Genomic DNA, 121,896 nt, shown 5'->3' with positions numbered 1-121,896 from the left:
AGTTCAAATGTCATGGATTTTGGCCCTTGCAATACTTGCTCAGACCATGTGTATTTATTACAGATGCATTTAGAGCACCTGCAAAATGTTAGCAGTTGCCTTCATGCCTGCACTCAGGCGTTTGGTGTATGCCAGCTGCATGAAATTAGCTCCTCTCTAGATTATTTGCAAATAGCATTTGATGGTAGAGTGTCATAAATGTCAGGTCTAAAAAACCGCACAGCACAACTACTTCTTCAGTGGGCCTGACTGCCAGTAAAAGAGTAGATGCTTCCTTGTTAAACAACTTGTTGCCAGAACATGTTCAGACGACACAAAATTCTCCAGCTGGTCTAACCAGTCTTGCTCTCCACCATGCAATGACACTGCAGGTCTCCGAATTCGCTCCGCTCCCCGAGACTAGAGCAGCAGCAGGGAGAGGGGAGTGTTCAGCGAAGCAGGACAGGCTTGTACTTCTGGGATGGGGATGAGGTTGCGCCGCAAGCTGCTGGGCTCTTCCCCGCTCCAGCCTTTGGCCGCCTTCCTCAGCGGACGCCACGAAGGCGCTGGGCAGCCCGCGCTTGGCGGGGACCGGGGAGGCTCAGGGCCGGGGCGCAGGTCCCGCCGGGCGGAGGGAGCGCGGCCGCCGCTCTCGCGGAGCAGAACTGCATTTCCCAGCTCCCTTCACGGCAGGCGCCGCCCCTTTCCCGCCGGGCTGGGCGCACGCCCGGAGCCGCGCGGCGGCGGCACTACAGCCCCAGGGCCCCTGCGCGCCCTCGGGCACGACCGCCTGGGCAGTCCCGGCCCCGCTCCGCGCCCGCCAGCGGCGGCCGTGCCCGCGCCCGCCATGGCTGACAGCGTAGAGCCCGCGGCTCCCGACGCCGGTCCCGCCGCGGCTCCGGACGCGGGTCCTGCCGCGGCCCCTCCGGGCTCGCCGGTGCGGGAGCGGAGGGCGGGCGGCTCCCCCGGCGCGGGCGCGGCCATGCCGCGGCTGCCGCTCAGCGGCCAGGGCGGGGCGGCGGGAATGTCGCTTCCGCGGCTGGAGAAGCCGATCAAGCAGGCCTTCTACAACACCGGGGCGCTGCTGTTTGCGGGGCTGTGTTGCGGCGCCGCCGTCCTCGTGTACTTCATCCTGGAGGCGTTCCTGCGGCCGCTGCTCTGGGCCGTGCTCTGCGGAACCTTCCTGCACCCCTTCAAGACCTCGCTGACGGCGCTGGGGCGGCGCTGGCTGGGCCGCCTGCACCGCTCCCGCACCCCGGTGCTGCTGGCCGCCCTCCTCCTGCCCATCTGCTTCGCCAACTACGGCGTGGAGGCGCTGGGCGAGCAGGTGCTGCGGCGGCGGCGGCTCCTGCTGCTGCTGGGCGCCGGGGGGCCGCTGCTCTACGGGCTCTACTGCCTGGGCAGCTCCCTGGGCGTGCAGGTGCTGCTGGCGCAGGCCGCCCGCATCATCTGCCAGGGGCTCGACTACTTCAGCAGCCAGTGGGTGAGTGTGTGAGTGTCGGCGTTCCTCGGCCGTGCTTTAGGCATGCCCCCCTTCTGGAGATGCTGTTAAGTCAGAGGTGATTCAGGCGAGTTCTTGGGTAAACATCGAGGCTTATTGAAGTCCAAGGTGTGTGTTAAAGTGTTGCGAAATAGCAGCGCAGCTCCACAAGTGACCCGGGATGGGGGAAGGCATCTTAAGGTTTATTTCTCAGTGTACGGTGTAGGATTTTCTTTTTCTTCTTAGCCTATCAAACAGTGCAAACGCAATTTGAACGTTAGAAAGTAAAGCTGTTTAACTTACAAATGTTACTGATGGTAACAAATCCTGGGAGACTACTTTTCCCTGTGTTCTGTTGAGTGCATAGGATAGGTAGAACTTCAGGCAGAACTCTTTTAGACTTCGTTAGTTATAACTGAAAATACAAAAAGTGCTACGTATCAGAAGCAAATGGATATGTGAAAGATCAGATCAGTAAGTTCTACTTCTGTTAAATACTGGTGTACAACTGGCATGCTCAGATTTCTTAAGTGTCAAAGACTTTTTTCAAAAGCGGCTCTTTTTTAAACAAACAAAGTATGCCCTTTCCCTAGGTAACAGTGCTCCTGAATGGACTGACAGAGGATATTTGGACAGACTACCTCTAGTGTGAATAGAATGGACAGGAGAATGTGTTTAGCCTCTTGAAAGTAAGCACTGGAGGAAAATATTTTCTTGACTTTATTTGGTCCTGGAAGATGTCAGAGGACATGTGTTTCTAGTCTGTTTTGTCCTCAGAAGTATAATTAGGACTGAGTAGACAGAGATACATTCCCTCTTTATAAAGAGGCAAGATATTACCATGTTTACTTTCAGCTGTGTGGTAACAGAACTAAAGCATGGCCTGGTACTAGTGGGAAGCTTTGACTTGTTGCCTCATAATTTGCTTGGTAAGCTTAAGATTTTTTAAAGAACTTTGCACTGACCTCTTTGTTTTATTTTTAACAAATCTATATTGCTGCACTAACTGATTTGGCTAAGTCCAGGCTTTTATTAAAGGTTTCTTAATTAAGCCATACTTAATGCTGTGTAAATATAAGGGTACTGAAGGGAGCTGCACTTACTGAAGCTTATAGCTATGGCTGTAATGCACTGCTGGATGTCTGTCCCTCCTGAGTGCAACCTTGTTTAGCAGTCTCTGACCCTTCTGGTTGGCGCTGGTGTTTCTGATTTAACACTTGTGTTCATTGAACTGTGGTAGGATATTAACTGCACAAAGCATAGTAAGCTCCCAGAACTCTTCAGACCTGAGTTTCTTGGGAAAATTTTGGGTTTGTGTCAAGGTAACTGATCACAGAGTTCCTTAAGCAAATCAGTTGCTTTCTAAGCAAGCTGTCTGTGTATCTTTCCGGGGCCTTAGGAAAAAAAAAAAATGTGGACTTTCCTTTGTAAATAACTGCAACTCGGTCTGGCATCATCTGTACACTTTGCAGTGTTTTCTTAGTCCATATTTTTTATTTTTTTTTTAATTTTGCAGTGCTTGATGTGTATTATCTCAGAGCTGTAGCAGGATAATTTAATTTTATCTGTGCTGCTGAGGAGCCCTGAGCTGCATCAGTTAATAGTGTCAGTTTTAACTTCAGTGAAGCACTTTAAAAGCCTTTTAATTGCCGTGTTATATTGCAGGACTCTGTTTTCATGCATATGTTCTGCTTGTTAGCTGCACAGGAATTTGGGATATTTTGAGTGTTCTTCTCTGGGCTCATGGTTCCTTCTGTATGCAGGATTGCCTTCTCCCTTTCTGAGTCCCTCTCCTGGACTAGAGAAGTGAGTGGATGCCTATCGTTAGAATTATGGGGATTTGGAATACTGATTTGTTATTCTCTAACTAAAGGTATTTTTATGGTATCTACTAGGCCATGATACTGAGACAGAAATTCTCCTCTTAAGTTCTAGAAAGAAAGAAGGTTCTTCAAATGCAGTAATTGCACGTGACAATGACATGGTAAGGTGTATCTTGGCACCAGTATGTTAAAGAGCTTTCCTGTCCTGCTGCCCTCAGATCTGGCAAAGCCGTTCATGGCTTTGGTGAGTCAAGATTCAGAAGTGCCTGTGTTCCCGTCTGTGGTTCTTAAGTCACACCTGCAGTTCAGGAATTGGGTACCTATATGACTGGATTGTTTGATAGCTGATTGCAAAACACTGCATTTGGAGAACAAGTTCAAGATCTTAGGCTAGTCTACAAGCATTGTGCTCCTACGATCTCCTTTTCTTTCCCTGCAGGCTTTATAATCTTCAAAGAAGCTTGCTCAAAAAATGTAGCTGGCTGCTAGGCCTTAAATTAGAGGCTGGTTAAAAATTCCAGATGAGTTCATTGTTCTGACTCCAGCCTTCTCTTGGTTATTTGCAGAATTCTTATGCAGAGGGCCCTGCACAAGCAGCAGTTTCATATAATAGGAAAGAGGAATGTTTTTCTGTGTATTTTATTTCTTGGAAAGGGTGGGATTTTGTCCCATAGAGGACTGAATATAGTCCTACACACTTCTGGGCTGCAGCAATTTCACTAATTTTGCAGAAGCTATGCCTATGTCCAGTACTGTATCTAAAAACCAAATTCTTTTGCTTTGTGGCAGGAATTCAAACTACTTTAGGCTGATGTTTTACACTTAATATATATCCAATTCCAACTATTCATTATATTTTCTTCTTTTTTTTTAGAAGAAGAATTTGCATGCTCGTATTTATTTGGGAAACAGTTTTGTAGATCCCAGCAGATGTAAAGAATTATACAGCTGCTCTATGTTGGCTCTGAGGTTCATCTTTGTAAATTAAATTTGATGCAATCATAATGAGCAGAATTCTCTGTAGTGAACTTGATTACAGGCCTGTCAAAATCTTTCTCTCTGGCCAGTCTTTCTTCCTTGCTTTGTCACAGGTAGTTGCAGGCTCACAACAGAGTAGTCACATGTGTGTCAGTGTATTTTTATATCTGACTGTATGAGGTACAACTTGTGTTGTTCTGGGGGTTTCCATGCCATTAGAGCACTTAATCAGTCTTATCCTCACCAAAGTGCTGGGTGGATCTGGAAACGCCATTGCCCACCATTGCTGTGACTGCTGTATTGGAATATTGTCAGAGTACCTGCTACCTGTTTTGGCTGGTACTGTCTGCTCCCCATCAGGGATTCTGTGAAAGACATCCACCAGGGAAACCTCTGTTTGTGTTGCACTAAATGTCACTCCCCCAGCAGCCTTTGCAGACTGAAATTCTCCAAGCATTCTTCCATGCTCTGAGGTGTTTGGCTTCCACAGTCCTATTGAATATCACCTGTAGGGGCAAAAAAACATCTGTGTTTTGTTGAATTCACCTGATGGGGCAATTTCTCTTCTAATAAAGGAAAAGGCACACTTCTGATTTTTAGTGTGCGTACAATTTCTATTTCTTTGAGGATTTAGCATAGGTGGACTTTTTTTCCCTTCCCTTTCTTAGAGCAGGCTTGCAGGTTTCTAAAACTTGCCCACCATAAAAAAGAAAAAAAAAACCAAACCAAAACAAACACCTGAACAAGCTATTAAGTATTCTTTCTGCTGTTTATTATGGTATCCTGGCTTATAAATGATACAGCCAAATATTGCCTGTAAACACATCTTACCAAAACCACAGATTTTGGTATGTTTTCACAACTTTTCTTGGTAGAGCTAAACTGTGTAGAGACCACATGTGGCCTGTTTAAAAACAAGATGGGTAGAGGCAGGGAAAGTCTGGGATGTTGATAGTGTTTTCTATAGCTGTTTTTCCCTTCCACACCCATCCTCAGTTTTGGAAGAGCCTGCAGTGAGGTACCTTTCTTGGAGAAGCTGAGGAGCTTGTTCTGATTTATATGCAGGAAGTACAGCCTCAAAGCTGGCAGTAGCCTAAAGCCTAATGATATATGCTACATAATATTAGCTGTTTACTGGTATTTATATATATTGGTTGAACAAATGATGTTTCTTTTTCCAGCACCTCTGAAAGGAATTATCATTATGGAACTGTCCAGCAAAATTTTAACTGTGCTCTATATAATAAAAGAAGAAGGAATTGTGTATGTTGAGGAGCCATCTCTTGCAAAAGTGTTATCATGAAGTATGTCAGAGGACTGGTGCTCTGTTTGCAGGGAAAGAATTTGATATGCTCTGGGAAACCTCTTTTTGCAAGAGAATCTTAATGCATTTGATTTCTGAATAGCATTTTTATTACTAGTTTCTCATAAGTAGCTTTTATATTAGGACAGAAAAAGTGAACTAAAGGAGAAGTATTCTCAACATCCATTGCTTCAGTCTTCTGGATATCTTAGATGTTATGATTTTTTTCTTACAGTGTAGAAAATGTTGCAGGAAACATAGAAAATAATTTTCAGCCTATGTGTGGCAGTGTTGATTTTGATAGTCAGTGTCCCCCTGCCCCAGGGTTCTAGTTATAAGTTCATACCTTCATTCCTTCAAAAAGGGGTGATCTCACTAAACGCCATATTTCTGTTTTGGATGGTTTAGTAGTCTGTGTTTTTTAATGCCAGAAATACCAGCATGGATATATGCCATGTTTGGGGGTTCTAGAAGAAACAGAGTGGGCACACAGTTCTCTAGTCCTTTGGACTTGGGACAAGGAATAACTTACTTGTGTCCACTTAGAACCTGCTTTAGGTAAATGAAGGCTTCCTAAGTGAAGGGAGGAGGTGCTTGTCTTTGCTCTGAGGTGAAAAATAGTCTTACAGGTGTGCTTAGTTGGAGTTTGGGTATTTTCTTATATGTTTCATAAGGGCTGTCTCTGTGCTAAAGGACAGGCACACTTACTCTGCACGTTATGGGATGTTTTGTGTACTAGTGAAAATGCACTAAAGCTACCATAAATTAATTTTTGTTCTGGAAACTGGAGTCAAAATGACATCTTTATAATTTGTCATCTGCCTCCTTAATATCTTTTATGCAGTTTAGAAAACCGTTTTCAAATGAACAGGCAGATAAAGAAAACACTGATTATTTTTTTTGAAGGCAAACACAGTTTGGCTTTTAGCAGTGCATTTAATGCATTGTGTTGCTTCATTTTTCAAGTCCAACACTCTTCTGCTCAGCTTTTTTGGTAGGTTCATTTTCCTTTGTCAGCCTGCATCATCACTGAGGAGGGAGATTTAGAAATAGTCAACTGGTGTCATAAGATCACCTCTTTAAACAATCTTCACTCTGCAGCACTGTTTTAAAAGTTTGCAAAAGTGCTGTGTTAATGCTTGGTCAATGTTTTTAATGATTTTTTTATTTTAAGAAAAACTAATTAAAATCTCTATTTCCAAATGAAAGTTTGGTTTTAAAATACTAAAGGGAACTGATGAGGTAGTTTGCCCCCCTTTTTTTTTTTTTTTTTCCCAAAATACAGAGACTGGAAAATAGAAAGCAATTTAAATTAGATCTGTAGATCCATCAAACAATTTTAAATTTAAAGCTCAGTTAAAATCCCCTAGACAAACCAAAACATAAACCAAACTCTGAAAAACCTTGCTCTACGATTTCCAAGTTGAAAGAGCAGCCAGGGGAAAGCATAATTTCAAAATGGCCAGGGGAGAGGGCAGAGCTACCATTAGAAAAGGAAGGAGTTCAGACTCAGTTTTGTAGGTGCTGACTTGTTAAAAACTGAAAAATTTTGGCAGGTTGGCAGGGCATATATCAAAAGAAGTAACTGTTGGTTCATCTTCTCAGTCTTCACTGTTGGGTTTACTTGTGGGGTGGTTCATAGAATCATGGAATATCTTGAGTTGGAAGGGACCCAGAAGGATCACTGAAGTCTCACTCCTGGCCCTGCACAGGACCACCCCAGGAATCATTGCATGTGCCTGTCATTGAGTCAGGGATGGATGAATGAGTGATACATAGACTCTAGGTCTCCAGAAGGCTAATAATAATTTTGTTAGGAAACCCATTATTTTTATACAAGGTTCTGATACAGGTGGACCTGATTGGTCATGTAATTAAAGCACTGTCACCATTGGCTAATTAAGAAACCACCCTTTGGTAAACATCTAATGAGAAGCAACTGTTCAAAACACCAGCTGCAGAGTCTTAAGATAAGAATTGTTTTAATTCTTTTCTCTGAGCTTCTCACAGCTTTTCCCAGAACAATTCCTGGGAAAGTTTATCTGGCTGTCCATCTCTGACAAGGCTGTCACAACCATGTGTGCCTGGGAAGGCACATGAAGCAGGTGGGAAATGTGTTTGCTGCTGGATGTTGAGATGTTGGGGCAACATTCCAAGGAAGACTAAATCATTCCAACAGCTTTGCAGTGGGAAGCTCTTCTTGCTTATTGCACTTCTGAGATATGCTTCTGTTGCCCTGTTGTTGGTGCCTGCCATGCTTCTGTGAGCTTATTTTGCTATAACTGAATTACAGGTAGTTTTTTATGAGCTTAGGGATCTTGAGCTGGCTGGATGAATGTTGAAGCTGCTGTGTAGAAGAGGTGGGACTCTCTAGCTGGTAGTAGGAGATAATGAATTGCCACTTTCAGTAACAGTTACTGAATGCACTCATCTGCAAAACCTTCCCCATAGCCTTTAACTTGTTGATAGGAAAAACGGGAGGGAACCGTGTAAATAAAGAGTTTTACTCTCCAACATAAATCAATATAAACATTGTCAAAAGTTGAGTAGTAGGAGTTTGTTCATGAAAAATGAGGTCAAAGCCAAAAGAGTGGCTCTGATTTTCAAATCCTTCAACTTCAATTTCTTCACCAGGAAGGAGAAACAAACTTTCAGTAATGTTGGTGATGGTTCATGCTGATTAATCCCCGACTTCCCAGCACAGAAATTTCAAAGAAAAATTACTGAAGCAGATGCTTGAGTTTAATGCAAAAGCTGCATCTTTCTATAGTGTAATTTTATTTCTAGTTGGCAATTTAAAGAGAACTAAAGCCTTTCATAGTTGCCTTAGACATCTCTAAATCTGCCTCTTAAATTTACCACTTTAACACAGAAGTGGATGCTAAAATCCAAGAAGTTTCCCTGCAGTCTTAGCACTATTTATTCAGAAAAGTTGACAGTTTTACATGTCTAAAGGCAAAGCAACACTTAGTTCAGTTTGTGAGAGATGCTACAAAATGCAGAGGAGATATGAAAAATGAGGTCTTGGCTGTCTATTAAGATAGGCCAGAGAATGAAGAAGGGCAGCTTGCAGGATTAAACTATCCCGAAGTTGCAATGTATGGAAGTTGTGCATGTCTGTAAATAATAATTGTGATTGAGGAGTGATTTAAAATTGCAGAGTACGTGGTGAAAGTTAGGCATCTGTAACTGATTTCAGCTTGCTAAATAGTTGATGAGAGTTAACGCATTCTGCAAAATCTGAAGTGTATGTATTAGTTACCTGGTTAGCTTATAAATTAAATACTCTTATAAATTAAATTTATAGACATTTTGTCTTAGCATGGAATCTTATAAATTACAGTTTCAGTGCAATAATTGAAGTAGCTTAATTTTAGTGAAAGTAGGCAGTCTTTCATTCTTTGTTTCAATTATGTCAGTTTTTGAGAATGACATAAAATAGCAAAGAGGCTATTAATATTCTCTATGCTTTTCAAGCCAAAACCTTTGGAGACCATCCAGAAAAACAATGGGAAGGATTATGTAATGTGCTTTTAAAGGGTTAAGGAAAAAAAAAAAAGTATGCTGTTGCCAAATCAGTATGGTATGAAATCCTAATCCATGTCAAATTAAGTTAATTTGCCTTGTCAGTTGCTTTCAGCTATGTGCTGTTGGAAGTAGGCTACCCTAGTTCCTGTGCACTGGTTCTTGCAGTGTAGGGATGTGCTTGGCCTTAAGATTAACCAATAAAGAGCTGATTATTCCATGGTGTCACTGAAATTAAACTTCTTGCCCCAGTCAGTTGACTACACAGTTCTTTTTACAGAGCTTCGGGAAGGTTATTGTTTGATCTCTGAAACAGGGTGACTGCTTAATTTAAAAGTAAATGATTTCTATCTATTCAGTAGAAGTGAAGACTTCTACTTGGATAATTTACTAAGCTTTTAGGAATGATAACTGATTAATTATTTTTACTTCAAACACAAAAAAACCTTATTAAATACCTAAACCCTATAATGTTCAGCTACATGCATGGATAAAAGCAGTGCAGTGTGTTTTGCTTTGTTGGCTGTTAAACATAGGCTTTTACCCTGTTAGCCTTCTACTTCTTTTTTAAACAGAAAATTTAAATTACTGAACGTATTGAGTCTCCTGTTTGTAATTTATCATTAAATTTAAAAGCTAAAGAGAAAATCAGCTTGGAATTGGAACATTTATCATACAAAGATGCTGTACAGCTGATGTTGGGGAGTAGGATAGTATTTTTGTGATGAATTATCTATTGGAATTAGAGCTGTGCTGTGAAGTGCCTTATGAGTGAATTTATGTTTAAACCTATTGAAAGAGTGCTACTGTGCATTTCTGGTAAGAATTTTTGTTTGTTTTTGACTTTAGTCTTTATGTCTATGGGTTGTGTTAGTTTTAGACATTTATTTTGAGTCTGCACTTGGCCATAAGTATTATGGAACTCTGTTGATGCAAAACTAGAAATAAGTGAAAAGTTGGAGTGATCTGCTTAGATGAGAAGCATTAGTGTGCAAAGGGCAGGTATACCTTTGTTCAAATATCTTAAGTGATTTTAAATTACCTTGCATATGCAATCGTTCCCTCTGAAGTTATCAGGGACATCACTCACTGCTTGTCTGCTCAATTCAGTACAGCTAAGATTTCCTCTCCACCAATTAGATATGTGGCAGTAGTCACACAAACCTGCTTTTCATAAGGACTCTTGTGTTTTCAGCATGAGTTGTACAGTGCAGAGTAGAGGTGAAAACTCCTCTGGTGTGTTCTTCCTAATTACTTGTTCTGTGTCACTGCCTGTGCATTCTTCCTTCTTGTAGTGATGTCTGATTCAGCAAATGCTCTTAATAGCAATTCTGTTCGAACTTCTTTGGAATGTATGGATTTATAAGTGTAAATTTGAAGGGGTACTTAACTGGTAATGGATAGGGAATGTTCATTGAATTTGAGCCAGAAATATCTTTAGTTATTTATTTTAAGAATGAAACACTGGGTTTTAATTTTGATTGGTTTTTGTACTTCTTTTATTTCACATCCTCTCCTGAGTAGCAGCTTTTCACCTCCTGTTACCTCTTCCTGCTTCCTTCTTTCTTTTCAGCTCAAATTCATCATCTCAAGATTCTTAACTCCAAATCTATATTGCTGTTTATCTGATTAGTAGAGTAGTAGAAGGCAGTTAGAAACAGCAAACCCAAGTTGTCACTGATGTCTTCCTGTTCTTGTTTTTCTAAGTTAAAAAATGAAAAAATTACATATTCTATAAAGACGTCTGTTTTGTGAACCAGCACCACTGAGGAACAGCAGTTTTTGTTGTGCTTCCTAATGGCTTCTTTGGCTTAAGCTCCCTTTTGTCTCTTTGGACTGAAACACAGGAGCTGGCAAATTGCTCCATGCTGGAATATGTGCAGCATGCTGTGCTGGCCAGCTCTGTCTCCCTGTGGCCACATAGGTGCTGCTGATGAACTCATATAATTAATTGAAATGTGGGCTTCTTAAAGACTTACAAGCTGACTTCAGTTCTCTGTCTCTTACAGTTATGGGTGTGTGCATGAGTGTACACACATACATGAGTACAGTAAAGCTCTCTTTTGATGTATGTATACATACCTATATGTATCTTTTTCTTAAAGATATGGACATTGGTAGTTGGTTACCTGCTGATGGTTTCATTCAAGTGGAATATAAGCACTGAACGTTACTTAAAAGCAGTCTCTGTTCCTGTCTGGATTATGCTGCTCTTTCACTTAGGTGAGTAACTTATTAATAATAAGTTATTATTCTGATAACTGAGAGTTCTGTAAACAAAGCTCCTCACTTGCTCTTCTACTAAATTCATGAAATAGAGTCTTAGCTGAAATGCAAACTGTTTTGTCTGCATGTGTCCAGAAGGGAGCATTAGAGTAGGGAATGGGAAGGCATCATCTGCTGAGCAACGTCTTCCACTCCTCATGCCTTTGTATGTCCCATGGTTTCCCCTTATTTGGTTCACAGACAATGTGAACTTCTTGACAATGAGGAAAGGCTGGGGTCATGTGAGGCTGGCTTTAGGCATTCATTTGTGATATTTTATTGAAAGCCTGCCAGTAACCAAGGCTGAAGCTGCAGAATGCATTTAATAGTAGTAACAGAAGCAAAAAAAAAAAAAAAAAAAAAAAAAAAAAAATTCTATCGGTAGTCAACAAGCATATCAGAATGGTATCAGCAGTATAAAATACACTTGCAAGGAATCTATATAATCTGTTTATACAAATATAAGATTATAGTAATCTTTTAGACTTATGTTACACTTAAGTCTAAAATATAATAGATGATCATCTTATGTTCTCATATCAGAGTTTATGGTGGAAGAATTGTGCAGTTAATAGAAGACTACCGTGACAGAAGGTTTCACAGTGTACCTCATTATTTACTTTACTTTAGCAGCAGGTTTCAAGGGTTGTTCTGACCATGTGAGGATTCTCCCCTGAGGTTTAAGCTATATGTACTGACTTTGCATTTGCTTAGATTTTGACAGTCTTGTATTTACTGGAAGTACAGGCTGAACAGGCAGAAATCCCATTCTGTGGAGATCTGGCCTAAATACACATTTTTGGGGGGAACATGACTTTTCTCTGATATTGAAAATGTTTTGATTTTGTGTGTATTTTCATGTGATTTTGAATGTTGTTTTCAAAATTGTTCTCTATGTCAACACAATGTAACTGAAGTTAGGAACTGTAACAACTTGGTTTGTTCATTGAGAAACTTGTTCATGTTTGTTTTCTGTTCTTCCTTTTCTTTAATGCAGAAAGCCTGTTTGTTTTACAACTTCTTTGTTTTTTGGTTGATGTGCTGCCTTTCTTGATTTTGCTCAATGTAGGGTTTATTAATGATGTAATTTTTCTTGTAAAAAAAATCCCAACACTGTATCTTTCAGCTTCTGTGGCAGGTTCCTGGAGAATTCCTGTATTTCTGGTTATAGTTGTTCTGATGACAGTAGGCATGTTGCATGAACAGCAGAATGGGAAGGAGTCTTCTGGTAAGGAAAAGTCACTGTTTCTTTTACTGTTGGAGGCAAAAATTCACTTAAGTCAAATGAAATAATATGGACTGTATCCCCATAAATTCAATACCATATGGATTGCAAGAATTTACTATAGGATGTGTAGTGTGTTTTAAAGAGGTTTACTCATGCTGAAGTGAATCTTGGATTCTTTACAGAAAATGATTGCCGTGGACTGATGTTTCTTTTTCATGGTAAAGTAGCAACTCATTACTAAGCCAAATTCCTTGAGTTTAAGGATTTCAATATGCAATTTCAGGCATGAAGGTAGACCAGGATGTTTGAAATCAGAGGCTAATTTTGAAAGAAATTAGCAATATGGGTTTAGTAGCTCCTAAAATACTGAGTATGAGAGAAACCAAGACAACTCCATCCAGCAAGTTTCCAGTATCCAGTCGTTTGTTTTTAAAATAGTTTCTTACAAATATGTTTTGTGTTTAGATTTTGAGAAGAATAGGTTTTTTTCCTGTTACAAGTCAATTTAGAAAAACGTAAAGGCATCATAAATTCCTGATGAAGGAAAACTTTTTCCTGTCTGGCTGTTTTAGTTGGTTAGTAAAATTGATTAACTGGTATACACATTTTTTTAATAATCATACTGTCAGCAGCTGTGAATGTCTTGGTTGGTAGCAGTTCATTATCAAGAAAAGCACTAAGCAAATAACTGTTTGTGAGTTTTGGCTGCAGATGTGTTGTAATACTAAAATTAATAGCACTCATTCCTGTTTGATCATATTGACTACATATAATACGTACTAAACACTAACAGCATCTATCCATATAATTGCTGCTACCTGACAGCTCCAGTGGATATCTAACACAAAATAAAACATTTTAAGGCTTAAGCTTTTTGTTACTTACATGCATGTATATATTTTACAGGGGCGGAGCTTCCTGGTCAGATGATTTCCATTGCTGCTTCAACAATTGCCATGGCAATTTCAATGACAGAAGATGAGTCCAATAATGAACATTCCTCCCAACCCTCAGGTGACTGAATACTCTGTAAGAAACATTTGAATTTGCTCTAAAGGCATGAATATGGATGGAATTCAGACAAAATTTCAAAATAGTTCATAACCTCTTCATTTTGTCCAAATAGTGTCCAAATCGTGAATCAGACTTAATCTGTTTTTAAAAAATGTCAAGAAGATGCTAGTATAAAAGCTGTCTAGCAGAGGATATTTTATGTGGTGTTGAAGACCTGACTAGAAGGATTTATTACTGTTTTGTGGTTTTTTTGGAATGAAGGTGTGATTTTTTTTTTCCTGTTCGTCATTGTTAATTATCTTAATTTTTCTAGCCTTTTGATTTGTTGGCAGTTACATGTTATATAGCTGGATTTCTGGACCAGGTACAGATGGACTGGAGGAATTTTTGTGTACATTACAGTGAGAAAAAACCTCACCACTTAAAATATGGCATGCTCCAAGTCCTTCGTATATGAGTTTACTTGACTTTGTGGCTTGAGTCACATGATACTTTCACTTATTATAAGACAATCAGCTTAAAAGAGTTCAGACAAAGTATTTAGATATCCAGTGCTGATTTTGAACTTTACCATCTTTTCTTTTGGGTAGGTCTTTGATGAAATGTGATACTAGAAAATTAAGCTATTACTGAGATCTCTGGAAATTGAAAAGTTTCATCCATTTCCTGCAAACCAATGAAACACATCATTCAACTTGACAGAATGTGAACTTGCAAAACTTAATTTTTAAATCTAAAAACAGCAGCTTTAGACAACTTACTCTTAGCTTTTTTTTTACATTTTATATGACTATCATCAATATAAACATAGAAACCTATGGAATTATATCCTGAAATTTGAAATCAGAGCATTATGGTGACAGTTCTCCTGTATTTCTGTATTCAATCTTTAATTTTGGAATTTAGAAAAATTTTTTTAGCTGAATTTTGAAATCTAGAAAAGTAACAGACGCCCACAAATGGGCTATGTAAGTGGTTGTGTTCTTTCATTGCTATTTTTTTTAATTTACCAGTTCTTATTTTTTCACTTCTTTAAGACAGTTGTCTTTCTGTTTTCAAGAAGAGATAACTACAGCAGTTTTTCAAAGGTGTCTTTTATATTTTTTGACTTCCCTTGAAACAGCTAACCAGATGAGGGTTTTTTTTTTTCTTATGAATTATGTTGTTTTCCTTCACAGGGAAAAAAAAACTCCAGGGAGTTTTCTTTTAACTCCTAACAACAGTTAAAATAATATTCCCAGCAATCTGGTAAAAATTAGTATTCTGTTCTGTGATATATTAATCACAATTTTGCCCATCTTTGGTTTGGATCTTTTGTGAATGATGATGAAACATTATTCTTATACAGCAAAAAGTTCTACCTATAGGCTTAAGAACTCACAGCTTTTTTGTTTTTCCTGACACTATTAAATCCATTACAGAACAACTAAGCTTAAAATTGTTTATTAAAAGACCATGAGGGAGTATAAGCTTTGCTGATTTTATATTTTTTTCTGAACACTCAAGGTTTTCCATATTTTATTGTTGCATACTGGTATTTAGTGCTGGGGGCGAGGAGTTAAATGGTACCAGTTTGTGTGATCTAAGTGGTCCCTCCTGGTCTTCCAAGAGTTTCTGGTGTATACAGCAAAGAAGTAGTCTGCAATTTCTGAAGCAGATACTACTGCAGTATCTGCAGACAAGATTCTATTGTCTTGTTGGCTTCAAATATGATAGATACTAAAATCCTTAAATGAAGTCATGACTCCCAGGTTCCCTTTTGCCCTCACTTCTTTTATTTTTCCTTTGAAAAAAAGCATAAGAAATATTTTTCATGTGAAATTACAAAAAGATGTGGTCCTTCTTGAAGGAGTACCTTCATTCTGATGTTCTGATGTGGACTTCTTCATTAATAGTAATAAAATTACTGTTTTCCTATCTTATGCCCTGCATAGAAATACAGACACCTGTCTTTATGTTACTGTTTGTCTTCTTCCTGGGGAGGAGAATAATTCAAAATTCTGTGACAGCAAGAAATTGATGTGACAGAGAACATACCATGTAATGAAAAGAACAGGTCTTAATAAGACAGCCTGTGAAATTTGCTCTTTTTTTTTGTTTGTTTTTCAAAGAAGTACCATTCATTCTGATTTAGCTAGAATTTTTTCCTAAGTATTGTGCTAGCTGTTTAGACTGTCATACTTCCATTAGTTGGAAGATAGAAAGGTGCTTTTCAGGTTTCATTTCTCAAAATATCATGAAGCACACTAAATGGGATTTTACAAAAACAGAAGTTACTCAAAATCACTGTACTGACAGGTTTTTTTTTTTTCTGTCTGTATTGACAAGGCACTCACACCTTGGTTTGCAGAGCATATCTTGCCAGCAGAAGGTGACTTTTTTCATTTGCAATTTTGGTTCTTTTCTGGGTGGATCAGCTTTGTGAACTGGTTTATGAGAGTCATCCAAATGGCAGTTCTGATGCAGGCCTGTGTTTGTCATGAGGAGAATACTGGGTCATTGGGAGTGACAGTTTAATTTTGCTAAAAGTGCTGGAGAACTGCATTCTGAAAAAGCTTTCTTGCCTTGGGATCCCCTAGAACTTTTTCTTTTCCTCTTTCTTTCTTTTCCTTTTACTCCCTCAACTTGCCCCTCTGTTTTGTATGCTGTGTACAGTCTTTTTTTCTTTTTCCTAAAGGTGACTCTACTCAGGAGTTTTTGGGCAAAAAATATTGTATAACTTCAATTTTAGGCATAGACTTCAGCTAATTATTCTGTTTTTGCTTTTAGTGCTTCCTTTTGTTTGATAAATATTTGAGTTTCTGCTTGTTGTATTATTACTTATGTTGATTATATTAATTTTGGAGCAGAACAGTAAGAAGTGTTGAATAAATTGAAGGGGAAAATTCTTTATGATGGGTATACTGCTTTCAAATTTGTGTTCCTTTAGTGTATCCATTTGTTTCTTTTGGTACTCTTCTGCTTTATTACATATAGGCTGAGAAGTACAGGGGAATCATAGACCTTCTTCTATATGGCAAAAATACTTTGTCTTTTTATGAAAATTTCTGTTTACAGGCGAATTTTTCTCCACCCTTACGAAAAGTTGTTTGTAGTTTCTATAGTAGGGCTGGCCATCATGCCATGGAGATATGCACTGATTTGCCAAGAACCTTCCCACCTGAAGCTTGTGCTGTGATTAGCTGCTTGCAGAATTCCTTCTTTCAGGTTGCATGCCGTAGTTCCTTCATGAATATTTTGAAGTTCCACCAAATACATAACCAGTAACCATTTGATGTTTCTGTCATCATCTCAGTGTCAGTCCCAGCTGGCTGAATCAGTCGATTTGCATTGTTGTCTTGGTGTGGTGGGGATGTCTTCATAAGCTGTAAAAGTAGTTCCACTTACCTAGAATACCAGGGCAGATTTCTGCAAGAAAAGAGAAGTGTTCATCTGCTCTGTGAGGATATAGTTTGTTACTTACTCTTACTGTGTGACAAATGAATCTTGCCTTTTGGAACATTTTTAGCTGTCGTGCTTTGGGCTAGAAATGGCTTTAGTGACACACTGCAGCTAAAAATGTGTGTGTGGAACACGAGTAGCTTGACTGCTGAACATGTAGTATGTTGTAGTACAGTTTTTATGCAGTTTTTCTTCATGGGAGAAGAAGTGTCTGTGACTCAAGTCCAGTGAAAGAGTTGTGTTCATCGTTTACCAGCTGTGTGGTATGTATCAGCATATTAAATAGCGTTTTATGCTTCAGCATGGTGTAACTTTTCAGGTTTTTCTGTGTGTGCATTCCTGCACTATGGCTGCAGACTTCCCTCAGGTAGTGATGTGTGGGAAATGCATGCATTTGGACAACAGCACAGAGCCTCAGTAAAAGTTAATACTTCTGTGTTCTCAGGGAGAGATTTCATGTAGAGTGGCTGAAGATGGATTTGGTGTCATCCAGCAACTGAAAGATTAAATAAATAAATAGCCATGTTCTGCATCCAAGAATTTTAATTTTAACATAGTATTTTTGCATGAAAAGACTATTGTTTATATATAGGGTCTTTAACGCATCAGTTTTCATTTTTGAATTTAATTTTTTGTTTGCTAACTTATTAGTGAGAGACTGACAAAATTTGTTATCCGCTAACTTGTGCTTGATATTACTAATATTTGTTACGCAGAGCAAGGAATTTAGGATGATAGTGTGAGTGCTGCTATGTTTGTGTTGTGAGTGATCTGGAAAAGTAGTAGTGAGACAGTTGTAAGATACAGGTTTTCAATGTATACTCTGTATTATTTGTTCTGTTTAAATGTATTTTGAGCAAATCTAAGATTGCTTTTTTTGAGTACTTGAAGTAAAGGGAAGTGAAAGATTTATTTTAAGATTCCAGATTTCTTCTAGAAGTTAATTATATTTTGTCGTTTTCATGGTTTTATGGTTCTTTGATAAAACATAATTGGCTTGTAATTTACCTGCAGTGACAGGAGCCCTCTTAGAGGCTGTAACAACTTTTCATCTCTCCTCCTCTGAGCACTGTTTGGCATGGTGATGTAGGATGTAAGAGAGTTTACACAGCCTAAAGAGTTCTAGCTCTTCAGAATGCAGATCAGTGCCAAGACTGTCTCAGTCTTTCAGAGAAATTAAAAGAAAAAGCCAACCCCAAAACAAACAACAAAAACACAGCCTTCTCTTGCTGTCCCTTCCTTCACCCCCACCTTCCAAAAAAAGAGAAGAAGCAATTTGGGAATAGGGAGCATATTCTGTTTTATGGTGAATATCAATGTGATAATTTCCACTTCTTTGTTTGCATGTGTTTCTTTTAGGATCAACAGCAGAAGATGATCAGCCTCCACCTCCACGAGCTTCATCATCTTTCAGCACCTCCTCTTCATCATCTTCTGGGAACAGACAAAGAACTGAGATTGGATCTTTTCTTAGAAAAAAGAAAACTAGTGATATTTACTTTGTTACTCTTGTGTGGGCCATTGTCATTGTTCAGATCTGGCTAAATTTCTGGATTGTGCAGCTATTGCCAGTGCCATTTGCAGGTAATAATCCAATTACTAGAAATGTTTGGCATCATGTTAAATTAAACAGGAGGAAAGGCTTGTAGGCTTTTAGGAGTTTTAAATTAAAACTCTTTCAGGATTTGTTATGACAAGATGAACTGTAGCTTCAAAAAGGAGGATTGATGTGCCCTGTCTATTACCATGTAGTGGACAACTCTGTTAAATTGCTTTGTCCATTGACTATTGTAGTTACCTGAAGTAATGTAATGCCATAGCTTACATAGTAAGAATACTTCTGGTTTAGACCAACTAATTTTTCTTCCTCCTGATGTCAATTCTTTAATATTTTTGCATCTATAAATGAAGAATATTTTAGCTGTTATTCAATAGTGAAGGAGAGCTCATGTTAACTTTTGATTTCTGTAAAAAATGGGTTGCTAGGCACTGTGGACGAGTCACAAGATAAATTTAGTTCTAATTTTAGGTCTGAGGTTAATTAGATTTGTTGCTTCACATCTATATGCATCTGTTCTCCTATATATCAGGCAGGAATTGGAGTAGTTACCATAGCTATCAAAAGATACTATTTTAAAACTGGATTCCACTTTTTCCTCTACTCTTTGGGGGAATGCAAAGGGAAAATGGGAATTCTAGGAGTATGTGTGAGTTACTATGAATTGGAAGGCATTTCTTCCCATTCCCCTACTGTAAACATTGTTTCCTAGTTTGCTTGGATTTTCTCTAAACTCCAGTTAAAATGCTAGGTTTTAGCATTTTAAAATGCATTTAACACTTGAATGTATCTATTTTTCTTTTTTACTAAGCGTTGTGGGTTGGCCCCAGCTAGTGGTCAAATAACCTCAAAACCAATCATTCTTCCAGTGTTTTAACGTGGGCTTGTCTGAGAGCTGCATTCCCTGTAGGGAGATACGGGCTCGGCATTTCCCTTATCCCTGGGCCACAGTCCCTTCAAGAGGTGTACCTGCTCCAGCATGCTTCCTCTGTAGGCCATGGTCCCTCTGAGTGGTGTGTCTGCTCCACTGAAGAGCACTTCTGCTTCCCTGGCCTTTTCATTACCTCTCTTCATCCCTCTGATCCTTTTTCCTCTCTAGTCACTTTTTCTGTGTTCCTTCTTCTCCCTGCCCAGGGATTTCTGCCTTTCCTTAGATACATTTCCAGTGAAGCAGCACACCCAGGCCTGATGGGCTCAGCTTTGCCCAGTGATGGATCTGTTGTGAAGCCACCCGGAGCTGTGTCTGGGACAAGGCACCCCCTGGTCTCTTCCCATGGTGGCCACCTCAGAGGCCACCCTGCTACCAAAGTCTTGAGGTCTGTGCATAGTACACAAAGCTACTGTAAACCATCTGGAAATTGTGACTTGGGGTCACACTTAGCTATTTGAAGGGCTGTGAACTCTGAGGCATGGAGAAAGGAACAGCTGCACCTTTGGCTGTGGCACTCTAGCAGCAGCAAAGGGTAATGTGATGGCAAGACATATAAATAGCTGAATGAAGGGTAAGAGCAGAGAGGGGTTTGACCTTTGTTTCATTCCAGTGTAGTTACTACAGAAGGAACTTCCCAGTTTTAGTGTCTGGGTGTCATGGGAGATGGCAATCACGAGTGAAAAAGGAATTAGAAAATACATTTTAGACTTATTAGAAGGAGAGCTTACATGACTAGTTTACTGAAAAGTCAAGGAGTAACTTAACCACTGTTCAGAAACATTTACATGTGAGGAAGAAGGGAAGCAGCAGTTCTGCAGTTAGACATAAGTTAGTGATTTAAGCTTGAGCCACACAGTCTAGATTAAACTGCACGTCTAAATGAGACAGAATACTGCTCCTGACAGACATTAGGTCTAAAATAACTACCCAAGCAATAAACTCAAGCCAAAAGAGAAATTACTTTTGGGAATATTTGTGACTTGTTGCCTTAGCAGTGACACTGGGCATGATGTGCTTTTTCGTGGCATAGAACTGAATCATCAGAAAAATATTACACATAGGCAGTATAATGATGAACGGAGCTAAACTTAGAACAGTGGATTATTTTAAGTGTCAGAAGGTGAGTGATGATAATCTGCATGGCTAAGAGGGAGGTAATAGTAAAAATACTAGGAAAATAGGAAGGCTAATAAAGCAAGTTTCCTTGTAATGGTTCAAGTTTAGAGACTAATAATAAATTGAGATACTTCTGAGACATTAAAGAGGATGCTTCTAGTATGTAAAAAACCCCCCAAACCCTCCACAAAACCTTAAACAAGAAAGGTGTTAATTTTATGAGAGTTCCTTATATTAGTAAAGTGGACTCATACAATGTAGCATTTAGATTATTAGAAACATCTTGATTCCGTTTACATTTTTCCTTGCATGTATTTATATTTCAGTTGGAATGAAATGGTCTTTTAAAACTGCTTAGTGTAGAGGGTGGGAAAATGATACCATAATTATACCATAAAATGAAAAGGTGAAAGAACTGCTATGAATTGAAAAGCTAAGCAATGAATCACATTGTGGAATACTTGCAGCATTTTACTGAGTGATGTGAGCCTGGAAATCCTGGTATTGTCTCTTTAAGATCTTTCGTTTGCTTCCTTGCTTGTTCTGTTGTATCCTTTTTCTTAAATAGTTTTCAGGTAATTTTCTGATTCCTGCAGATGTTTGGAACTTGTTATTATGCAGACTTTTTCTTGTTTTGCTCACTGCTTTCTAATAACAGTTGTTTAGATTTTCCTCTCTTGTCTCTTTTTAACTTAATATGATTACAGCTGTTGATTGACTGTAGCACCTCCTTTGCAATGAGTGAACAGTCATTTATTTTAGAATATACTGTGTAAACACTTGTTCTTAAATAACAGTGGAAGATTAGAATGCCATTTCAGGATTTTTTTCACCTTGTAAAATGCAAGCCTGCCTGGCTTTGCTGAGCAGCAGTTTGTGTTGTGACCATGAGCTGCATTTCATCATACAGAAACTTCAGCCTTTAAGTTCAGTGCTGGCACTTGCACTGTATTTTCTCTTTTTTTGTATGTTTGCCACTCATTTTATTGGAGAAATTATTGGATTATTCTGTTTCTTCAAGAGAATAAATCCCATATTTGCCACGTGGTGGTGCCAAAGGGTAAGTAAACTAAACCTCAGCACATTTTTGCGCTGGCTCTCCAAAACAAGAGCAAGAACATAAACTATTACACGTGTGGCTTGCAGAGAATAAGCTCTTGTGGCTCTTGGATAAATGCCCTGTAGGCAGTAAAAGTTAACCTTTTTGGCTGTGTATGCCATTTTACACGTCTCCAAGTAGAAACATGATGTGAATTTTTGATGATGAAGTGATGTACTGCCAACTGGTGTGGAGCTCATGTATGGCAGTAAGTAATGAACCAGGTTTGGAGAATAGTCACAGTAAAAAAAAAAAAAAAAGATTTATTAAAATTTAAGTTACATGTGATAGAAAGTTCAATGTCCTGTGTTACCAAGATAAAATGCTAATCACAAATAGCTTTTTTTTAAGGTTTAAAAGAAAAAATCTTATCAGTAATATTTCAAAAGAAGATTTAAATGGATGCTTCTTTACTGTGAAATTTGGCATGATGTGGTGTCAGTTATTGAAGGAAAGATGCATTTTAACAACTTAGAAGGCCTAAAGCTTAAGAATTTTGGCTGAAAATTTTCTTTTATGTGTAAAGTGCTCTTAAGTTCTGATTGTGGTACTTTATGTGGAGCCATTTGGCATGGTGTGTGTGTGTGGATATGGAAGAAATCCACTGTAATGGAATCATGGAGTGGCACCTTCTTATCCCAGGCCTTGATCAAGTCTAAGCTGCATTATTGGGTAGTGTGCAGTCACTTTTCTTGTGCTGTCATCTAAGTTCCATGTGGATAAGCACAGCTGCAAAGCCAGTGAGGAGATTAGTACTAAAAACACTGGCAAATTCCAGAAGTTTTTAATGGGAAATAAAACTCAAGAGTCTTTTCCTTTCTTTTTCATCAGTCTTCCAGAATAGAATAGATACGTAGTCTTTTGGTGTTCCTCTGAAATCTCTGATACTAAATTTCCTTGTTGTGGTTACAGTTTGGGCACTTAAAAAATCCGTGGTTCATTTTGGAGTTTTGAACTTCATGGCAAACCACTGCAAAAGTTGGTGGCAACTGGTTGAAAATTTTGTGAAGGAACGTCAGGAAGCTCTTGCTCCACGGCCCATCAGAGGACTTGGAAGTGTTATGCTAAAGCTTGACAGTAAGGTATTTCTACTTACTTCCTTAAGCAACTTGAAAGTTTGTTTTATTCTCTGTTCACCATATTCTGAGGTGCTTTAATTCTAAAATAAATGTCTGTCACTAATGGATATGTCTTTCATGTAAAACTGTATCTGTTTTATGGTGTATTTTAAATTATGTCTCTTCTATCACTATTCACACTTAAGTGCACATTTAAATTTGTTAAATGGTTGCATGCAGACCTTTACAGAAGTCACTTTTAAAATGTTGAATCACCTTCATAAGATTCCTTATCTGAGTAAGGCAAAGTTCTCTTAATCCTACCTGCTTACAAAGATTTTGAATTTAAACCTAATGAGCTTTAGTCTGAGGGATAAGATGTTGCTACTTCTTATGTGAAAATTTAATTAAAAAGCAGACCATTGTGTTTGGTAAGTAGGGCCCAAGTCAGTTCAGATGTATTTGTCTGTACAGTGTGGAAGCAAAGTTGTTGCACTCAGTAGTATGGTGGTACAGAAATGAGTCTTCCCTCTGTAAGTGAAGAAATATGTGGGATTTATAAAGTATTTGGGAAATGCCATAGAATAAGGCTTCTGTGTACCCCTTCCTTCTTCCCCATGCAAAATATGCCTACATTTGCATTGCAAATTGCATAGTTGGAAAGCTCCAGAAAATTTATAGTTTCTTTCATTAAGAATTTTAAGTTTTCACGTAAACAGATAGATGGATTCTTTTGTTTGTATAGCTATGGCACTGTGTAAGAATGTGCTTTCCGTAACTGTGTTGTTGAAGTATTCTCTACTCTGGAAATAGCCTTTATCTTAGGACTTCTATAACTGAAGAGCTGAGCCCTGTAAGTACATTTGTCAGAGCATCTGTACCTTGGCAGATTGGTCTCACAGTTTATAGCTCTGAATTCCTACAGGAGAGGGAGGAACTTAAGCCTGGATCTAATGGGTGAGTGGATGACAAAAGGTCAACAAAAGTATTAAAACAGCTGTAGGAAAAAAGTGATGATTTCACAGGGTTCATTGAGGAAGAATTTGAAAAAAGAAAAGCCTTTCAAAATACAGCTATAAACACAATAAAGTGGTTTTCCAAAGGCAGTGAAAATTTCTAACATGGGGATAAAAGCTAACATTATACAAAGCTTTTCATAAAAAGATTTTGTTCTGTAAGTAAGAAGCCACTCTAGACACAATGTTTAATGTATTGTTGTTTTATGAGTTGTCAAGTTTGGTATCCTTGTATTGTATAACTGTATGATACAGTATCCTTCATAATTCCAGCAAGTCTTTTCTCCTTAAAGAAGGTAGGGCTTTAATATGCAGCAGAACCTCTCGCTCTTCAGCTTAAATGTACTTAAGGTCAGTTTATTTACATGTTGTTTTTGTCTAAGCAGGAGAACAGTGTTGACCAACTCATTTCCCCATCTCCCTTCACACCTCCATTTTTTAGATGACAGCTGTATTCCTCCTGAGTGTGTGCTCTGTGTATTAAAGCAGTTTAGCTTTCCCAGACATTACAAGAAAGGCACTTGATAATCTGCATGATTCTGTTGTCCTCATTTGTGCCTATTCTAATTCTGTTTCAGCCAGCATTTATCATGGGTGGCTGGGATTATGTGTAGTCTTCCAGTGCTTATCACACTAATACTTCCCCATATCTTTTAAGTTCTACTGGCTGTGCTTATTCTGTATATTGTAGGATGATGGATGCACGATATCTCAGAATTTGGGAAGCAATGCCACAGGCTATTGGCAGTTACATTTTTTGTAGGGACAGGGAAACAAGAGGAACGAAAATTACATCATTGCAAGATTTTTTAAGTTAGATTACCAAATGTTTTGGCTTCAGTAGGCACTGTTGAAGAGGAAGTAAAAAATAAGCAGACACAAAATAGAAATTTGAGGAGTAAATTGTTACAGCTTAACTTTTATTGGGTGTGTGTGAGAAACCAAGACTGAGGGATCATTTCCTTTGCAATTAGAAGTTTAATTTTTAGTATTTTGTTTTTAGCTTATTTTCATGGGAGCTGGATCTGCTTAGGGTTTTTGTTTGGTTTGGTGTTTTGTTGGTATGCTAAGTTAGTTGGAAACTGAATCTTAGCATCAGGATGTATTGAGACTCTTAGCTAAGTACAGCCAGCTATTGACAAGGTCTTTTTCACACAAATACTTAGTGGTAGTACTTGGGCTGGCAAACATGGTATGCCCAGTTAGGATATAGTTCCAGATTTGAGTGAAATGTAGTGAGAATGAGGAACATATCTTGAAGTGGGATGTCTTTTTCCCAAACATATTTTAGGAGGCTAGTGTAGGTAGTCTGGAAAATAACCCATTGTGAGAAATGGGTGAGTACTGCTCATGCATGCAAATCGGACCCTTACTGATTACATCTGTTTTTTAAACAAAGCCATCAAGAAAAGAACTGCTTCTCTTCTGTCACAATTCTCATTTACCCCTGGTTCTCCTTGAAGTGCAGAGAAATTTGAAATGAAGAGAAACTCTGGTCATGAGAAGGGAAAGGGCATTGCATTTTATTATTTTTATAAGCACTAGATCAGTCTGTGTATGAATGTGTCTCCTTTAAATATGGACTATGAAAATAGGATGTTGTTACTGTGTTCTTTAGTACATGGCTGTGCATTTGCCTCATGGAGAGTCAGCAGACAGCAGTTCAGATGTGAGAGACTTCCTGGAAGAGAGAGTAGGGAGGCTTCTCTTGTCAGACACTGAACCATCCTAAACTTAATAGATGGGGTATCATGTGTGTTCTTACCAACAGTAGAGAATTAATAATTTTCTTTACTGATTTTTGTGGTGGTTTTTTTTTTGGTTTTTTTTTTGGTTTTTTTTGTTTTTTTTTTAAATTTTTTTTTATTTTAAAGAACACTGTTGTCTTACAATATGATGACTGCAGTTTGATTATAGAATTTGTGAGGGAGTTTTGGCAGTGGCTCAGCTGCATGCACTGGACTTGTTAGAATGTACTAATATTTTACATGCATGCTTTCTGATGTACTTGAGTGAATCATGTAGTTGTTACATGCTTTTTTTTAGGTAGAGTGCGCTAGAATTTTATATGTGGATTATTTAGATTGTTTGGATTTTGGATAAAGTCAACTTCTATTTCTTCTGGTACCAATTTCAGCACATAGTTTAACAAAGCACAGAAAACAAGCAGAATCTCTGCCAGTATATTTATTATAGAAAATACTTTCATAGACATATAAGAACTTAGATGAATAGTTTTCCAATAAAATACTGGAAAAGTTGCTATATCCTTATTAATTTTGGATGACTTGAAGATTAGAGTTAAGCTGTAGCCTATTTTCAAATATAGGTTGATTACATTTGTAGAACGACTTAAATATCAGTATTGGTAAACTAATAGGCAGGGAGAGCCTCCCAGGTATTGTCTTAAATTTTGATTAAAAATATTGTTATTTTGGACATAAAAATGTTGTTTCCTAGTTACTGTATTTATCATCCAGTTCCTGGAGGCTGAAATTATAGAAAAATACCAAAGACTTCCTTTCACATTCTGCTAAAATCTTAGGGCTCTTTTGTTGTATTTTGTATGGAATTGCAAAGTGGAGCAATACAGCCATGAGATCTATGTTTTTTCCAAAACGAACCTCAGGTACAGATAGTAGGTTTTAAAGTACAGAAGTAAAGTTAAAAGTATGTAATTTAATCAGAAAACAGCTTCCCCTTTTTTCACAGATAAATTATTCCATATGTGAAGAGGTAAAGTAGAAACAAATTCTACAGTGTCAGTTTGAGGCTTTTGAAGCCTTGTAATTAATTTCTCTGACTGTGACTCTTTCCCTAAGTAGCAAATGCTAGTAAACGTGGGTGCTTTGTGACATATTATATTTTCATATTTCCTAATGTTCATGTTTCTTTGTAAATCTGGTTCTAACTTAATCAACATTATGAGGTTTTTATAAGTTTGAAATATTCATACCTTTTGTTTCCATTGGGAGCTAATGTAATTTCTGGCAACTGGCAAACATGTTAGATTTAATGAGAATTCAATCGTCTTGTTTCCAGGGAGAAACAAACTTCACTTACATGATCTTAATCTCTAACAGAGATGAATAACAACATTAAAGCTCTTCTCTGTTTTGATTAGGCTACTTATGATTAGCAATGGTTAGAATTAGGAGTATAGTCCTACATAAACAAGGTCCTGAAATGGATATGCTTGAGCATGTGGATGAGCATCAGTAAAGAAAAATAACTTTAGAGCAAAAGGAGAAATTGACTTTCACGAAGTGCAAGGCGAATTACATGAAATCTGTACATTTGTGTGATCTACATTTTACTGCTTTATGTATATCAGACTTAATTATGTATTTGATGTTGAGTCATTGAATATGAATGCTTTAATATGAATGTTGTACCAAAAAACCATATGGAATCTGTCCAAGAGTAATTGACATAGTAGGAGTATTTTGAAATGCATAGAATGGGAATATATGAATGCCTGAATGATAGTATTAATGCCATAAACTAGTACCTCATGTTAAGATTTGGTGTTTTGCTGAAATGTCCTTCTTAGAGTACAAGTCCTCCTCTGAAATGTGACGGTAGCTCTCAGTATAATTAAACTGGAATTGTTCAGATTGTGCTGATAGCTCTGTTGGTACCATTAAAGCTGTTCATATTTTTTATATCCCTCTTTGTTTCAAAAGTGCATGTTAGTAGTAAAACCCAGGTTCTTGCATTAGAATTTGTTATGATCTTTTCTTCCTATTGCAATTTACCTTTGTGTCTAGAACAATTTCATTTTCATTCTGTGGATGACTTTGCCTGCTTCTCATTGCTTTTTTCCCTATTACTGCATTTTTCAATAATTTTCCACTGTGTTGTGTTTTTTTCCCTTTTCTTCCATCTCCGCCTGCCACTGACAAGCTGTGGCACTGGCTTAATAAGAAGGTAAATAAACAGAAAAATTATGATTCCAGCTAATGGATTCTGTGGTTTTGGGGAGTTTGATTTTTTTTTTTTTTATATATTTTGCAGCATGAACACTTCTTAACATGCCTTGCTTCATATAGATTTCTCTCTCAAATGCCTATTTTCCAGCTCTCAGTATAAGCTACTGAAGGTCATATAATTCTATCTGATCTCTTCTACTCCAGTGAATGCACATAGTTAAATGTTTAGCACAGCAGAGGATTGCATTAGCCTTTCAAGGGCTAGAGTGATTTAGGGGCACTTCTATTTAAGAATAGTTGATCTCCACCTGGTCCCCACTTGTACACCTAACAAATCCAGTTCTCTCCCAGTCTGGAGAGCTGTTCTCTGCTCAGGGAAAGCATCAGTTAACCGAATTACCACGGGAGTGGTGAGGGTGTGAAGCACAGTTGTAAAGCTGTAAGTGCTTGCAAATAGTTTAGGGACTGGTTTCACTGAGTGCTGTCAGTCTTTTACTTTTGAAGTGCCAAACTTGCCTGTGTACACAGGCAGAGTATGTAGTGTACCAGGACTGAATGCATACAAAATGAGACTTTGCATGGCCTCAGAACTGCTGAACCTTAACAAGTCTGAAGGGAAGAAAAAGGCGAGTTAAAAAAAAATATTGGTAGTTGGTGTAGCTAAAATATTTTTTCCTATTGTGTGGCTTTTAAAACTGTGTGATAGGTTTTCATTATTGAGTTATAATTGTCCACGAAGAGGGGCATTTTAAATGTTCTTTTGCCCTTGACTGTATTTCTCCTGTTTTAAAATTACATTTTTATTTCCCATCTATGAAATGTTTATCTTATGTGAGTAATTTCTGGTTAGTAAATATGTGCAACCATAACCTGTCATAATTTTTTTTTTTTTAATTAGATACTGGTTTGTTACAAGAGTTCAGGTAAAGAGCTGAGTTTGGTGACCCACAAGAGAAAGTGTAGTCTTAACTGCTTTTTTCCTGTCTTTTGTCATTTTTGTTGAAAATTCATATAAGTAGATATGGGCTTTTTTCCTTAATACTGGTAGGTTGCAAAACCAATTTAACTGTAATAGCTTTAAATGCTAAAATGTCTGGATTTTATTTTTAGTTTAGAAATTTGCATTATTTGGCAAAACCCTGTGGATATAATTTCTTAACAGAGTATGGTTTTTTAGTTCCTTGGAGTTATCTTTGAAAACTGTTGGTTTACTTTACAGTTTCATAAGTAGAAATCCTGAAAGCCCTATGTATTACATACAGTGTTGACTTCTGTGCATGAACATACAGTAATAATATTATAAGCAAGATTTTAAAAAAGTGAAAAAATGTGCAACCAGTGGATTCATTTTGTTGTCTGTAGTGTCTTGGTGATTTTTTTAAAAATAAAAAAAAAGTCACACTCTACCAGAGGCAGAAAAAGGAGGGGATTTGTACTACAGAACACTGGCTGCAGTTAAAAGGTGATTCCTTTGGTGCCTTTCTCCTTTTTTCCTGTCTTTGAAGGGACGTACTTCAGAGACCACAGACATAAATTTCTGGTAATCCAGCAGGAAATTTTAAATCATATGGATATGACAGAGTTTGAAATGATGGTTAATTATGACTGCTAGTGATAAACCTTGGCTTTTTGATTCCTGTTCATGGTATATAGAGCCCAAAATGTAGAATAGATTCAGTCAGTCTGGCATAATTTGTTCTTAATAACATTGTCTGTGTCAGGAGTCTTTAGAAGGAATTGCTAAATTCTTCTGCTGCTTTTGGAGGGATACTGGGGTAGGTAGACTTGAGACCTCACAAAGACTGTTCTCTACATTTTCTAGCTTAACTACTCAGCTGACTCATTTCACCATAACCTTGAGATGTGTTCTGGTTACAGACTTCCCCTTATTCTCTGCAGATGATATTAATGAGATGCTATCTTCAAATATTAACTAAGTAAAGGGAAATGAGACGTCTAAGGAACGTCTTGGGAAAAAATACTCATAAATAGCGGAGCTGTTTACAGAAAAAAGCTAAAAGTCCATATTGGTAATTTTATGTAGTTTTAATCAAAAATGAAGTAAATGCCTAGGTGTGCTTCACTGTTTGGGTAATGTAGTAAATTAAACATGCTAGAAAAACTACTGCTCTGAAGGCTATGCGGTATGAAACCTGCAAATATTAATTCATAATTGATGTATCGTACTGCATAACAGGGAGAACCTGTCTAGATAGTAGGATTTCTGATTTTTAAGTATGGATTTTTAAGTTCTGTTACAGCTTAGTATAATATGGTTTGTGTCATCATCCAAAAGTTGAAAGAGGGAGTACTTGCAAATTATTGAGGAGCTTTCTAATAGAATGTAACTCAATGATAAAAAACGTTTTTACAGTGAGCTAGATTAAAATAAAAACCTTCATAACTTTTCCTTTCAAAACTGTGACAATTAAAGATAGTTTTTTGTGGACAGTCTATCACAAACCAGTAATATTTCAGTTTGTTTTCACAAGTTGACCTTCTGTAGCTTAGGAGCCTGGCTTTCCTTTACCTTTGCATAATCTCAGATGCTGTGGCAGCCTCAGCTTTCCACTGGTGACTAACTTCTGGATTAGAAGCTTGGAACCAAATATAAAACTTCATGACCTCTGGCTAATGAGTGTGTTTAGTCAGTACGTGTTTGTCTCTGTGTGCATGCCCATGGTTTACAGGAAGGGTGTAAAGGGAGGTCTCGCATGATTGGGGTAAGAGTGAAGTCTGGACCTGATTTGGTGATAAGTACAACCACACAGACATTTAACAGTGCAGCTTCCCTGCAGTGAGTAGCTTACCTGTACCTATGCATTATTTAACATGAGTGTGAAAAGGTAAGGGATTCCTAAGGAAGTGTTGTGGGTTAATGTAGGGGAAAAAGTGTGTTGTAATAGAAGGAAAAAAAGAGTAAATATAGCCTTAAGTGAATGTTGTCCATCTGCTTTTATTTGTACAATACTCAGTCCAAGTCAATCTTCTGCTGTGATGTATCTGTACCACTTACATAACTCGGATCCCCTTAGGTCTGTGTTGAGAGATGTAATTGCAGTACCTGTAGGCTTGCCAAAGCCATTCTCATCAGGCTTCCTTGGCCTACCTGCCCGAGTAAATAGAGACAAAGTGGGCTTGCATGGCTGAGGCTGGTGCTCGTAGCAGTACATCATCAGTGCTGCCATGACTTTACTAACTAGATTAAAGGTAATCCAGGGTTTACATGTGCTGCAACTGCACCTTAATAGCAGTCCAGGCGTATTTGAGCCATGACTATGAGTGTCCAGGAAAGATACCTTGTGCCATCTCAGAGAGAGTCCTCATCCTGGTCTTTTGGAGCTTGAGTGGTTGCTCCATGGCAAAACATCTAAAGCATTCAGCCTCATCTACACTGAGATTTCACCTATTGAATACCCCTTACACAATCATTGAGCCTAGCATTTTTTGAAATTTCTAACAGTACTTCCAATTACATGGATTCAGGGAATCTGATTAAGGTGCTATATGTAAGACTACTGGATTTCTTTAAACTCTTACTTAGAAAGTAAATAGCAGTTTGAACTTTGTCTGAAATGACGAGGGCAGCTTTAATTTTTAATAGCTTCATTTCAAAGTCCATGCTATAAAATTTCTTCCCCTGCCTATTCAGTGGTGTTTTCTTGGAGATACTTGTTATTTCTGACCTTTGAAACAAGGACTCTCATTTCTTGCTTCTCTTGCATAATCACTAGGTGTACATGAGGCTTGGAAGGACACAACAAATCTCATTTAAGTCTTATTTCCAAAGAGGTAACCCCTATATATGTGCCCTATGTAGGGGCTGCTCTAAGTTTTTCAGAGAGCTGCAGTACTGCTGCAAGCAGGTCACTTCCCTCCAGCACTGGCAATGCATTTCTGATGGCTGATATATGTTAGCAATGTTGAAAACCAAACTTAGCTTAAAAATACCTAAGACAAAAGATTTTTCACACTCACCCATGTTTTCTGAGTTCCTTTCTGCAGTTCTTAATGTAATACAGTCTTTGTTACAAGAACTTGTGTTAATTTAGATCAAACAAGGAGCTGGGTGTAAAAACTTGAAGTTTAAAAATAGTTATGTGATGTACATAAACTGCTCAGTTACAGTTTGTACATTTAAAACAACAAACACACACACACAAAATCCTTACTTTTGTCAAATAGGAGATCTGACCTCAGTGTTGACCAATTCAATCATCACACAGCAGTCTGAGAAGTTTGTTGTTCCAGGATCAATTTCATGTGTAGGGATAGGGTAAATAATGAAGAAAAAACTAATGTAAACCATTAGCATGCATATTAGTAGTTTTATAAGATCTCTAACTAAAAAGTTACCAGCTTAATCATTGAAAATATAACTTTCACTTACTACACATTGGCTTTGACCTCAGTTCTCATGAATCACAAATTTTACAATTGTGCTGTTGCTTTTTCCTGTAGTAATGCTAAATGGAATAGAAATAGACCTGGTATTTGAACCATAGGAGCTAGAAAAATGTATTTGGTCATGCTTGCATGTGCTTTCACAGCTTTTTATGTAAATAGTCAATTTGTGTATGAGATGAAGCTCAGCTTGCTGTGTTCCAGAGCGCTCTGCAAAGTCGTGTGACTGAGCAGTTTCATTGTTTTGAATGACATTATCAGAATTTCTCTACTGAAATGTGGCATCAACATTTGCTTACGGACATGTATGGAATGGGCCTTTTTGTAAACTGACAGAACAACAAATGTGCCTGTTTCCTGTATCAGTCAGTTTAGCTGATGCTGAGCATCCTCCTGAGACTGGAAGTGGATAGAAATAGTGCTGAATAATTGGCCTGATATTCAATAATGTAGAACCCCACCTGTCCCATTTCAGTTCAGAAGGTGATGAGGCAGCTTTAAAAATTTTATTACTTGCAAAAATACCTCATTTGTCATTTAGATGGCTCTTAGCTATTCAAATCTGAAAGTTATGGTTGTGCTTTGAAATCCTGTGCAGACAGTATCTGTAAGTTTCCAGGTTGCTGAAGGACAAGAAACAAAGACAAATTTCTGGGTTTAGTTGACATGAATGTCTTCTTTAGGTACTTCTCTAGGTCTAGTAAGTAATTATTGAATTATTGCTTGCTTTGCAGAGAGCTTGCTGTGTTGTGTGATTATGTGTACATGTTTTGCAAAATCACGTCATACCATGACTTTAATCATGCTAACATTGCTTGTTAATTGTTCATTTCCAAGCTTGGGCATAAATGCTGTTCAGTTAGAGCCTGATTTTGTACTGTGATTGTAAATAAAAATAACAATACTGTTGCATAACATATAGCATTGCTTTCATTAAAGATTGATTTATGTGCTACAATTTGTTCTTTTATTTTTTTTCTGCACAGATTATCGTGTGGTTGGAGAAAATGCTAGATAAAATAATCAGCATTTTCATAATATTTTTGCTGGTGATAGGAACCCTTCTGCTAGCTCTTCTCCTTACTGCAAAGGTACAGTGTGCTAATGAATATACTCATAAAGCTCATTTTTGTTGCTGATGAAGGTTACTGATATTTTATGAGATTGTATCGCTTAAAGAATTTTTCTAAATGTTTAGGAACTAATTGCTCTGTGACAAGTTGAACTTGTCACCATTCCAAGACTAAAATATACAAAAATATATCAAAATCTCAATGTTTCTATTTCTTTGTATTTCTGTGATTTTTACCTATGACAAGGCTAATATATAGACATTTGTAAATACAGAATTCATTCTAATAAAAGAATTACTAGCTTATGTATTACAGGAACAGATTTGTTTTGCATCCTGTTGACACTTTCCTTGTCAACGGAAGAACCACTTAGATTTTTTTCTCTTTAATTTACCTCACATCAGAAACATTTGCAAAATAATTAAGATGTATTTGTCAATTTGTTTGTGTAATCGCCTGTAACAACCTCATGGTATCCTTTTCTCAGTTAAATGTACTGAGATTCATAATCAGGTATTCTCTGAAATTGATGTTTGGTTTATGGTTGAGTTTGGGTGGGTTTTTTTTTTTTTTTGCTCACCAGAAGAGGTCACTCATGTACTTTTTTTCCCTTTTTCCTTAATGGAGCTGTTTTCATACTTGAAATGGTTAATGGAGATTGAATGTTTGACTTGAAAACAGTTACGGAACAAAGATCAATGTGTTCTGATATCAATCTCCTTTATCCAAAATGTAGGCATATGTAATGTTGAGTACTTAAAATTGAAGACTTTTGAAGCTGTGCAAACATTCCTGCCTAAAGCTCCCTTACATTCATAGAAGGAGTATTAAGATATTTTTAAAAGGTGTATTTTATCTTGCTGGAGAATTTATTTGGTTAGGCACTTCATAGCAGGGTTCGTCATGTTAGAGCTAAGTATTCATTAATTTTTACACTTCTTTGATCCATGGCTTAAAAAGTTGTATCTGAAACTTTACTTTGTATTTTAGTGCTTCTCTTGACAGCACTGCTGTTATTGTTCAATTTTTTTCCACTGATGGGATAAGGTTTAAATTTCCATTTGCTATTACTAGTGACCAGAATTTATTATTGTATTGACTAGGTGTTTCTTGGGTTAATGGAAGTTCTTTCTTCATAGTGGGTTGTTTGCACTTGAAGAATTATTTTTTAAATGTACAAACTGGTCACTGCATCCCTTCCTACCTTCCCCCTGCCTCCCCACCCTCTTCCTTCCAATACCACTCCTACTCGCCCCAGAAAATAATTCTTTCTGAGTGTAGGAAGAGTTGTAGTTTGCGCTGCATAACATTTCTCCTCTCTCTCTTTAATTTAGGTACATCAAGAGAGTGTTCACATGATTCAAGTCACAAGCAGCTTGATCAATGAGACAGTAGCCAGTCACCCAGAATGGGCAAAGTAAGAATGCTGAAGTTAAGCGAATAGTATAGGGTGGATGAACAAGCTTCCAGGTGCTCTTATGCATAGTTTTTAATTTAAAAAATCCCCTAGGTGAGCAGAAATGTGGGTATCTCTCACAGGCAGATGTAAAAGCTAAACTATCAGACAGCAGAGATGTGTATGCATCACTCTGGAGGACTGTCAGTGTGGTATCTCATTTGAGGACTGGTTGGGTTTTGGTGGTGAAGGACAACTCTATGAACTTTTCTAGTTACAGTTGTGGAGAAGAAACTTGTCTAGTGCAGAGAATGAGATCTGTATTTTGTCCCTTTTTCGTATGAAAGAGAAGTGCTGGCAAAGAATGCTCTAGAAAGTTTCAAGATAGAGCTGAATTATTTTTTAAATATAGAGAGATGGATCTGGAGTGCATTTGAAGGAATAGGAGTTGAAGGCGTTGTTCCTGGAGTGAACTGAAGAAGAATTCAAGGATGGGTGGGGCGAGTTTGGTGTGAGTCAGTTGGGCAGGGCCATCCCTGTTAAGAGTAGATGTGTGTAGTGTGCACAGTGGGGAGTTTGTAAGGTTTGGTCTGTATAATGACTAAAGTAAGCACCAAGACAAGTAGTAAGGGAGAGAGGCAATGTTGAGAGAAGTGCATCTAGAGGAAAACATGGGCACACTGGTGAGCAAAGGAGTCATTGCATGAACATCAGAGGGGGAATAGGTAAGACTGAAAAGTGTGATTTTAAGGGGAGCATGTTCCAGGTGGATTTCATTCTGATTCAGCTAAACGGACATTGGGAAAACGTGAGACACCAGACTGACAGCAAAAAAAAGATCTCTGCAGAATAAGAATGGTTGACTCCTTCAAGGGCACATTCTAAATAAAAGTGATGGTGGTTTAAGAAGATTGAAAGAAAGCAGATGCTGTATTATAAGAGCAAAGCAATTTTTCAAAAAGAGAACGAAAAGGATATAATTAATAACCACTGTAGTAATACATGCTTTAGCACTACTAAAACAATCACAATCATGAGAACAGAAAGCACGTAAAGCACTTGGTTTTATTCCTTCATGGCATCTCTTATGTTGTTTGGCCTTTCTGTTTTGCTGTAAGATGGAAATAAGTGGGACTAATGGAGGTGGAAATTTGACAGTAAGCTTATTTACATAATGAAACTACTGGAGTACCAGTTAAATAATTTGCAGAATTCTAGTATAACTTTTTACTTCCAGTGTTTGCATTCAAATTTGAAGTACCCATAACACTGTATTTTAGTTCATTAAGAGTAAGAATACCTCTTGCCAAATCCATGAAGCTTTACCAGCTTTCAGAGCTTGATGCTTGTATTATGTTTAGAGGTAAGTGATTGAAATATCTTGGAACATTTCTGAAGCATTATACAGACAGAGGAGCTTCCATGTTGATCTTCAGTCAGGTGAACAAATACAGCAGTTCTGTTTCCTGAATGCTTTCATTTTGTTTTGGAAGGGTTCCAACAAGTGCCATTGAATCAAGATGTAAAAAGAAAGTTAAAGCAGAGATTGTGTGCCCTCTATTCACGAGTGGTAAAATGCTGACGATTCAGTAGGGTACACTGCTTGAAAGTGATGTGCGTCCCTGAAGAAATTCACGAGCAGGTGGTTTGATGAGGACTTAGAAATAACTGATGTCCAAACCTTTTGTCAGCAGGTTGCTTTTTTATGGCAACTATGTTAACAATTTACATTCAGCTTGTAATTTCAAAAGGTTGTGTTTGCAGCTAGATGAGACTGCTTCATATGATATTTTCAGGAAACCCTGGGAAAAAAAATAATATTGTAGGAACAGCGCACATAGAGATTGAAGAGCAGATCTCTTCTGAAAAAGCTGAGATATCAAATTAATTAAGGTTTCAGGAACCTTGGAGGATTTTAAATGCAATGACGTGCTTATGGGAAAATCTATTCCTTGATATGTAGAAGGAAACGTTTGAGTTGTAGTAAGCTTATATGTATTTAACCATAATGATTTGTTGTTTCAGAATGTTAATTTGTAATGTGTTTTGGGTGTAATGCAGTGAGTATAATATATAACAGTTAACTTTGTTTTCCCTCTTTAAAATCCACCCCCACCAGCTGGCTCCCAGAAGCCCAGGTCATTCAGAAGGCGCTCAATTCTGCAGCTAACAACGTATACCAGTATGGCCGAGAATGGATCACACACAAGGTAAGAGTGAGCTGTGAAAAAGCTCAAATTCTTTGGTTTTTGTTTTCATTTCTTGTATTTCATAAAAGAAATAAAAATACATTTGTCAGGAGTTCTTTTCCATGTGTTTAACCATTTTGTTGACAAATCTATTCTTTCTGGTTTGGGACATTTGAAGGAAGAGTGAGAGTGATTTCAGTAGTCTTTTCTGTTCTGGTGATAGTTTCTTTTTAAGAACTGAAGAATGTGTCATCATTCCAATGATTCCCAGTGAAAATGCATCAAATAAAATTGAGTAATTTTTTTTTAACTGACTTTGGCTGTCGTAGTATAAACAATGTAAACTTCTATTGCAACCACCGCCCCTTCCTCTCCCTAATTTCTGTGTGGGCTGGGTGTGATACACTGGACATTTTTTAAATCGTAATTTGTATTGTTAAGCTATATTCTTCTTCAGAAGAATTTGCCAAGATTCTTACTTATATATTTTATACATAGCACACATCTTAAATTATTTGAAGTATTTACTCTAAAGATATGATCAAGGATTTTGGATTAAGAATTTTAGAGACAGCATTTTTTTTCAGTGCAGAAAGAAGTCCTTAGTGCAGCAGAATGTTTTTTAACAAAGTCTTTGAATTGTGAACCATTTTGTCTGAAGTGTGTATTTCATACTGATACTAATTTTTCTAATAACTTGGGTTTAAAATGTGCCTTTACAGACAGCTGTACATTATTCATCAAGCGTGAAGTTCATCAGTGGATGCCTGCTTTGTTCTGTCCTGTATAATAAAAGATTTTTATGTGTTTTAGCTCCATAAGATTTTAGGAGAAAAAGTAAATAACACTGCTGTGATTGAAAAACAAGTGCTGGAGCTCTGGGACAGGCTTTATCACTCTTGGTTTGTGAAGGTGGGTAACTTATTTAAATGGTATTCATGCTCTGACATAATTATACTAAATCTGTATTTCTGAGGGAGAGATTAACAGACAGTTAAAAGGTTGAGTAAAGCTAGGTAAAATTTTTAAGTGTGTAAGACACATCATTCTAGAGTCACAGTTTTAGTATAGCCAGAGCTGTGTCCTACACTTACGTAGTTGTGTGTTTTTGTGTGTGCCATTTTAGAGTTTTCTCACTTTTTATAATTAGTATTTCATAGTTTAGCACTTTCTGCTGATTATTTGGGTTGTTGAGGTCTTGGGAAAAGGCATCTGGTCTTCTGCATGATTTATGTAATTTTTACTAATTTGAAAATGTGAGAAAGTAATTGTCCTCTCATTAAGTTTCTTACAATGCATTTTTACAGCCATATTATAATGGGTTCTGTACACTGAATCCTGAAAAGTTCCTAAGTGTTAAATTGTTGTTATGCTGCCAATGCTGTTTGCAGTTTAAAGGAAAGAGCAATTCATTAGCCATTGTGCAATGGAAATATCAAATCCAGAAGTCATATTCCAGGAATACTGCTGTATATTTAAATGATTTCAATTATATTAACACTTTTCTTTATGTAGTTATTCTTCAAGTACCTCTAAAGTTCAAAGAAGATCTCTGCATTAAAGAAATAACAGTTTTGGTGTAGAACTAGATGAACAGGTGATAGGTCTCCATACAGTTTACAAATACAGGAGGCCTATTTGAGGGAGATTTTTGACTACTCATATGTTTCTACTCTAAATAAATTGCTAGCTCAGAAGAAAGATCTCTTTGTTGGCAGTGGATTGTTATAGAAGGTTGCTAATAGTACATCACAAAGTGTAACAGTGCATCTAGAGAGAATTGGTAATGAGCAGAAAATGTAATGCTCTTAGATAAATCAGTGCAGGGACAGCGCTTGGAATGTTATTTGCCATGTGTGGCAAAAAAAAAGATACTGCCATTTTGAATGCAGGCTGCTAAGGCTAAAAGTGTGCAGAAAATTTTAGCAAGTAGTGGAATGCTTATTGTAAAAATCAGAGTTAAGAACTTGAGAAGTCTCCTTCTATTAAAGACTACGATGTTTTAGTCAGCGGGTTTGCTTAAGCTTGCTTACAGAGAATTTTGACATGCTTCTCTGAAACATTTGTCACAGTCCCAGCCTGTGGCATTCAAGATGGTAATCAGGTATTATTCACTGGGCAATAGGCAAAATCATAATTAGGGAGGATCCACTTAAGGAATTAGCTGTTGTTTTTATGGCCATGTCCTGTTGTCTTGTTGTGTTGCAAGTTACAAAGGTGTGTAGTCAGAATCCAGGTCCTGCATCCAGTTTAGCTTTTAGGTTTTGTGTGATTGAACATGTCCTGTGGAGAGGTAGAAACTGATAGTGAGAAAACTAGTTGCTTGGACTTCTGCTTGCATTTTTCTTTATGGGCTGTGCAGAGAAAACTTGTATGTTGCAAACAGTAAATTATGTAGGCAATAATTGAAATCGTTACCTCTTTTGTGTTCTTTCTTTTCAGGCAAAATAGATACCATTGTATCAGTCAAGCAGTAAAGTTAACTTTTAACTGAGGTGAATCAATACAACATACACATGTGTAATTAAATGGGATAATTAACTACAGTTTTCTGTCAGATTTTAATTTTTCCAGTGTACAGAGTACTTCCAGGTATTTTTTGGGATGCCAGTTAAAGCAGCTCTAAGTATTTAGATGCATGTTGGATCTATTCTTCATTAAGAAAACACCGGTCTAAAACATTAGCTCTTGCCTTTCTCATTTCTCTGAATTTTATTAGAATGTCCATTTTCTTTGTTTTTAAGAATGTAACACATTCTGGAAGACACAAAGGACACAAGTGGCACATAAACCGTCAAAACAGCTGGCTTGGAGATATTCTGGACTGGCAAGATGTTGCATCGTTTGTTCACGATAACATCGAAACATTTCTCTCGGTACGTATTCTTTGCACTTATTATGAAGTTGGTCTAATTTTCAACTGATAGCAGTTTCTCCTTGGAGTACTACTAAGGTTATGGATTCAAGTAAATGGAAAATTATGGAAACACTGTTGGTGTTATTTACAATTACCGAAGCAATTGTTGCAAGCCTATTTAAGAGATAACTGTAAAACAAACAGAAATGTTTACAATAAAGCTCTTGTGCTTTCAGCATCTTCATGGATCTCAGCTTCCCAGATGTCTTCCAGAGACATATTGTTACCTGTGCCACCTGCAAGCTGATTTTCAGTGCATTATTTTATGTAGTCTTTTCTCTTTAAAGAAGAAAACAATTGGTTTAGGTTATAACTGAAGAAGCTGTTGACTAAGAGGTTGTGAAAACAAAACTAAACAATTAAAGTGGGGGGGCTGATTTTTTTTTTTTTTGCCTCAAATTACTATTATTTGTTGGGTTGAAAGCAGCTTATTTTTCTCTTCTTTTATGAAAGTTCTGTGGAGAATGAAATTAGTATTTTACACAGTGTGAATTCCTGAATAAAAACATTTCACCTTATGCGGAGAAAAAGAGGAAGCATTGAAAGCAATCCAAATTGAAGTGTTTCACTAAAAAAATCATGTTAAATCCTAAATGCTTAACACATAGAGTCAATCCCCAATATAGTTCATCTTTGACTTGATCTGTTGTCATTACATTATCTTCAATTTTGGAAGATTATTATTTATACCTGACTGGCACTATAGCACATCTGTGGATGAAGTTTAAGCTAATATTTTCCAAGCAGTTCTTGGCTTCGACTGGTAGGCATTTGTGCTTTTTCTGTCCTCTCCCAACTGCTGCTTAAATTGTTACAGCTTCTACCATAGAAAAAGATGTGAGACAAGAAAGAGTTGCAAGAAACTTTATTGCAGTAAACCTTTTTTCAGTTAATTATGAAATTTGCATGATACTTTCTCAAAGTTAGCCATGCATGCTTGAGGCAAAGGGTTTAAAAATGCACAGCACATCGTGATTTAAAATCAGTGTGGAGTTTCCTTGTAGGCAAGAGGCACAGAAGGAGGAGAAACTACTTGATAAGAGTTTGTCATTTGCAGCATTGCTGCACAGTGCTCAGAAACCATGATGTAAAGTGTGCTTCAGTAATCTAAGCAGGCTAGAGAGAGGAGGCGAAGAAAACTGTAAAGAGAATAAATATTTAAGAATGAAAAATATTAATATTAACATTTTCTTCTAGCTAACATGCTTGCTTTACTTCTAAAAACTGGTTTAAAAGTTCAAGAAAAACATGTCAGCAATTGCCTTGCTTTCCTGTTTATTTCCAGGAACTCATTACTCATCAGCTGTGGGGAAACACCTGTCTTTTTTCTCCATATACTCATGTCCTTAATAGCAGACTGTAAACCAGTCAGCTTAGTATAAAGCTCTAAATCCTGATTTCACATTCTTACTGGGCAGCATTTTCTTTCCTGGCTTGCTTATCTACATTGCATTGCATAAATATTACTCATGCTAATGTTTTTAATTAAAATTGATGAAAATACAGTCTCTGTTCTTGTTTAGGTCATTAAAACTTGGAGATTATTAAAATAAGAGTAGCTTTTGCTTAAGTCTGGTATGTTTAATCAAGTTTCCTACCTAGCCTAAGATACAAAGCAGACTTACTGTATTCAGGATTTGTGTTATTACTAGAGCATGAAAACTTTTCTCCTGGTATTTTGAAGTGGAACAATGTGTTATTAGAATGGCATACTGAATTGGGAAGGGCTAATATTTGAAATTTTGTGAGTGTTTTTGGGAGTGTATGTTCTGGGGATTTAATTTTTCTGTTGCTTAGGTTCTTTAGTTTGGGCTTTTTGTTTGTTTGATTTTTTCATATTTTATGGAACTTTGAGTGGGATTTAGGTGAGATTATATGGGGCTTTGAGCAACCTGATCTAAGCAAAGGTGACCCTGCCCCTGGCAGGGGGATTGGGACCAGATGATCTTTAAGGTCTCTCCCAACTCAAACTGTTCTTTTTATTTTTTTGGTTGAGTGTGTTGTTTGTGGGGAGAGTGAAGTTGAACACTTGAAATCAATGCTGGCTTGTATTTCTTAAGAATATAGCAAGACACAGTACAGTCCCAAAGCTGTGTTGACAGTTTCTTTTAACATACAGATAATTTAAAGAAAACGAGATAGCTGTAAAGAACTGTGTAAAGAAGTGGATACACAGCTCTAATGAGATTTCCTCCACTTTTGGAAAAGCATAAATGTGTATGGTTACACTACTTGCATGTAACAAATTTTATGCATAGATTGAGTTTACCAAAAAATAACTGTCTTGCTAGCCCCTTAGCTTTCTGAATAGAATAGAATAGAATATTCTATTTTAGAATAGAACAGATGACAGTTTTCTTTGAAAATACAGCTATTTGACAATGTCATATTACAGCCACAAGCAGATAAGCTCTTCTCCATTGATGGAAGTCAAAGGAAGTGTTCTTCCTCCTTAATAGAAGGAGTGTTTACTGTAAGAAAAATGTTAAGAGAAGGCAGATGCTAGTGTTTCACTTCAGGCTTTTCCCGTGATAGAAGAAAGTCTCATTTTAGAGTTGAAAGCATGTAATTAAATTACTGATGTAGGTGTGCTGGGGAATTGCGCGTGTTCATTTAATTTGTAACAACAGGCATCTATTCAACTTTGCAACTTTGAGTATCAGGTAAAGCTTGGAAGACTTCTGTGCCCCCCTCAAAATGTGCTGTTCATTATAGCAGTTATGCTTAGCTGTATTTTGATGGAGACAGACCTTAATTATTTTAAAGTAATTTGCTATATAAACATGTAAATTGCCTGAAGATTTAATATGATGATAAGCTTTTCGAAGTCATCACTTTGCATTTTTTTTCCTAAAAGCTTTGGTGTTAGCAGCATTGCTGCCTTTTTCTAGTGTTAGAAGCAGTAATGCTAAAAACTAGCATAATATAATCAGTGGTGTGTTTCTGAAGTGGGATTTATTTCATCTCCTACTTGGCAGAGAGAGCAAGAGTGGAGCCTTACTTTATGCCTTGCATTTTGTGTATGCTTGTAGCATTGAGAAAGTGAATTGCTGCTGGCTAAATCCGTGAATGATGACTCAGAGCTCCCTTGATGTAACATGAGACATTGCTAATGTCTTCTTAATTTGATCTTGTGGCTCCTTGCACGAAAATACTCATCATTTCACCACCAGGTGGTATCTCATTCAGAGATCTCCCAGACAGGAAGATGGAAGACCTTCCACACAGTTATACACAGCAAGCTTCAGCTTTGTTAGGTTTCCCTTTCCATGCTTTTAGCATGACTGATCTGTGCACTTTAAATCAAGTCAGCTTCTCAAATACTTCAGTGAGTTACTGCACATCCTAATATTTTTCTCTGGCTCCAGTAATTTCTTCAAGTAATCTCATAAGTTTATAGTTAATTCAGTCCATTTTTCAGTAATATATCAACTAGCATGTTGGGTTGTTTTTTTTTTGCATCTTTATATCTAGTTTTATTCCCCTTATACAGAATTAGTTAGGTATGTAGTTTTATCTGGCTTCCAGAAGTTTGCTGACTTGAAGTTCTCAGCAATTACTGTTTTGGTGAAGTGCCTTTTAACCCTTATTTTCAGGTGTTGACCAGTTTAAAAGTGGCCAAGAGGACACCTTAGATGCCTGAGAACATTGTGTGCAATTTTTCTTTCTTGCCTGTTACATATTGGAAAGGCACGGTAACTGATTCTGAAGGTGGTACAGTGTGATGTGTCAGAGTCCTGTATTCTGTACAGCTTTGTAGCTCTTCTAAACACTGATCCCTTAGGACTGCTTACAGAGCAGTGGTTTGGGGGAAGAGGTGTGGTTTTCTGTTTTTTTATAGGAAAAAAGTAACTAAAAGTAATGTAACATTGTTGCATAAATAGTCACACTGTAGTGTTCTGGAGAACTTTGCTGGCAAGGTGTTAATTATTTGTGTGTAGTAGCTGACCTCATCAACTCAGCTGCAGTAGGCTCTGGGTATCAAACAGCATTATGAGCTCCTAGGTACAGCTGCCTGTAATTTGATTTTGTGAGTGGTAGGGAAGTATTTGAGCACATTCTGACACTGTATTCAGTAATGATTAGTATCTGCTGTGTCTGTCTTCTCACCTTAGCTATGAAGAGCTTGTAGCTTGAAATTTTAATGATACGTGTGCATAACAAGGAATTACTTGGTAGTTGGAGACAAGTCCTAAAAGATGCAGTTGCTTTCATAAGACATACTAAAGCTCTAGAAAGGCACTATCTACACTTATTCTAAAGCAGATGTTGGTGATAACTGGTTCAACAGTTCAAATCAATGACCCCACCAAACAAGGATGTTCACGTAGGAGAACCATTCCTGATGTTAATGGAACAACCTGATACCTACATTCAAACTGCCTATGGTTGTATAGTTCTGGTTATAGTCTTAAGCTTCTGTGGAAAGTATTCAATAAATCCTGCCTATACTGGAGAAACATCCTATTTTGAAAACTTTCACAGTCCTACTAGTTCTGTGCTCTCCTCTGGCAGTTGAACAAGCTCCACTCCTTGTAAACTCTCACTGGTATCAGCTCAGCTTACGTATTGCAAGTGAGAGTTTTAACAATTGCTGTGATTACTAGTTAGAAGGCTGCTAAATCAGAATGGTTTTACTCTTTAGAGCAAAACTTTACTAGACCAGTTTCCATTAACAACATGGTTCATGCCTGTGGTTTGCTTCGCAGTCTCCTAATCATTATCATTATGTATTCAAAGTGGCCAGTCCTTAACAGTCGTGTCCTACATGAGCTGTGTGGCTAAAAAACCATGATGTTGCTGTGTAGTTGGCACAAACAGAGTGTGTTCTTAATGGTCTGAGTCACAGGAGTGACTGAGCTGGCTGAAGAGCTTTTAGGTGTGCAAAGCTGGAACTTAATGTGCATTGTCTTCCCTCAGATTAAGGAGCTTCTCCTTTCATAAGGTGTTTTAATTCCGGACAGCTCCCAACCCTTGACCTCTGCCCTGGTCTGTGTGCTGTGATACTTGGGAAAAGTATTACTTTTCCAGGTCATGACAGGTGCCTTGTCCTGTTATAGCCTGTTGTGTTTTTTCCCCCCTTTCTTAGTTCCTACCTCATTTTCTTGAAGGAAAAGCAATTTTCTAGCTCATAAAGTTGTGCATCTTCAATGCCTTCGTACTCAAAACACTGCTCATGTTTCAGGGGCTTTCGTTTTCAATCTGTGTCCCTATTTGCAAGGCCTTTGCTGCTGTTCTGTGATTAAACTCCACATTATAACGGAAGACCTGTGGCACAGAAACTTCTGTTCACACACCAAGTTCTAGTAACAAGCTTAAATATCTGGGAGGGGAACCTTGCATACAACTTAAGGCCTGCTATTAGCAATCATAGCACTATCCTTCCTGAATACCAGCTGGAAGGCCTCTGCTTTAGCTCCAAACCATTCCCTCAGCATTCACTGTCCTCTGTGTCTACAGTCCTGGGAATATAATGTGTACACGGTAATGTTACCTAGGGACTGCATGAATTTGTACCACTGCTGCACCCCCAGAATGAATTCGTAGTCCATAGAAGAAGCAAAGGAACAGGTACCAGTGGAAGAACATTTTTCAGGAGTGTCCTCTTTGCTTCTAACTTCACTTGAATTCTCAAGAGACACTAATAAAACCTGTACAAAAGATGAGCTTCAACATTCATAATTCCCATTAAATAGTAGGAAGCATGAACTAGGTAGGTCTCTCTGTGTTGTAATTCCCTGTCATTTCCCCCAGCACTTACTCCCTCTCAAGTTCATGCTTAATAAATTATGTTTAATATGATTCACTCACTTCTAAAGGAGAGGTGATCACATGGCTTACACTCCTTTGTCTGCTCTACTGAGGAAGGGTTTTTTGTTTTAGGGTGTGTTGATTGATTGGTTTTGTTTTAATTTGGTCTCGTTGCTATTTATTAAACCAAGACTAATAGTTTTCAATAATTACTTGACTAACTGATGGAGCCTTACTCAAAATCACAACTTTTGCATTTCTCTGCAAATATTACTAAAACCATGTATTTCATTACCATGAAACACTTTAACAACAAATTTATTGAAGTAGTAATTTTATTATTTGATTGGGAGTGTCAGATTTATTTCTACCTTGTGATGTTACTCCTTGTTCTTTGTGTCTTAACATTTCTGCTTTTAAAAAGGTGAATATTTTCTCCCAAGACAAGATCTGCTTGGCAGGAATGTTAATCACAGTAAACAAGTATCACCACATCTAGGTTTTTTTGCAGTTTTGCATAATGAAATAATTTTGAATACTGAGAGAAGAATTCCAAAACCTTATAATCAGCTACATAGATAATATACATATATATAATATATACATATAATATAGTAGCTACACATACCTTATAATGAGCTAGCTTTGGTAAAGTGGACGTTTTCACTTGATAGAACCTGCTGTAATATAGGAGTGAGGGAAGTTGATTTTTTTTTTTTTAAAGTCATCTTTGTTTAGCTTGATGGAGATGAATCACTCAACAAGTAATTCTCAGGCCATGCTAGTAGTATCCAATGTCTAAATCTGTCTTTTCCCTCCTTTTTCAGATCCTGGAGTCTCTGTGGATAGTGATGAGTCGCAATGTGAGCCTTTTGTTTACTACAGTTACAGCTTTAGTGACAATCCTCTTCCACAGTGGGACAGCCCTTCTCAATTTTGTGCTTTCAGTGGTAAGTAGTGTGTCATTGATTTACGTGGTCCATTTTACTGAATTAACCTAATTGCACATATTGTAACAGTGACAACTCAAACCTAAAGCATTGAAAACATCTTCTAAACTTATGTAACACCAAAATTCTGTAAGATTTTGTAAATTTGCTATCTGTTTTGGGGGCATTCTAGATGGAGGGCAAGATTAGGAGGTAGTAAGTCTTCCTGTCATTCTGTTAGTGGAAAATTCTTGTTTAAGGCCTTGAAGGTACTAAGCTCTAGCTTGTAATATCCTACATAACTACTGAAATCTTACAGCATGTCTGCATAAGCATATCCCTATACAAGCCATTGCTTTCAGGAGATGGAAACATTTTTGCAGGGAAATCGCCAATTTTGTTCTCTAGTCATCTTCTGTAAAAAAAGATTACATGAAAGCATTTTATTTCTTCTTTAGTCCACAACTTCACCCAAGATGGCACATTTAAAACTGTGTCTAAAAAGTTAGCATACAAAATTTGCAAGCTTGGGAACTAATTGCCAGTGATTTCAAGGTACTCAGGCTCAGATACAAAATTTATCTTTAGATGCCTAATGACTTTTATCAGGTTCATTGCATGCTGTTTCTGTGATGCATGATCCTGACTTTTGTCTGCCAGCAGAATCCTGCCTCTTGCTGGGGCACTTGTACAGTCAGCTGGTTTAGCAGAGGTAGTTGGGATCTTGCAGTGTTGGAATTCTTTTAAAGATTAGATGCTTGAACTGTGCTCTTTTCTTTTTCATTTTTCCTAGTTACTACAGAAAAGTTTTTACTAGTTTGGGGTGACACAAGCTAACTTAAATTTTCCAACAAGATAATGCTCAAAGTGGCTAGCTTTTCTACTGATTACATTTCAGTCCAGTTTGAGTCATCCTGAATAGAAACTAAAATACTGAATTTTATTTTAGCTTTAAAAATTTCTTCTTTAAAGCATGGAAATAATGGACACTTTGTTGAAAAGCTCCATTTTGAAAAATACATCTTCCATCAAAAAATAAAGTAGGAATGTAAATCTCTGTAGCACATCCATCCATGATCCAGTAAGACTGTGTTCAGATCTTAAACAAACTTTTGAAAACTGGTATTTAATTACAGAAGTGTCACTTTCATTTCATTTCTGAATACAAGTTCCTGTCTGCACACATGTGCACATGGATGTATGTATATGCCTTTGTGTGAAAGTATAGTTATGCACATATGTATACTCATGTGCACTCACTCACTCTGCTCATATTCTGTTACAAAGATTGGAAGAGAAAAAGCTCCATTTGGCTGATGGGCATCTACAGTCCTGCAAGGCATGCACAGTTTTTGAATGCTGTTAAACACACAACTAAACAAACAACCAGAAAACCCAAAACAAGGAAAAAACGTCCCACAAACAAAAACCCTGAAGCTTTTCAGCAGAAAATTGAGTATGAAAAGCAGATGCAAAAATATTTACTGAATCAATGGACCTGATGCACAAGCAATTAGGTTGTGTGTTTCTTGATGCCTGTGGAAATGCTGAATTATCATTTTGGTAGAGAGTGTTTACCCAGAGTTTTCTCATTGAATTCAGTCTATCCCTCCTCAACTTTGAGTATTTAATGTTTTCAGCTACAGGACAAATTCTACAGCATGAAGTAGTAATCCATCAATTGTTTAACTATGGAAAGGTCATACTGTTTTGTCTTTGGTAAATTCTTTCTCATAGTCATTGGCAGGATCTTGAGTTGTTGCTTAGGAAACAATTTAGGTATCTCAGATATCCTGTAAAAGAGGTCTTTTAGCCTCTAGTTGCTCTAAGACAGTACATATCTTTTGCTGCTGAATGTAGTATTGAGGTTATTCCACTTGTTGGAAGAGTCAGCAAGCCATTTGATAATATATTACTATATTCTGTGACTACAGGTTCTTTTTGCATTTCTACATCTATTGTGCTAAAGGAAATACATTAATTTCCTAAAAGGCAGATACTCCAAAATTCCAGAGTTAATTTTGTGTGATGCTGTGGTCACATCCATCTTCTTTTAGCAGAAATTGAGTAGGGTTTGTAAGTTTTCCTGTCTTGTAGTTCAGCTTAATGCTGTTTTATTCCACTGCTGTTCATTCCTAGCCATTGCTTTGGCTTTCACCCTTCAGGTGGGTATGTCTATCTTGTCTCTCCTTAAGAAAGCAAGTTTCTTCTGTAAACACTGGGGAAGAACAGTGGATAAGCAGATATTATACTTATTGTACTTAGAGCAAGATGCTGCTCTCTGTGTTGAAAACTGCATGTGCAGAAAGATCTGCTCAGTGGAAGGAAGACACAACATCATCTGAGTGCCTGCTTCAGTATAGAATTTTCTACTGAAAGCAGGAAATACAGTAGCTTAGAAATGGCAGAGTCCATGAAGGAAAAAATATAGCCATAATCTTAGAATTACAGAGGATGTTAAAATGTGGTTTAAGATTCTCTTACTTAAAGTGGTAGCAAAACCTAGCTGATACTGCTACTGGCACTAGACTATCTCTCATTAAAGCAAGGCTTAATTATTGTTATTATTTTTTTAAGCTCAAAATTAATGTTAACAGCACGCTATTAAAATCTGCTGATATAATGACTTGTTTTATTAGCTAGATTGGCTTATCTCCCAAGGCAGAAGCTAAACACCTGGGGAGATGGAATATAGCCTAAACCAATATATGGCAATTTGGACACGGTCATTAGAGGTTAATATTTGAATGTGACTTTCAAGTTTTAAGTCTGGGAGGACAGAGTAAGAGGAAAATGGTAGTAGGATTTTACCAAGTATAAAGAAATTAGGAACAGAGACAGATGTCATTTTGAGAGTGCTAATGAAATATTGCAATGCTGTTTGCATTTTGTTTTCTGAGCATCTTCAGAGGGAGTGAAGGAAAAGAGCATGAGGTGTCTGTAAACTGGATGAAATGTTTGAAAGTAAGAGACTTATAGAGATCAGGCTGTTTGGCTCATAAAAAAAAGATTAAGATGTGGTTTATTCTAGAATACAAGTAGGTTGGAAACAAGGAAAGTGAAAGAATTCTTTCTAGTCTTGGGAAGAAAGAAAAAATATCTGAGTTGTGTACATGAAGCAAATATAAGCCATAGTTTGTTTGGAGCATACAGAATGGATTTTTCTTGTTTGAGGTATTCTGTTTCAAGATGGATGCAGTTCTGTGATTCATTCTTACCCGAGAAGTTGCTGAGCCCACTAACAGGAAGATAAGAGAAACATAGTTGACTGCAACATAGAGGAAGTTAATCCAATCTGATTATAATTTTTTTGTCTTTTAACTGAAACAGTGAAACTTCTATCACTTCTGCTGAGACTCATCATCAAACTCACAGGAGGAATATTCATTTAGGATTGCCAGATTAACATAAAATTTATGGTTGTGAATTTTTGTGTATTTCATATCTGATACCCAGCTGCATAATGACTCTTGAGATAGCCCAAATTTATTTGGCAGTTTTGTTTGCTTGTTTTGAGAATAGATGCAACTATTCAGCAATTTTTTGATCTGTTAAACATGCTGAAAAAGAACCAAAGAGCCCCACAACTATAATGTTTATCAGCATTCTAGTTGTTTGGTCTAGATGTGACTTTGGAAAGAAGCTGAACAGAGGCAGAAGTTTTATAATGTCTAGCTGTAAATGTCCCCTGCTCCTTTTTGGGAAGCAGGGGAGAAAAATAATTCTTTCAGCTCTGTTTTTCTAAATCCAGGCTTGTGGAATAGCATCTTGTTCCTTTTCAGTAAAAGTCAATATCTGAAGCATAGCTGTGTACTCTAATTCTGGAAAGTATGTATTACTTTGTAATTTAAAAGTTCAATTTGTTTTGCAGGTGATTTTTCTGACCACACTGTTCTACCTGTTAAGCTCCAGTGATGAATATTACAAGCCAGTAAAATGGGTGATAAGCCTGACACCTTTGTCTCAGCCAGGTCCCTCCTCAAATATAGTTGGCCAATCTGTGGAGGAAGCAATAAGGTATATTTCTGATTTCTTGCCGTCTGTTTAAATTTCTTCTTTAAATTTGATGTTCAACTGCAAATAATTAACAATTGCAACAGTTTGTGTTTCAAAGATGAATTGCAAAAGTGATTTAAGAACCTAGCATTGATGATTTTTTTTCCCCTTTGATTTTTAATTTGATTGGACTTGGCTAAAATTTTTCAGAGGTCTGTGCTGTCATGAATAGTAATGCTTTGTAAAACTGCTACACCCATGACATCCCTAACTCATCAGGAAGCAGTGTTTGCAGTTGCATTGGCAGTAACAGCTGGTGCAGCTCAGTAGGAGCAGATGCATACAGCAAAAGTTGAAATAGAGGACCTGACATCAGTGCTGTACATATTTCAGAATTATTTAGTTTGAAGTATTTTGTCTACTATTATAGAATAAGTACTCATTTGTACCTGGAATGTATTAGATACACTTCTGGAGAATATTTTCCAGTTCAGTTTCACCTGAAAGAAATCTAGTTCATGATCTCCATAAACCAAATTACATCAAAGGGAACACCAGGGGAGCACTCTCCTTATCACACTTGGAACACTACAGTGCTGCACCTACAAACTGCATCCACAGTGTTTCATGCTTAGTCACCATTTTTGTGTGTTGGCTATAAACTATTTCAGTAATTAAAGGAAGATTTTTAAAATGTTTTTCAATATGGTTCACAAAGATTTCACAATAAAGCTATTTTTGGGGTGGTGCAATAAAATTCATTGCAGATGAAATAAATCATCATCTTTCACCTGTTAGCAGCTTGAAACACTAACATGCTGGTAATGTAATAAACCGGATTTTAAATAAGGTGTTTAAGTCATAGTGTACTTTTTCAAAAAAGTTGATGATCTGGGCAAAGTGAACAGACTTCATGCTGAATTCTGTACAGCCATTGCCTCTTACACCACTGCTTTCTGTGTCATCTTGTGCATACATACACTACATGAGGAGGCTTTAAACTGGAGAGGTATTAAAGTCGTTTTCCAAGCTCATTGCTAAATGTTTGCCATTTTAACAATGGCAAGTTCATATTGTGTTGTGTAGGATCTTGAACAAGAATGCTAACTGCTGTAGTCATTTGAAATGAAGGGGCAATTCAGGTAAAAAGCAATAGATTTGGAATTCTGCCAAAAAGTTAATAGCCTTTCTCTTGAGCGACTGCTATTGAGTTTTCATTGATCACATGGTTAGTATCTCAGTTCTATCTTTTCTGAATAGTGTGAGTGGATTTAGAAACTGATACTAGTCCCACAAATTGTTTTCTTTAGCCCAGGGTAGAGGGGAACAGTGTGGAAAATGTTTTATCTGGGCATGGATACTATGTGAGGAGGATTGTATTGAATGCCTTTATAAGTTTACAGGTATGTGACACAGATGACCCAAAGTATTTCTCAGAATTGGAGTGGAGGAAAGAAAGAAAATCATTTTAGAGAAGCCACAGGAAAATGAGTAGGAAAGAGCCAGCATGCATCAGTAACTGCAAATATGGTGAGAAAAAGCCAGTGTCTGGAGAATCTGGACAATGTAGAATGGGAAGCAGCTTGTCATACACAAAGGACCTTGGTCTGTGTATTCACTAAGGTAGCCTGAATCAGTCACTCATATTTGATTGGAGTAGCCTGTACTTGGTGCCTTATTTGAATTCTTAGGATTGATCTGAGATTTTCAGAAGTTTCTCACTTCTCAGTTGTACCTAGGGATTTATCCTAATGATTCTCAGTTAGCTTGCATTCCACTCAAAACTTACTGTGATCTTCAGTATGTAAATATGGCAAGTGTAGTAACAATTTCTCATGAATTTATGTGTGCCTAGTCTGTTGCCATATGAAAAACAATTGCTACTTCAAACCCTTTCTTTTGTCCCAAAGTAGCAACTATTCTTTCTTTTTGGAGATGAGTTGCAGCAGAGGTAGGAACCTAAAAATGGCTTCTTCACCTCATCCACAAATGGCATGCAAAATGGATATTAGTGCTTGGTGATAGGATGGAAGAGGCTCCAGTTGTGTTACGAATTATCAAATAATGAAACATCTGTAGCTGCTTTCACCATTAGACTATGACAGCACTACACAACATGAATTCACTCTCAAAATATCCATGCTTTCAAGTTGACCAAAAAGATTTGGTTCATAAATCTCAAAAGTCACCAGTGGTGTTCCAGCTCCCACCACTCTTCACCAGGACATATCAAATGCACAAAGCGAGGACAGCATCTAGTCCTGTCAAGAAGGCAGAGATCCTTCTGGTGAGAGATAGACCTAATCTCTCTGTTGCTCATAAACCAAATGACGTAAGAATTATCATCCTCCATGTTGCCAGTCACTTCTGTGGTCTTTTACTTAAAATGTGTTTGTGAAAAGCACTAGGAAACCTGGATGTAATTGAGGAAGTCTGTTCCCTTGTGTGCTTTGCTGCTTATTTCAGAGAAAAAGAGTAAGGGAGACAGAAGAGGAGGGCAATTGGCAACTCGTTTCTGTAGCTCAATAAATCCCTTAATTTAAATATGTTTCCCAGCAAGCTCTTAAACAAAGACCTTTTCCCATTTCAGTTTGTCTCATCAAAACTGTGTTGTGTTTTTTATTTTATGGACTATAAATAGCTATAAATTTTATAAATACTTTTGTAACTCCTTTGATGGGGAGTTTGCAAATACAATGACAGTTCTCTGTTCACACAAATAGATTTATGAGCTGTATAGGGGTAAGAGCAGCTTTCCAGGCTGCTTTGAGCCAAGTGTTGAATCTCACTGTTTCTGTCAAAATACCACAGATTATGAATCTGAACTTGAGTAGTGGGAAAAAATAGATGCAGCTGTGGTGACACTATAGGAGTTTTGGAGAAGCTGAGTGTAATCCAAGAGCTGCCTGCTGCAAACCATGGGATGAATTGCCATTCTGGCCTTTGATAGGAAATCTATTCATCCAGGATGCCAGAGAAGCAAAATGCCAGAAGTATGTATCAGGTGGTGGGATCAAGCAGGGATTTGACAAGAGCATCATGCTATGCCTGCTCCAAGAGCTTGTTTCACAAACCTAGTGGTACAAAGGCAGAGCCGTGAAAGAGAGGAGATCGCTTGGAGGCACCAGCCAGCATAGCTTCACCAAGGACAAGTTGTGCTGGGGAAAGCATAAGTCTTGCTTTGAGGAGGTGACTGTCCTCAAAGGAGGATCAGGGGCCTCCCACAGTAAGCATCTGGGTGAGCATGGGCAGTAGAAGGGGCTGGCTGTAGGAGCTCTGCTGTGTGCTCAAGCGGGCCAAATTCCAGCTCTGGAGATGCTGCTGGTGGTAGTGTGACTCAGGGCAGTGATGGGTGATGCTGGTGATGGTCTGGAGTGAGGGCTTGGGTGATGGTCGGAGATCACCTTCTGCGTGGTTATGGGTGTCCCTTCCCATCTGTAGAAGGCAGGACAGCTGATGGGAATGTCCCTTGCCACGTGGGGAAGGCAGCAGTTTGATGGAAGGAAGACCCTCCTCTCTCCAGTCCTTCAGGCCTCAGTGCTGAAGAGATGGCACCTTTTCATGGGGGGCAGTGGGAAGGAAGGGGCCATGCAACCCTTGATGGTCAACAAAAAACTCTTTTCTAGGTCTCCCTTGGGACTGGAAGGCAAATGGCAATCTAAGGAATGATCTGCTACTAGTTTTGTCTTTTCCTGTGTTGTGAATGTGACTGTAAGCTGGGCATTTGCCTTTACTCCAGATACTTGCCTTTACTGAGTTTTCTCAGTTCTCACAGGCAGTGCTGCCTGCCTCCAAGCAGCCCTCCAGATGGGAACTGGCAGTGTTCGGACTATGGAACAAACACAGATTTGCAAATCGGTCACAAACCAGTTTTCCCAATTTTGAGTAACTTTCATCATGAAAATGCTCCTCTGATTTTAGACTAAACACTTGTGCATGCTTTGTTGTCATATATTGCATTTGTGTCTCCTCATTGTTTGCATCTGTGGAAGGCAGCATTTAATCTACAGGGAAGAGGACAGGTCAGTAGTTGTGTGATGACTTCCAAAAACACAGTAAAAAATCTGGGAGTAAGATTACTACCAATGGCATGTGTGACCACAGGGATTTCTGACTGATGTATGAAGGTTCTCTTTAAATTCCACCAACTAATTCAAAATTCCATGCTGGAGCTTCATGTGCCATTGCCTGTAAATGAGGTGGGAAATAAAAATTTAGGAAAGTTATTATCATCCCAAATACTGCTAGTGCCTCAGCAGTAAAAGAGCTTCTGTTCTCTAGTAGTTTTAGTCCTTCAAGCCCAGGTGGTGTATCTGTTTTCCTTTTTCTTTGGTTTGCAATCTCAGGTCTTTCTCAGTCTGATTCTAACTTTCTTGGTGTGGCCACATTTCATCACTCTTTTTTAATTCTTAATATATTCTTCATCTGTCCTTTGCATTTCATCCCTCCACAGTTCTTTCTTTTTTTTTCTTCTTTTTTTTTTTCTTTTTTTTAAATTTCCTTTTTTTCCTTTTTGTTGTTGTTTTTTTTTTTTTTTCCCTGTTTCCCTTATTGCATAAGTGGGTATCAGGACAAAAATGTGATGAATTACAAAGGTAATATTTCATCATGTGTGAGAGTTTGCCTTGACTGACAATGCTGGTTAGTTCCCTGTGAATATAGTAAATACATTATTTTCTTACACTGAAACCACTTAAAGTCAGCCATAGGAACAAAGAAAGGGAAACAGAGAGGGGCCTGACAGCTGTGGCAGAAGGATTATGCCAGAGTAGGTTGAGTTGCAGGAAATCTTTTGACACCACTCTGTCAGGTTTAGGAAGATGACTTGCTTTAGAAAGTCATGAGAACCACTTGGATGAGTTTACTGTATTTAGGTAATTTTAATTCTCAGTAGTTAGTGAATTTTTTCATTGTAACTATAATAAATAATGTAGTATTTTGACGGTTCAGGGGAACCTCACATAACAGTATGAGATTTGCTTTGTTCAGAAGGGTTCTGTAAAATAAAGTTGGTTCATGAGTCACCTACTTTACTACTTAAGTAGGAAAATTAAATTCTTTACCCCTCAAATAGGGAGGGGGTGCTCTTGTGTGGATTTTTATTTTTGTTTTGTTTCTGTCCTGAACGGATGAAGCAGTAATTCTCTAAATCACAGATTTCCAAGTAGTAGCATGCACACCTTTGCCTGAACCATTTTCCTTTCCCTGAGCAGCATGTCGTTCTCTTCCTGAATGCACCATACCCTTCTTCCCTGAAGCTCCCATTCTGCTTGCTCTGGTGGAGATATTGCACATTACTAAGTTGCATGTTCTCACGGCCTCAGTGCAATTTAGTGTGTGCGATACTTTCACATGAGTGCATGCACACGGGTATGGCTGTGGCTTAAAGTTACTGCAGCTTTCAGTTTTGGTGGGGCCTGATTACATTGTGAAATGGTCTTAAACCCAGAGCAGTGTTTTGAGTGATGCCTTGAAACATGTGTTAGTGGAAATTTGTTCAGTAGTGCCAGGAAGATGAGTACTGTTTGTTTTCAATTTGAGAAGGGTTATCATTATTTGCTTCATTTTCTTCATTTGCCATGCACAACTCAAATTTGATCCGATGTTTTGTTGGTTATAAAAAAGTTACTTGAAATATCACGTATTTCTAAAGAGGAAATTGTTATCCTTAGCTGAAATTGGTTGTAAAGTCAAAAGAAAGATTTGATGTGAAAAAAACCTATAGTGTCTTGATGGATGAAATAGGTTCTTAATGAAATTTCAACTTTTATTTATTAATATCTAAAGAGATCTGTAAAGAGCTAGCATGCAAACAAACAAAATTCTCAGCTGTTTAAACATCAAATTGGTTTGCTGTTGCATCCTGGCAGTGATTACGGAGAAAATGAGACAATGATACAATTCCCACAGAAAACAATAATCTTCCAGCATGTTAAGCTAATGCTTAGAAAAAGCAAAATGTGTGATCTTGTTTATTTTACTGCAACATTAATAATTTCTTTCAGATAATTTTTTCAAAGAAAACTATTAACTGATGTGTTTTGTCAGAATTTTTGCATGCAGTGAATGTTCTTTAGTAGCAGGAGTTACTTCTTGCTGAAATTTTACGTCACAGGAATGCATTTAGTAGGACTTCACTGGAATGCATTTAGTAGGACTTCACTGAAATTTTTCAAGCTTTGCTTAAGCTGTATGTTATGAGATTGGAATAGAATTAACAATTATTTTAATGATTCTGTCTTAATCATGAAGCCAATGGCATCCTGGCTTGTATCAGCATCAGTGTGGCCAGTGGGAGCAGGGCACCTGTACTCAGCACTGGTGAGGTGGCACCTTGAGTGCTGTGTCCACTTCTGGGCCCCTCAATATAAGAAGGACACTGAGGTGCTGGAACAAGTCCAGAGAAGGGCAGTGAAGCTGGTGAAGGGTCTGAACATGAGTCCTGTGAGGGACAGCTGAGGGAGCTGGGGGTATTTAGCCTGGAAAAAGGGGTCTTTGGGGGATCTTATCACTCTCTACAACTCCTGGAAGGAGGCTGTATCCAGGTGGGGGTCAGCCTCTTCTCCTGGGTATGAGAGGAAACTGCCTCAAGTGACACCAGGGAAAATTCAAGTTGGACATTAGCAAGAATTTCTTCACAGAAAGGGTTGTCAAGCATTGGAGTGGACTGTCCAGGGAGGTGGTGAAATCACCATTCCTAGAAGTATTTAAGAAACCACCAGATGTGCCATTTAGTGGTATGGTTTAGGTTTACAGGGTGGTCATGAGTCAAAGGTTGGACTTGGTGATGTTGGAAGTCTTTTCCGACCTAAATGATTGCATGATTCTCTAATGAAATAATTGCCTAGTCTAAAACTGGGAATAACAGCTACTTATATTTTGTTTTTAATTACATTGAAGAAAGGAAAGCTTCAATTGAGTTATTGGAAAAAGAGTAGAATGTAGTCTGTAAATCTATAAGAGATGCCACATTATTTCAGTACATATGCTGAACCAAATTGAAAATAACCGTAGCCTGATTATCTTAGTGGGGTAGATAGTAGTATTTTTAAGCTGCCTATTTTAGTAGCAGTAAACATGTGACTTGCCCACACCACTTCTTTAATCTTAAATATTCTCATATTTGCAAAAAGAACCACCCTAGGATTTGTCTTTACCCGTATTTCCTTTTATATAGAAAATACTTCTTAAACACAAAAGCTGTCTGTGTATTGCTTTATGTACACATGATCTCAGTCAGTTATTCAAAGACTGTTTCAAAGAAAAGATCTTCAAAGAAGATTTCAGAAAATAATTTATTTGCTCATATACTTTACTCCAAAATTTACCTGAAACTATGAAAAAAATGTTCCTTATTATACACATATAATTTTGGTGAAGCATGTCACAGTCTGCAAATTTAATCTGTATTTTACAGTTTACTACCTCTAATTCACAAGATTATGTAAGTGCATAACCTGATGCTGAAGCAGACAGTTCTGTTCTCTCTGCCCTGCAGGCTGGTATCAAACACATTGAGAGGCTACTGAGGGCTCCTTGCTTTATGAGGGACAGTGCCAATATTTTGCCATTGGCTTCTTTCATATTGCAGATGGCATGTTCTGTATGTTCTGACAGCAGTTTGTCTTAGTGCATATTTCTAGTGTGAAATTCTCTGGCTGTCCAGTGTTTTTTAAGACTGAAAATACCTGTAAACATGTGGAGGGTGTGGGTTAGTGCATGTGCGAGTGGGAGCACGTTTAAACATATAAGCAGATTTCCCTGCACTCTTCAATGTAACTACACTGCGTCTTAGGTACAAGTCCCTTAATTATGTGTTGCACTTAGGCTTATATATACACACTACTTTTCTTCAATACAACAACTTTTTAAAGGTTACTTATGTCTCAAAACCCAATATTTGAATGAATGATTAATTGGTAATGACATTAATTGTGCCAGTAAAGAGAGTGATGCTTAAGTTACATCTGGAATTTAGATCAGCCAGTTAGTTTTTCTCTTTGCTTCTAAGGCAGGCTAACTGGAAGGGATGGAAAGAAAAAGGTTGCTGAAAGACTTAATTAAATATATAGGCAAAAGATATTCCATCAGCTAATTCTAAGAATAAAAGTATAGTATTAGTATTATTTTTAGTATAATGTTGCAGGGTTCTATGTTTGCACATCTGATAATTCTTTGTGTGATTTAATGTTGCAGTATAGGTTATTATAGTCTTGGTTAGATTTCTGCTATCTAAAATACAGATATATTGTAGTGTAAGAAGACTGCCTGAAGTTTTATATGAAACTTCAGGATTTCCTGATATTTCAAAGATTTAACATTACAAGCTTTAGCTTTTCACTCTTTCTAGTAATAAGGTCAGTCCGTTGTTTATTGTTTCCACCAACAGAAGCAATGAAAATACTCCTTTATGCTTGTGTTTCATAATTTTATTTTAGGAATAATCTGAACAGCCTAGGAGTTCCTAAATATAAGACTGCAGTGGATCTCAAGCAGCATTGACTCAAGCCAGTTGTTGCTCTCATTAATGAACTTTTCAAGCTAAAATGGGAATCCTAAAGAATTTACACCCTTACAAGTGGAGTGGAGAACAATAAATACTAATGCCAGTGCATGCAACTGAGTAAGGCTGAAGGGAAGAGAGTGCATATCTGAACAGCAAAATATTAAAGGCCATGAAAATGAGAAACTATCCTCTTAAAAGCTGAAGTTTTCACTATGAAATGAAAGGATCATAAACTTCAGCAGATAGAAATAGGCATAAAGTACCTAGAAATAGGTGGTGAGTTGGATTCATTTACTCAAAGCTCCACAAAATGCTGTTAAACAAAAGTATAATTTTTCATGTGCGACAGGAGTAACAAGCAGTCGGAGGGCTGAGGGTACTCAGCAACCACAAGGCTCAGGTTGTTGCAGGGGGGAGGTAAATTCATGCTATTTTGCTTATTGCTGTGAAGGTAAGTAGAGGGAGTCGCATTGTAAAACCTTTCTTATGGATGAGCTAAAGCAGACTCTCTCACAAATTACAGTGACTGTAGAAGAGCTTCTAGAACAAAACAGATTAAATGAGCAATAGCAAATTGTTGGGAGTGACTGATGATAAGTCACTATAGAAATCTCAGGGGCAAAATAAAAAAAAAATGTTCCAAGAAACCCAGGAAGTACAAACTTGTAAGCTGGATGGATATTGGTACTGTAAGGCTGAGTAGGAAGTTAAGGGCATACCAGCACCTGGTGAATATGATTTAGTTGCAAAGAATCAGGGGAGTTTTCACAGAAGGGAAGTTCTGCCTCATTCCTCTCGTTTTTTGAAGTGTGGGCAAGCAAGACCCTTAATAAGTTCATCTGTATGCTATGTTCTACCAAAATTTAATAAAGGCTTTTTACAGTATCACTTTCCTGAGACTTTCAAGGATAAGGGGTATTGTCTTTATACAGGAAGAGGGTATGTTTAAATTAGATATAAGGAAGAAATTATTTGCTGTGAGAGTGGTGGGACACTGGAACAGGTTTCCCAGAGAAGTCATGGATGCAGCAGGATTGTAGACAAACTCAGTTAGGAGACAACAGTGTCTGGGAAATAAAATGACTGATGAAATGTAGTGTAGATGAAAGTGATGCATGTGGGAGAGAACCAGTCCTAACTTCACACATAAACTGATTACTGCTGTGCTGACTCTTATCACTTGGGAGCTATATTTTGTATTACACAGGCTAGCTCAGTGCTTGGTAATATTTAAAAAACATGTACCAGGCATATCAAACGTTAAGATTTGTAACCACAGACATAGAAAACAGAAACACAGAATAATACTCTCATTGTGTGAAACTATGATTTTCCTGTACCCTGAGTTACTGTGTGCCATTCTAGTTCCTGCATCTCAAAAAGCTAGGAGTGCAACAAGACCAGGTAAAGAAATTAAGGCATGCATTAATTTCTCTGTGAGGAATGACTGAGCTTGTTAGGACTCTTCAGCCTTGAAAAAAGGAGCAAAGATGTGACTTGCTTCAATTGCTACACAATTGAAGTTTGTAAAATCAGAGCCAGTGCAGAAAGGATGACTGAGTTGGACTGCCTATGGTCCCTTCTAGGATAAAATCTTAGCGTCACCAAAAAGCGACCAGGCACTTCCAAAAAATGCACTGGTTCATGAAGCAGGCATAAGGGCATGGGTAAGGTCTTGCAAAAGAGCACTGGAATTGCAGCAACTTGAAGGATTGAAGGACTAAGAAGATACATTAACTGAAGATTAATTAATAGAAAGCCTGCATGAGGTTCATAATATCCCCTGAGGTGGAAGTAGAGGTTGGAAGAATGCTCAGGGGGGATTGTTGAGGAGGTTTGTCTCTTTCTTTTGTTCCCTTAGCATCTGCTTCTGGACTCTACTGGAGATGGGATGCTGGCTAGACAGATCTTTTGTCTGGACAAGTTTGCCTTTTTATATGTTACATTCCAAGATCAATTTTAAGACCACTGCAGTATTGCACTTAGTAAACATTGTCTACTCATGATAAAAATCTGGAAATGTTAGAAATAGATGATCCAGAAATAACTGGTCCTTTCAAATGTGCTTCTCAGAAGAATAATTGTAAACTTACAATTATAGGCCAAAGTAGTAATTAAAAAAATAATACAAATACAAAGGCATTTTAAAGAAATAGTCAGATATAGAATTTCTCACAGGTTAATTGTTATTTTTCACAGCCTGTAGACATTTCTCTGTTAGGGAAGAAAGTCTCTGTGCCACTGTGTACTTCAGACTGGTTGCCACACTTTAACGGTGTTTTGAGAAAGTCATTGGAGCCTTGTCCTGCCTTGGGAGGTGTATGCAATATTTGCATCAGTTATGCCATCTGGAGAAACCATGCTTTGATAGAAGACTGTATCACTTTATCTGATTAGTGTCATTACTAGTGTGCATATGTTGGAGCTGTTTTGTTTAGTTGTATCATTCATGAGGAGGAATTAATGTCAGCAGCAAAACTGTTGAAATCTTGTCATGGAGTCATCTCTGAAAGTAATTTGCATATTTATATTGCTCCTGAGATGATCTTACTCTGTCAAGAACACTTCCTGCCACTTCAGCTTTATTCATAGCTGGAGTCTATCTTAGTGCACTTAGCTTACTTTCATGTTAAATTTGAAACTGAAATATAAAGAGGGTAATTTTTTATCCCTAAAAAGAACAGAACCCTTAAAGAGGGTCGAAGAACAGCTTAAGAGGTTTTTTTCAGAAGGACTTCTTGAAGTTATTTCATTCTTCAATGTTCACCTGGTGATCACTTGAAGTTCAGGGGATCATTGTAGAAGAAGAATATGTTGGTCTTTTCAAAGATAACTAGCAACTTGGCTTTTGCAACAGATCTTGGTGGTATGTGAAGAAACAAAGTTCTTCACACACCTCCAAGAGTTCTTTGGTTTTGAAGTTATGGTGACAGTGAGTGTTAATTTCAGCTGGGGTAAGACAGCACTGATATGTTCTTGCTCTCCAGCCATGAGTGTACTGGCTTCTTTTCCGGTGGGAATGCAACTATTTAGGTCACTGCTTATGAGTTGGCTGGAGAGTGGAGACCTGAGCTGTTTTGTTAAAACTAACCTGTCATGCAACCATTGTCATGAATTCACTGTAAAAATGAAACAGCTGAATTCGTTGTAGAAAGTGTCATGGAACATAATGAAGACTGTGCTGGCAGGTGGACAGAAGAAGGGTCATCTGGCACAAAAGTGAATCTTTGGAACAGGGGAATGGAAGGGCTCCTTTCCTGGGACACTTCTGAGCTAACCTGATCTGAAGATAAATTGTGAAACCATGCTGTGATGTTTTGAATGCATTTCACTTACACTTTGAACTCTCTTTTAAAATGTGGTGGTTGTATTCCCAAGAGAAACTGTATAGCTGAGGTCTCTTAAAGCATCATTTTGAATTAGTCAGTTCTCTGTACAGAAAGGTTTACAAGAAAGATGTAGTACAATCCTTTTAGTGTCTGCCCAGAGAATATGGGAAAATACCAATCATCAGTGGTGTGAGGAATATACAAAAGAGTGAAATTGTCTTATTCTAACAGTATCTTTGGCTGAGGGTGTTTCCGTTACCAAGCTTTGCATTTTAATTTGCAAACTGTTGTATGGATTGTAAAGGGTTTTGTAAGGAATTTAGAGAAATGCTATTTCTTGCAAACTTTTCCAAAGATGAATACCACTTTTTTGTAGTTTTTGCTCTCATGCCCATTCACAAGCCAGGGTAAATATGCCTGTTCCTATAAATTTAGTATAATAACCAGAAAATCCCTCTTCTGAACTTATGCTTACTCTAATCTTTCTGGTAACTCAAATTCTCATTATTTCAGCCCATATGCTCTTCTTTCCTCCAGTGCTCTGGGAGCAGAGAGATCTAGAAAATCAAATTAACTCCAAGGTCAAAAAATACATGATCTGAGCTGAAGGGCTCTTTTCAGCTGGGGATGCTGCAGCATTAAGTTGAAATTTTTGAAATCTCATTGTGTCAATAACAGTGAACAGACTTTACCTGCAGGCTCTGTGAAGGGCACCTGAATTCAGGTGAACATACATTTGATATAAACTACAATAGTAATAAAAGGGAAGCTCTAGACTTTTTATGGCAAATCCGTAAAAGAGAAAAAAAATCCACAAAACCCTGAAAAGGTGGCCCTTTCCCTTGTGGAATCTACAAGCAAATTCCCTACCTTAGGGACAGAACTTAGTAGAAGGAACTTTTACAAAAAAAAGTAGGCCAGCTGTGCAGAAGTATTTCACAGAAGTTTTTAATCTGAATAATATGAAGCATGACCCATGTACTCTGATTTTTTTTTAATTTTACATGCTTTTCAAAACTCAGTAAAATGGAATATGTATGTCTGAGTATGCCTTGTGCCAAATTGGCATGAAGTGCTCATAAATTACACATTTGCAGATGACAGCTCTTGCAGGTAAAGTGGTTCATCCAGATACAGTGCCAAAGTGAGACGTGAGCAGCAATTCGATTTTCTGATTTCTGAATCATACAATTACTCTTGTATATAAAATGAAGCTGTATGTGTGCCAATAATGTATTAAGAGATGAAACTTACTTAGTGTCATAATTAGACCAGGAAGGTCTGCATTTTACAGATGGTAATAAATTCATGCAGCACTGGCACACCAACATCATCTTTAAGGTCTGGTATCTCAGTTGCAGCGTCGCTGAAGCAAATTGCTGATAAGATTGTAGTTAGTGTTTTCAGAATTATTTTTTGCTGCCTTAACCATGAAGCAAAATAGATACGAATTTCCAGACTTTAAGATACAATTTTTAGTTTTTGTGACAGTTACCAGAAAGTAACAAATATGAGTTTCCAGAGAGATTAAGGTTCTCATGGTCCACACTTGCCACAAAGTAGTATCCCCTGTGCCTTTATTATGACCTTTTATGACTTCACATGAGGCAGACACAAACCAGGGGGAGGGAGAGAAGGAGAATGAGACTAGGTGCAGTCTCCTCTCTCTTCGTGCTTCACCCCTGGCACTTCCCAACTTCCCAGCTCTGTGAGGTGGCTTCTCCTCTCAGTGTATTAGTTGTGGGTGTTAGAAGCACAGAGGCAGAGAGATGCTGTACTGTTCTACAGTCTGTCAGAGTTATGCATTGTTTGGCCATTGAAATATGTTCTGTGTCAACTTGGAGAATGATAACAGACCAGGACTACCTGTTAGTCCTGGACTAGTTTTTCCCTTGTTCTACCAGTGCATCTGACTGCCAGGTCCTTGAGCTAAGACTGAGAAAGTAACTCGTTTTCTAGACACCTTCAGAGCTTTTTCCACTGGGTTGCTGTCTCTGTTTCTGTTACCATAACTGCACTGTCTTCCCTTCTTCTGTAATCTCTCTGGGAAAATTTAAAATGACTGCTCGTAGATGGTTATTTTAATTTCAACTGAAGTTGATAATTCACATACTTTTCTGTCTCTGAAATGCATACATACAGAAATTGTTAAGACCTTGTTAAATTTACAGAAAACATATTTTTGAAAAATATAAGGAGATACTCAAGGACTGTTATAAAATGTTTTTGACTACTGTGATGTGTTTGTGCCACAGTTCCTGTCAGATAAGAAAAAGATTTTATTGAAGATTACTGCACAGATTCTTTTTACAAAGATATTATGCTCCTATGATATCCTCAGAAAGAGTAGACATGAGTTAAATGTCACAAAAAATGCAGAAAATTAAGACTTTTAAGTAGCTAAAGTATGAAAGTATCTTGAATTTTTAATGCAAACTCACATTTAACATTGTTACTGTGGCCTTGGGTCTTGGGATTTTCTTGCCTCCTTGCCAAATTTTCATTTAATGACTGGAATGTCTTTTCTTTTAACTCAAATACAAGTGAGTATGTCACTCTTCAAAATTTGTAGATTTTATATATTTTGGTCTGGCTTTCCATTTTAATATACTAGAAGTTCATCTAAACTGAGAAGTATTGAGGTTTTTTTTTACTGGAGCCACCAAATATTTGTAAATGTTCTCTGCTTTTCTTTTTGCACCATGTAATTGTCTGTCAAAGATTAGACTTGTTATTTCAGGTCATTCTTTAAAGCTTGCTTTTTTCCTTTATTTTTTCTTTCCCTCTTTTGGAGGGGAAAATGGCTGACAACAGTTGTTTCTGGTTAGTCTGTTATAAGAATCTCACTTTTTGAACAGTAATGTTGATGTGTGCGGTGTATTATGCACTCATAGCTTCCAGAGAATTAATTTTAAATAAAATAATTTTGATTCTGAAGTCACATGGAAGTCTAAAAGTGAGCCATTAGGTAGGAAACAATGGCAAAAATATGGACACTGCCTACAGAAATAATAATGAGGATAGTGGCCAAAGAAGCAAAAACTGGGAGTCTTGGAATTCATCTTGGTAGCTCAGAAAGGATTCTACCTAGTAATTTAATATAACAGTATCACAGGTTTCTTTGTTAAAAGGCTTTATGGACACAGTGGAGGAAGGAAACTCTGCTGTTACAGACTTTAGATCCAGAAAGGGCAGTTTATCTATGCCCTTCAAAGATTCCTGTTGTATGTCTTCCTGTCCTCCTTGCCCTGCTGCCAGAGTTCCCAAAACTGCCAAGACACAATCACTATGAGTTATGAATAGGAAATTAACATCAGGACACTTCACGTTTATCTTTGCTAAGAGGGTGCATGTGCCACCACTTGTGCAATGGTGGAACTGTTAGAACTGTTCTGAGTTGTGAAGCTGAAATAGTGATTTCAGGAAACTTCACTTCTTGAATATGGGTGAAAAACTAACATAATACAATAAGGAGATTTGGCAGTTTGAGATTATGGTTTTTGTGACTGGAGATCTAAGGCATGCGTTTCTAGTTCAGTTATGGGATATTCCACATGTGTATCTGCCCTAATGCTGTAAAAATGTCACAGCATTTAGCTCCTGTTTGCTATTTCTTGAAGCCTTGGTCGCACTTAAGAGAGGAGAACTTTGGATTCAGTCCTGTTTCAGCAGGATTGAATTAGGTTACCAGATTTACTATTTAGTTTTACTAATGTAGCCTAGTAAACAACCTAAAAGCTGGGGGGATCCATTGAAAAAGAGCAGGTATAGAAAAGTAAGCAGATGAAGAAAATGAATGAACACCTTAGAAGTGGAAAAGAGGAAAGAAAAAGTAGCTTGTATGAAGAATGGTACTGCTTATCATAGAAAAAAGGGTTATTTTTAATAGAGAATGTGGTCTGATACTTGAGCAGTTTCTTTCAAGGAATTTATCCCTGGAACCCGTTATTTTTTGTGTCTAAATGCTTTTAATTACATATGTAGTAAGTATACTAATTAGGGAACAGATGTATAAAGGGTAGATGTGTTACATTTTGAGATGTAATATTTGTGGCACTGATGGCTTTTCAGTTATTCAAAGCAACCTGTGTGTCTATCTTCGTAATTTTTGGAATCCTCTTAATAAAAATTAACAGAGTTTCTTTGATCGTTTTAGAGGTGTGTTTGATGCTTCCCTCAAAATGGCTGGGTTCTATGGACTCTACACTTGGCTGACTCACACTATATTTGGGATTAACATAGTCTTCATACCATCTGGTAAGAATTTGAGCAATTATATTAATAAATAATATTATGTAATTATTTACTGTACAAAATCAGACATATTAAGTTTTCCTGACAAGCTTAGGTCTAATCGTGGACAATATGACTGTGGGAAGGGTGGAGAGAAGGCCCTGATTGCTGTCTTACCCTGAGGCTTGCCTTTTTCTGTTTTCACAACACATTCCCTGCCAGCTATTTTACCTCTTCTTTCTGTTTCATTTGCTAGATCCAATTCCTTCTCCCTTGTATTCAGTCCAAGTGTTTTCAGGTTTTAACATTATTCTACCTGTCTTGGCTTCTGTTTCTTTCACAGTTGACAGGTGCTGATTTTTCAAGATGCCTAAATGCAGGAAGATGTGGTGTCATGGAAATGCATGATAGAGGAATGCTTCTTATTCTCAGTATCATTCTCTGACCATATTACCAGCCTCTGGTTTTCTTTTATTATTTAATCTTCGTTTTGGAAATGGCTGGACAGTTTCTCAGAGAAAAACCTTCTCCTCTGTTCCTCTTTGCCCTTCTTTCTCTAAAAAGAATGATAATAATTGTAAAATGTTTGTTCACAAGGAAACATTAGGGGAAGCTATGAAGCAACAAACCCCAATGTAATGGGAAATGGCTGTATTGTGAAGTGCAACTGTCTTAAAGGCATTGATTGTCACTAAACTACTTAGAAAGTAATCAGTCTTATTTTTTTTCAACTACATGCAAAATCTTAAAAGTTGTTGCTTTCTGGTCAATGAGACAAAAAAAAATTACCCCACTTAATTGTGCTTTGTATTATGTTCATAATACAGGAGGTGGATGAAATTATAGTGGCAGCAGATCTATATTGATACAACAGGTCTTTGTTGTAAGCAGAAGGGTGTGCAGCTGTGTGCATACATTTGCATACAGAAAAACATAAGTCATAAATCTCATGTTTGCCTGCTTTCTCACTTTTATGGGTGACTGCAGGAGATGTCATAAGTTGGAGTGAGACTTGGGTTTATTTGCTTTCTTACACAGTAAGAAATGTACATGATTGGTAAAACTTCAAGTTTTTCTAAACTGATGCCTCTTAACTCCTTATGACTGTCAGTTGCTGAAGCTTTTCTATATGGGGAATGGTGTAACTTGCTTTTTTCCTAAACCGCAGCTATAAAACACCAAGAGCCTCATGTGGCACTTCTTCAATGCTTTATTTATAACAGCTGATGGAAGTGGGACTTAGTGGTGTGGCAGAAGTGTCAGAATGTAACTGTAGATATATTTGTGAAATATGTTTCTCTGATCTTTTTTTCACTTCTGCTTCTGTGTGCTCTAGCATTAGCAGCAATCCTTGGAGCAGTGCCATTTCTGGGGACATACTGGGCAGCAATCCCTGCAGTCCTAGATTTGTGGCTTGTGCAAGGACAGGGATGCAAAGCCCTTCTGCTCTTGGTTTTTCACCTCTTGCCAACCTATTTTGTAGATACAGCAATTTATTCAGATATATCAGGGTAAGTACATTGAACACTTTTTAAAATTAGCATTGCAAAAATGATTGACAATCACTGATGCCTTTAATTAAACTCATTTTTCTGAAGCATGCCAAACAGTATCTTCAAGCTCAGGAATAACCTCATAGTAAGCAGTTTTACTGGCCTAAGTGTCTTCATTTTCCCAGGCTGCTTTTCTGTGAGCTTTGACACTTCAGAGGTCTTGAACCCAACATCAGCAAAATGAGCTGTTTCAGTTGGGATTGTTAGAATTAGTTTATGTTTTCTATTTATCTAATTATTGAGTAGAGGTGTCTAGCATTTCCTTTTTATCTCCTAATGCCAGATAATGCTGCAGAGCAGATAAAACCACGAGCTATTTACGGACCAAAAAAAAAATAGAGTTAATGTAGAATAAGGACATAAAGTGGTTCAGTTAGAACCACTTGTGTTGTTAGAAATTAGTATTTTTGTTTACTAAATATAATTACACTGAAGAGAGAGTACCTAATGATAATATGCCTGATATTAATACTAATTTTCATAGACTGTGGCTCTAGTTATTTTGCATTAATTAAACCTAACAGGTGAAGTATAATCAAATTACTTTTTTTTGTCAACAATAAATAATGGATAAATGTAAGGCTAGTAGCTATTTAAATAGCCAGTAATTCTTCTGCTTCCTAGAATACATTTTTTTGGACTGTAGAAGATATAAAACTCTGTTTACTGTCCAGAAAATATATGGAAGAGGAATAGATTTTCTGACAGTGGAGGAAAATGGTATTCTTCCCAATAAATTGAACAGTAAGCATCATGATGTCTTGTGGATTAGCTTAAGCCTATTTGAAGTAGCTATAATTAGGTTATCCAGGGTTTTCTAAATGGATTACTGTAGTCCTGTATTTCATCAGGTGATCTGTTGTTTCATTTAGAAAACTAGGCAAAAGAATGTTTAAACTGATGCTAATGCTGGAAAAAATAAGTTTTTAGAGGTTTAGAAATTAATAGTGTCTACTGTTGGAGAAACATAAAACTTTAGGCCACGTTTGTCTCATCAGGAAAGCAATCTAGTCCTGCCATTAGGTTAAGTTTGATCTGGGTGAGACATGATTGAGGTGTATCAGATTTAATAGGTCATGTTTCATGGCCTCATTTTGCACACAGTTGTGTTGAAGGCAAAGACTTAAAATTTGGGACTTGAGTAGAAATCAGGACCATGGTAGAAACCTCAGGAACTGCTGGAGCTCTGAACTGACTAGCTGGTATTTTCTATGTATTACACTCAGAATTTAAAGGAACTTCCTGAGAATTGTGTGCCAAGTTTCAACTGTAGTTTTTCTTCTACAATTCCATATTGCCGTCATTATTTTAGGTATAAAGAATGAAGAATGATGAGCAGGTTTTGTGTAAACGCTGTTTAAATGGTAGGATTCACATTTTGCAGCTGAATACAGGTGCAAAATGTGAATCTGAGATACAGAAAATAAAAATGGCATGGTTTACTTGCTGCTATAAGAGCTGTTATCAAAAAGCCTTCTGGCCCAAACTTTCCAGTAAATATTAATATCTTCATTAAAATCCAGTTTTGTTTTTCATCTGAAAACATTAAAAGCTAATGATAACAAACAATCTGAGAGGCTTTTTTATAACAAAATGAGAAGACATGGCTATTTCTTTAAAGACTGTATGCTAACTGTTCTTTAAGAGATGCACTGCAAGTTGCTATCATCAGCTAACTGAATGGTCCTCATATTACCTGTTGCTAATTGTGTTAAACTTCAACAGTTCTTGACCATAAAGTGTGAACAGTCTGTGTAAACAACCATCTTTCCACTCTCAAAATGGAAGTTTGTTTGCCTTTACATCCTTCAGACATTGTTCAGCAGATGTCTGTAAAGTAACTACTCCACTGTGGATCTTAAGCAGCATTCCAGCTACAATAGTGTTTGATCTGTTGTGCGAATACAGCACAGAATAGAGCTTGGAACCTTTGTGCAGTCATTCAGACAGCAGTTTATAGCGTAAATATGGGTAGCTATAGCTAGCTGGGTCATTTCCTAAGCTTAATAAAACTTCAGTATTAATTCACATTTCTTAATTGCTAATGCTGTGTTTGTTGTTCCTAATTTAATTTTATTGTTTTTGTGGCAGAGGGGGTCACCCTTACCTGACAGGCCTTGCAGTGGCTGGTGGAGCATATTACCTGGGACTGGAAGGGGCCATCATAGGACCAATTCTACTTTGTATACTTGTGGTCGCTTCCAATATATATAGTGCCATGTTGGTGAGTCCAACAAATTCTGTGCCCACTCCATCACAAGCAGCGTGGCCATTACAGATTTACCGGTGAGCTGTAAATGTTTTACTTGTATGAACTGTGTTTTCACACACATCTGTGTACATATTCCCAGGTGTAGGGAATGTGTGCCTGGGTTCAATGTAGTACTGTGCACTCACATCTGCATAAGTACTGTAGTATTTGAAGAGGATTCAGCTGCCCCATATTCTAGAAATAAAAAGTATGGCTAAGTAAAACACTCACTGGAACATGTATATGGGAAGTATTTGTTTAATGTCTCTCAGCCTCTTACAGAAGGCTTGTTTAGAAAATTCGGTGATTATACCTTTATGTCCTGTAATTTATATGCTGCTGTTGTGCTAGGAGATGATTGAACATCATTTTAAAAGTCTTATTCATGGATATCTAAAAGTTCATTGCCCTTAAAAAGGGGCCTGCCCTAAAATACTTTATTTTTATGTCCTAATGTACAATACTGCAAAATATAAACATACCTAGATTTTAAAAAATGTGATATCATTATATGCCATTTTTCCATTAAAAGTGTGGTCCTTAGTAATGTCATTATTGAATGTACAAAATTATGGAAGACAGAAATGTATCTTTAAACTGTACAGTTGAGAATGGGATAATAATAATACTACAGTTAGGAATAAACTGATAATTGAATAACTACTTAGAATTGTAAATCACATTGTGACAATATTAACAACAGTAGCTATTTTAATATTTCTACTGTCTTGTTAAACTATATAGGTTAGCTCATTATATATATATCTTGAAGAGAATTCTCTGCTTGTCAGAAATAATTCTTTGCCTTATTCACCTGAATAGTGTTGTCTTCTTTCATCTGGGTAATTAAGGAGAAAAACTGCTAATTGGACCTATCTGTGGTCTCTGGCTTTTAAAAGTTACATTCCAGTTGCCCTGTATGACAGAGCTTCTGAGTACACAGAAAAAAATCTTCATGTGTGTTTGGTTCTCCTTTATTTTATAGGAAACAATTGTTTGGAATCACTGGGCAGATTTGTGTCTTACTTTTCACTTTTCTTTTCCTCCCCCCCACCTCCCAGGTCACCAAGAGAGAGTCCTGAGGAGATGAAAATGTCTGCAGAGTGATGGAGGTGCTGGGCTGCACCTCTATAGCATGAGGAAATAGCTGTCTTCTGTCTTGGGTTCACAACAGCCATGGCCTTCTGTCCCTTCCCAGCTGTGCCTGGGGGCAGTTAACAGGGAAGCATAGGTTGGGTTTTAGGAGAAAGCACTAGAACATCTGCTGGCCTTACATCATTGTGCACTTTGCCTTTTCAAGAGAGAATGTCTACTTCCCATGGCTTTGCATACCAACACACAGTCAGCTGCCTTGTTGAAGACTTTGAAGACCTTCTGTCTTACCAAAAGAATAGATAAGAGGATAGGTACATCCATTGGAGTTGTTATCTGCTGAAATTACTAACTTGGCTTTTATTTATTGGGTTATTTGTCTTATTAAACTGTAGTAGCTTTAAAGAAAGCTGTAATTCCAAAATGTTTATTTTTAGGCAATCTGGTGGCAAAAGAAGGGCAAACCACTCATTGTGACATGAAAATATAATATAATAGTTTGCTCCTCCTCAAGGTGTTTCTTTATAAGCTTCAACCATCATCTGTAACTCATAATAACACTTAAATATTATTCACTTACACATGCTGAAATTTAATGTTGGAGACTGGTATTTTTAATACCTTCCTGATATTTATAGAAATGCAAACTGTTAAATGTGTGTTTTCCTCTTACTGACATAGGAGGACTTGTTTAAATAGTTTAAATCTTGCCCCCATTTGCAGCAAAATCTGATAATATTTTGCTGTTTATCCTACCCTCCCAGTGGAGTCGTCTTGTCAACTAAATTTAATCAAAGGCCTTAAGTGTCTTCAGACAGTAGTAATGTAGGATGGTCACATCTCCTTCCAGTAATTGGAAGAAGTTTAATGGGGATTGTTTACTGTTGGTTTTCAAATTCTGTGGCTGAGTTCCATTCACTTTATAAACAAATTTTACTACCAGAAAGAAAGGGGAGAGAGCATGGATTTTGGTTTAGTTTACTTGGGGCTTTTTAATGCTGTAAGCATCTGGCCACGTATCTTACTGAGATATAGAATATATCTTAATATATTAAGGTATATCTTTTTAATAAACAAAGATCCTGAATATGTAATTTTGCTTAAAATGCAGCTTTGGTGACATTTAAGGCCTTTTGTATTGATTGTCAAAACATTTTGACACAATGGATCTTTATAAATGTATCCTTTTTAAATGCGAAGTAGGGGTTTTTGGTAAATATTTCATACTTGCACAGCTTTTCCACAAATCCAGTGAGGCCTAGGTACAAAGTAGCAGATGCGCTTGCTTGACCAAAGAACCACCATTCAGTTTCCAGTAACTCGAATTGAGTTCACAGTTTGATAATGAGTTGTACAAAATATAGGCATGCCTTGTATTTATTGTTGACAGTAATTCAATGCTTGAAACAAAGGAATGCTATCCAGGGACAAGGATATCTAAGATTTGTGCACATAAAGCTTGCAGATGTTTGTTTTACTTGCATTCTAGGAGTGCTAACAGATTTGGAAGGTTCTTTCCATCATATTGTATGTATTTTTACATTGTTTTGAAAAATACATTGCCATGGAAAGTGATTGGAAAGTACTCTGATACTGAGGAAAGAAGGAAGTCCTGCTATAGGTTTGCAATAAACAGGCTGCCTAACAAGACACAAATAGTCTGCTCCTCAGATTCTCAAAATAAGCTACTGCAATTTTACTGATAAAATTGTATGTTTTAAACGAGAGGGGTTAAGTATGCTATTTGTGCACATTTGCAGGTATGTGCTTGAGGGACAGACTTGGACTTAATTTAGTAGGTTGACTCAGGTTTATCAAAATATGGAAGCATACCATTTACTATTTTAAATTCTGAAAGATCTACACATCACTAACTGAATAGGAATATGTTGCTTGAATCAAGTATCTGTTTCATCTTCTTGGTTTTGTGGCTTACAAAAAAGCTTAAGTGAAACACATTTTTATAATTGTTGGTGGTTAGGGTGGAGGATGTAGGGAAACCTTTACTAAAATACTCCTGCAACTTTCTAACTAGCTGGAATGAGACCACCATGTTATTTAGGCAACTTCTTTATTGTATTACTTTTTTTTAGTTCACAGTTTTGCACTGAATTGTTGTGTTCTTGTTGTAGCTACTTGTAGACAGCATTTAAAGCACCTCTTTGCTCACTGGTCAAGATATGTTTGTTGTCCACATTTGCTATCCCATTTTCTGAGACAATCTCTCATACTCCTGTGGTACTCGACTTAGTAATTTTAAAGAGTCATTAAAATATGCATTATTTTGTTTGGTTTTAAGTTTTCTTCCCCTTCAACCGATTGCCTTAGATCAAAGAAGGGTCTCTGCTGTGAAGATTAAAACCATGATTGAGACACTGTTAACTTCAGTAATGCAAATGAGTAAAATCACCTGAGAAGACACATTGCTATTTTGAAATGTTCCTTTTCCATTGTGAAATCCTTATATATAGGGAACTCACATCTGATGGAATGTTGTCTAGTTTGTCCTCCTTTGAAATGAGGCTTCATTTTGATGCTTTCTGTTCCAAATGCAGCTCAGACTTGCCATGAAGAACCATCCATAGTACATCCTTACTCAGTAAATGTAGCTTCAGGAGCTCATGCTGTGTGCTGTACCTGATTGAGGAACCAACTGTATGGTTCAGTAATGGTGCAGTAACATATAATGCTAAACAGAAGAGAAAAATAAGGAACAAAACTTCCAATAACACCTTCTTGGAATAGGAAATATTCACTGATTTTCACCATGTTTAGAAAAAAACCCACAAAAAACCCCAAAACCATAAAATACCACCTTATGAAAGAGCATACTTTGATTATTTGGGTTTTGTGTTTAGCAAGTGTCTAATTACCAGCAGAAATATAAGACCTTATCATTGGGTGTTTAGCAATCTATATTATTTTCTGAGCAGACTCAGCCTTTGTAAGAATGATTTAGTATAGATCAGTCTCACATTAATGTGAAAATAATCAAACTGGTAATTTTGACTTCTGGTCTTTGAAAAGTGCCAGTTCATGGTTATATTGCCTCATCTGCAGAAACAACTAACAGTTTGGTGGGATAAGTTTTTAGTACATGGATTGTAGCTTTCAAAAAAACCAACTCAACCCACTCCCTGCTCCAAAATCCCACAACAACACCAACCACCCAACCAACAAAAAAAGCACCACCACTCTCTGTGGTGTGGTTTTCTTAGGAGAGGCCATCTTTTCTATAATGCTTCTAGGCAAGAAGTTGATGGCCTTTAGCTTTACTGTAAACAGTCATTCCATGAGCAGGTACTTACTAAGTGTATTTAGTACATTTAGTGTTCAATAATTTAGAGTTCAGAAGGGAATGCTCATAGTAATACAAGACAATGTGGCCTTATGGTATTGTGAAATTCAGCTGTGGTGGTTTTTATCATTCTCCTTGGGGAATTGCAATTAAGTGTAGTGCCAAAGGGCTGGTGCTGTTTCTGGCACTCAAGTCTGAGTTAGCCTTTCCTTCCTGCACTTTGGCTGAGCAGTGCTGTAGCAGAGCTGGCAGAGGTGACTGTGTGCCAGCTCACAGCCCAACATGTTAGCTTCAGGTCACTGTACATACTGGCTTAATTGGATCCATCAAGGAACAAACTGCAATGGGCAAGAACCTGGCACACATTCACTCTGCCAGCCTTACTACAATATGGTGGCTTTCAGCACAGGTGCACCGTGACCAGTTGGGAGCAGAAATGACTTATTTTGAAAGGCTGCTTAAAAAAAAAAACCCAGTTTAACATTATAATAATGCATATGATGCACTTTTTTTCAGAAGTTAAGTTGATACCCACGTGATCTTTCCATGCACAGTGATATGTGTGTGTGCAGGTACACTTAGGCTTGTCTGATTTCAGGCTCTATAGGCGTTCTCTTAAGGATGCTGGGAGGAGGATATACTGGATGTCTATTTTGTCAGAGATTATTGGAATAGGAAATCCATAATCTGTTTATTTAAAATAAGAAAAAAACATTGTTCAAGGAAAATTGGATGCTGTCTCCAGTATTATATTCATTGTGGGTATAAGCATAACTTTTGAAATAGGTGTATGGCTGCAATGTTCAACATTGTTATTCAGAAAGCCTGAAAAAACAAAACTGGATGAAATTGTTCTCCAGTAAAAGCAGCAGCTGAAGTGCTATGCTGCTGATCCCTAATACCATGAATACTGCAATGTAGCCTTTCCTATGGACCTGATACACTGAGGATGTAAAAATACCATTATTCTACTGAGATTCCATAGCATAGTGTGTGTTTCCACAGCTGCCTTTATTCAAACATTGTGTTTATATTATATTGACTTTAATTTGTCACTGTAGATAGTGCCACCTTAAAGGATGCTGCCTTTGGAAACGGCTACGATTTCCTTTGAAGGTACTGAAGGGTGTTGGGATTGGAGGTAGTATTCATTAGGTTTAATAGCAGAGGTACCATTCTTCTAGAGATGCAGTTGCTTACCTTGGAGTTTGCAATTTTACAAGAGAAAATTGATTTGCCAGATAATCTTTATTGAGTGCCAGCTGACATCTCTTAAATCCATGGATGCATCATCTTTATAAACTTTGTATTGACTTGTATTTCAAAGGGTTTCTTCTTAATTCCTACACTTATTTCCTAACACTTTTTGCTGAAGAAAACTTTGACCATTTCCTTATTATTCCTATTTGTACAAAACTAGAATCTCTTAAAACTCTTAACAAACATTAGGGAGACTTGATCTTTGACCTGGTACTGTCTATCTGTCAGTTTTACTAAGGTATCTTAATGCTTTATGGTAAAATTTTCCAAAATTGCTTTTAAGGGATAAAATTGGAAATAAGAAAAAAAAAAAACCACTGTGGAAAATTAATTTGGTGTTTTGAAACAAGAAACAATGCCAAAAGTCATAAACATATTCAGGGATTCTACGCTGGGTTTGCAAATGTATATATTGATGTGCAGTGTTATATAAATATTGGGAGTCTGTCCTATTCAGACTTTAACTGAAATTTTGTCCATTTTTTTTTTTTAATACCTGAGAACAAAATAGTGCCTGTATATAATGAAAACAAGCAACATTTTCTACAATTCATGTTTACTTGATACAGATTGAGGAAGAGCCAAGCAAATCCTAGTAGTGTGACTACCAGTGTTTTATTATAGTTCATATAAAGTAGGGAAAAGCTGCTAGTAATGCATTGCTGAGAGATTGCTGTTCCTGGAAGTATTTGCACACATCCTCTAAAAAGCTGCCAAAATTAATAGGTCATGAAATACATCTTCAGTTCCCCAGACTCTTAAACTCATCCACACCTCCTCTGGTATTTTGTTTGGAATATGGTTTAGTACATGAGAGTATTGCTTCCATCCCCTTTTGGGAATTGATTCCAGGACCTGAAGGCATGCTTTCAATGTCCATAGTGAAATAGTATGTCCAATTCAGGAAGGAAGTACTAATTTGAAATAAATGCATCCTTGATGTGCTCTGCATGTGGATGGACTTGGACAAATATAATTCATGTTGCATTGAATTGAAGGTTAGTTTTTTAATATAAATACTATATGGTGACACTAAAGCCAAGTTTGAGTGAGATGAAGGGCAGATTTGCTTGCAGCAGGGTAAATCCACAAGCTAATAAAGCAGAGTGAGTGCTCTAGCATCTGTATATATATGTGAAGAATTTTTAGAGCTATGTTTTTAAGGCAAAAAGTTGATTTCTTCTCCTAGCCTCACCCACTAGAGTGTCATATACAGTGATCCTATGAGGACCTGAAGTCAAAGGAATGTTTCATGGTGTTTGTGTACATTAAATGTAAGAAACATCACAAAGCCAAAAAGTAGCCACACTACAAAAGTTCATTAGGCTTAAGAACTGGCATCTAGGCCATAAGGCTGGAAAAAAAAAAATCCCAGTATTTACTACTCTTCCTGCCAGTCTCAGCCTAAACCTGAGTCTTTCTCAAGTATCAATAAAAACTACTTTTGTGTTGTTCATAAACTACTGTCTGCGTAGATCAGTGTTTTCAGCTTGTCATCTGTCATCAAGAGTATATTTGGCAAGCATTCAGTTTGTTCAGATTGTTGCCTTTAAAAACAGATTTTCTGTGCTTTAGTGATGGATGGTTGGAAGCCAACTTTTTATACTTACATATATATATATATGTGTGTGTATGCTAGCTAGCATTTGATTTTTTGGTCAAAAGATGTGAGAGGGTTGGAGTTTTTTTCACCTTGGGAAATGTCACCAAACCAAATCCAAAGAAACTTTTGATGTCCTATCCTAAGACTGGCTACACCCTACTCAAACCTAACAGCAGATGTTTTGCATTACAGAGCACAGGTTGTTCTAAAGTGTGTGTTCCTACCAGGCCCCATGGGGATTTGGAGCAATAACTTCTGTTGTCTGTTGACACAAATTTTGTCTGTATGTGTGATACATCTTCAGAATGGAACTGGGTTCAAAACTGATGTTATCAGTAAATGGGTTTGATACAGTACCTGGTTTTGCATGTATAATACTGACAATATAACCCCTATGTCCTTCTGTGGCCCAATAAAATGTGTAAGTTATGGTTGAGAACTACTTGTGTAGACTGCAGAGGTATTTAAACTAAATAATTTTGATTGTATGCACCAGTCCTCATCCTAATAAAAATGGGTTTTGTAGCAGGTTTAAGAAGCTTTTAACTTGATATTGTATTCACACTGCAGTCCTTTGTAAGCACAGAATGGTTAATATATTTTGAAATAAAATGCCATTAACATAAAGAGAACTGAGTTTGATTTGAATGATGGGCTCTTTGGAATCAGCTACAAAGGCAGCAGTTAATCTGGTGAAATAACAGGTGTGCTGGAGGCAAAGCTGGAGCTGCAGTCCCTGTGTGTGACTGATGTCACTGAGAGGAGCCATACTTCACTTTTCCTTACATTTTCTGTGGGAAAGGGAAGGACACAGCCTCCAGGGTAACTGTGGCTCAGCTGGCACCTGGCAGTTTGCTGCGCTGCCTGCAGTACAACAACCACACGTCCAGACCCTACAAAAGCTCCCATTTGCCACCTGTAGGTAATTCAAATGACTTCCATTACAGCCTGCTCTCTGAACTGGAAGTGGTTCTTTAGTGTCTCAGTGGAATTGTAGATCATTCTAAAATCCTGCATGATCCTCCCTGCACGACTGCTCACCTTTTAAAATGTTCTGTGAGCCTTGAAGTATTTCCTACAGGAGAGTCAGTTTTAGCTGGTACCTCCTTAGTTCTCTGAAGGGGTCAAACCTGTTTAGTGCATATACAGCAGGGGGGTTAACAATTGACTCTAGTAACATAATTATGATTTAATTTTTTTTTAATTGAGGCAAATTTTCCAAGATTCTCAGAATTCTTTTTAAATTTGAACCAAACCAAATGCATATGTAATCAGGCAAGTCAAAGCACATCTACTTCGGTGAGAACTCCTTAGCTCTTGTATGTATATATATATATATATATATATATATTTTTTTTTTTTTTTAGTCATTTTATTGTGCACATAATGGTGTTTTTATTAAAGAAAATAAGGAGTTCTGTTCAACACCCATCTCAGATAAATATATGGTAATGTAGCACCAACTTACTCACTCAGTCTCAACTGTTTCTTCAAAATAGTTCAGGAGTTACATGTTCAATATAATTCGTTAACTTCTTGGGAGTAGGAGGGTAAAGAATATGGAGGAGTTATCAGGCAGATAACAAGAAAAAAATGTTATTTTGAGTTTGACCAGAGATAAAATTTTAAAGATTGCAGTCTTTTGGCTTTACCACATAGAAAACAGCAACTGGCATTTTGAGAAAAAATATACCCTAGATGTTCAAATACATCTAGTTGACTTGCAAACACATGGTGCATGATAACAAAGAAGTGCATGATAACAGCTGAAAGCTGTTCAAAAAGGCACTGAGATGGTATCTTGTGCTGTGTATAAAATTTCATGCTGCCTCTGAATTATATTGTATAATCATATCAAATGCAAGAAGAATTCCACTTCCATACTTTTTGCTGAAGGATGTTTCTATCAGTTGGTATAGCTTTATGTCAAACAATTAATAGCTTTCTTCTACTTTCCCAAACCAGAAATTACTCTGAGCAAACTATTTTTCTCAAGGAAGTTCATGTTTCACATCATTGCAAGTAGTTCCTTCTTTTTGTTTTGTTATATGAAGTAATCTTTGAAATTAGAGTATTAGTGCTGCCATTACCTCTGCTGTGATGGGCCCCTGACAACTTCTTTGAGGATCTGGTTCCCTGAAGTCCTGAGCATTCACCTTTGCAAGTGTTTTGGCAAAGCTGGCAGATGCAGGGTAGTTTAAGGAAGAGGCAGGTTAGGCACGCTAGTCTCCTCCACTGCTGCTATACCATTCTTGGCATTGTAATAACAACTATAAAAATCTCCACCTGTTCCTTCAGTGTAACTTTTTTAAACCCTGAGGGTACTTGAAATACATGCAGGTGAAAGCAGGGCTCAAAAGTATGTACCGACAGCTGTGTGAGGTGGTTTTATTGGGTTTTCTTTCTTTTTTTCCCCTTGTAGATTTACAGCTGTGCACACACTTGCATTCTTGATTCACAGATGGAATCAAATCCTTATGCCTTAGATAACTAGGCTTTTTGCTTTAATATTGCCTTTCTTACCAGAATCTGATCTTTTTTATTAATAAAAAATAAAACCAAGATTAGCTTTGGCAAACACCTGCTTTTCTTTACTTTAGAAGACAAACAGCAGAGAAACCATTGTGATAAAACTTTATGAACTTTTGTCTCTTTCATAATTTGTTGATAAGTATCTTCCAGCTGAAGTTGTCTGACAAGTTTTAGGGAAAAATCACAGATAATCTTGGCTGGCCTGACTTCAGCCCTCCTTTTGTTTTATGGGAGAGAAAAATGTTTAATTTAGAAGCTTTGCATGACTTAGCACAGAACATCCTTTTTGAAGCACTGCTGACTGCACACTTGGATTGCTCAGAGATTACTTCTTGGAGAGAAGTCAGGTTGAAAGCTTTGCACCTCGTGCTTCTCAGTTTTCTGAAGAAAATTTTCATTCTCAGGGTCATGAATGTAATTGGGCTTGTTTAGAAAAGGTATACTTTGGTAAATTTTGGCTTGTTTGAACTTACCATAGAATTATATAATATGCTGACTTTGACGGGACCCATCAGGATCATTGAGTCCCAACTCCTCCCCCTGCGCAGGACGCCCCAAGAGTCACACCATGTGCCTGACAGCAGTGTCCAAACACTTCTTGAACTCTGTCAGGCTGGTGCTGTGGCCGCTTCCCTGGAGAGCCTGTTCCAGTGCTCAAACACCCTCTGGGTGAAGAAATTTTTCCTGATATCCAACCTAAACTTCCCTGACACAACTTCAGGCCATTCCCTCAGGTCCTGTCACTGATCACCATAGACAAGATCAGTGTCTGCCCCTCCTCTTCCCCTCATGAGGAATTTCTAACAGCAGTGATGTCTCCCCTCAGTCTCCTCCAGGCTGAACAGACCAAATGACCTCAGCTGCTTCTCATTCAGCTTCCCCTCCAGACCTTTCACCAGTCCCGCAGTTTCTTGGGACATACACCCTTTGCTGGTAAATTAAATCTGCTGCCCCCAATCTGGGATTATGGATTGAAAGGCTTGGAGCATTTGATATGAAGAGTTAGAAATTAATCGGTGATCAATGGTACAAACAGTTTAATGATCACCAGATTACAGTATGGCAAAGAAGCATTTCCCTATAATTCTCTTCTACCTCAATTTTTACCGACAGAAGTAACAGGCTTGTCACAGTTTAAACAATTAATCTTTTCTAAGATGGTGCAGTCAATGACTTGTAATGATTAATATGTTTATAATTACTATTCAAAGGAGTGTATCGAGGTAGGTTTATCAAACTAGAGGTGTTTTCAAGATCTACTCTCATTAGCTTTAGAACATAAATTAATGACAAACTTGGGAAACAGCAGTTCTATCAGCCAGAATGATTCCAGGGATTTTGGCACTGGACTGGTGATTTACATGGTAAATGTCAAGATGACACATGTTCAGTAAATGTCCACATACAGGTTACAAGCCCAAAAAACAGAACAAAACAATTGAATAATATTGATTGACAGTTAAAGGATAACTTCATTATTTTATGCTTGCTGGCTGAAAGGAGCTGCAGGTTTTTTTGTGACAATGGGGATATCAGTCTTGGAGTGAAAACAATGAGGTTCCAAGAGGACTTCGTGGTGTAGACCTTTGTTCTAAGATTTTGCTTAAATGTGATGCATTTCCAAAAAAAAAAACAAAAACCCAAAGAACCAGTCTGTGCATTTCAGAAAGGGAATCTAGATCTTATTTTTATCAAAGCAAATGGTTGCTTAGATGCCTGTCAAAGAAAGGTCCTAAAAAGGTCATCTTCCCCAGAGACACGCCAGAACTTTTTCGTGGTGAAGACAGTTCAATTCTACTCATTTAAATTCAACTTGGTAAAAGTCACCGCATCCTGTTCAGATGTCTGATGGAAAGCCTAAAACCAGATTATATCCCCTTCAGGAGGCAGTAATGTCAGGTTTTCTTTAGTTTTGTTGGGTTGGGGTTTTTTTTGTTTTGTTTTGTTTTTTTGGGTTTTTTTTAAGTTAATCTTCTACAGAGTTTTTCAAACAAATTCTGTTCTGTGTAGAGCAAAGGCTACTGGCTTTTGTCAAATGCTGGTTTAGCTGGAGGCTTTCAAGAACTGAGCCCGTGACAGGGCAATTCAGCAGCTTACACACTGGGAATGCCAAGCCTTTTCTTGTGCTTCTTGATGGTCTGTAACTGACATGTAATAAATTATTTCTTTGCTCTATGAAACACAGTTAGTAGGTAGGTGTAGCCAGACTGTCATTGCTGCACTATTGCAATGGTGGTTTTTCGGCTCCCATTTTTTGGTATGTCCTGACAAACATAAGCTTCTTATTGGCTGTACACTGTAAAGCCAATTTCTTTGTGAAGATTTAAACTGATATATATCTTTTTTTTTTTCCTTCAAGAGGAAATAAATTTGATTTTCCCTTTGAAGTGTTGCCAGTTACTGTGAATTGATAGAATCCAATATGTTTTCCTAGCCATATTTACCTGGGAAAGTGTCAGCTAGTTTGAACTCTCTGCTTACCATCACCACTGGTTTCAAAGCATTTAAAAGGTTGCCTTCAATGCACTTCTGTCTTTCATGAGAGCAAATGAATGCCCTGTGGTGACAAAAACTTCCAATACATTTAATTTTCTAGCCAGAATTAACTACCTTGCAGTGGTAGCTACAAAGTAGCTAAACAGAATTTTCTCAGTATCTGTACGAGAACATCTGATTTACCTGTGCATTTTCAAATAAATGGAATAAATATTTGAAGAAAATGTGTTTTAGTTCTCCCAGCTGTAAGAAATTCACCATGGCCATAAAGCAAAGATACCAGCCTCTTCCCTAGATACAACAGCTGGTTGTCTGCACCTAAGTCCTATCTTTGAAAGTAGAAGTGCTCTGAATGTTCATACAAACTAAATAAAATTTGAAAGACAATTATTTGGCTAAATTTCAGTGATAAAGGGATTTCCTGTCTTCTGGGCAGTCATTTGCGTGGCAGGTCTTGCCCAAGGGAATGCTTCCATTTGGATTGACTGTGAAGAATTTTGTTGGCCTCATAGACTCCTGTGAGACCTGACAAACACCATGTCAAAATAAGATCAAGATTAAGAAATTGGTAACACACATGAAAACTTAATTAAAATATAGTAAATGACTGTAGAAATAATAAATAGGAATACTTCTAGAAACACTGTGATGTAGAGGAAACGTAATTACTTGAAAGTTTAGTGTGGTAACTCAGGATTTGCAATGGCAGGTAAAAAAATTCTTTCTGACAAATATTGATTACTTGTCAAATTGATCTCATTAATAGAGCCAGATGCAAGGTGATGCATTCAGAATTACACATCTTTTATAAGGATTATATTTTGGAAGCTATTCCCCCTTAAAGCATTCAGGGTTCAGTTTAGATATCTTACAAGGTGGATGATGATTAGAACAAATCATTCTGTAGGTGGCTGGCTGATGTTTCACCATCTCCAGCCCTTGTTCTTGTGGGAGACTTTAACCTGCTGGATGCCTCCTGTAAGCTCAACATGGCAGCAAGGAGGCAGTCTAGGAGGTTCCTGGAGTGTATGGAACAGAACTTTCTCACACAGCTGGTAAAAAATGAGCCTGCATGGGAGATGCCCCACTAGACTGTGGTTTACAGACAGAGAAATGTTGGTGGGAGATGTGATGGTCAGAGGCTGCCTTGGGCACAGCGACCATAAAATCATGGAATTTTCAATAATTAGAGAAGCAAGGGGTGGGCAGGCTAAACAAAAACCTCTGGACTTCCAGAGGGTGACTTTAGCCCATTGAGGACACTGATTAGGAAAGTCCCTTGGGAAGCAGTCCTTAAAAGCAAAGGGGCTCAGGAAGGCTGGATGTACTTCAAGACAGAAATCTTGAAGGCGCAGGAGCAGGCTGTCCCTATGTGCTGGAAGATGAGCTGGCAGGAAAGAAGACCAGCCTGGATGAGTAGGCGGCTTTTGCAGGAAATCAGGATAAAAAAAGAGGGTGTATCACCTTAGGAAAAGGTTTAAGGATGTCACGCAAAAAGAAAATTAGGGAGGCAAAAGGTCATTTAGAACTTGACCACTTCTGTAAAGGATAATAAAAAGTGGTTTTATAAATACATATAAACATTTTATAAATACATTAAAAACAAAAGGAGAGCCAAAGGAAACCTCCATTCCTCATTGGGTGTTGGGAGGGAATACAGTCACCAAAGGTGAGGAGAAGGCTGAGGTACTTAACACCCTCTTTGCCTCAATCCTCAGCAGTAACACCTGTTATCCTCAGGACCACTGGCCTCCTGAGCTGGTGGACAGGGACAGGAAGAGGAAAGGACCCCCTGTAACCCAGGAGGGAGCAGTAAGTGACCTGCTGGGCCACTTAGATGCTCATGAGTCCATGGGAGCAGATGGGATCCATCCCAGGGTGATGGGGAGTGGGTGGAAGGACTCTCCAAGCTGCTCTCTGTCATTTGCTGGCTCACTGGAGATTCCCAGCTCACTGGAGGTTTGCCAGTGTGACACCCATCCATAAGAAGGGCTGAAGGAGGATCCAGGGAGCTACAGGCCTTCAGCCTGACCTTGGTGCCCAGATGGAGCAGATGGAACAGATCACCTCAGGTGCGATCACACAGCATGTGCAGGACAACCAAGGGATGAGATCCAGCCAGCACAGGTTCAGGAAAGGCAGGTCCTGCCTTTTATGATCTCCCTTTTTGACCAGATGACCCACCTGGTGGATGAGGGACAGGCTGTGCATGGGTTTACCTGGACTTCAGCAAAGCCTTTGACACTGTCTCCCACAGCACCCTCCTGGGAAAGCTGGCAGCCCACAACTTGGACAGATGGGACCTTTGCTGGGTTAGGGTGGGCCCAGAGCAGCTGAGGGAGCTGGGATTGTTTAGCCTGGAGGAGAATTGTCACTCTCTACAAGCACCTGAAAGGAGGGTGTAGCCAGGTGGGCGTCAGCCTCTTCTCCCTAGTAAGAAAGAACAGGACAAGAGGACACAGTCTTAAGCTGCACCAAGGGAGGTTTAAGTTGAATATTAGGAAAAATTGCTTCACAGAAGAGTTGATTAGATATTGGAATGGACTGCCCAGGGAGGTGGTGGAGTCACCATCCCTGCAGGTGTTTGAGGAAAGGCTGGTGACGGTGGATCATAGGTTGGACTCATTGATTATCTCAGAGGTCTTGTCCAACCTAACTGATTCTGTGATTCTGTGAAATATGATTCTTGGATGTGTAAAATGATAACACCATGTATGTCTATGGCAATAATGGAACTGAGAAAATATTCAGACTAGTCCTGAGGCTCATGCACTGGAAAGGGTGTTGGACTGTAAAAAAGGTTCTGAAATCAGAAAAAGGCAATTCAGTCCTGACAATTTTTTCTTCTAATGTGAGATTAAAAAAAGGTCATTTTGGTGTTTAGCCAAGAAAGAGGTCATTGATGTTGGATTGATCAAAGTCTAGGGAAAAGCAAATTGAAAAATCAAAGGGGCCTCCTTTCAAGTAAGAAAAAAATGTCAATATCAGGTAGCTAGAAGTTGATTCTAAACAAATTTGGACTCGAGTTAAGGCACACATTTTAACACTAATTAACCAGTGGAAAAATCTCACTGATGAAGGTAATAATCATCCTTGAGGATTTAAAATCATTCACTGTCTAGGACAACTGAGTTTCTGAATTAAAAAGTCCTATGGCCTCTGTTTTGTAGGCTAGAAAATAAGGCCTAGAAGAATTGCTTTATCTCAAAATTCTGTGAATACTTAGAATAGGGAATGTTTTATTCAGTAAATTCCCTCTTGTATTTAAAGAATTCATAGTTGTCTGAAGAGATAAGCAAGGCCTACTGTCTTGGTATCTGTGAGATCAGCATCTGAAATTTCAAGACAGCTCCTTGCACGCTACTGAACCCTGTCCTTTAATGTAGCTTTTTATTATAACACAAAAATGGTGGCTGCACAAGGGCATTTTGCTGGGATTTAGGAATGGAAATAGTTTCATGAGTCATGCTGAAGCCAGATAAATTTTTCAGCTCTGTATGGTTTTACTTTGATGTTAGCTTGTTGACTTTCATGTTTTCCAAATAAATACCTGTGATGTCGAATGAAAAAAACATTCTGCATTTTCTGTTGTTTTAAAAAAAAAATGATTCCTTGCCTTGATCTCTCTTAACAGCAACATTTGCTGCTTGAGGTGCTGGAAAATGCTGTCAAGTTTTCTGGTTTGCTTAGGTGCTGCTTCGTTTCCCTCAGAGCCAGTATGTTTTCTGGAATGGCCTATCCTCCAAGTATTAATTGCTCCTTAGTGAAGGAGCAATCTAATCCATCGTGCTCTAGGGTACACAGGAATGCCCTTGCAGATTTGCTGAGTTGGAAAAGTATTGGAAAGTCCCACTGCACTGACTGTTTTTTCCATTGGCTTTTTTTTTTTTTAATCCTTATGAAATCCAGTTCAGAAGATGAACTGGATAAACTGTTGTTGGTGGCAGCCTCTTTATCAGAATTAAGTGATACTGAGGCAGTGGTGCAATTTTTGTAAAGAGACAGACCCTTTTCATGTACTGTTTGCTCATGACTAAGTTTTGTCTTTAAAACCATTTTCCCCCTCATAATCAAAAATACCCCCAAAGCAAAAATCTAGTGGAAAATTTTTGCTGATACGTGGAGTTCTTTGTGGAAAAAGATGGATATTCCTACTGCCAGACAGTTATTTTTTTCTTTAGCTCTTTCCAGATTAGGGTATTTGGGTAACTTGTTAACAGCAGATCTCAGCCTCCTGAGAAGCAGGAGACTGTTGTTAAGTGTTTATTATTCACAGATAAAATGAGGTACTGGGAAATTCTTGGTGGGATAAATAACATTGATGCCACTGCTTTCATTACAAGCAGCAGGAGTTAAATCAGATACTTCAGAGGCACCAGAGTTAAACCCATGTACTAAGTGATTTTGAAAAATCCCACTCTGCAGAGCTCACTTTGAAGATGGAGAAAGCCAGTGGCACATCAGTAAATGAGATCAGGATTTTGTTTTCGTATGTGCCCTGCCTGTATACAGACTACATCAGGTGTCTGCTACCACCAAAGTTGCTTTACCTGACAAAGGTTTTGGGATGTTACCTCACCAGGAGCCAAAATGGGTTTTGTAAAGGTGAAGCTGAGTGATGTGGTAGATGGGTTGCCAGGGGGAAAGAGCCCTTTAGGTGTAACTAGAAGAGGCAGTGCCTCAGGTGGGGTCCAAAGGAAGGGAAATCCTGGAGGGGTGAGGCTGCCTGTGGGGTGAGTCCATATGGCTGCCTCCTGGCTGCCTGTTTCCTGGTGGCATTCTGCTCTTTGAAGCAGGAGCAACCTGTGGGAAGTGGACACCTCACTCCTGGATCTGGTCTGAAGCTCTTTTGACTCAGTGGGCACCCTTATAACTTCTGAGGGATTGTTTAAAGTTCACACCAGGTGTAAACTGTTGAATCTTCTTGTTGCCCACTGGAGATTGGGTTTACAGCTGCCTTTTCCCTGCTGAGGATTTACAGCTGCCTTTTCCCCACTGAAGGGCTAAAAAGTAATCATGGCTCTGCTGATGGTTCTGGCAGTGTTCCTGTATCAGGGTTTCCTCAGGCTCTGTCACAGTTAAAGTCTTGGACTCTCATTCTGACCACTGAGAGTGTTAATTAATCTTTTGGGTTTCATTCCTCCTTTCCTCTCCAGGCAACCCATTTCTTTTCTGTGCCAACTAGTATAAAATATGGACAAGCAAGGGAAGCTGTTTTTTGAGTGTTGCTCTACATCCACTGAGAGACACAAAGTGGGGAAAAGGGAATTGGGATTTGTATGCCCAATATCACAAGTGCTGTGATGAACTACTGAGTTCATTTTAATCCTCGAGGAAACTGAAGTTTGTGGGATTGCTGTTTTTATTATTGTGTTCTCCAAAAGCTATTTTTAGATTAATCTTGGCAGAGCTAAAAGCTGTTTTTGATGAATCTTGGCAGAGCTAAGCAGTTCAGAAAGAGACACACACCTGAGCTCCCCCAAACCTGTAACTAGGTGTGGTTCCTCTGCTTCTGGTAGCTGCACATACTCTCAGCTGTCCTATTTTGCATGTTTGAATTTGGGCTTTTAGCACAACAGAGAAGTGACTGATGCTGTATTGTAAAGCAGGGCCAACATAAGCATTATATATGAGACTTTTTTTTTTTAAGTTAGCTTGGTGGTTTAAACACTAATTGGGGACGCAAGATCACCTTACTCTTCTTCCTGAAAGCAGCCTTTGTAAAATGGGATGGTAATTCCTTGCTGCTGCTATGGTAACAACTTCATGTGAAGTAGGTGAATTTATTTTTATATGTAGAGGCTAGAGGCTGCTGCTCACTCCATTTTAATAGGTTTTTAAATATTCAGTGGGCAACCGAACAACTTTAACTGAGCAAAGAAACCACCTTCCCAGCTCTAGATGGGGAAAGCAGTTAGGAGGAAAGAGTAATGTCTCGGTGTTTTAAGGAAAAAAGAGTATTGAACCCTCTCAGGCAGGATTTTAAACTCACGGCAGTTGGGTAAAAAACAGGCTGGATGCAACCCTCTTTGTTTTTTGCTGCTTGTTAAGAAAAGAATTATACCCTCCTCTTGTCCACCAGAAACATGCTTTTAGGAGGAGGTTCCAAGCTTTTAGTCCTAAGCCAAAAAGTGTTGCCCCAGCAGTGCCAACAAAGGCACTAGTGAAGATTACTGTAAAATATCTTTGCCGTGAATGTCCAGTAAGCAGAGCTCAGAGTATGGCTGTGTTGGAGGAGAGTGCAAGGAAAAAACCCCAAGGCTATGATTCTGAATTCCGTAGGACTTGTCCATTTAACTTGCCTTTTCCACAACATCTGCTTAGTAGGTTCCTGATTGGGTTAGAACGCCATGAAATGCAGACACTGCTCTTCAGAGGAAAAGCATTTTGTCGAAAAGCGAAGACATCATGGCTGTGTACTCTACCCCATTTTCATGGAGGAGTAAATCCTAGATTGGGGTGAGACTGCACAGTTAAAAATGAAGAACTACTTGGCAGCTTACATTATAGAAACTTCTCAAGATCTTTAGGTTTAGCACATTTTGATATTGCTGTTTGCAGCTGTGCTGATGACCATGTTCTTTCTAGGAACTGCAATTCTTCAGAACAATTATTATCTTGCAAAGAATTTTGATGTTTCAGAATGAAATTGTGATTAAAACAGGAAAACATAGGAAAATAGCACAAAATGCAAATGCAAGCCTTCCCCACCTGAAATGGCAAATTTAAAATGTGGTTTCCCTGAAAGCTGAATTTAGAGTTTCTTTCATCTGTCATTGACCATGTTTCAAATTACTTTTCCCAAGGTGAATACTGGGCAATATTTGCATTGAATCCATAAATTTCACTGGAATATTCCTCACCAATGATCTGAAATATTTGCTAGGAATTGTAATGTTCCTTTAAGGGGAAAAAAATCCACTAGCAAACTTCTAAGAGGCGAATTACTTATGGAAAATTTTCAGTTGTCCCAGGTTCAGAGGATATGGGAGAAGAGCCAAAGAAGTCCAGCAGAGAAGAATTCACTGCTGGCATGTTGTGGGGCACACCAGATTAAAATACAAATTTCATCTTATCTTCAACAACAGCCAAAAGATGTGGAAGAATGTTTCTCAGTATGCTTCTTGTTTCACATTTTATGAAGCAACAAATCAAAAGTCTCATTGATTCTGCTCGGAAAAGTCCTTTCTGGTAAGGAACGCTCCAGGGATTACGCTAGGTCTGTTGCTGTTGATCTTCAGGTACTTTGTGTGTTCTTACAATGAATCCATTAGTGGAATGCTCCTGAAAACCTAGTGCCAGCCCAGGGTTTTACTGCACATTGCAGCAGTGGCTGGTGACCATGGGACAGAACAGATGCTCTGCAGGCAGCTTCATATTCAAGGACAGTCTAAAGCAGACTCTGGAGAAAGATGGAAGTTTCAAGTCTCTATGCTTCCTTTACTCCATCTTGATATATTTGATTTGAACTGTATGGTCAAGTTAAGAAAGAGTTAAAATATGCTGGTCTGGAACCTGGTGAGCAGTAGGAAGTAACACCTACCTATTGTAATGCCACAAATTCATTCATGACTACCTCCCTTTTCAGACCAGCCTGGAGCAGTAGCTTAAATAGATGTTTAGGCAAACAGTTAAAAACAATAATTAGAAGTTAGATATGAATAGTTCCATGTGTTACTTTTAAGTAAATTTGTAGGCACGGCAGGTGATGAGTGCAATGGTTGATGGGAGAGAGTGTAATGTGTTTGGTTATAGAAATGTGTATTTGAGAAATAGGCACAGACTTCAGTAAATGAAAACAGATACAAGTGATGTCATAAGAATTCTCTTAAGGCTTGTGTTTAACCTGCACGGTCATTACTGCCAGTCAATATCATCCCTTTCTTGGCAAGCAGTTCCTGAGTTTACAGCTGTGGTATGTTTTTCTTCTTAAAAAAACAATGCTGCTGGGGAGACCAGCATCCTTGGAAAGGAAAAAATACTAGATCAGCAAAGCAACAAATAGGCTTTAAACTTTGTAAATAGGAGTGGCTTTTTGCATAAAGACATTGGTACTGGTCTTATCCTTAGCTTCAAAATAGATTATTTGGAAGATAAAATGGATTAGAATGTAGTAGTAGTTTACCAGTCTAGAAATCTCCAAGTCTACTATATACTCAATATACTTCTATAATCCAAATGCTTTTGTCAAACAGGCACTCAGCAGTGACCTTAGAAAATAAAGGTAGTTCCCTTGGTTCAGAGAAGTGTGGTTTGCAAACCTGGTCTAACTACATTGTTAAAAGAGTGACTCCCAGGGAAGAGATCCTGATTTGCAGGGAACTTATCTAATTACTCGCTGTGGTGTGATAAACTGTACTATCTTTCTAATATGTACTGTAAATTCCTTGGGAGAGATGTGTGGTATTTGCATATATTACAGTTTTATCTCATTGACACTTGATAAATAATAATAATCTCATGATCATCAGAGTCAGCAAATAGTTTCATCCTAGGAACAGCTTAGTATCAGGTGCAATTACTGGCTAACTCTTAAGCCAACAGTACTGGAGAAACTGCTACTTCCAGTGGATTATTTCACAATTTTGTATGCAGTGTTGTCAAGAGACTTACAGGGTTGTACAGTAAGCCTCTTTTATCTTGGGGAAAGTATCTGTTGATTGGCTTTGTCTTAGCAGGAACTTGGAAGGCTGTGTTGTCTGATGCATAATTAACATCTGAAAGCAAAGGTCAGTGAAAAGCCTTAGCATTTAACAGATGATGCTGGCATGCATTTGAATATTTTTTTCATTTCTTGTCTTGAAATATTTTTAAAATCTCAACTATGGCTTTTACATACATAATAGAGCTGGCAGCTATTTAGGCAACTCTTCTACAACTTTTCATAAATATTCCCTTGACAGCTGAACATTTCTACCTCAAGTATACATGTTTCATAGGAAATGACACTGCTGCCAGTTTCATTCTGAAGTCTGTCAAGGAAAGGGTACTTTGCTGTTGACTTTCTCACTGGATTTTCAGGTGTTGATGTAATGTTTTACTCCTTTCTTTTATACCATCTGTCTTGTCTTTGGCCAAAAGAAAGGAGAGCAGGCACAGACTGATTGTAGGTATTTTTGAAATGGTACAGGAAACTCTCATTTTGGTCTGGTTACCTTTGGAGAGCTTAGCTGCATGCTGAGCAAGACAAGTGAGGAATCCAGAGACTGCAAATACGTCAGAGCATGATTGTACGCGTCTAAATGTGATTCAGCTGGATTTATGAAATGGAAATATAAAAGACAACACTGACTGCATGTTTATATGTATCCTTGAAGAAAGATCCCCTTGAGACAACAGTGTTCTTCAGCCATTGCTTTTCCCAACCCTGAGCAGAGCCCTGGCCTGAGCCTTGAAGTAGGGGGGAAGTTGTGTTCTGCAGGTAGTGAGGGGTAGTGAGGTCCTTTGCTGCAGACACAGGCTACAGATTTCTGCTTTTGTCTCTAACAATTACTTTAAGCTGCAGAGAAATGCTCTAGTTGCAGTTGATGATGAGGTTTTAGGTGGAGGGTGCAGGGACAGAGATATTTGCCATTCTCCTCAGTCTCTCACTCCAGTTAACGTGGAGCTCTGTTATAGCTGTACTGTCAAGGCCAACATTCAGGCTCAGAACTGAGTTACAACAGTTCTGCCTTCTCTGTTTGTGCACTTAGCCCAGGGAAAATGCAAGGCAAGTTGATTTAATAAAGTGTGTTTCAGCAGAGTTGCCTTACCATTGTCTTTTCCCTGGTATTAGAGCATGTCCATCAGCTATTTTAGTGCTATTTTGAACAGGTTGCATGTTCAAGCCCTAAGTTGTCACCTCTGGAAAAGATAGGGTGAAAAATATTTTTTTTTCATGCATAATAAAGCACAGAAATATAAATGTTTTATGCTAAAAACTTGACATTTTAATTTCTGTTTTAACAGGAAAAGTTAAGAAACCACTGGATTTACTTTCTAATAGTTACATTTTAAAACTGTAAAAGTTTCAAAAGTCTGACTTCTTTAAATACTGTTTTTCAGTGTAGCCCATGAGGGCTAGATGCTGTTATCTAGAAACTGTGTGGTACGCCCTGTGAGATGTGCCTTGGAGCTGATAGCATATATCCTTTGTGTATGATAATCTTGAGGCCTCAACAGTGCTTCAGAAAAGATGGAATCCAGCCTGTCCTTCTGCAAGGGGATATTCTGAGGTGCAGGAGAAAGGGGGCACACTTGAATTACATGTTAATTTATCTTGGTTCCCTCTTGCCTTTCCTACTGCAAGAGATCTAAGTACAGCAATTGTCAGATTATTTTTTGCATTCTTTTCAGTGAAATAAATACAAAAGCATTTTATAAATATGAATTATGTTTGTCCAAAATAATGATGAAAGCAATTTTTGTGTTGGATGAGCAAGCAGCTGGAGGGCTGTGCCCTCCATAACTCCACAATAGTTGTTGTGTATTTGTGTCTGCGTTGCAGAGACAGCAAAGAATTTATTTAGCTTTAGCTGAAAAATGTGAAGTGATAATTACATCTGTGTGTTTATCAAACATCTGCAAATTTTTCCATTTCAGTGAACACAGCTAGTGCCTCCCACTGGTTATTTGTAACCATCCCTCTGAATCAGTGTCATGAAGAGCTGAGATTTTTAGAGCATAAGAATGAAGTTTGCTATTGTGGAAATAACAGTCACATGCTGCCTGATGAAATGTCAACCATAAGGTTCTTCAGTCTGAAAAATTGTACAAAAGCAGTTCTGTAGTAAAAAAAAAAAAAAACAAACAAAAAACAAAACAAAACAAAACAAAACCACTCAAAAAACCAACTAAATCAAGCAAAAAACCAAAAAAAAAAAAAGTATCTAAAAACATTCCATGTCATGATTTTGTGAATAGATTGAAATATATTTTTTACAAGTTGGTGTGGAAGAAAAATTATTGTTAAATATGACTTTCATGAAGAGTTAAACTTTCTTCAGATGTTGTTTTGTATGCAGGTGCAAAGTATAGTTAAGGCTATGTAAATATACTAGATTTTCTTTTTTAAAGATATTTTTTCTCTTACTGTAAAAGAAGTTGGTGCATTTTCCCTAATTAAATACCGTGCAATTACTATTTAATATTTGATTTCAAAATGTTCAGTAAAATTTAAATAAGGAAACATTAAACACAAGTTTGAGAGATTTAGGTAATGTAAGTAATAATGTAAAAAATATTTAAACCTCTCTTGCCCCGCCAAAAAGCCATCAACCACCCTGCTATAAAACATAAGGAAGTGAAATTCTGCAACTTTTAACCAAGTTAGAGACTCTGTTGCATCAGTGCCTGTGACACACAGTGAACACATTCCACATCTGGAATGTTTCATGTAGGATGGATTAGCAGATTCCTTAATTTTGAAACTTCAGTTTCTTCCATACATGTACTTGTCAGACAGGAATTTGTATAAAGATTGAAGTAAATAATTAATCTACAATTTAAGAACAACTTAGCAAGTTTTAAAATATTAAAAACAGATAGAAGGTCCATTAATTTAAATACGTTCAGCTTGGCAGACCACTAAGATTTTCAGAATAAATAGTGAAGTTAATTACTGTCTTCCAGCCTTGATTTCCTATACATTGTGAAGGAGGAGATATATATAGTAGAAATAAGATTTGATTTTGATAATATTTTCCTTGGAATCATTTCAAGCTGACAGCTTTAAGATCTCAGTTCTGGGAAATGCTGAGCACCTGTGACTGTGAGCAATCAGTAGCAGCTAGAAGTGTTTTCCTTTCAGGAGGTCAGGCCCTCTGTGAAGAGGCCTTCTCAGCATGAATGGGTTGAAAGAGTATGCACATGATGCAAAACCATTTAAGAGATAGGTATGAGTCATGTTGGGTATTATTACATAAGTATGCATGGTTGTTTACTTTTTGAGAAAATGGAGGCACAAATGCAGTTTTATTAGGTGAACAGAAGCTTCACAAGAAATTATCTGCACGTTTTCATAAAACTATGATGTGTTTCTTCATTTGAAATGTGAAGAAATGTGGTACTTACCTTATGTAAAGCATTTGTGACTTCCTTTTCTATTCTGAGTGCTTCATGATCATTCAATGTGGGTGGGCATGATTTACTCACGGCAACATCTCACAAGTAGATAGGAGTCTCAGGGTGATAATATAGGATAGGAGGAAGAACCCTAGTGTTGTCAGGAAAATATTTTAGTTTCTAATAAAACAATCACTGCCACAAGCAGTGACAATCCAGTGATGCCTTCTAGAAGCTGGTACAGAGTATTCTGCTGAAAAAAAAAATCACTGCCTGTGGCACATGGACTCTAGCAAATGAATCACCACTGAAAGCCTGTGTTTAACAGAGTAGCTATCTAAGTTGATGTTAATAGCAGGCATCCAGGCCTTTAAGGTTCTTAAATCCACTTCAGTGGATATTGATTTGGATAATAAGAAATATTTCCTTAGGGAAACACTTGATAAAAGAGCTTAAAGCAAGAGGAAGTGATTTTGCACTGCAGTGAGTGTGAAGAAAGAGAATATTTAGCCGAACAGCAATCTCTGTGATCAGCTGTGTTTCTGACTTTTTGTGCTGACACATCTGAAGAGTTTGGGTACCTCCCCTGGAGCCTGGAAGCCCTGCTGCTCTCAGGGTGATTCTGCCCTTGACAGGAGTAAATTTGCTGCCGTTTGTGTGTGAGCTCCCTGAGCTCACCTGGGTGAGCAAGCAGGGTGTGTTAGCCAGAGAATAAACTCAGGGCTGCAAAGGCTGCTTTCCAGAAGGGCTCTGCCTCTGTGATGGGGGCTGCGAGGGTGCTGCTCTGCAGGGGAGTACCGTGCCCTGAGGCAGCAGCTCTGTGCCAGCTTCTTCCAGCACCTCCAGACCTTCAAGTCTGAAGTCCAGTCTGCCACTGCTCTGATGATGTGTGGCAAAAATTAGGAATCATTATGGACAGACCTTGCCTCAAGTTTAGACTTGTTCAGCAGCTCAGATTCTGTCACATCAAGCATCGGGATCAGGTTCATTGCATGCTGCATTTATGCCAGGATTCTGGGATAGCAAGCATGTTTGAAATGTGTGCTAAGTACTAGCAAAGGGAGAGGAAGTGATTGGTGAGTGACTGACAATCACCAAGTGGCGGGTGACAGACTTTTCTTATGAAGAAGAGTAACTTCTTAAATTATCATGCATGTTTACTTGGACCTGTGTTTTAGTTTGATCTTATGATAGCTATGTCGATGCTGGGAAAAAGAGGGGAGAGAAGGTACTGTGGATTCATTAGCAAGCACTCAATCCAACTTGGAATATACAGAAGATGCTGGCAGGACAGGGAGAAGAAAAGGTCGTGTGAGTTTGGGTTAGTCCTTGCCTGCAGGATTGTATCCACAAATGCGAGTGGTCAGTGCCTCAATTTTTCATTTTTACACAGGACTTGGTTGCCTTGAGGTATGCTTTGAGATGACATTTTATGCACCTTTTCAAAGGCAGCAGTTGGTTGGAATGAGTGAAACCTTTGAGGGTTTGTGAATCTGTTCTTTGAGGTCACACAAGCAGATTGATTTTGTGACCTTATAATAAAAAATATCTGGTATGTACAAAAGCTCTGTAATAGAGTTGATAGAAATAGAGATAGTCATGGAGGTAGAATGTAACAGATAGAAGGTAAAAGTAAAAAGTCAATAAGGGAAAATACAGCTCAAGCAATTCCACTTCTTCCATTCCTATGGCAGGCATTGTTGCCCATTCTTGTGATTGTTATGTCACAGTGGTTGGTTTTTTTTTAACGTCAACTGAAAACAAAAGAAAAGAAAATCTTGAAAGTATGCTTAGAAGTGATATAAACAAGAATTTATGAACAATACTGAAATTAATAAAGTCAGATATTATAGGGAGCAGTTCTTAAAATAATTGTCATAGTACAGACAGACTGTACATGGCTTGTAGGCTTTTTCATGAAGCATTTCGGCTTTCCTTTCTTCTCTTTGATAACAAAGTCAAAAGATAAATCTGCTGCTTTTTTTTTGAGACCTTTTAGAGTCTTAGGGTGCTCTATTTTCCATCTTGGGTTATCACCTGATTCTCTAGACATCTCCCTTTTGATGGCAACTTTAGGGGGTACTTTAGTTGTCTGGGTGTTTTTTGGTTTGGGTTTTTTTTTTTTTTTTAATAACTGGTGTTTCCTCTGCAAGTAGTACATAGTATAATTTATAATTTACCTGACTTTGTGGCAGCTCTTGGGACTCTGGATTATAGTGAGTGACTCGCTTTTCTCTTGCTTGTTTGTTTTGTCTTGAATGTTTGTAGAGCCCTAATGTGTTTCTGGAAACACATTCTTATTTCCTGCTGAACACAATTCCAGCATCTCCCAATGCAAGCATCATTCCTGAAACTCAGACCTTACAGTGCTCAGTCAGAGGCTTCATTTTCTCCTGCCATACTTCCTCAGACTGTTCATTGCCCCTGCCCTGTGTGTACCATGTAGGTATGGACCCCTTCTAATTCAGTGGGCCCGTAAATGTTGAAAACAGCCTTTATTCACCTTTGCCATTTACCCCCATGTTTTACCTCATTCTCCTAGTAAGGGTTAGCTCACTATGACAAACCCTCCAAACACATTTTTTGACAATCCTTTCCTTGCTCACATCGCTGCTCCTGATACCGAGTTTATCCAATCCAAGCATCCCAGTGGCTTTCAGGCTGAGCCTGTGCTCAGCTGCTGCAAATTTTTCCATGGTTCTTGCTGAAATGTTCTTCTTGACCTACCACTGCTGTCTCAGTCGACTCTTGAATATTGCCATATGATTCCAACTGTATGTACTAACTGTTAGTGCTCTATTTATTATAAAAGTATAAAAAGCAAGTTTTTCTGCCATTCTGGGGCTCAGTTCTTTAATTTAACATGGGGGATTTTTTCCCCAAAACTTCTTTCACTGTTTAACAACTAGAACACATTAATGTCACAAAAAAAAAAAAAGTATTTTGGTGTTCTTTGTGAGTCGCTATGAAGTATATGAAGTACTTCTTGTGCATGCAACCACCCTGTTGTGCTTTGCTGTGACTTGGCTCAAGTTCAGTTTTACTTGTTTGGTTTCTGCTAGTCTCCTGCTTTTTTGCCATATTGTGAGCTAATGAGAGGAGGTTTGACTGACTGAGTTTTCCAAATAAAGCTGTGAGGATCATTATCAAAAGGTTTCAGGAACAGTAAATAAATTAGTCTCAATTTCACCTTCACAAACATCACTCTTGTATGTCTTCTTACATGGTGGATAACTCAAAGGCTGTTTATTTATTTCTTCACACTTGATTTAGATTACAGTACTATTTTATTTCGACAGGAAATTTGGCATGATCAGGGAAGGCTTTGTTTCAACTTTCTCTGAGAAGTTTGGCTTAAATTTTCTGCTTTTTCCCTTAGCAAAAAGGAAAAGACAAAAATACTTGCTCCACAAGAAAGTTGCTTACACAAATTTATGTAAGGCTTAATTGCCCTAAAAATAATGCTCTGTGATACTACTGTCTTCCTCCCAAGGTCAGAATGAGGGACACAGATTACTGACTTATTATACATATTTTAAGATGTGTGAAAAAGTATATATTTCTGAGGCTTGGCAAATTTGACAGGTGAAGCATCAATATTTGGAAATGCTCTCTGTAGATATTTTTCTACTGTTTCTAAAATTATTTGTGACACTTCTGGGGAGGACTGGGGGGTTGATGAGATAATGTGGCTGATAAAAATTGCATGCATGACTGCTGTAACTAGAGGTGATGGAAATATCTATATTGCATGACTACTTTTTTCTATAATATGCCTTGAGTTGACAGTCTTATTTTTCCACTATCATGACAGAATCATGATGGTAAAGTCATGTTTCAAGGGTAATTACATGAAATTGATTTGGTCAGAAAATTTCAAGTCTTGCTTCTCTCTGGCCTTCGATAGAAAGAAGATACTGAGCTGCAATCAATATTGTTTATTTTCTCAATTATCATGTGTAAATTCAAGTCTAAGCTTTTGCAATTCAGCTGCAACCACCCTTTGATGACCACTCACCAATCACCCATGAAGACACACTACTTTTCCCCACATACTTGCTTTTGGTTGAAGGGAAATTGTAGAATGAGTTTAATCTCTAAATGATGTAGAACCTTATGAATGTACTGGAAGTGTTGTGACATGTTTAAGCAATTTAACTTCTCAGTTTTCACTGCTACCTTGCAGCTTAATTGATAGATTTAAAACTAAAAGCAAAGACACCACCATATATTCCAGTCTTCCAGGAATATTTCAGGCTAAATAAAGATCATTACCGGGATGGCCGATAGTCTAACTTATGGTTAAGGACCACAGAAATAAATTTGAGCTCTTAGAAATTTTCTTTGTAATCTACAGTTTTGTTTTTGGTTTTGTTTTTGTTTTTTTTGTGTGTGTGGGTTTTTTTTTTTTGTGTGTTTGCTTTTGTTTTGTTTTCCTATTAAATCTAACTTTCTGGAAAGAAAAATGAATGTATGTGCAATGCTGTGACCTGTCTTTTATTGATCTTATGGAAGAAACAGCACTTGACAGAGGTTGGGTGGCTCTGTGATTTTTTAAAAAACTGTGTGCAGTGATTTTGCAGGTAAGGTGAACCTGCAACACCAGCATATATATTTACTAGGTGATGTATTTTCTTACTGTTGTATCCTCTTATGGCCTTTCTTTTTTGGTTCTGGCTGCTCAGATCTCATCATTACTTCTCTGATGCTGCTGGGGGAGACCTTCAAAACTCTTGAGGATTTTTTTATTTAAGTGAAAGCCCTCAAGTAGCACTCATGGACTGATAGCGGCCAGCTATTGTGCAGCTCAGTGTGTGAAATGGTCTAAAAATCAGAAGATGATACCATTCTTGCACTAATGATAATTCTCTTGCACACCACTTGTCCCTTTTTATTTAACAGTGTGGATGTAGAGCTGGTAAGAGATGTCCTTTTGATAGTGCTGTGGAAGAAGATTAACTAGAAAAAGTGACTGCCATACATAAATGTGGAAGCATCCCTAAGCATGTGAGTGGTGGAAGTTTAAGGAATTTTCTTAGAAACAGAAATTAGTTTAATCTCCATGGTCCGTGTAGGTCTGGTGTGCTAACTACTGCAAAGTGCAGTGATGAGTTAGCTTTGAGACAGAGAAACATATTGCATCCACATGCCACCACTTGGCCTAAATGGAAATAGAACTAAACCCTCACTGGCAGGTAGAACACACACCGGTGGCTCTGAGGTGATTCGCTGTGCTCTTGGGACAACGCCAGTAATTTTTCAAAGACTGTTCAAGTTGTATAGTAGTACATGGAATGCAAGAGGAAAGGTTACTTCTGTAATCCTTATTCAAACATAGATCATCTTTCATAGCCACAGGCTGCAGTTTTAGGAGAGCACAGGATGCATTCCATGTCTAGCTGTCCCAGGCTTCCATCACTTGAGTTGACATAACTAAGGTGACAGGTTGGGGTTCACAGTCTCATGTGTGAGGTGCCTGTAGAGAATGTATCACTAAACTTTGGTTCCAAGGTTAGGGATTCTGGTAGCCAGCATGTTTTCCAACACTGTGCCTTGAACAGTAGCTTCACTTTCTGGGAAGGTGTAGAGTGGTGGCTGGAGCAGTGCTTACACAAAGACTGCACAGCTTATACAGGTCTGTAGGTGTGGCCTGTTTGTTCTGAAAGTAACATGGCAAAAGTCTTTAGATTGGAGTCTCATTTCAGTCTCCAGTATGCCTGAAGTGTCTTTGGGCATGTCATTTCTCTGAGTGGGAAAATGTGAGACACCATTGCAGAGGGAGATGCAAGCCCCACTACCCCACTGCTGTAGGTGCCATGAGCAGAGGTGCCAGAGGCCTTTATACAGGTCTGCAGTGGACACTGGGCAGCAATACATGGCATCCTCCCCAGACTGGAGCAGCTATTGGGGAAATAATTTCAAACATTTCTGAAAAATATTGTTTTCATCCATTAAGCATTATTACTGAACCCTGTAAACAAGTACAGATGAGGGCACAGTACCCAGGGTGAGCTCTTAAATGGGTATTCTTTCAACTGAAAGTGGGGCACTTCAGCACATCATTATAGTAGAGACATTATCTTTTAGACTAGTTGCCTTTTGCTTCCCAGAGCTGAACAGCATGTTGCATTGACACTTTCTTTGTGCTTTATTTCCTTCTCTGAAATCCTGTAAAAATATATTTATTACATATCCTGTGGCAGAATGTTGATTTCCTGTGGCTTGTGCTGCCTTACAAAGATGTGTAGCATTGTCCTGGAGTACTGGTCCTGTTACAGGGTTTTAAGTAGTGAGGTCTCAAGATTATTTGTTATGGCCCTGTGACTTCTAAAAGGAAGTGGAAGCTAATGATTTTCTAAATGTCTTTTATTCCACCCTTTAGATCCACATCCACAAAACAAACCTGAGAGCCCATTCCATAAACTTTTTTGAATTGTGGAGTTCAACCATGTTGTCTGTGTGCTGGAGAGGTGTGGGGGTTGGGGAGAAAAGGGTAGAGTAGATATCTTGGGAAGATAAGATTAATTCTCGATTTGGAGCAGCAATTACTCTAGCTATGAGTAAAGAATCCAACAGGGTGGGCTAAAACAAAATTGAATATCAGTTCTCCATGGAGCTGGATGGCTGTTAAACTGTAGGAGCAATTTCTGGACTACAACCACAACTACCAATGCAGACTGTGAGTGCCTATAATAGAAAGGTAGTGAGAATATGATATATATTCTTGTTTTGTTGTTTTATGGGATGAAAACTTGGCCAAGCCTTGGTTTTCTTTTAAAAACTAACCAAACACTGAACAAACCCTCAGTATTAGGACTGTTCATCTTGAGGAATTAATAGATTATAACTGGCACACACGTACATAGCTGCCAACTAATTTCTGTTCAGTGTGAGCATTTCTCTTTGACAGCTGGAGAGCAGCAGTGCTGTGGGTGGATACTGGCTATTCCTGCTACAGGGCACTCCTGCCATTGTCCATAGCTCTGTGCAGGTGCTGGATGCTGTCCCTCAGCTGTGGGAGAGCTTCCTCTAGTAGCTCTTCAGTCTCCTGTGGACTCCATCCAGTCTGAATAGAAAAAGAATGTACATGTGCTCAGGCCTTGGATGGTCACATGCAGGCAGCAAACAGGGTTACAAGCACTTGTCTATATGTGTGCAGTTTCCTTGATACCTTAGCCTTAATTAGACACAAACAAGTTGAATCTAATGACAGTCTGTGAGGCGTTTTATGACTCCTTCACTTTTATGTACAATGGATAATTAGTTAAGCTCGAATTTTCCTTCATAATTTCATCCTTCCAATTGGTGTTTTCCTGATATTTGAATTTTAAGAAGTTCTGGTTGTTTTTTTTTTTTTTTTTCATTTAATTAGGAAAATTTCCTCTATACTCAGTGTAAATCTTGACAAGGGTGAAATTTGAATAACTGCTGTTTAAATCTCCTTGAAAATGACCTGTTCTTACTACATTTTGAGGTTGTATCTTGATGAGATAAAGATAACTGAAACTGGTGGGGTCTAGACATGAAGATGAATGGGACGAGTAGGTGTGTCTTGGGCTGCTTTGGGGAGCATGAAGGTGGAGGTGCTGAGGATCTCAGTAGTGCACACAAAGCAGAGGGCTGGGGGCTGGCACTCACTGGAGGTTGGAATGAACTCCTGCTACTATCCACCTGTCTTAACTGCTCCTGAGCTCCAGCCCATTGTACCTAGTCTCTCTTTTCTGCTGGGCAACTTGGCAGGGCACTTTCCAGCTTTGTGATTTCTCTGCTAGTGTCCATAATGCAGACCATGAAATCATAGAATATCCTGGGTTAGAAAGGACCCAAAAAGATTAAGTGCAACTCTTAGACCTGCACGTGGCCATCCCTCAAGAATCGCTCTCGGGGTGAAAAACCTTTTCCTGATATCCAACCCAAACCTCCCTTGCCTCAGCTTCATACCATTTCCTGGAGTCCTGTCCCTGGTCACAAGAGTGAAGAGACTAGTTCCTGTCCTTCCACTCCCCCTCGTGAGGGTGTTGAAGACCACAATGAGGTCTCCCCTCAATCTCCTCTTCTCCAGGCTAAGCAGAGAAAATTACTTTGGTCACTCCTCATAAGGCTTCCCATCTAGACCCTTCATCATCCTTGTGGCTCTCCTTTGGATGCTTTGTAATGATTTAATATCTTTTTTATATTGTGGCACCCAAAGCTGCCCCCAGCACTTGAGGTGAGGCTGCCCCAGTGCAGAGCAGAGCAGAGCAGGACAATCCTCTCCCTTGCCTGGCTGGTGATGCTGTGCCTGATGCCCCCAGGACATGCTTGGTCCTCCCGGCTGCCAGGGCACTGCTGACTCATGGTCAACTTCCCACTGACCAGGACTCCCAGTTCCCTTACTGTAGTGCTTCTCTCCAACATCTAGTTCCCCAGAATCTGACACTGGCCCTTTTTAAACATACTGGAAAGAATCACTGTAGCACATTACCTAGGAGCTGCTATAATAGAGGCAAGAGTTTTAGTTATATATAAGACATGAGAATCAGGTCTGTGACAAAATTATTCTTGTATTTTTATCCTGATTCTAATACTTGCTCTTCAAAGAGCTGAGCCAATCTTTTTCACTGCCTCGGTTTTGTTAATTTTAAAATAGGTGGGAGTTTATTGACTTGTGGAGGATTATAATGGCTTCATACTCGGAAGATTGTTATGTCATGCTTGGATCTCCTGCATACACTTTGAGAATGACATTGAAAAAGTGGAGACAGGGTTGCAAAGCATGACTGGGAAACTGTAAGATACATCTTCTAGTGAAGGACTTACAGAACTCCATTTGTTTAGCTTCGTTGCACAGAAAGGTGACTTGATGAGTGAATTTCGCAAGTACATTTATGAGAAGAAAATGCTGGGTTCTTAAAAAGCCCTTTTATCTTGCAGAAAGAAACATAACAAGAAGTTATGTTGGGAGTTAAAGCCAGACAAAATTTATTTGAAAGAGAAACAGTTGAGTTTGGACAATGGATGCAATTTTGACAGGAAGAATAGTTAACTGTTGGGATAAACCAACAAGCCCTTGAAATTTTCAACAAAGAACCTGATGCCTTGTTGCAAGATATACTGTAGCAAAATATAAATGTCTGGGTTGCAACAGGCTTCACAGGCTTTTATTGTATTGAAATAAATTATCTAGTAATAGTTTCTGATTTTAAAACACAGAATTCTGTGCACATAATATCTCTTCATCCATATGTATGCATGCAGTAATTTTAAAATAATAAACATTGAACTATATGTGCAGATTATACCTCTACAATATTTAACATCTTTTCCAAAATACATAGTACATAGCAGACACATGCAATTTTTATTGATTTAATTTACATATGTAATAAAAAAAAAAATCACTTTTGGGTATAAAGGTAATTGTCAAAATCGAAAAGTGATATTACTCAAAAATACCTGGGTTTCCAGTACCTGAAGTTAATTTAATTTATGTTTTTGCTGTAATTTTTCTTTATCGTAAATTAGGCTTCTCATGACAAAGTAAAAAACAAAGCCAAGGAAAAAATTAGTCACAAGGCAAAATATGTGTTTGAGTTTGAAGAAAGGGCATTTTTCCAGGGTCTCAACATGAACTCTGAAGGGCAGAGAGTGTATTCATTTTGGATTAAGTGTGCTTTTTTTTCTTTCAATATCGAAACACGATCTGGAAGTGTAATAAACAAAATAATTAGTCAAATAAGCCCTGTAGTTTTATGACTTTGAGTTTCACTTGTGCTTTTAATTAGTGTGACAGTTACTTTATTTTGTTGTCTTAGAAATAAACAACAAAGTAAAGGCTCAAGATGGAGCACCCAGAGTTCATTTGCAGATATTTGGTTTAAGCTAAGAAACTAGGAGTATTAGGATTGCAATAACCTGGTTCTGCTTTTGTTGTTAACAATATATACTGACCAGAATGCTCTTACCTGTTGCCCAAAGGTTTCTCCATCAGGCCTGTTCTGCAGACATTTACTACTTTTCTGGCCAGTTGGCTCCCCAGTGTCATGAATGCAGTATAACTACCCCAACTACTGGAAATGTACTCTCCAAAGCTGCCCTGCTCTTCATCCTGGCTGCATTTTAGGGCACACCCGAGCAGTGTGTTTTTGGAGGTCCCAAACAATGCAGACTGCACGTATGGAGCAGGTTCTTTCAACCTTTTTCACTAAAGCAAGCAAGGTGTTTCTGTGGAGGTTGTTTTGGAAATTTAGAATTTGAGTGGAGGACTTTGCGATATAATGCAAAATGTGCTATATTGTGTCTACAATTAAAAATTTGAGAGGAGCATGGTACTTTCCATGTCAGCTTTATTGCCTTCTTTATAACAGAAAAGTAGTGAAGAGATCTTTCCATTAACAGCAGCTGACATGGACATTTGAAGTTAAGACATAAATGAATAAAGGAGGGGGAGGGAGAATTGGCTATGAATAAATAGGAATCCAAGAACAGATGATTGTGGGTGCATTTGTGGATACACATATGTGCGCATGCACAAGCACAGAGGTCAGTACAGGTGATGTCTTCTGCAAAATAACTTTTTGTAATTGAAAAAGCAAAGACTGCTGGCACATGGGGAAAAACAGAGGTGAAAACAGAACATTATTTACATTGTTAATCAGACTGTTTTGAAGAAGAAAGAGCAGCAGGGAAGGTTTTGGCTTTGCAAGCAGACATAGAAATGTCTGTCAGCTCCTAATGAACCTGCTTTTGCCTTGGTTTTCGCCTGAGTTGTCAGTGTTTGTGTTTCCCTTCTTCCTTCCTTGTTGAACTTCTTTCTTGATCAAAGCTCCTATTTTATTTTTAAACTTTTCATTCCTGTAAATGACTGGAAGCTGTCCAGCTGAGCTTGGCTAAAGCCAGAGGGGACTGGAAGTAAAGAGCAAGGACAGACGTGAGGACAAATTACAGACACTTGGGGAACAATCCTTTAAAATGGCAAGAAGCAACTCTCCTTCCTTTCCTTGCATTTTAGCTCTTTCCAGTTTTTTCTAAGGAGCAGAGAATTTCATTTTACATCCCAATGCAGGAAGAGATGTCAAGGAGACAGGGAAAGACCTTGGCAGTGCAAATAGCTTAGATGTTTTTAAAGGATGTGAATACTTATTTTTGGAAAGTTAAAATAATTCATTCATTATGATGTAGGCAGCTGCACATAAGATTTAGACTGAAATGACAGGTTTGAATGCAAAAACATTAGGACACAGCCAAAGGGCACTGTCACTTGAACAATTTATGCCCAAATAACCAAGGAAAGCATCTCAATATCTACCTGGCAAGAAGTAACAGGCAGTAGTAGTTTTTTGCTGTGCGTGACTGGATGTGAAGAAAGGCAATCTGCCCTGTAACCAGTTCAAGCCTCTCTTTGCTCTCACCTGAGGCATGGAGTGTACCAGGCAGATGGAGAATAGAGCGGGTAGACAGGGTACTTGGGCTGTTTATGTTGCCAATGCCGGCCTTGCATGACCTATCTGTCCATGATTCTCCCTCTGTGAGGGATCCATGGATGAAGAATGAATGCAATAGTTCCTAGTGATGATGGCAAAAAACTAAGAGAGTCTGTTAACATTAAAGCAACAAAAAGGTATTCCCTGTTCTTCAGGCACATTTAAGCAGTAACTGCGTCTTTGTAATTTGGTGTGCCTAATCAGTCATATTTTCACTTGCCCTTGAGCCACTTTTTAATTTACTCTTTTAGCACTGTTTTCCTGTGTCCCAGCTGAACTATCTCCATTTAAAGAATGATATTTTACTAGTATTACTGCCAGTGTATTGGCAAGAGAGATGGAGACAGTCATACTGATGGTAGGTGGAAAGCAACTCTTTTTCATCATACTAGCCCTTCAAAGTGTGGTCCAGCTTTGGGTCACTCTCCATTCTTGTACCAGCTTTATAAAGGGACTGATAACCTTCTCTCAAAGACTGTCAAAGTCAAGCTAGGCCTAGCGTGAAGGAGAAGTTCATATATTTATAGGAACGTTGAAATTTATTAGACTGTAGAATTAACTAGTCTTAACTTAAGGAGACATTGTCAGCTTAAATCTCACCCATTGTTAACATCTTGTATAAATAAGCTGTAAAAAATACTATGCCTGATAGGGGGAAAAAAAATCTTCTCTTTTTAAAATAAACAAATGCAGGCATTTCCCTGAACTGTGTGAAAACCCAACAGACAAGGGACTGACCCTATGTTGACAGTAAGTGTCAAATAGAAGTGAAATGAATTTTATGTCTGTGCTGAAAGAAATGCAGTTAGTTTACAAAAAATAAAGTACCTCCTTTTGGTGAATAACAGACCTTGAACATCACTGTTATTCTGCAGTAGTTTCACAGTCCTGCCTGTCTGTATGTGTGTCAGAGAATATCAGATACAGCAGTTTACTACTAAAAATCTGTTTCCTGAACTGTCCTATCAGTGGTGTAGGCCTCTCTCATAGCCTGTAGTTTGGATAAGCCAGGTGCTGTGCACAAGCATCAGCATCCCACAGTCAGCCCTGGTCATGTTTTATTCTTGATGCAAGGTCAACAGCAGTGCTGTAGATCAGCCCTGTGCTAGTTGTTCTTAGATCTGTGCTCTGCTGAGCAGCTGTGCCTGGTCATGGGATGAGAAATGGACTACAGGGAAGTTCCTGGACTAGGTATCTGCACTCCAAGATCCAGGGTCAAGGAGATCCTTTGAGGATACAGTGCATCCCTTAGTCACCACTTAGTAAGGTGTCCCTACTACTATCTTGTGTCTTCATATGTACTCGAGGGTCTGTTTTCCTAACAAATTGTCCCATGTCTTTTAGGTGAATAAAGCTTTGAAAGACATCAAGGCTGTAGTTTTTTGATCCAAAGAGCGGAGAGATTTGGTAATGGTACTAGATCTATAGTATTACTGTGAGGGATGGCTACTCTTGATATCCTGGTGCTGTGACCCTTTTTTTGATTTTTCCATTTCATCCACTTCTGCCTTCACCTCCAAATGACATTCAAAAGAAAACTCTCTTATTTGACTGCAGAGGGTACTAGCCTTGTAACTTTTCTGTCAACTTCATTATTTTTCCTTGGCATTTCATACATGGGAAAGGACCAGAGGCTTTCCTACCAAGAAGGGCACTCCCACGTCTTTCTGCCCAAATATACACAAAACTCCTAGCTTCAGCCAAGACGTTTGCAGGATATTTGAGCTACGCTGTTTGGTCTGTGAATTGTTTTCCAGCAGTGCTACCATTATTTGGACATGCTTGGTGTCTTCAGAGCGGGATCAGTGAGTGCATCACAGTGTGAAGGGAAGAGTTTGGAGTTACCAAAGGTCCTCTGCTGCTAGAGTGCCTAAGACTCCTGTCACCCTGGCAGTTGTAGAGAAGACGTGATTTGTCCTGGCCTGGAACAGAATCTTAATGTGATTCATGGCATAGATTGATCTATCAAAATTACATCAGTGAAACACTTGTTCTTCACTAAGAGTTAGAAAAATGAATGTTCTGGGTTTTTTCTCAACAGGACAAAGATGGTTTTATTTGCAGAGTTCAGTTCTCAGCCCTGTCACAGACTGGACAGATGCTTAGCTTGCCTGTAAAATGCAGAGAATGCTCCTGTCAGTTGTTCAGAAGAACTGTAGGCTAAAACAACTGCAGCTATTCAACAACAAAGCAACATATATACATATGATATAAAAATATACATAATATATATATGTAGCATGTATATATATAAGTGTGTGGAGGCGGAGAGAGAGCATAACAGAGCTATTCAACTTTTACAGTAGAGGTTTCAAGGTTTCAATTCACTGCATCCATGACATTTCTGAAAGAAGTGGCCATCCTTCCAATGGGAAAGGATCTATTCTCATACCTGAAAACTGCATGAAAGTATCCCTGGTGAAGTAGCTCATCCCTTTGGTTAGCCTTAGATCACTGGTGTTGAAAACTAGTGACAGATGGGAATACACTGATAATACCTTAGAAAGGGCTTCCTATTCTTTTCACAAATTACAGCTCTGCCCTCTCAGCGAACATATGCAACAGGAGGACATACAAGGGCTGCCCTTTTAGTTCTAATTTTCACATCAGATAAGCTGTTTCCTCAAAAGCCTTGTGGCAGATCACATTTTAAAATTTAATTTTATTCTTCTCTTCCCAAAATGAGAAGCCCCTGTGGCACATATGCTGGGCAGAGAGCTGATGGCTTTTTATGCAGTACATAGCAAGTTTAGGAGCAAATTCCAGTGGCCTTGCAGGAAGCTTCCAGCTGTGAGACTTGGCTGTATGGCCTTCAGAGGTATTTGCCAGCAGTCATCTGAGTTCCCTACAGAGAACAAGGAGAAGGTTAAAAAGAGCCTGACTGGGTTGCCTTCTTAATAATCTCCCAAGTATTTCTTGAAGATATGCTGTTCATTGGGCTTCACCATTTTATGCCAAGAGCTGTGTGCATACTCATTTTTCTCCATTTGAATGCAACCTTGTGTATTCCCAGAAAACAACTTATCATACATTGAAATGGATCAGAAATGCCCAGTTCCACAGTAAAATATAATCTAAAAATGGGCCCTTTTCCTTACGGATAAGCTCTCATTAGATAGATGTGTGGTTCTGTTCCGTAGATATCCAGTGCTGTATGTCTTGGTTTCTTAAGTAGGTGAGTTAGACAGAGTCTGCTGTTATTTTTCCAGGTTTTCCTTAGGTGTAGACAGAGTAAAGGTTGAAAGCTAATGCTGGAATACTTTTGCTGTCATGTGATACTTGCTCACAGTGACTACTCCAAGAGGCATTTTGTTTCCTGTGACTGCAAAATCTTTGAACATTTAATTTTTATACTGTTTTCCTTAAGGGAAATGCATGAAAGCAAAATGATTGTATGCTGGTATTTTCCATATAGTTGCATTTGGTAATGATTACTTGTGGTTATCACATTCCCTCCTCTTCAGATTTGCTGTTTAAATCATACTATTGCATTACATTCCCCTCTCAGCCTCCTTCTGCTAATGAAGGAGAAGAGAAGCTGTCAGGTTTTTCCAGAGAGGATGAGCATGAATTCTAATTTAATTCTAGCATAGCTGGCTTCCTACTTTTTTATCATTACAGTGTGACCTTTCCCCTCTGAATACAAGGAGTAGATAATTCAGAAGAATTTTGCCACCTAGGCTCAGACTTTTCATTCCTTGGTCTGCAGCAAAATGGAAAAAGAAGCCAAAACCAGAATTTAGAACCAGAAAAGTCAAATTAATATTTCAAATTATGTGTTTTAATAGAAGTAGAAGTACCCTAGATCTTAATATGATAAAGGCTTATCTCTGCAGGCATGACTAATTTCAGAATGTCACTAATATGGAAAGCACAAAACCTTGCTAGGAGGCAAAACTGGAATCATTCTGAACAAGTTTTTGTCTGTGCTGTGATTTCTTAAAGTCACTATGGAAACTGAGCTCAGACTGTACTTCTTCCCTTCTCCCAGCCAAACCTATATCCCACATTCAGAGAAAGTGCTTTAAAACCATTTTGCTCCCCTGTTCTAAATAACACCTTTTGGGTTAAAAAGCCCAAATGAGCAAAATCTGTACAGCAGAAGATTACAAATACATAGTAAACACTGTTGCATGCTGCAGCCTGAAGCTGCTGGGGAATAGTCCCACTCAGGGACTGGCTGTTTTATTTTAAGGTAGAAATTAACAAATTATCTGCAACATGGGTAATATTCTGGTGGAAATATTTATGATCTCAAATGACTTCTTTGACGAGTGCCAGAGCCTTGAAATTATTACAATTTAGTGATGTAGCTGTCTTACCATCCATATACACAAACCCCTGGAAAAATCATACAGCATTTAAATAGGTTTGCTTTGGGTAATTTTTTAGGGTTTTATCTTCTTGTTGTCTGTTTGGGTGGGTTATTTTGGTTTTGTGTTTTGGATTGTTTCTTTTGTGCAGTTTTTTTTTTTTTGTGAGTTTTTTTTGGTTTTGTTCGGTTGGTTTTTTAATGAAGTCCATCACACCATTAGCACCTCAGCAAAATGGAGGTTTGGAGTTTAATTTGTCAAAGGTTCTTTTTGCTTTCATCATATCCATAAGTCCCTAAGCTTATGAACTGCTTCTGCCATAACACATATATTATGACCTGCTAGTGTAGTGCTAAAATCACAGATTTCCAGGAAATCCTTGCTTGCTGTAGCCTAATTGTCTAATTCCTCCTTTAGTGCTGAGTTCATCTCCTCGATGTAAACTCTTTGTGAGCTCATGTGAGCCTACAAAATCCAGAGCTGTAGTGAGGACTGGTAGTGCTTATGGCATACACTGGTACTTTCTCACTATCTATTACACCTTCAGTGCTCCCCATTGTGACCCCACAGCCCTTCTGGTAATGCATTGGATTTTTTGGACTTGGCATAGGTACTCATGTTGTACCCTCTAACCCTTATCCTTTCAATGCCTTAAATAACACTTTAACAACCAGTGTGATTAAAATGCAGAAGCAAGGTAAGCTAGGTAATTTCCTTGTACTGTGGGAAAGCTGGTGTCAGGCAATCTCTTGTGGCCTTAATGATAATTGCTCTCCTTCGGTTTCTGTCAAGGCTGATATTTTAACATCTTCTAGCAAGGTAGATTGTCTTACTTCCTGTGGTTTTCCTGATCGCCTGCAGCCTTCTTGGTATCATGCCCTGGACATTTTGCATGTATCCTGTTGTTGAGGAGTGATTTTCCCACTGTTTGTTATATTTGGCAGGAGGCCCTGGTGGTACTTTATTTTAGCTAAGATTTTTTCCACCTTGCTCATGAAACCTTAGAAGCATAGCACAACCTTGATGTTTTTTCTGTCTCAGGCATTTAATGAATTTTCCCTTACCCCCATATTAAATTTTTGTGACTCGGTCAGTCCTCTAATTACCAACATATTGAAAAGATTTTTTCTTATTTGTATTGAACCTTTCTGCTTTTTTTTTTTTTTTTTTTGATTGTAATATTTATAGCTACTAATGATAGCTGAGCATTTATAAAATATGTAGTTAGTAATGGGAGAAAGTTCTCTTTTTCCAATTTTGTGTGCTTTTATTCTCCCTAATGATCCCATTGAGAACTGTTGCCAGAAGCCCTGTAGGTGTACAGTTCTGCATTCCAATTTCTTGCCAGGGTATAATCAAGTAGATAATCATAGCCACCTTGCAAGATGAAAGTCAACTGTCTGGATGATAAGCCAGTTAGGGTGTCTGTGTGCTACATCTTCTGAGGGTGCTGGTTACAAAATAGAAACAATTTGTGAGATGGGGTCATTCTGTTTGAATTTTGGTTATCTGTTTCTGTCCCCTGTATTCTTAAACATAGCTGGAATCCATGCTGTGACTCATGTGCTAGGACAGGGACTATTGAGGAATTCATTTGTGCTGATTTAGAAGAGCCACTATGGTGAAAAGTGAGAAATTAACTTTCATTTGTCCCATAAACACTAATCAATGTGAAGTCCCCTTCCCCACGTCATTGTCATTTCTTATGTCTAGATCTGCTGCTTCTATAAGAGATATTCTTCTAGATAAATGATCAGACATCTTGCTTTTTATTTCCCCTTCTCTTGTTTCATTTTTGTGTGGATTTTTTGTGTCTGTTTTTTTTGGTTTTGGTTTTGTTTTGGTTGGTTGGGTTTTGTTTGTTTGTGGGATTTTTTGTGGGGAGAGGCGGGGGTGTTTTCTAATGATTAGGTGACAGCCAGAACAGCTTTGATTGACTACAGTTTGAGTTCATGAAAGCAGAACTGAAGATAGCCTAGCTGAAGTAGCCATGGACTTTAACTAAATCATTACATTTTCATTTTTGTTTTTCAGTCATGTCTTCCTAATTGAATATTCTGCTTGGAATCCTTTTTGAAGTGATTTGAACAGAGGATTGAGACGTGCCAGATGGTAGATTAGAGGCATTATATTTGGAATGACTGAAAAATGCATGTGATAGAAAGAGAAACTCACCTCTAGTAGGAAAAAACCCTCGTTAAATGAATGCAATGAGAAAGTTCTTCCTTAAAAGATGTAAGATAGAAATATGAGAAATAATATGGGCAAACAGTATCTTGTCCCACCTTAGCACAAAACAAAGCTCAACAATTAAGTGCTTTAATTAGGATCCAAACCAGTGATATTTGACAACAGCTGAAAGGGAAAAAAATTACTCAAATGTTCCAAGAAGTGAAGCAGGAGGCAAAGACACCCCATGCTGAGAATCATTAAGAGCCAAAAGTAATTCATCACAGGCACAACTAACCTTATTACAGCAGAGTTACATTGTCTTCATGGCGCAGGCATTGATTCCATGCTAGGAAATGAACATAAAGGTGCCTTTAGTAGTAAAAGCAAAAATATTAAATTGCTCCTGAAGGTTGTAGATGTGCTGTTTACTCCATTAAGGAAGGATAATGAGGCTGTTGAGGAAAGTCCAGCCAGCCAGCTTAAGGAATATATTTTGTTAAATACTAATTAAAGACTAATTTCTGCTGAACACTGTCCAAGCAGTGAACTATTTATTGAAAAGTGGAAGCCCTGTGGAAAAAAAAAACGCAATTTTTTTTAGCTGTCAGAAGCCACACAAAATTTTTGTGAGTTACTGTCCAGGTTAACTGTTTATTTACCACAATTACTTGCCTAGTAGCATAAAAGAGAGCTCATCTTTCTTCCTGCTGGGCTGTCTTGTTTGCCTGTTAGCCAAGGGCCTCATCCACTGCCATTCATAGGCTAATGGATCTTGCTAGAATGTAGAGTGTGTGTGAAGCTATGCAGCCTGGGGCAGAGACAGCCCCTTGGCTTGTGGAGTTAGTCCAGGTCTAAGAGGGTCAAAGCTCAGCTCAAACTGGCTTGAGCACAAGGTGGCTTTGTGTACAGCCACTGTGAGCGTCCACGCCATGTTTTTCTTGGGGTCTCACATTACCCAGGCTCTCCAGGTATTTTTGCTGTCTTGAAGTGAGGTAAAACTGGAAATATCATCATTTACCCCAGCTCTAATCATTAATTAGCAGTTTAGTTCACAAGCAGCTTGGCCTTAGTTTGCTGGACCATGGACATGTGTGAAATTACTGGGTAGTTTAAACTAAATTCTTATGCAGAGAACAACAGCTGTTCCAAGTGATATCATGACAAATACATTGACAAAAAGAGCCTCAGCATACATTGCTTTGGCTGTGATGTTTCTTCAAAATATAAGTAGAAAAATTATGGGGAACTCAGCATTGAGATCTGATGGTGAGTATGGAGAAGAATAAATGGGATTTCCAGATGAAATTAGGTGAAGGAGCAGCTTGTGGAGCAGTGGGAGCAGGCCAGGTGTCCTTTATGATTCTGGTAGTTCAAAATATTTGGAGCACTCTTGTTAAAACTTTGATTTAGGAAGTGAGGTTTGTAGAAGTCTGGGATTTGGTTACTAACCTAAGTAGAGCTCTCTGTTCTTCCACAGGCCAAAGTGGCAGGATGAAGTTGCTTTGAAAGTCAATAGACATGTTAGATGTACTGTCCTGGACTGTCTGCTACTGTATGAGTATTGTTGGACACAGATCCCCAGACATCCTTTGTGGGATCAGGGGAGAGATCTTGGAGTATACGTGGCACATCCTTTGCTTATGCCATTGAGGTCTTTCAAGGGATAGCAGGGAGTGGGAGGAAAGGATGTGCATCCTGATCTCATCCTGATGTGCTGTGTGGGTATGGGCAGAGAATGCTGCTTTCAAAGTCAAAACATGCTGGAAATACCTAAGGAACGCTCCTTTCCTACAATTTTGAGACAATCATTTAAAGTCCCTAGTAATTTTGCATGCCTAAAATCCTGGGTCCCTAAAAAAACAAAAAGATATTTCAGTGGTTGATAAGCTGAAGTAAGAGGATTTTAATTGAAGTGGAGGGTGACATGAGGAGACTGGTGTTGCTGTGAAGTCCTTGATCCTGCTGCATCATTAAGAACATCCTGCAGACAAGGGTCTTGTTCAGAGTCAGAGCTGTGATTGCTTCTGTGGGATAGGTAGTAGAATACTTAAAAAGTTTGGGCTTCTTCAGTGTCAAGGGACAGGCACACATGCAATTTGACTCTTTCAAGCCTGGTCAATGGGATAGAATTAGGAGAGAAGTCTTTTAAATAACTGTTCCTTCTGGCCTTAGCAGCAACTTCCAGATGTTGAGGGAAAGGCTGGGGCCTGGCCTGCCAGTGAAGTATCTGATTCATTATTTGGCCCTTCCAAAGTTTCTGCTGCTCACTCTTTCCTTTGCATAAAAGAGCTTCTCGTTTAACCCTGGGATTTTTTGCATGCAGGTGTGCATACTGCTTATCATCAATGCTCCTGTGTAATTTAATTTCAGAATGAGAACTATGCATTTTTTAAAAGAACTTTGGAAGTCAAACTGCCTGGCAGAAAGGTTAGTCCATGACAGAAAAGAAAACTGATAAGCAATCACTATACTTGGATAAAATGGCAAGCAAATTGGTTGATAAACTAGGCAAGGAGGTGAAGCTGTTTTTTTTTTTCAGCTTGAAAACTGAGCAGGATCATCCAGTTCAGTGCTGGAGAAGTACAGATCATAAGGGCAAATTCCTTTCAAAAATACAGCCCATCAGAGCTAGACGTTTAAGCATCTTTCCCTACACGTAGCTCCCTATTGATATGGCAGTTTTGGGGACCAAGATTTGGTTTCCCCAGGCCAGTTCTTTTAGCACCAAAGTCCCCTGACTCTGACAAAGGTTCAGAAAGGAGGCAGTCATTCTTTCATTTTTCAGGAGTTTAATTGGATCAAATAGATTTCAGTTAACGCTTGCTTACAGAGAATCTTTCATGAGAAACAGATCCTTTCCAAAGCTGCAAAAGTGATGTGATGGTCCAGCTATGCATCCTTTGTATTACAGCCTAATTGGCTAGAACACATGCTGAGAGAATGTGTGACCAGGATAAATTCCTTTCTCAGCCTGAAGGAGTTTTATCTTTTGTTACTCACCTCCAAGAGCAGAGGAAGTGCTGAGTGGCAACTGTTTCCCTAGCCTGAATCAGGCTGCCTTCCAGTAAACAGGGCTAGCAGAATAACTGAACATTTCTTTGATCAAAAGAGAGAGAGCACAAGGAAGGACATTACTGCAATGATTAAGGCCTTCTCTGTGGTTTGGGTTATGCTTTTGTTTGCTTCAGTGACTTTACAGAAGGAGGCAGCAGAACTCATGACCACCAGCAAGACTTAAGGGGCTGATTACCAGCCTCTCCTCTGCACTCTGGCCCAGAGTATCCAGAAAGGTTCCCCCATTTAGCCAAATGTGTAAGGTGGGTCTTGAGGAGGCAGAAAATATAAATTTGAATCCCATCAGGCTCAATTAAGCATTGACCTCAGGTCTCCTATTTGCTGGCTTACTGTTTTAAGAAGGAAATCATTAAAGGTAGCCCACTGTGACACCTTTCTCTCACTTCTCCAAGGAAGATCCTTGCTCAATGTTCTTTTCTTTTTTTCTCAACATGCAGCTGTATCTCATTTTCAGGAGAGGATTTGGGACTTTAGATTGAGGAGACCTTGCTCACAACTCTTAATCCTGTTGCCTAAATTCATTCTGAATAATACTTTAGATCTTATTACATAATTATTTCAATTAATTTACATGTACTTTACTTAGTTTTCCATTTCCCAAGGGAATCATCATTTTGGTCATCATTTTGTGTAAGCTAGCTCCTTTCAGCTCTTTGCACAAACTGTAGTATGTAGGGAAGAGGTCTGGTAAATTTGGAAAGCATTAGGAGATAAGGAGGCAGTTGAATTTTGGTTTTATGGTGAGCTAGCATTGGCTGGCAGCCAAATGTCCTTCCATCTGTTTTCTCACTGCCCCATCCTCAGCAGGCTGGGGGAAAAAATAGGATGAGAAAGTTAATGGGTCAAGATAAAGACAGGGAGACGACTTACCAATTGCAGTTGGAGGCAAAACAGACTCAAGCTGGGGAAAATTACTTTAATTAATTCCCATTAAAACAGATTTGAGTAGTGAAAAACAACAATGAAAAAATAAAACAACACCTTCTCCCTTTTTCTTTCCACAGGCTTAATTTCAACAATGCGTTTCTGACTCCTCTCCCCTCGACCCTGAATAGTGCAGGGGGTTGTGCTCAATGCATAATGCTTTCTCTGATGCTCCCTCCTCATACTGGTCCCTGGCTCCAACACTGGTCTTTCCATGGGCTGCAATTCTTCAGGAGAAATGGCCAATGCTTGTGTGTGCTGCTGCTGACCAGGCCGAGGTGCTGCTCTCCAGTTTTAAACCCCCACATTCATTATTTATGTCATCTGTCTGCTTGAAAACCACTTTTGATTAATTTATTTTATTGGAGTATGTCAGTAAATAATATTGTGCAGTCCATCCTTCAGGCAAGTTTTTGAACATTAAACAGAGAAAATATGAATGTACATACATTTTGCTGACATACTTACTTTTCGGGAGGGATCTCTTCATAGTTTCTGACCCCACTAAAAGAATAATTATGTTGGAAGCTACATCAGCGGATTTAAATTTGATTTGTGAACTCTCTAACTCTAGATGTTTTTGTATCTGTGCAAAAATTGTCTGCTTGTGGGGTTCAGAGAAAGAGTGATTCTGTGGATATTCTTCATATATATGAATTAGTTGTGGAAGCAAGTAACCTCACCACTGCTGGTACACAAAAGGTCTCGGGAACAGCAATGGTATGAGAACAGAACCAACAGAGAAAAGCAGTAAAATGCATTAAAGGAAAGGAGGGAATGAGGCCTGGAGAAACTTGACATAAAATGTTGTACTGCTGGAAAGTTTTAAGGATAAAATATAAAACCTCTCTGGAGTGTGACAGCTCCAATCTTAATCCACAAACCAGAAAGTGATTTCTAAATGAATCTCCCTTCATTAAAGCCCATTAAGAATTTTTTTTTTCCATTTTTTACTCAGTATAATTTTCTTAGGAGTTAAATGATGTGTTTTTGAGAGATGGTGTGTTTCTGTTTGGGAGCATGTATATACAGGTCAGACATCAGATTCCTTTTCCTTGTCTTCAGTTTTCTTTTGACATGTTACTTTTCTTTCCAAAAATTGGCTGCATGTATCATATACATAAAGACAAGAATAGATCCCTTGGTAAATACATGAGTTTTTTTAAAAGAAAACAACCAAAAAAACCCAAAAATCCAAAAGGAAAAAAAGGAAAAAAGACAAGGAGAAAAATAGAAAAAATACAAATATAAATATTTATAAATATTATAAAACCAATCCAAGCTTTGGTTATTTCTGGAAAATAAGTAATTTTCTAAAATCTGGACATCTCCTTGAAATACAAAAAAAATCTAGAGGAGTGAAAATGTTACTGTAGATCATAGAACCGTAGAAAAGTTTGGGTTGAAAGGGACTTTAAAATCATCTAATTCTGAGCCCCCTTGCATGGGCGGGGACGCCTTTCACTAGATTGGGTTGTTCAGAGCTCCACCCAAACCAGCCTTTCTTCCCACATCTCCAAGAGCACCAGAGATTTTAGGTCCACATCCCTTGGGACAGCTCTTTGGGACAGGCCTTTGTCAATATTGTGTTTCCAGTCCTCCTCCTCGGCCAAGGTCCCTGGCTCACAGGGCATGGGCTTCAAACCATTCCAGTGTGGTCTGCGTGCTTGGGATGGCTTCCAGCCCCTCCAGGCCTGCCAGCTCCGGCTGCCCAAGGCTGAGAAATGAGTTCACCTGGCAGATGAGAAAAGAGCAAGGAGGGTTTCTGTAGGAGTTCTTCTTCAGGTCTTGAGGAAGAACTTTACACTGAGGGTGGCAGAGCTCTGGATGGGACTGCCCCAGGGGTTGTAAAGCCTCCCTCTCTGCAGACACTCCAAATCCACCTGGATGCTTTCCTGTGTAACCTGTCCTGTCCCATGCCATGCCATCCTGTCCCTGGCACTCAGCCACCTGGGTTGGTCACTGAGCCATCAAGACCATGCCAGGGAGGAAAGCTGCTTTTCTGCCTCCTGCTCCTGCTGCTGGAGCGCCTTCCCCTCCAGGCTGTCCAGCTGCTGTGGCAGAGTAGATTTGCTCTGTGGAGCCCTGCACCTGGGGTGTGCCTGGCCACTCTTCTCCAGCTCCTGTGGATCTTTCATCTTGCTGAACATGATAGTTTGGTGATTCCCAGCATCCTGGGAGCTCTGTGGGCAGGGAAGTGGTTGTCAGCCTATGCCATGGGGTGCTGAAGCCTGTCCCTGGCTGTCCTGAGGAGCTAGCATGTTCCTGCCCTTGGCCCACATGCAGGAAAGGAAGAGGAGGAGGAGGAGGAGGAGGAGGCATGGGATGGAGGCAGCTGGCTTGGAGGCTTCTGCTCTTGCCTTGAGGGGTACCTGTCTGTGCTTCATCTTTTGCCTTTGGCTGTACCCCTGGACAGACCTTGCACCTGGTTTGCTCCCTCGCCATATCTGGAGCTGCCAGTGGAGCCTGTTCAACATCTGGATCTGCCTGCTGCACTCAGGTTGTACAGGACTGTGGCCCTGGCTGGTGATGATGCTTCCTGTACTGGAGTCACCCTTGGCTTAGAGAATGGTCAAGTTTTCTGCTTCCTGACTTTCTGTCCTGATAGGTTTTTGTTTTCTCCTTTCTGTCTGTGCAATTAGCAATAATGATCTGTGGGTATTAGCACTGCCTTCCTGTTTTGTTTGGAAATAAAATAAGATGGTGGTGGGAATTAATTTTTGTGTGACTGCAGTCACAGGTTCACTAATTATTTTGTGAGACTGGGTAGGATGTGTAGAATTGTGATTTTATATTGCTGTAAAGTCTCATTGTCAGACTGCATCCTGCTCTCATTCCCCCTTTGGGAGCCAGCAACTAGAAGTTGTAGATTGCAGCCTCTAGTCCACGCTCATCCAAATCCTTTATAAGATCCAGCCTGAGTATGGGTTATGGATGTGTATAGCTGTTCTGTCTAGGTTTCCAAAATGTTTTTCTCCTTGTCAGCATCTTCTGTCCTCAGCCAGCTCTCTGATTGAGAATCTAATTATGGGTAGTCAAGGGTAAATTTGATCAGAGATGTTACTCTGCCTCTGAGCTCCAAAGGCACACCTTGCTGCTCCAACACTATCAATGCTGCAGTGTTCCTCTGGCTGTCAGATTCCCTCCATCTTCCAGTGGTTCTGTGTCTTTGCTAAACAATGCAGCACTACAGACTCACAATAAATATATTGCTCTTCTTTCCAGTCATCAGCAGTTTGGTTTTGTAGAGATTTTTCCAGGTTCTAGGAGGAGATTCTGTGATTTATTTTGTTATTTTCTGCAGCCTCACACTTACTCAGCTTCAGTTCTCTGGGGTTTTTCTTTCTTTTGCCATGTCAGAAGAACACATTAAAAAAAGTGCCTACAGTTAGCTTTGGAATACTTGGAGAGGGTACAGGTCCTGCAGCAATTCCTTAAGCACATCTCACAAAAACCTGCCTACTCTAAAGAAACAGTAGGCTGGCTTTTGTATTGTCTTTATTATACAAAATAATCTTTGGCCTGTGCTTCTCCCATCTCTAGCTAAAGCTGGTGCATCATATTCAGGCCATGAGAGCATGCAAATGACTGAAGAGCCCGTGTCTGCTTCAAAAGTGCTCTGGAAAATTTCACTGATAATTTCCAGTTGCTTAACTGCCTGACCTGTGTTTGAGCTGTGTGAATCTACCATTCCATTCAACACAGCTTGTTTTTATCTGACCTTGCTCAGTCATAATCTGGCTAACAAGTCAAATTTGGTTTGATTTTACTTTCCATAGCTAGGGGGAGTACTTTTGCTGCAAACATTTATTATTTTAGCATTAATATGTCCCCCAAATTATTAAACATTTCATCTTCTACATTCATCCCTTAAAAAAAATTCCCACCAAATGCCTACTTAACAATTTGCATTTGTGGACCTTCTCCCAGCCTCTAGAGAGAGCACTTTTGATTCCTATATATCAGAACCAAGTAGTAACTTTGATTTTTTATTTTTGGGTATTTTTTGCATTATGACAAACTTTGTTTTAAGAAACATGTTGTTGCTTGAATAAATTTTGAGGTTTTTTCCTCTTAGTAAAGACTCTCCATTTTCTGCAAAAGGAGTTGGAGGGCATGCACCTTAAACTTGCATTATCTGACATCAACTGTTCAGATGTTTAACTTCTGTCCAATGTGGGCAGCTAAGAAAGATAGGGACAGATAGATCCAACCTGAAAGTATTTGAAATGTAACTGGGAAGCAGAACAAAGCAGAATTCTGTAAGAAAAGAGACATACCATCCCACTGTCTGTTCATTTGCCAAACTAGAGAAAGCACATTTTCAAAGTTAAACAAGTACTTTTGAGGTGCTCATTCTCATCTTTTTATAACAAATGGAAATAAATGGCATTTTCCAGAGTAAATTCATCTCAGACAAAGATAAGTGCCCATTCCCACCCTTCTCCTTAGCAGCCATGAAGTTATGACAGGTATGGGTAACACCTTATGTGGTTCTTCTGGAATCCAGTGGAGTTTCCTGTCTGGCTGTCAGTGAAACTCAGCTGGCAGTAATACTGCCTGCAAAAGAGAGTAGATGTTGTTGAAAAATTAGGCCTACCAAAAAGCCCCAAACCAAACAAAAATTAAAATTTTAATGTTCAGTCAGATTAACTTCTGAGCAGAGACCCTGAAAACTGAAGTCCTGGCATTAGTTTGTTGGGGGCATGTTCCTCAGTCTGGGGTAGGACAGGGTTGGTCCTTCTGGGGCTGCTGTAGTCTTGGGTCAGTTTGGCTGTTTGGAGTTTATGTGGGTTCAGTCATGGTATTTAAAGGGGTTTGCCTCAATGTGGATTGATTTAAAAGCAAAAATATTCCTGATGGTTTAGGAGGAACTATATTCTGAGTGACTTTTTATCAACTTGATACCTCTGACATTTACAGTCAAATATGCTGCATAATTGCTGGAAATCCATTCTTATTATGTTCAGTAGCATGTACCCTTAGCAACCTTATCTGACAGCAGTAATTACATTGAGGAAGAATTTTTATGTGCTGAGAGCACTGTCTCCATTTCTGTAAGTTGCTTTTTTGGAAAAAGTGGTTTGGTTATTGTTTTTCTTTGCCTTACTCAGTTGATCACTTCAGAAACCATTCAATGAAGGAATGGTACAAGATTTAATTTCATTTCCCTGGCTTTTTTCCATTTATGAAAGGGGGACTGATGTTGGGGACTGATGTTGGCTGGTTTCAGTAGCTGTTTTGACAGTGCAATTATTGTCAAAATTCTTACAACAAATAGCCATTTTAAACTTTAAAACATGCATGTAGTAGGTTTGAGTTCCGGGGCTTTTGGATCAAGTATTCCAGAAAGC

General features: G+C 38.3%; 1 protein-coding gene across 1 annotated transcript; it reads left to right on the top strand.

The window, feature by feature from the left end:
- Positions 1-826: 826 nt before the first annotated feature.
- Positions 827-77,058, top strand: TMEM245 (transmembrane protein 245). Its single transcript, XM_053980266.1, has 18 exons — positions 827-1,462; positions 11,194-11,311; positions 12,480-12,581; positions 13,488-13,595; positions 18,396-18,620; positions 22,653-22,822; positions 27,721-27,744; positions 33,137-33,241; positions 34,558-34,640; positions 36,739-36,829; positions 37,622-37,720; positions 39,553-39,684; positions 46,304-46,426; positions 50,277-50,422; positions 66,393-66,493; positions 67,806-67,980; positions 70,114-70,308; positions 71,335-77,058. The coding sequence occupies exons 1-18, from the start codon at positions 827-829 to the stop codon at positions 71,378-71,380; spliced, it is 2,679 nt and encodes an 892-aa protein (XP_053836241.1). The 3' UTR covers positions 71,381-77,058.
- Positions 77,059-121,896: the final 44,838 nt, after the last annotated feature.

This window comes from Vidua macroura, chromosome 1, assembly GCF_024509145.1.
Source record: "Vidua macroura isolate BioBank_ID:100142 chromosome 1, ASM2450914v1, whole genome shotgun sequence".
Lineage (NCBI taxonomy): Eukaryota > Metazoa > Chordata > Aves > Passeriformes > Viduidae > Vidua > Vidua macroura.
This window is presented reverse-complemented; position numbering and strand designations above follow the sequence as displayed.

Coding starts and splice junctions, on each gene's coding strand:
- TMEM245 (XM_053980266.1), top strand. CDS start 827: ATGGCTGACAGCGTAGAGCCCGCGGCTCCCGACGCCGGTCCCGCCGCG. Junction 11,312..12,479: donor TATGCTGCTCTTTCACTTAG/GTGAGTAACTTA, acceptor TGTATCTTTCAG/CTTCTGTGGCAGGTTCCTGG. Junction 50,423..66,392: donor TCTGTGGAGGAAGCAATAAG/GTATATTTCTGA, acceptor TGATCGTTTTAG/AGGTGTGTTTGATGCTTCCC.